The sequence below is a fragment of the Oryx dammah genome, unplaced genomic scaffold, assembly GCF_014754425.2.
Source record: "Oryx dammah isolate SB20612 unplaced genomic scaffold, SCBI_Odam_1.1 HiC_scaffold_5, whole genome shotgun sequence".
NCBI classification, from domain to species: domain Eukaryota; kingdom Metazoa; phylum Chordata; class Mammalia; order Artiodactyla; family Bovidae; genus Oryx; species Oryx dammah.
In genome coordinates, this window is record NW_024070189.1 from 105,698,563 (window position 1) to 105,834,758 (window position 136,196).

Below are 136,196 nucleotides of genomic sequence, written 5' to 3' on the forward strand. Positions count from 1 at the left end.
AGTCTTCATTCTTTCATTCTACTGGATCTTCTTCAACTGTGTATAACAGTGTTGTTACCTCTCCCGCTGAAAAAAACAAGCAAAAACACCCTAGTCTTACTAACAGAAAGAAAAGACTTGTGGACACAGCCGGGGGGCGGGCGGGGGGGGGTGGAGGAAAGGATGGGACCAACTGAAACAATAGCATTGAAACATATACATTACCATATGCAAGGAGCTTCCCTGAGAGCTCGGTTGGTAAAGAATCCACCTGCAGTGGAGGAGACCCCGGGTTGATTCCTGGGTAGGGAAGATCTGCTGGAGAAGGGATAGGATACCCACTCCAGTATTCTTGGGCTTCCCTTGTGGCTCAGCTAGTAAAGAATCTGCCTGCAATGTGGGAGACCTGGGTTCAGTCCCCGGGTTGGCAAGATCCCCTGGAGAAAGGAAAGGCTGCCCACTCCAGTATTCTGGCCTGGAGAATTCCATGGACTTCCTGGAGAAGTCCATGTGGTTGCAAAGAATTGGACACGACTGAGCAAGTTTCACTTTCACTGTATGTAAAATTAGATAGTCAGTGGAAATTTGCTGTGTCATGCAGGGAGCTCAAATCTGGTGCTCTGTGACAACGTAGAAGCGTGGGATCAGGTGGGAGGTGGGACAGAGGTTCAAGAGAGAGGGGACATACATATGCTATGCTAAGTCACTTCAGTCGTGTCCGACTCTGTGCGACCCCATAGACGGCAGCCCACCAGGCTCCCCCGTCTCTGGGATTCTCCAGGCAAGAACACTGGAGTGGGTTGCCGTTTCCTTCTCCAATGCATGGAAGTGAAAAGTGAAAGTGAAGTCGCTCAGTCGTGTCTGACTCTTAGCGACCCCATGGACCTATGGCTGGTTCGTGTTGATATATGGCAGAAACCAATGGAATATTGTAAACTAATGATCCTCCAACTAAAATAAATTAAAAAAAAAAACACACTGCAGTTTTGGTTTTGTTTTTTTGACCACACAGCACTGCTTGTGGGATCACAGTCCCCCAACTAGGGATCGAACACATGCCCCCTGCAGCAGAAGCATGCAGTCTTAACCACTGGACGGCCAGGGAAGTCCTCAAAACACCCTAGTCTCGAACTTACTTCTCCTGCCAACATCTGTCCCATTTCTTGTCTGTACTTGTCTCAAATTCTTCTCCGTCCACCATCTCTCTTTAACTCACTTCAATCAGGCTTTTCCACGTGACAGTAATAAATTGCTCTCCTCCAGATTACAGATCATTTCCATATAGATCCCATGGCCTGTCCACATCTCACTGTCCCAGCAAGGCCACATTCCCATCCTTGTAATAGTTTCATCCTTGGGTTCCAGGATACCATCTCCTGGAATTCCTTTCATCCCCTGAACATTTCTTCCCTGTCTCCTTTGCTATCTCCTCCTCCTCTCCATGACCTTCTTTTCCCCTCTAACTTCCCTGATGACATCCCCATCTCCTCCCACTCCTTCCCAGCAACTAGAAGACCATATGTGACTAGTTCTGGCCAACAGACTGAGTAGAAGAGACAGGTCACTTCCCAGCAAAGCCTGGCATAAAATTTTCCAGCTGTCTATTCTCCTGCTGTAGCTATTTAGAGAATTCCTCATGTTGATGTGCGGGACCAAAAAACCAAAGCAGCCTGTTCGCTGAGTCACTCTATAAAACACAGATGTCCTGGAAATGAGCCCAGATGTGCCTCAAGCTTCATATCATTGAGCAAACATCTGTGTATCAATTGCTTGTATTTGGGAGATATTTGTTTCCAAGGCAGAGGCCTCACCTATTCTGACCAATACAGTTATCTCATCCAATTTTATACCTTTAACTACTAACTACATATGCCAGTTACTCCCACATTTATAGATTTTGCCAAATTTGTCTCCTGGACTCTAGACTCAAATATCTAACTACCTACCCAATACCTCCACTTGAAACATTAGACTTCTCAAACTTAACATATCTCAAGCCAAATTATTGATTTTGCTCTCATAGCATTCCTCATTTCAGCTAGTGGAAACTCTGCTAGCCTTTATAGTCCACTGCTACCAAACTCCACTGCTACCACCCTGATCCCAGCCACTATCACACTCATTGTGAAAGAATCACTTCCAATTAATTTTCCCACTTTTACCTCTACAATCTATTTCTATACAATTGATACCTGTACAATATATGCCTAACAGATTAGCCAGGGAGATCTTTTTATTTTTTATGAAACTATATTAAAACATTTTTATCTTATTAAAGTATAGTTGATTTACAATGTTGTATAAATTTCTGCTGTACAGCAAAGTGACTCAGTTATATACATACACATTCATATTCTTTTCCATTATGGTTTATCAGAGGATATTGAATATAGTTCTCTGTGCTATGCAGTATGACCTTATTGCTTATCCATTTTACATATAATAACTTACATCTGCTAACCACAACCCTCTATTCCATCCTTCCCCCAACCCTCTCCCCCTCTTATAACAAGTCAGATCAAGTTATTCTTCTGTCTCAGTACTCTACAGTGGCTTCCCATTTTAGCCAGAGTAAATCCAAAGTCTTTACCGTGGTCTATAAAGACCCTATAGGTTTTGTTATCCATCAGAACCTCCATACCCACTCTGCACCAGGCATACCAGCATTCTTGCCCTTCATCCAACACACAAGGTACACTCCCTTCTCAGGGCCTTTGCACTAGCTGCCTCCTAGAATGTTCTTCCCCAGGTCCTGCAAGGCTCCCTCCCTCACCTTGTTTTACTACTTCTCACCTTCTCAAGAGGCCTACCCTGAACAACCCATTTAAAATTTCAGATCATCCCTATATTATTAATACCACTCCCAACTCTCCTTGCCCTACCCTACTTGTCTCTTTCTTCTTTAGTACTCATCATCTTCAAATATATTATGGAATTTACTTCTTTGTCATCTATCTCTTCTCACTAAAATGCGAGCTCCTTGCAAGCAGGGTTCTTTGTGTTACTCAAGATATAACCCAAGTGCCTGAATTTGGGCACAGAGGAGGTACTCAAAATGTTTGTTAAGTAAACACATAAATAAATAACACCACAAACACATATTCATGACAAGAAAAGAAGCGTGGAGGAAAAAAGAGTGAATAATAATAGTTCCAAAATAAAGAAAGGAATAGTAGAGAAAGTAATAATATAAGATATAATACATGAAAACTTCCTTATCTGGAAAAAAGACTTGAATTTTCTGATTGAAAATGACAAGCTAAGTACCAAGCAGAGTTAATTTTTTAAAATCATAAATATGACATTTCCTGTAAAATTTTTGAACTGGGATTGATTATCAAAAGAAAATCTTAGGAGCTTCCAGAAAGAAAGAACAGGCTATTTGACAAAGATAACCATACTTCTAATGCATTTCTCATACAGTCTACCATAAACATGTCCTTTCTAAGGAAATAACTCAAGAATAGTTTCATGAACATGAAAATTAAATCAGAACAGTGACCTCAAGACAAGAAAAAACAGTGTATACAAGGAATACTGATGAATGAGAAATCTAATTAAAACCATAACCTGCTTTGTGAACTAATTTTACTAAACTGCCCATTAGGAACTAGGTGTTATATGAACCCCCAAATCAAAAAATTGAGCATGTTCAGAAGCATTTCATTATGACATGTAAGGGGTACATACTGGAAAAGCCTGAGTGGTTCCAAAAGACCCAATAAAACACCTGTGTGTGTGTGTCAGATTCCACAGGATCTGCCCCGACTGCTTTGCTGCCAGGCCTGCCACTATTCTGTGATCTCATGGGTCCCTATGACCATAAAATGAAGAGAAAAAAGCGCAATATGCCAGCACCAGCCTAAAGTGGACAACCACTCAGGGAAAACGCTAGAAAACAGTATTTGGAGATCTTCCCAAAGACAGAACTTCAGGCAAGACATCTGGTGGTCCATGTTGTATGGAAGGAAAGATGGCCTGTGATGTGGGTCTACAGTGGTTCACGTGCAGCAGCTAACAGATTGGCCAGCTGGTCTAGGACTTGGAAAGAAGTAGAATACCTAGAAAACAGCATCTGTCTCCTGAAGAGAATGTTCTCGTAAATGTCAGTCAGCCTCTTCCCCAATCGCCCAGTGCTTGTTCATTAAGTCTGGGTACAAAGTGGCCATGCAAACAAGACGGACGCTCTGTGTGGACTTTCCCTTAGAGAGGTTGCTCTGGCCACACTGCTGCTGAGTGCCTACCCTGCCAAGGCAGACGGCACCAGTTCCCAGGGAAGGCACTCAGTCCACTCCAGGGGCTCACACTGGGCACTTCTGTCAGGAAGGGGACAGCAATTTGTCCTAATAGAGACTGACATAGATTCAGTGTATGAATTTGCCTTCCCTGACCGCGATATTCTTGGCAGCTCCTATAACCATCACACCAAAATTAGACAAACTAGAATATTTTTTAAAAGGAAGAAACATGGAAGGAGGAAAGAAGTAAGAGAAGAAGAAAAGAAAGAAGTGAGGAAGGAAGAAAGGGAAGACAGGAAGAAAGGGAAAAGAATGCGAAAGGAGAAAAAAAAACTCCTTATAAACCAAATGCAAATTTTCTAAATGAAATATCAGGAAATAGAATCCAGCATTCTATTAAACGAATAATAATAACAATCTAGTGGAACTTATTTAAAGAATATAAGAATGGTTCAAGAGTAGAAATTTTCTTACCACATTAACAGATTGTTGAGAAAAATTTCACCACTATCTTGATAAACACATTTCTCTCACTATCCAAAAGTAGAGCGTTCCTATGAAACCTTTTGTAAAACTACAAAAGGGCAATAAAGCTAGAAGTGATTACCTCAGGATACATCTTGCTAAAGGACACATGAAATACATCTAGACAAAGCACAGATGCTCACAGACATGGTTCACAGTTTCAGCAGCTCCTTGCTGAGGTGCCACGCGGTTCCCAAAGAGGGAGTTGGGCAGGGCACTCTATGTTTGGGATTCAGCTGCCTCCACACAGCCTCATCTGGCTAGCAAAAAAAGCTGAATGCTGTTTTAGCTTCTTGCCTTTTTTGCAAAAGCAAAAGTCTTCTTCAGATTTCTTGCAGTTCAAAGCAAAAACAGGTCTTTTTTTAATTGAATAAGGATACTTGCTTCACACTATTGTGTTGGTTTCTGCCGGGTAACAGCCTGAATCCGCCACAAGTATGTGTACACATATGTGTACGTGTATATACATATCCCCTCCTTCGTGAGCCTCTCACCCCTCTATGTCATCGCAGAGCGGCAAGTTGGGCTCCCTGTGTTATAGAGCAGCTTCCCACTAGCTATCGATGTTACACATGGTATTTTTGCCCGGAAAATTCCAAGGACAGAGGAGCCTGGTGGGCTACAGAACATGGGGTGGCAAAGAAACAGACACAACTGAGCGTGCTGTGCACACACAGTGTGTATATTTCAGTGCTACTCTCCCAACCGGTCCTGCCCTCTCTTTCCCCTTCTGTGTCCACAAGTCCTCTCTCTGCATGTTCCTCTCTCTTCCTGCCCTCAAAATAGCTTAAAAACAGATCTTTTAAGGTAAGTCTTTGTAAAAGTGAAGTGGTGTAAAGCAGGGGATACCTGTGTCTGTAAACCATTCTATCGTGTTTGATACCACTCCTGATTTGATTTTAAAGCTGAAGAAGAGAAAGAAGCTTATTTAACTTCATGAAATTTTTAAAAAAAAATTGTCTCCCCACAAATCTATAGCAAGAAACTAATGCCATAGTCGGAAGCAATCAATCAGTAATAATAGGAGCAAAAGACAAAGACATAAATCTCAAAAGGGGGTGGGGAAACCGACACTGTTTTGCAAAAGATGTGATTGCCTATCTAGAAAATTCAAGCGGGTCAATTGATAGGTGAATATTAATAAAAGAATAAAGTGACTCTGAGGGAAAGGGAGAGGGTGGGATGATTTGGGAGAATGGCACTGAAACATGTATACTATCATGTAAGAAACGAATCGCCAGTCTATGTTTGATGCAGGATACAGGATGCTTGGGGCTGGTGCACGGGGATGATCCAGAGAGATGATATGGGGTGGGAGGGGGGTTCAGGATTGGGAACTCATGTACACCCATGGTTGATTCATGTCAGTGTATGGCAAAACCAATACAGTATTGTAAAGTAAAATAAAGTAAAAATAAAATTTTTTTAAATAAATAAAAAATCAAAATTTTACATTTCAAGTAAGCAGAAGAAAGATAGATGACTGAATAAACAGTATTTGAATAAATGGCTAACGTTTGGGGGAGAAGTTAAGTTCCTGTATTATATCAGACACCAAAGTAAATTCCATACAGATCAATATATCAATATAAAGAATAAAACTGTAATACTACTAAAGCAAAATATAGGAGTAAGTGTTTAGAATCTTGAGATGGTGGCAGGGGGGAGTTAAAAAAAACCACAAAGATGTAAAATAAAAGAATAATATAAGTTCCAGAAAAAGATATCCAAGAAAACTAAGCAGACAGGTTTATCAAAGAAATAATGTGAAACCATTCCCAGAAAAGTAGAATACAAGTTTTCAGATTAAAAGTGCCCACTAGATAGAAGAATGACCTTTCAAATCATAATTCAAAATCCACTGGGGATGAAATATTCAACATGATTAGTTTACAGTGCTGTGTAATCTATCTGAGAGCTGACAAAAGGTTTCATCACAAGAAAAATATTTTTTTCCTTTTTTTCTTGTATCTATAAAAGATGATGGATGGTAAGTAAACTTATCATGTTAGTTATTTTGCAATATATGTAAGTCAAGTTATCACATTGCATACCTTAAATTTATACAATGGACTATGTCAATTATATTTCAATAAAACTGAAATTAAAAATAAATCAATAAAATTGGAATTTTTAAAATTAAATCAAGGGGCCATGCAGCCCTAATTCCTGCCAACTTAGCAAACCAAGGCTGCAGACTTGCTCCCAAGAATGGAGAAGGAAACATGAATACCAGGAAATAACCATCCCCCCAAAATAATAATCCCCAAGAAAGCTCTGAAAAGACTAAAACGTAAGTAAAGGCAGAAGTTGCAATGAGAAGGCATGTTGGAGTAGAGCTTTTTACTCCATCCCCTAGAACCCAACCCATCCATTTCCTTGGGACACCATGTCCCCCTAGAAACCTGCAGTTAAACCATGGGTGTTACAGATTGTGAGGTGGTATCAGAGCAGTGTAAAACTCTGTTGAGATGAAAGCTGATGAAGAGATACTGTTGCACCATAAAAATGAATGAAAATTTTCCAGCAGTATTGAGATATTATTGATATATAACATTGTTTTAGTTTAAGATATACAATACAAATCTGGGGAAGGCAATGGCACCCCACTCCAGTATTCTTGCCTGAATAATCCCATGGACGGAGGAGCCTGGTAGGCTGAAGTCCATGGGGTCGCTAAGAGTCAGACACAACTGAGCGACTTCACTCTCACTTTTCACTTTCCTGCATTGGAGAAGGAAATGGCAACCCACTCCAATGTTCTTGCCTGGAGAATCCAGGGTCAGGGGAGCCTGGTGGGTTGCCATCTATGGGGTCGCACAGAGTTGGACATGACTGAAGTAACTTAGCAGCATACTATACAATGGCTTGAAATATGTATGCAAAATCAACTTGATTTGTTCTCTAGTTATGGAGGAAGGCACAACTGGAAGAAATGTTAAGAGAAATAATAAGTTAATAATACATTCTCAGAAACTGATAGAACTGTAGGAAGTAACAGCTAGATCAATAATTTTAACATCTCTCTTGGAACCTATAAACACAGGAGATAAAACAATAAGCACAGATATGAAACGCCACAGTTGAGTTTGGTCGCTCAGTCGTGTCCGACTCTTTGCGACCCCATGAATCGCAGCACGCCAGGCCTCCTTGTCTATCACAGGTCCCAGACTTCACTCAAACTCATGTCCATCAAGTCGGTGATGCCATCCAGCCATCTCATCTTCTATTGGCGCCTTCTCCTCCTGCCCCCAATCCCTCCCAGCATCAGAGTCTTTTCCAATGAGTCAACTCTTCACATCAGGTGGCCAAAATATTGGAGTTTCAGCTTTAGCATCAGTCCTTCCAATGAACACCCAGGACGGATCTCCTTTAGAATGGACTGGTTGGATCTCCTTGCAGTCCAAGGGACTCTCAAAAGTCTTCTCCAGCACCACAGTTCAAAAGCATCAATTCTTCGTCACTCAGCTTTCTCACAGTCCAACTCTCACATCCATACATGACCACTGGAAAAACCATAGCCTTGACTAGATGGACCTTTGTTTGCAAAGTAATGTCTCTGCTTTTGAATATGCTATCTAGTTTGGTCATAACTTTCCTTCCAAGAAGTAAGCGTCTTTTTATTTCATGGCTGCAATCACCATCTGCAGTGATTTTGGAGCCCAAAAAATGAAGTCTGACACTGTTTCCACTGTTTCCCCATCTATTTCCCATGAAGTGATGGGACCAGAGGCCATGATCTTAGTTTTCTGAATGTTGAGTTTTAAGCCAACTTTTTCACTCTCCTCTTTCACTCTCATCAAGAGGCTTTTTAGTTCCTCTTCACTTTCTGCCATAAGGGTGGTGTCATCTGCATGTCTGAGGTTATTGATATTTCTCCCGGCAATCTTGATTCCAGCTTGTGCTTCCTCCAGCCCAGCGTTTCTCATGATGTACTTTGCATATAAGTTAAGTAAGCAGGGTGACAATATACAGCCTTGACATACTCCTTTTCCTATTTGGAACCAGTCTGTTGTTCCATGTCCAGTTCTAACTGTTGCTTCCTGACCTGCATACAGATTTCTCAAGAGGCAGGTCAGGTGGTCTGGTATTCCCATCTCTTTCAGAATTTTCCACAGTTTATTGTGATCCACACAGTCAAAGGCTTTGGTATAGTCAATAAAGCAGAAATAGATGTTTTTCTGGAACTCTCTTGCTTTTTCCATGATCCAGCGGATGTTGGCAATTTGATCTCTGGCTCCTCTGCCTTTTCTAAAACCAGCTTGAACATCACAGTTCACGTATTGCTGAAGCCTGGCTTGGAGAATTTTGAGCATTACTTTGCTAGCATGTGAGATGAGTGCAATTGTGCAGTAGTTTGAGGATTCTTTGGCATTGCCTTTCTTTGGGATTGGAATGAAAACTGACCTTTTCCAGTCCTGTGGCCACTGCTGAGTTTTCCAGATTTGCTGGCATATTGAGTGCAGCACTTTCCCAGCATCATCTTTCAGGATTTGGAATAGCTCAACTGGAATTCCATCACCTCCACTAGCTTTGTTCGTAGTGATGCTTTCTAAGGCCCACTTGACTTCACATTCCAGGATGTCTGGCTCTAGGTGAGTGATCACACCATTGTGATTATCTGGGTCATGAAGATCTTTTTGTACAGTTCTTCTGTGTATTCTTGCCACCTCTTCTTAATATCTTCTGCTTCTGTTAGGTCCATACCATTTCTGTCCTTTATTGAGCCCATCTTTGCGTGAAATGTTCCCTTGGTATCTCTAATTTTCTTGAAGAGATCTCTAGTCTTTCCCATTCTGTTGTTTTCCTCTATTTCTTTGCACTGATCGCTGAGGAAGGCTTTCTTATCTCTTCTTGCTATTCTTTGGAACTCTGCATTCAGATGCTTATATCTTTCCATTTCTCCTTTGCTTTTTGCTTCTCTTCTTTTCACAGCTATTTGTAAGGCCTCCCCAGACAGCCAATTTGCTTTTTTGCATTTCTTTACCATGGGGATGGTCTTGATCCCTGTCTCCTGTACAATGTCACGAACCTCCGTCCATAGTTCATCAGGCACTCTATCTATCAGATCTAGTCCCTTAAATCTATTTCTCACTTCCACTGCATAATCATAAGGGATTTGATTTAGGTCAGACCTACAAAATGCTTTTTAAATTTATATGTATGTGTCTGTATCCACAATAAACAGAATTATGTAATTACATATGTAACTATGTAATTCAGAACACTTATAATAATTAAACATATGAATGCACCTTAAAGTACACTTTAATAATTCCAAAAATTCAATATCATAACACCTCTGTTCTCCAACCATAACAGAAATGAAAAGAAAGAGAGAGAAGAGTAAGGGAGAGAGGGAAGGAGGAGGGAGGGATCTTGGAAGGAAAAGAGGAAAGGAAAAATAAAGAAAGAAAGAAAATTATGTATGCCTACATAACCCTTCCAGCTGAGCTATTTCAAATCCTAAAAGATGATCCTGTGAAAGTGCTGCACTCAATATGTCAGCAAATTTGGAAAACTCAGTCAGTTTTCATTCCAATCCCAAAGAAAGGCAATAACAGTGTTCAAATTGCTGTACAATTGCACTCATTTCACATGCGAGCAAGGTTATTCTCAGAATCCTTCAAGTTAGTCTTCAGCAGTATGTGAACCGAGAACTCCCAGATATACAAGCTGGATTTCAAAAAGGCAGAGGAACCAGAAATCAAACTACCAGCATCCATTGAATCATAGAAAAAGCAATTCCTTTCCTTGGGAATGGAATTCAAAAAAAAAAATCTACTTCTGCTTCACTGACTACACTAAAGTCTTTGACTGTGTGGATCACAACAAACTATGGAAAATTCTTAAAGATATGAGGATACCAGATCACTTTACCTGCCTCATAAGAAGTGAAAGTCGCTCAGTCATGTCGAACACTTGGCAACCCCATGTACTACACAGTGCATGGTATTCTCCAGGCCAGAATACTGGAGTGAGTAGCCTTTCCCTTCTCCAGCGGATTTTCCCAGCCCAAGGATCGAACCCAGGTCTCCTGCATTGCAGGCGGATTCTTTACCAGCTGAGCCAAAAAGGAAGCCCCCTCCTAAGAAACCTGTATACAAGACAAGAAGCAACAGCTAGAACAGATATGGAACAATGGACTGGTTCAAAATTGGGAAAGGAGGAGTACGACAAAGCTGTATATTGCCATCCTGCTTACTTAACATATATGCAGAGTACATCATGCAAAATGTGGGCTGGATGAATCACAAGCTGGAATCAAAATTGCTGGGAGAAATAACAACTTCAGACATGCAGATACCACTGTAATGGCAGAAAGCAAAGAGGAACTAAAGAGCCTCTTGATGAAGGTGAAAGGGGAAAGTGAAAAAGTCTGGCTTAAAACTCAGTATTCAAAAAATGAAGATCATGGCGTCTGGTCCCATCACTTCACAGCACATAGATGGGGAAACAATGGAAACAGTGACAAATTTTATTTTCTTAGGCTCCAAAATCACTGCAGATAGTGACTGCAGCCACAAAGTTAAAAGACGCTTACTTCTTGCAAGAAAAGCTATGACAAACCTAGACAGCATATTCAAAAGCAGAGAACATCACTTTGCCAACAAAGGTCCACATAGTCAAAGCTATGGTTTTTCCAGTAGTCATGTATGGATGTGAGCTGGACCATAAAGAAGACTGAGCACAGAAGAATCGATGCTTTTGAACTGTGGTGTTGGAGAAGACTCTTGGGAGTCCCTTGGACTGCAAGGAGATCAAACCAGTCAATCCTAAAGGAAATCAGTTCTGAATACTCATTGGAGGGACTGATGCTGAAGTTGAAGCTCCAGTACTTTGGCCACCTGATCCGAAGGGCAGACTCATTGGAAAAGACTCTGATACTGGGAAAGAGCAAAGGCAGGAGTAGAACGGGATGGAAAGAGGATGGTGCGATGGTTGGATGACATCAAGTGACTCAATGGACGTGAGTTTGAAGCTCCAGGACATAGTAAAGGACAGGGAAACCTGGCATGCTATAGTTCATGGGGTTGCCAAGAGTCGGACACGACTTAGTGACTGAACAGCAACAAGAATAGATCGGCGCAACTTGTCAAAGCCCGGATTGTTAGAAACCCAAATCCATTTTAGACCACTCTGTGTGTGTTAGTCGCTCAGTCGTGTCCAGTTCTTTGCGACCCCATGGACTGTAGCCCAGCAGACTCCTTTGTCCATGGGATTCTCCAGGCAAGAATACTGGAGTGGGTTGCCATTTCATTCTCCAAAAAGGCTGATGAAAGTGTGTAAAATCAAGATGATAACTGTACTTAGCAGCACAGTTGCAATGAAGTATCACTGAGATCTGAGGAAGCATTTAGATTGCTTCCTGCTGCGGCTGCTAAATCGCTTCAGTTGTGTCCGACTCTGTGCGACCCCATGGACGGCAACCCACCAGGCTCCCCCGTCCCTGGGATTCTTAAGGCAAGAACACTGGAGTGGGTTGCCATTTCCTTCTCCAATGCATGAAAGTGAAAAGTGAAAGTGAAATCGCTCAGTCGTGTTCGACTCTGAGCGACCCCATGGACTGCAGCCCACCAGGCTCTTCCATCCATGGGATTTTCCAGGCAAGAGTACTGGAGTGGGGCGCCATTGCCTTCTCCAATTAGACCAGTAGATGTATCAGTGTTTGGCTCCATTTAGACCACTAGATGGAGCCAAACACTGATACTTGTTACATAGTCATGCGTGTCTTTTGGCATAAATTTAAAAGTCTTCATGATGTTCCCTACTGGAAAATAGAAAAGCCTTCCCCTCTCCGCAGAGCAGAGCTTCCAGACTAATAAGGCTACTCAGTAGTTAGCTGTTCAGAGATGCTGACATGTTTGGCCCAGGGGTGACCCAGTGAAGTATGAGGAAGCAAGACTCCCCAGGTGCTACTTCTGCAGCAAGAAATCTTCCAGTCATTTACAGGGCAGTGTTCTACCACAAACATGATCATATTCCGAGTGATTCATGATATGAAAAAAGTTAGGGAGCACAGCTTTAGGAATGAGAATCTCTCAAACTGATAAAGGGGTACAAAGGCCACAGAGTGTGATGACCTGGAGCAGCCGTCTTCCTGAAATTTACTGAAAAAGTCAATATCCACCCTGAGCTCTCCATTTTAAAAACAATTTGCATATGTAATTAAATACTATCATACATTCCTTTCAAACATACTTCGTGAACACTCAATCTGTGTCTTATTGTCAGGTGGCCCCTTTTTTCAAGGAGCTCCCACTGTAGAGAGGAGCCAGACAGACAAACCAAATACTCTCATACAGTAATAAATACACTGTGCAGCTAGCACACAAAATGGAGTTCAGGTTCACCTAGTACCTCACTTAGGAATAGTTTCAGCTGCGAGATGAAAGTAAGCCATTCACTGTGGCTTAAACGGAGTTATCTGCCCTCATGCTTATCACACTATGATGCCAAAATGGCATAGCTCCAGGCATCGTGTCCACATTCAAGGCAGGGAAAAAAGGAAAAGGAAGTGGATCAGCAGCTGGTGAACACATAGATAGACCTGGTAAATGTTATATGGCTTCCCAGTTATCAGGAAAAGCAAAAGACTTCCCAAAAGCCCCAATACACTGTTTATATTTCATTGGTCAGAATTATGCTACATGGCACGCCTAGCTGCCAGGGAGGTAATAAACATCAGTATCCCACCTAGAGTTGAGCCTATTAACAAAATCAGCATTTATTTAGCAAAAACAGAACACCTATACTAATAAACAAAGAAATGAAACAAAAGGAGAGCTCTGTCTCACTTATCAAATTGGCCCACATCTCTAAAGGCTGATAATATCTAGTGTTGGAAAGATGGAGGAAAGTGAACATTTTCTTAACTTGTTGGTAGAAGTGTACAGTCTTCATCTGGCCATCTACTACAAAGCAAGATTTTTTTAATTTTTTTATTTGTTTTTGGCTATGCTAGCTCTTCGTTGTTGCATGCCAGCTACTCTCTAGTTGCAGTGCACGGCTTTCTCATGCAGAGGCTTCTCTTGTTGCAAAACACCAGCGCCAAGGTGTACAAGTTTCCTTAGTTACAAAGTGTGGCCTCAGTCGTTGTGATGCGTGGGTTTAGTTGCCCCAAGGCATATGAGATCTTCCCAGACCAGGAAGCGAACCTGCGTCCCATGCATTGGCAGGTGGATTCTTAACCACTGGACTACCAGGGAAGTCCCAAAAGCTATTTTTAATGAAACATTTTGACCCCAAGATTGCACTCCCAGAAAGTTGCTTAGGAGACAAGTACACAAAGGTATGCATGCATGTCAAGTCACTTCAGGCATGTCTGACTCTGCGATCCTGTGGACTGTAGCCAGCCAGGCCCCTCTGTCCATGGATTCTGCAGGCAGGAATACAGGCGTAGGTTGCCATGCCCTCCTCCAGGGGATCTTCTCCCAACCCAGGGCTCGAGCCTGTGTCTCTTATGTCTCCTGCATTGTGAGGCAGGTGCTTCACCACCAGCACCACGCTGGCTCAGTAAAGAATCTGCCTGCCAGTGCAGGAGATGTAGCCTCGATCCCTGGGTCAGAGAGATCCCCTGGAGAAAGAAATGGCAACTCACTCCAGTGTTCTCACCTGGGAAATAAATCCCATGGACAGAGGAGCCTAGGGGGCTATAGTCCATGGGATCTCAAAAGAGCTGGACACAACTTGGTGATTAAACAACAATTTATTTTTAAATTAACACAAGATTAGTTTCCTAGAATAACTGTCTTGCATAATAAGAAATACATATTTGATACTCTGCTCCTGGTCCCCAGAACAGAGCTCCTAAAACTTGTAATTTCCTGAGTGAAAGAGAAATGGGAACATCTTTTTTGTTATTTCTAAAAAGTCTGTTTCAACTATACCTGAGTTTATGCTAATGAGGTGACTCTTGGAGTATAAAGACTGGTTGCCAGAGGAACCAACCCTGTGATTAGAAACTTGGAAATTTCATGCCTACCCCTCCCCCACCTCCTTGGAGGGGTAAGGGGCTGGAGATTGAGTTCAATCACCAATGGTTAATAATCAACCATACCTATCTAACCGAACTTCCACTAAAACCCGAAGCAGCAGGATTCACATCAAGGTGCTGACAGGGTAATGCACACAGAGAGAGCATGGAAGCTCCAAACCTCTTCCCATGTACGCTGCCCCGTGCATCTCTTTCATTTCATTTCCATTGGTTTCCTAGCTACGTCCTTACCACAAAGAGGATAGTTAAGTAAAGCACCATCCTGAGTTCCATGAGTCATCCCAGCAAGTTATGAAACCTGAGGAGGGGTTAGTGGGAACGGCTTACTGATAGCCAGTCAGTTAGAAGTACTTGTGTCACCAAACAAGGGCTTCTGTGCCCGCAGCACAGACAGCCAAACCCTAACAGCAGGTGTCTGCAGGAAAGTGAGAGTGTATTTCCAGGGCATCAAGCAAGGGAGTGGAAGACAAGCCCCAGATCTACTCCAACCCGATCTTCGGGTTGGGGGTGTTTTTTAAAGGGAAGAAAAAAGAAGCTGTGTTTAAACATTATCTTGTGACAATTCTTAATCATAATTTCAGAGGTCAGGATATCTCCAGTTTAAGATTCTCTAGCCATGTGTGGTCCATGGCTCAGGGGTCTGTGAGCTCATATTGCCCTGGAGAAACAACCTGAGTTTTTACATTAATGATGATGTCTACAATAGCAATTTGAGTACTTCAACAACGTTATTGACAAGAGCAATTTTAGTCATCCAACTCTGGTTGACTAGGGTTCAGTTAGCATAGGACTGAGGTCAGAGGGGACAAGAAAGGGAATAAAGTTTTAAATAGATTAATCATAAACTCGGTAAAGGAACTCAGTTTTAGGGGGACTTCCCTGGTGACTCAGAAGTTAAAGCATCTGCCTGCAATGTAGGAGACCTGGGTTCGATCCCTGGGTCAGGAAGATCCCTTGGAGAAGGAAATGGCAACCCACCCCAGTATTCTTGCCTGGAGAATCCCATGGGCGGAGGAGCCAGGTGGGCTACAGTCCAAGGGGTCGCAAAGAGTCGGACATGACTGAGCGACTTCACTTTCACTTTCACTGGAGGCCTAGATTGGCCTCTGAATGAGGGGACAGTCTTTTCTTATCTTTTGTTAATGGAAAGATAATTGCTTTACAGAATTTTCTTGCTTTCTGTCAAGCATCAACATGAATTAGGCATAGGAGGGGACAGCCTTGTGGGACTGAGGCCTCACCCTGTGGGATCCACACTAACTCCAGACAGTGTCAGAAGTACTGTGAGTAGGAAGACAAGTTTTCCTTTCAGCTGGTTACCCTTTAAACTGTCACACTTTGATGCTATCTCAGCAACGAGTACTTACATCTCGTTCAGTTACAACCAACCGCCACAAGTTCTACGATTCGACTTATCATCGTAGGGTATTTTACCCAAGTCCCTGTAGTTACAAGGCCATTCAGAGAAGCCGAAGTCTTTAAAATGTTAAAATATTTACTAATGAGTATATTAGTATTACCACTTATAAAATCCATCCCTGCTCAAAGCTCACTTCTTGCTGAACCCTAAAGCACCATACCTCAGGTACTGAGCCAATGGCTAGCCAGTCTCTGGCTGGTTGTCAGATGTCTACAAAGCAAATCAATTGTACAGTGAAACTATAAATCTGCACACAATGCAAGATTTCACGGAGTAAACAAAAGTGATACTAAAGTCCCAGCCAATCCCACACAAAGCCACCGACATATAAGATCAGCAGAAAAGAAAACTAATGCTGCTGATCCAATAGGAGCTTCAAAATAGAATAGTTGGGAAGAAATAGTAAATTTAAAACATATGAAAAGTGAAGAGTGAGCTTAGATGGGCAAAATGGCTTGTTTTTTCCTATGAGATATCCCACCAAAATATCCAGAAGGATGAATAGCTCGATAAATGAGATAATTACTTTACCACTTTGGGCCAACTAGCTTGAATTCTATGTACATGCAAAGAGATAGAAGTCAAATGAAAAGGTAGCCAAAATAGGGTGTGATTTAATCTACCTCAGGATTAAAGGGACCTTGAGAAAAAATACGAAGCCTAAATATTTTTGGACCCTCTTTCTCACTCCACTATGAATCAGATGTGAAATAAATAATGCTATATAATGTGATTATCTTCAGAAAAATTGTGCAAAGAAAATTAGCACTTATTCATTCTTTACTCATTATACAAACTAGTACCTGGTTGCAAACATTTTCAATTCTGTTAAGTATAAGATAAAATAAACTTATTTTTGTTTATATTATCAAAATAAAATCTCAGTCAAGACTTTTTTCTTTTTTTTAAAATTGAAGGATAATTGCTTTACAAAATTTTGTTGTTTTCTGTCATACCTCAATATGAATCAACCATAGGTATACATATATCCCCTCCCTTTTAAAACTCCGTCCCATCTCCCTCCCCATCCCACCCCTGTGGGTTGATACAGAGCCCCTGTTTGAGTTTCCTGAGCCATACAGCACATTCCTATTGGCTATCTATTTTACATACAGTAATGTAAGTTTCCATGTTACTCTTTCCATACATCTCACCCTCTCCTCCCCTCTCCCCATGTTGTAAGTCTGTTCTCTATGTCTGTTTCCCCATTGCTGACCTGTAAATAAATTCCTCAGTACCATTTTTCTAGATTCCATATATGTACGTTAGAATACGATTTTTATCTTTCTCTTTCTGACTCACTTCACTCTGTATAATAGGTTCTAGATTCATCCACCTCAGCAGAACTAACTCAAATGCATTCATTGTTATGGCTGAGTAATATTCCACTGTGTATATGTACCACAGCTTCTTTATCCATTCATCTGTCAGTGGGCATCTAGCTTGCTTCGATGTTCTAGCTATTGTAAACAGTGCTGCAGTGAACCGTGGGATACATGTGTCTTTTTCAACCCCGGTTTCCTCAGGGTATATGCCTAGGAGTGTGATTGCTGGGTCATATGGTGGTTTTATTCCTAGCTTTTAAAGGAATCTCTATACCCTCTTCCATAGTGGCTGTATTAATTTACATTCCCATCAACAGTGCGAGAGCCTTCCCTTTTCTCTACATCCTTTCCAGCATTTATTATTTGTAGACTTTTTGATGAGGGCCATTCTGACTGGTGTGAAGTGATATCTCGTTGTGGTTTTGATTTGCATTTCTCTAATAATGAGCGATGTTGAGCATCTTTTCATGTGTTTGTTAGCCATCTGTATGTCTCCTTTGGAGAAATGTCTGTTTAGGTCTTCTTTCCCCACTGTTTGATTGAGTTGTTTGTTTTCCTGGTATTGAGTTGTATGAGCTGCTTGTATATTTTGGAAATTAATCCTTTGTCAGGTGTTTCCTTTGCTATTGTTTTCTCCCTTTCCAAGGGTTGTCTTCTCACCTTGCTTATAGTTTCCTTTGCTGAGCAAACGCTTTTAAGTTTAATCAGGTCCCACTTGTTTCCTTTTGTTTTTATTTCCTAGGAGGTGGGTCATAGAGAATCTTGCTTTCATTTATGTCATCAAGTGTTCTATGTTTTCCTCTAAGAGTTTTCTAGTTTTTGGTCTTATATTTAGGTCTTTAATCCATTTTGATTTTATCTTTGTGTACAGTGTTAGGAACTGTTCTAATTTCATACTTTTACATGTAGCTGTCCAGTTTTCCCAGCACCATTTGTTGAAGAGGCTGTCTTTGCCCCATTGTATATTCTTTCCTCCTTTGTCAAAAATAAGGTACCCATAGGTGCATGGATTTATTTCTCAGCTTTCTATCTTGTTCCATTGGTCTATATTTCTATTTTTGTGCCAGTACCATACTGTCTTGATGACTGTAGCTTTGTAGTATAATCGGAAGTCAGGAAGGTTGATTCCTCTAGCTCCATTCTTCTTTCTCAAGACTGCTTTGGCTATTCGGGGTCTTTTGTGTTTCCATATGAGTTGTGAAATTTTTTGTTCTAGTTCTGTGAAAAATGCCATTGGTAATTGGATAGGGATCACATTGAATCTGTAGATTGCATTTGGTAGTATAGTCATTTTCACAATACTGATTCTTCCTACCCAGGAACATGGAATATCTCTCCATCTGTTTATATCATCTTTGGTTTCTTTCATCAGTGTCTTATAATTTTCTCTGTACAGTTCTTTTGTCTCTTTAGGTAAGTTTATTCCTAGATATTTCATTCTTTTTGTTGCAGTGGTGAATGGGATTGATTCCTTAATTGCTCTTTCTGATTTTTCATTGTTAGTATATAGAAATGCAAGTGATTTCTGTGTATTGATTTTGTATCCTGAAACTTTGCTAAATTCACTGATTAGCTCTAGTAATTTTCTGGTACTATCTTTAGGGTTCTCTACATACCGTATCATGTCATCTGTAAACAGTGAGAGCTTTACTTCTTTTCTGATATGGATTCCTTTTATTTCTTTTTCTTCTCTGATTGCTGTAGCTAGGACTTCTAGAACTATGTTGAATAATAGTGGTGAAAATGGACAGCCTTGTCTTGTTCCTATTCTTATGGGGAATGCTTTCAGTTTTTCACCATTGATAATAAGGTTTGCTGTAGGCTTATCATATATGGCCTTTACTATGTTGAGGTAGGTTCCTTCTATGCCCATTTTTTTGAAGAGTTCTAATCATAAATGGGCATTGAATTTTGTCAAAGGCTTTTTCTGCATCTATTGAGATTTCACTTTTCACTTTCATGCATTGGAGAAGGAAATGGCAACCCACTCCAGTGTTCTTGCCTGGAGAATCCCAGGGACAGGAGAGCCTGGTGGGCTGCCGTCTATGGGGTCACACAGAGTCAGACATGACTGAAGCGACTTAGCAGCAGCAACAGCATTGAGATTATCATGTGGTTTTTATCTTTCAATTTGTTAATATGGTATATCACATTCATTGATTTGTGTATATTGAAGAATCCTTGCATTCCTGAAATAAACCCAACTTGATCATGGTGTATGAGCTTTTTGATGTGTTGCTGAATTCTGTTTGCTAAAATTTTGTTGAGGATTTTTGCATCTATGTTCATCTCAGTCAAGACTTTTTTGAGGGTTTTACAGTCTTCTTTTTTTCTGGCATGCTGTGTAGCTTTCAGGATCTTAGATCCCAAACAGGGATTGAACCCAGGTCCACAGCAGTGAAAGTGCAGAGTCCTAACCACTGGACTGTCAAGGAATTCCCTAGGATTTTTCAGTCTTTATGACACATTGGTTCCCATTTCAAATGGATTCACTTTTTTATATATCTTTTTATTATGAAAATTCAGACATTCAAAAAAATAGAATAATAACTCTCTTACACTCATTACCTAGATTTCAAAACTGTCAAGATCTTGCCACATTCACACCATATACTTTCTTGACGTTCTAGAAAGAAGTCTTTCAGAAGGTAGTTCTAGTCTCATCAGGGTTGCCTGTTCTACCAGGTCATGGCAGATGCTGCCCGTTGTAGGAATGTCTCACTGCTTGCTACAGGCGCTGTTTCTCTTCTTCCTTTCTCCCTTGCATTTCCTATAACCCAGTCACATGATCTTCATTGCAAGTGCTCAGCAGCTGCCTGTGACTCCTGTACAGTCATAGGCCACTGTACAGAACATTTACAGCTAAGGGTTCTATCAGACAGTGCTGCGCAAAAAGCATATTTTGCTTTAGGTAAACACTTTTGGCAGAAGACCACAGCCAATGGTACATTGTGTTATTCAGAAAAATGATTTGACCTTAATTGGCCATTCTTGGCACAGGGTACCAATTATGTCCAGATAGTGAGGCTTGCTTAGATTATAAAATGCCAATCAAAGTGCACAAATTATACACACATGGGACACAATTAGTAAAGCACTGTCTACTGATAGGCCAATTGCAATCCTACTGAAGCCACAAGGATCCATCTCTTTGGCTCTCACTTCAGACTCACAAATCACCCAACCACCACTGGATGCTGCATAACTTGATATCTAGCCCACGCCAAGGAGAAAATGAGCAATCTGCAAACTGCAGCCTCCTGCCACAGGGAAGCAAAGGGAGGTTTGAAAACAGGAAGGAAAGGATCAGCCCTGGGTCTTGGAAGTCCTTGGCTGAGCTGGAACAGATACAGGAAGTAAAGCTCCAGTTCAGTTCAGTTCAGTTCAGTCGCTCAGTCGTGTCCGACTCTTTGCGACCCCATGAATCGCAGCACGCCAGGCCTCCCTATCCATCACCAACTCCTGGAGTTCACTCAGACTCACATCCATTGAGTCAGTGACACCATCCAGCCATCTCATCCTCTGTCGTCCCCTTCTCCTCCTGCCCCCAATCCTTCCCAGCATCAGAGTCTTTTCCAATGAGTCAACTCTTCACATGAGGTGGCCAAAGTACTGGAGTTTCAGCTTTAGCATCATTCCTTCCAAAGAAATCCCAGGGTTGATCTCCTTCAGAATGGACTGGTTGGATCTCCTTGCAGTCCAAGGGACTCTCAAGAGTCTTCTCCAACACCACAGTTCAAAAGCATCAATTCTTCGGCACTCAGCCTTCTTGGCACGAGGAAATGTCCTGGCAAGTGACTACAAACCAGGCAAGAATCCACTCAGGCAGGGGTACTGGGCAAAGAAACACAGGGCCTGATGTGAGAGATGGAATCTAAGAAATGTGATGAGAATCCTCCAAAGGATTTTTTTTAAGTGAGAGTGACTGCAACGGGCACAGGATGGATCAGGCTCAGGAAGAGGGAGCAGACGCATGAAACCCAAGCCACGAGAAATAAGTCAGAGAAGGGAGGAAAAGGTCTAGGCCTAACCACACAAAAGGCATTTGTTAAAAATGTTGGGGTGCATTTCTGGGCATATATTCAGACAAAAATTCTAATTTGAAAAGACACATGAACCAAGTCACGGAAACAACTTGTGTCCATCAACAGATGAGTGAATAAAGAAGATGTAGTATGCATGTGTGTGTGAACATGTACGTGCTTTGCGTTCAGTCACTCAGCTGTGTCCGACTATCTGTAACCCCATGGACTGCAGCACGCCAGGCTTCCCTGTTCATCTCCAAGTCCTGGAGGCTGCTCAAACTCATGTCCATCATGTCAGTGGACCATCTCATCCTCTGTTGTCCCCTTCTCTTCCTGCCTTCAATCTTTCCCAGCATCAGGATCTTTTCCAATGAGCCAGTTCTTCCCACTAGGTGGCCAAAGATTTGGAGCTTCTGCTTCAGCATCAGTCCTTCCAATGAATATTTAATGATTTCCTTTAGGATTGACTGGTTTGATCTCCTTGCTATCCAAGGGACTCTCAAGAATCTTCTCCAACACCACAGTTCAAAAGCATCAATTCTTTGGTGCTCAGCTTTCTTTACGGTCCAAATCCCAAATCCATACATGACTACTGGAAAAACCATAGCTTTGACTAGACAGATCTCTGTCAGCCAAGAAATGTCTCTGCTTTTTAATATGCTGGCTAGGTTGGTCATAACTTTTCTTCCAAGGAGCAAGTGTCTTTTAATTTCATGGCTGCATTCACCATCTGCAGTGATTTTGGAGCCCAAGAATACAAAGTCTCTCACTGTTTCCATTATTTCCCCAACTATTTGCCATGACATGATGGAAACAGATGTCATGATCTTAGTTTTCTGAATGTTGTTTTAAGCCAACTTTTTCACTCTCCCTTTTCACTTTCATCAAGAGGCTCTTCAGTTCTTCTTCACTTTCTGCCATAAAGGTGGTGTCATCTGCATATCTGAGGTGATTGATATTTCTCCTGGCAATCTTGATTCCAATTTATGCTTCATCCAGCCTGGCATTTCGCATGATGTACTCTGCATATAAGTTAAATAAGCAGGGTGACAATATACAACCTTGATGTACTCCTTTCCCAATTTGGAACCAGTCTGTTGTATAGTTCTAACTGTTGCTTCTTGACCTGCATACAGATTTCTCAAGAGGCAGGTAAGGTGGTCTGGCATTCCCATCTCTTTAAGAATTTTCCACAGTTTGTTGTGATCCACACAGTCAAAGGCTTTGGCATAGTCCATAAAGCAGAAGTAGGAGCAGAAGATATTAAGAAGAGGTGGCAAGAATACACAGAAAAACTATAGAAAAAAAGATCTTATTAAAAAAAAAGATAACCACCATGGTGTGATCACTCACCTAAAGCCAGATATCCTGGAGTGTGAAGTCAAGTGGGCCTTAGGAAGCATCACTACAAACAAAGCTAGTAGAGGTAATGGAATTCCAGTTGAGCTATTTCAAATCCTGAAAGATGATGCTGTGAAAGTACTGCACTCAACATGCCAGCAAATCTGGAAAACTCAGCAGTGGCCACAGGACTGGAAAAGGTGAGTTTTCATTCCAATCCCAAAGAAAGGCAATACCAAAGAATGCTCAAACTACCGCACAACTGCACTCATCTCACACACTTGCAAAGTAATGTTCAAAATTCTTCAAGCCAGGCTTCAGCAGTACATGAACTGAGAACTTCCAGATATTCAAGCTGGATTAGAAAAGGCAGAGGAACCAGAGAACAAATTGCCAACATGCATTGGATCATATAAAAAGCAAGCAAATTCCAGTAAAACATCTACTTCTGATTTACTATTTTGGGGTGAGTGAGTGAAGTCGCACAGTTGTGTCTGACTCTTTGCGACCCCGTGGACTGTAGCCTACCAGGCTCCTCTGTCCATGGGATTTTCCAGGCAATAGTACTGGAGTGGATGGCCATTTCCTTCTCCAAGGGATCTTCCCGACCCAGGGATCGAACCCAGGTCTCCCGCATATGTAGACAGATGCTTTACCGTCTGAGCCACCAGGGAAGTCTACTTTTTAATCATTATCGAATATTTCTAGCACATGGAAAATTATAGAAAAAACATAACAAATACATTAGAGTATCATCTAAATTTCACTATTTGTACCTAAAATAGTCAGACATATCCTCTTCACCAAAACCCCCTTAGCAAGTTTTCTCCAAAGTTGATCTCATATACAGTAAAAATTGAAAGAACCTGGAATTGCCATGTTTCTTTTGGGGCTTCCCTTGTGGCTCAGCTGGTAATGAATCCACCTGCAATGTGGGAGACATGGGTTTGATCCCTGGGTTGTGAAGATCACCTGGAGAAGGGAAAGGCCACCCACTTCAGTATTCTGACCTGGAAAATTCCTTGGACTATATGGAATGGGGTCGCAAAGAGTCAGACACGACTGGATGACTTTCACTTTCACTTTGCTAGGACCATTAAGATAAATTTTTGCAAACTCAATTGCCCACCTATCAGAAATACATATTTTATAATGTTCCACTTGTATTCTGAAATGAAACATACATAATAAACCTACGAACACTCAAAATTACAAAAAAATTAATACAATGTCATAAGCATAATATGAAAGAGAAATAAACCTACAATATGTATTTCATATTTCAAAGGAGGTCACCTCAAGCCAAACTACAGGGAGGAGACACAGCCCCACCCATCAACAGAAAGTTGGATTAAAGATTTACTGTGCCTGGCCCCACCATGAGAGCAAGACTCAGATTCTCCCACAGCCAGTCCCTCCCATCATGAAGCTTCCACAAACCTCCCATCTTTATCCATCCAAGAGAAGACAGAATGGAAACCACAATTACAGAAAACTAACCAAACTGACCACTTGGATCACAGCCTTGTCTAACTCAATGAAACTATGAGCCATGCTGTGTAGGGCCACCCAGGATGGACAGGCCATGGTGGAGAATTCTGACAAAATGGGCAGAAGGGAATGGCAAATCACTTCATTATTCTTGCCCTGACAGCCCCATGAGCAGTATGAAAAGGCAAAAGGATATGACACTGAAAGATGAACTTCCCAGGTCAGTAGGTGCCCAATATGCTTCTGGAGGAGATCAAAGAAATAGCTCCAGAAAGAATAAAGAGGCTAAGTCAAAGCAAAAACAATGCCCAGTTGTGGATGTAACTGGTGACAGAAGTAAAGTCTGATTCTGCAAAGAACAATACTGCATAGGAACCTGGAATATTAGGTCAATGAATCAAGATAAATTGGAAGTGGTCAAACAGGAGATGGCAAGAGTGAACATTGACATTTTAGAAATCAGTGAACTTAAATGGACCAGAATGGGTGAATTTAATTTAGATGACCATTATATCTATTACTGTGGGCAAGAATCCCTTAGAAGAAATGGAAAGTGAAAGTCGCTCAGTCGTGTTCGACTCTTTGCAACCCCATGGACTATACAATCCACAGAATTCTCTAGGCCAGAATACTGAAGTGGATAGCCTTTCCCTTCTCCAGGGATCGAACCCAGGTCTCCCGCATTGCAGGCAGATTCTTCACCAGCTGAGCCACAAGGGAAACCCAAGAATATTGGAGTGGGTAGCCTATCCCTTCTCCAATGGATCTTCCCAACCCAGCAATCAAACTGGGGTCTCCTGCATTGCAGGTGGATTCTTTACCAACTGAGCTATCAGGGAAGCCATAGAAGAAATGGAGTGGCCCTCACAGTCAACAAAAGAGTCTGAATTGCAATCTCAAAAATGACAGAATGATCTCTGTTTGTTTCGAAGGCAAACCATTCAATATCACAGTAATCCAAGTTGATGCCCCAACCACTAATGCCGAAGAAACTGAAGTTGAATGGTTCTGTGAAGACCTACAAGACCTTCTAGAACTAACACCATAAAAAGATGTCCTTATCATTACAGGGGATTGGAATGCAAAAGTAGAAAGTCAAGAGATACCTGGAGTAAAACTGCCCTTTGAGTACAAAATGACGCACTCACTGGTCATAGCAAACACCCTTTTCCAACAACACAAGAGACAACTCTATATATGGACATCACCAGGGGGTCAAAAACGAAACCAGATCGATTATATTCTTTGCAGCCTAAGATGGAGAAGCTTTATACAGTCAGCAAAAACAAGACTGGGAGCTGACTGTGGCTCAGATCATGAACTCCTTTTTGCCAAATTCAGACTTAAATTGAAGAAAGTAGGGGAAACCACTAGATCATTCAATTGCGACCTAAATCAAATCCCTTGGAATTATACAGTGGAAGTGACAAACAGGATCAAGGGATTAGATCTGATAGAAAGAGTGCCTGAAGAACTATGAATGAAGGTTCGTGACACTGTACAGGAGGCGGTGATCAAAACCACCCCCAAGAAAAAGAAATGAAAAAAGGCAAAATGGTTGTCAGAGAAGGCTTTGCAAATAGCTGAGAAAAGAAGAGAAGTGAAAGGCAAAAGAGAAAAGGAAAGATATATCCATCTGAATGCACAGTTCCAAAGAATAGCAAGGACAGATAAGAAAGCCTTCCTAAGTGATCAATGCAAAGAAATAGAGGAAAACAATAGAATGGGAAAGACTAGAAATCTCTTCAAGATAATAAGAGACACCAAGGGAACAGTTCATGCAAAGATGAGCACAATAAAGGATGGAAATGGTATGGACCTAACAGAAGCAGAAGATATTAAGAAGAGGTGGCAAGAATACACAAAAGAAATGTACAAAAAAGATCTTCATGACCCAGATAATCACAATGGGGTGATCACTCACCTAGAGCCAAACATCTTGGATTGCAAAGTCAAGTGGGCCTTAGGAAGCATCACTACAAACAAAGCTAGTGGAGGTGATGGAATTTCAGTTGAGCTATTTCAAATCCTAAATGATGATGCTGTGAAAGTGATGCATTCAATATGCCAGCAAATCTGGAAAACTCAGCAGTGGCCACAGGACTGGAAAAGGTCAGTTTTGATTCCAATCTCAAAGAAAGGCAATGCCAAAGAATGTTCAAACTACTGTACAATTGCACTCAATCTCACACACTAGTAAAGTAATGCTCAAAATTCTCCAAGCGAGGCTTCAAAAGTACATGAACCAAGCACTTCCAGATGTTCAAGCTGGATTTAGAAAAGGCAGAGGAACCAGAGATCAAATTGCCAACATCTGTCGGATCATAGAAAAAATAAGAGTTCCAGAGAAACATCTACTTTTGCTTTATTGACTACCCCAAAGCCTTTGACTGTGTGGACCACAACAAACTGTGGAAATTCATAAAGAGATGGGAATACCAGACCAGCTTACTCAATGCCTGTGAAACCTGTATGCAGGTCAAGAAGCAACAGTTAGAACTGAACAAGGACAATGAACTGGTTTCAAATTGGGAAAGGAGTACATCAAGGCTGTATACTGTCACCCTGCTTAGTTAACTTATATGCAGAGTACATCATGTGAAATGCCAGGCTGGATGAAGCACAAGCTGGAATCAAGATTGCAGGGAGAAATATCAGTAACCTCAGATATGCAGATGACACCACCCTTATGGCAGAAAGTGAAGAAAAACTAAAGAGCCTCTTGATGAAAGTAAAAGAGGACAGTGAAAAAGTTAGCTTAAAGCTCAACATTCAGAAAACAAAGATCATGGCATCTGGTCCCATCACTTCATGGCAAATAGATGGAGAAACAGTGGAAAACTTTATTTTGAGGGGCTCCAAAATCACTGCAGATGGTGACTGCAGCCAAGAAATTAAAACACACTCCTTGGAAAGAAAGCTATGACCAACCTAGACAACATGTTAAAAAGCAGAGACATTACTTTGCCAACAAAGGTCCATCTAGTCAAGGTTTTTCCAGTAGTCCTGTGAGCACTGAAGAATTGATGCTTTTGGACTGTGGTGTTGGAGAAGATTCTTGAGAGTCCCTTGGACTGCAAGGAGATCCAACCAGTCATCCTAAAGGAAATCAGTCCTGAATGTTAATTGGAAGGACTGATGTTGAAGCTGAAACTCCAATACTTTGGCCACCTGATGTGAAGAACTGACTCATTTGAAAAGACCTTAATGCTGGGAAAGATTGAAAGCAGGAGGAGAAGGGGATGACAGAGGATGAGATGGTTGCATGGCATCACCAACTCAATGGACATGAGTTTGAGTAAACTCCAGGAGTGGTGAAATGGACAGGGAGGCTGGGCGTGCTGCAGTCCATGGGGTTGCAAAGAGTTGGGCACGACTGAGCAACTGAACTAAACTGAACTGAGCTGTTGGATCATAGGAAAAGCAACCGAATTCCAGAAGATCATCTACTTCATTGACTACGCTAAAGCCTTTTTTCTGTGTGGATCACAACAAACTGTCAGAAATTCTTAAAGAAATGGGAATATCAGACCACTTTACCTGCCTCTTAAGAAACCTGTATGCAGGTCAAGAAGCAACAGTTAGAACCAGACATGGAACAACGAACTGGTTCAAAATTGGGAACAGAGTGTCATGGCTGTATATATGTCACCCTGCTTATTTAACTTATATGCAGAGTACATCATAAAAAATGCCAGGCTGGACAAAGCTCAAGCTGGAATCAAGACTGATGGGAGAAATATCAATAACCTCAGATATGCAGATGACACCACCCTACTGGCAGAAAGTGAAGAGGAACTAAATAAAAAGTTGTGGTACATATACACAATGGAATATTACTCAGCCATAAAGAGGAATGCATTTGAGTCCATTCTAATGAGGTGGATGAACCTAGAACCTATTATACAGAGTTAACACACACACACACACACACACACACCCCATCCCAGAGGGGTGGGATAGGGAGGGAAATGGGAGGGAGGTTCAAAAGGGAGGAGATATATGAATACCTATGGCTGATTCATGTTCAGGTTTGACATACAACAAAATTCTGTAAAGCAACTATCCTTCAATTAAAAAATAAATAATTTTTTTAAAATTAAAGAGCCTCTTGCCCAGGGTGAAAGAGGAGTTGGCTCTTTCTCTTTTTAATCCAAAATGTTGGCCTAAAACTCAACGTTCAAAAAACTAAGACCATGGCATCAAGTCATATCTCTTAATGGCAAATACATGAGGAAAAAATGGAAACAGTGAGACTTTATTTTTTTGGGCTCCAAAACAACTGCAGATGGTGACTGCAGCCATGAAATTAAAAATGCCTGCTCCTTGAAAGAAGAGCTACTACTAACCTAGAACGCGTATTAAAAAGCGGAGCCATCACTTTGCCAACGACAACAGGCCATATAGTCAAAGCTGTGGTTTTTCCAATAGTCATGTATGGATGTGAGAGTTGGACCATAAAGAAGGCTGAGTGCTGAAGAATTGATGGTTTTGAACTGTGGTGTTGGAGACTTTCGAGAGTCTTTTGGACAGCAAGGTTATCAAACCAGTCAGACCTAAAGGCACTCAACCCTGAACATTCATGGGAAGGACTGACGCTGAAGCTCCGATACTTGGGCCACCTGATGGGAACAGCTGACTCACTGGAAAAAGACTCTGATGCTGGGAAAGATTGAAGGGAAGAGAAGGAGGAGGAGACAGAGGATGAGATGGTTAGATGGCATCGAGTGACTCAATGAACAAGAGTTTGAGCAAACTCCAGGAGTCAGTAAAGGACAGGGAAACCTGATGTCCTGCAGTCCCTAGGGTTGCAAAAAGTCAGACACGACTGAGCGACTGAGCAAAAGCAACCGGACCTTCTGCTTCCCATTCCACCACAGTGTGTTCAAAAGAACACTGCCAAGCTGTCAGTTTTCAGTGATTTAAATTTTTTTTAAGTCCTGCCTTCCTGCCTAAACTGTTCCAGAGTTTCCTTACCCGCTCTTTTAGGGCTTGTTCCGAAAACTACCGCAGAATAATGGCTAAGCAAAGCAAAACATGAAATGAAAATTTGAAAGAGGGAATTCTGTCACAAAGAAAACTACGGCCTTTGGGGCTCTGTTATAGGAGGCGCCACGAAAAAGGGAGAAACCCCAAGAGGAACTTCAACGGAAACAAGTCCCCCCAGCTGATGAGAACGTGGATGCTTATTTTATGACACGCCTTCCCGAGCTTTTCTAAACCGAAAGAAAGGAGAGGAGAACCGTAAAGAGGAAGAAAAGCGGGCGCGAACACGAAAACGAGCGGCGTGGACGTAAGAGCGCCTCCCGCGCGCCCGCCAGCGCCTGGCCCGCCGCCCGCCGGGGGCACGTGACACGGCCAACATGGCTGACGGGGGCGACGGCTGCCGGCCGGAGCAGGAGCCGGGGCCGGAGCCGGAGCAGGAGCCGGGGCCGGAGCAGGAGCCGGGGCCGGAGCCGGGAGAAGAGTTTGAGATCGTGGACCGGAGCCAGGTGCCGGGCCCAGGCGAACTGCGGAGGGCGGCGAAGTCGCGGGCGGCGACCGAAGGCTGGTCCGCACCCATCCTGACGCTGGCGCGGAGGGCCACAGGCACGCTGTCGGCCAGCTGCGGGAGCGCGCTGCGCGCGGCCGCGAGCCTGGGCGGCGCGGACGGCGGCGCGGACGACGCGGTGCGCGCAGGTAGGCTCCAGGCCGGCACGCGGCGTGAGCTCTCCATCAGACAGGTGGTGGTTTGGCCGCGGGTGCCAGGCTGGCAAGACTGTTTAACTGACTCAGCCTGTTAGGTTGTTAACACGCGTAACTACTCGTCAGTTTTCTTTACACCGTGTTGTCCGAGTCAAGATAAATACTTGGGCGTGGGTGACCTGAGATTGGAGCAATTTCACTTCCTATGGTGTGCCCCAGACAGCATTCTTATTCTCATTGGTGAGCTTTATACTAAAAAATGGACGGATTTAAGTTTAGTCCTTATTTATTTTTAAAAGACTTACTTAGGAAATGAAAATATACTTTTCTCTGCTTTAAATCTCAAACTTCCATCCCAGCTCACATCTCCAGTTGTTGATGGCTCATACCGACTCACTGCGGAGTCAGAACACCAGATGGAGTTTAGGGGGTGAGGGTTCCGGTTCAGTTCAGTTCAGTTCAGTCGCTCAGTCGTGTAGGACTCTTTGCAACCCCATGGACTGCAGCACGCCAAGCCTCCCTGTCCATCACCAACTCCAGAGCCTACTCAAACTAATATCCATCGTGTTGGTAATGCCATCCAACCATCTCATCCTCTGACGTCCCCTTCTCCTCCCACCTTCGATCTTTCCCCAGCATCAGGGTCTTTTCCAATGAGTCGGTTCTTCACATCACATGGCCGAAGTATTGGAGTTTCAGCTTTAGCATCAGTACTTCGAGTGAATTTTCAGGAATAATTTCCTTTAGGATTGAATGATTTGATCTCCTTACAGTCCAAGGGGACTCCCAAGAGTCTTAACACCACAGTTCAAAAGCATCAGTTCTTCGGCGCTCAGCTTTCTTTACAGTCCAACTCTCACATCCGTATATGACTACTGGAAAAACCATAGCTTTGACTAGACGGACCTTTGTCACTAAAGTAATGTCTCTGCTTTTTAATGTGCTGTCTAGGTTGGTCATAGCTTTTTGGTCATAGCTTTCCTTCCAAGGAGTAAGCATCTCTTAATTTCATGGCTGTAGTCACCATCTGCAGTGATTTTGGAGCCCATAAAAATAGTCTCTCACTGTTTCCATTGTTTCCCCATCTATTTGCCATGAAGTGATGGGACTGGATGCTGTGATCTTAGTTAAGCCAACTTTTTCACTCTCCTCTTTCACTTTCATCAAGAGGCTCTTTAGTTCTTCTTCACTTTCTGCCATAAGGGTGCTGTCATCTGCCTTTCTGAGGCTATTGATATTTCTCCCAGCAATTTTGATTCCATCTTGTGCTTCATCCAGCCTGACATTTTGCATGATGTACTCTACATATAAGTTAAATAAGCATAGTGACAATATACACCCTTGACATACTCCTTTCCCAATTTGGAACCAGTCTGTTGTTTCATGTCCAGTTCTAACTGTTGCTTCTTGACCTGCATACAGATTTCTCATGAAGAAGCTCAGGTGGTCTGGTGGTACTCCCATCTCTTTTAAGAATTTTCCACAGTTTGTTGTGATCCACATAGTCAAAGGCTTTGGCGTAGTCTATAAAGTAGAAGTAGATGTTTTTCTGGAACTCTGTTGTTTTTTCAGTGATCCAACAGATGTTGGCAATTTGACCTCTGGTTCATCTGCCTTTTCTAAATCCAGCTTGATCGTCTGCAAGTGCTTGGTTCAAGTACTGTTGAAGCCTGGCTTGGAGAATTTGAGCGTTACTTTACTAGCATGTGTGATGAGTGCAATTGTGTGGTAGTTTGAGCATTCTTTGGTATTGCCTTTCTTTGGGATTGGAATGAAAATTGACCTTTTCCAGTCGTGTGGCCCCTGCTGAGTTTTCCAGATTTGCTGGCATATTGAATGCAGCACTTTCACAGCATCATCTTTAAGGATTTGAAATAGCTCAACTGGAATTCCATCACCTCCACTAGCTTTGTTCGTAGTGATGCTTCCTAAGGCCTACTTGACTTCGCACTCCAGGATGTCTGGCTCTACGTGAGTGATCACACCATTGTGGTTATCTGGGTCATGAAGATCTTTTTGTATAGTTCTTCTGTGTATTCTTGCCACCTCTTCTTAATATCTTCCGCTTCTGTTAGGTCCCTACCATTTCTGTCCTTTATTGTGTTCATCTTTGCATGTAATGTTCCCTTAGTATCTCTAATTTTCTGAAGAGATCTCTAGTCTTTCCCATTCTAATTCCAGGCGACCACTACAACCAACGAGCTGTATGATACAGGCAAGTCATCACATTTTCCAGTCTGTAAAATAGGAACTTTGTGATTCACAAAGTTCTTATAGCCTTCAATGATCTCTTATAGTCAACTCTTTTAAGCTTTTGTCATCTAGAATACTTCAGCACATGAGTAAGAATGGAAACATTAAATGATTGACACAATGTGACTTAGAAAGTCCTGTAAAGCCAAATATTTAGAGCTCTGCCAACCAATACAATAGCCACTACCCACATGTGATGTTTAACAGTTAAAAATTCAGTTCCTCAGGCACAACAGCCACATTTTAAGTGCTCAGTAATCTACATGTAGCTAGAGGCTACTGTATTGGATTGTGAACTGAGAACATTTCTTCATAGTGCTATGGGGCAGAGCTCACTAAAGACTGTGAAGTACTCCCTAAGAAGTATTATAGTGTGCCTGTGAGGTTTCTTGATTCCATCCTATCCAATGTATATTTGATATAGAAAGCACAGATAGTGAATTGTGATAGTTTCAATGGCTAAGAAAGATTGATAAAGTTTAAAATCTCACTTGTTTTGAGATAGGAAACTGTATCTCTCTGGCAATAGAAAGTAGGACTAGAAGGTAATGAAGGAACCTATTTAACTCAGGAATCTAGTTCCCACTAAATTGCCACCTTTACACATGTTTTGACTGTACGCCCACCCACTGGTGTTCAGTCCAGTGAGTCATGGCCCAAGGTCTTCTTAGAGGCTTGTTAGTAAGCAAATAATGTTAGCTGTTTGGCGAGGAAATGTGCTAGTGCCTAGAACTGTGCCTAGCACAGAATAATATTTGTTGGACAAATATTTGAAAAATGCTTTTCTATTTATGGTAATGCTATAAATAATAAGCAGCACTTATATCGTGCTTCCTAGGTGACAGATATTAGTCTTAAATCTGTACATATATTAGTTCATTTCATCTTGACAGTAATCTTAGGTGATAGCTGAACTGGCTTCATGATGTTCATGAAGTGCAGGCTTTAATCAGTATGATTGCGCAGGGCCAGGCCCTCAGAAGTACCCACGATAGAAACTCTTATCTTTAAATTTGTGTTAAGTGAAGTCTGATGGGACAGAGGAACAGGTGTGGGGCCTTGGAGCTGGGCTCCTGTGTGGTCCCATCTCCCACTGTCTCCGTGGGACAGGTTCTCTGCCACTCGGGTCCACTTGAACTTCCCTCGGGCTTCTCCCTGCCTGTCTGTGACTTACTGCATGACCATGCTGCCCCAGGGAGGGTTAATGTCATGCCGTGTGACTCTCAGGGCAGGGCCAGGTGTCCACCGGCCTGCCTCAGGCTGCCAGCACCACAGCACATTAGACAGGAACTGGGCAGGGACTTCTCCCCCACCCAACCGTATGGGGACTGCAACCCTGCAGGAAATTGCAGTCCCTTAGGGCCATGGGAGAAGGCCATGAGAGCTCCACTACACAAAGTAATATGCCTCCTTCCAAAGTGAAGTACAGTGCCTTTTTCACTGGAGAAGGCAATGGCACTCCACTCTTGCCTGGAGAATGCCGTGGTCGGAGGAGCCTGGTGGGCTGCAGTCCATGGGGTCACAAAGAGTCGGACACGACTGAGCGACTTCACTTTGACTTCACTTTCATGCACTGGAGAAGGAAATGGCAACCCACTCCAGTTGTTCTTGCCTGGAGAATCCCGGGGACGGGGGAGCCTGGTGGGCTGCTGTCTATGCGATCACACTGAGTCGGACACAGCTGAAGTGACTTAGCAGTAGCAGCAGGGCCATGGGAAGGAGTGGTGGACTTCGTGCCTCCACTCATGTAGCCTGCCCCACGTGATCAGTTCAGTTCAGTCGCTCAGTCGTGTCCGACTCTTTGCGACCCCATGAATCGCAGCACACCAGGCCTCCCTGTCCATCACCAACTCCCAGAGTTCACTCAGACTCGTGTCCATCGAGTCCGTGATGCCATCCAGCCATCTCATCCTCGGTCGTCCCCTTCTCCTCCTGCTCCCAATCCCTCCCAGCATCAAAGTCTTCTCCAATGAGTCAACTCTTGGCATGAGGTGGCCAAAGTACTGGAGTTTCAGCTTCAGCATCATTCCTTCCAAAGAAATCCCCGGGTTGATCTTTAGAATGGACTGGTTGGATTATTCCTTGTTTATAAAGAGGGGGGCTGAATTAAAAAGTAAATTGACCAAGTTACTTAGAAATGGCAGAGCCAGAACTTGAACCAAGACAAGCTACCTCTCAAGCCAGTGCTTAGTTACATCACCTCAATGGCTTGATGTTTTTAAATAATGTTGTAATATGCTATAATATACATATGGATTTTTTAGTCAATTAAGTAAACAGCAGCCACTGAAATCTGGCAAAAGTTGTGAGCATGGCTTACTGAGGGCGAAAGGGTAGGGAACAGCTGGCATGAGCTATGTGACCGGTTTCCCAATGGTAAGCCAGATTTGAAGTCATCAGATAGAGCAGGAGTGGGAATGGGGAAAAGGAATTGAACCCCAGGTAACATGCTCTGCAGAGGCCTCAGAAAAGCAGGTCAGAAGATAGTGGTCACCATTCCAGCCAGGGCTGGCTCATTTCTTTTCCTTTGATCTGCTTATCTGCTTACAAAAGCAGTGAGGTCAGAGAGTGTTCAGAGGGAGCGGCGAAGGAGCAGAGACTGCATATGAGCAGTGCTCTTGCCAGATAGCTTTTGTGGTGAGCCAGGTTTAAGGAATATGCTGTGGAATGTCATGAAATGACTTGTATTAAAATGTTAACCCACATGGGTCTGGTAGCACAGCTTGCCACAATGATTGCATTCTCTGTAGTTGTTTGGTTTGGGGGTATTTTTTTTCTAAAGGATGAATAACAAAACTCACTGAAGAAATCACTCTTTAATTTTAAAAGTATTTAGATATATATTTGCCACTAGGTAACTGTGGTGTTGGACAAGACTCTTGAGACTCCCTTGGGCTGCAGGCAGATCCAACCAGTCCACTCTGAAGGAGATCAGCCCTGGGATTTCTTTGGAGGAAATGATGCTAAAGCTGAAACTCCAGTACTTTGGGCACCTCATGTGAAGAGTTGACTCATTGGAAAAGACTCTGATGCTGGGAGGGATTGGGGGCAGGAGGAGAAGGGGACGACAGAGGATGAGATGGCTGGATGGCATCACTGACTCGATGGACACGAGTCTGAGTGAACTCCGGAAGTTGGTGATGGACAGGGAGGCCTGGCGTGCTGAGATTCATGGGGTCGCAAAGAGTCGGACACGACTGAGCGACTGAACTGAACTAAACTGAAGTGGGATTATATTATGCCTTTCTTTGTTGTCTTCCAATGGCAAATTTTATTTTCCATGTGTGAGAGCTCCACTGCACAAAGTAATATGCTTCCTTCCAAAATGAAGTACAGTGCCTTTTTCATTTCATATTGCTGAACTCCTTAAGTTACCATTGAGATGATAAGTGAAAATTCTGGAAAATTACGAAAGTGTAAAATGGTTTTCTTGTCAGTACAGCGTAACACCATATTGTATTATAAGATCTTTCGAGACACCAAAGGGCTAATCAAAACTAAAACTCAAATTTATAAAGACTCTAGTTACTTCTCCTTAATTCAGAACCAATAAAAATAATCTGTAGAGCCTACTCTCCTGAATATGTATTCTCTGTACCAGGGTTACAACACACTGGCAGCCCTTTGAGATGTTTGTGCTGGTAGCTGCATTTTTTTTTTTTCCCCATCCTGCACAGTGTAAAAGCATTTAGGTTTGGTTTTTTTTTTGTTTGTTTGTTTTTTTTAGCCAATTACCAGGTTTTCTATTAAAAATCCAGATCCCAGTTTCTTCTAACTCCCCTCTGGCACACATGATCAGTTAGCATTCCTCTAGCAAGGTGTCTTTGTGTCTTCTCCAGCTTTTCCTCTCACTGGGCCACTCTTTTATGTTAGTCTCAGGCCCTCTGTAACAGTCAAGGTCGAGATCCCTGGTCAGACCGTTTAGTTGGCAATTCAATAAGTATAGAATTTTATGATATTCTGTGTGCTGTGTTGAACTATTATTAATGAAGCTTAGAGATGTAAATAGCTTAGCCAAGGTCACAAAGCTAGTAATATGGAGAAATGAAACAACTTAAAGATTCTTCCAATCAAATTTTCCATGACTCTAAATTGCACTCGAATGGGCATTGGTGACTAACATAACTGGGGAATGGATGAGATGGCTGCAAAACACTACTATGTTCCCAAGAGTGACTGTAGGAGCCACTTCCTGAAACACTAGTCTTCACAGTTTTTGTTCACATGATCCCCTTAAAAAAACTTCAACTTTTAAAGGTGATACATAAAATTCATCATAATTTTCCATGAACTTTTTGGTTTATTGTAAAAATTGACTTTTTAAAATAAAACCACTGTATCATTATTTTCCATATAGCAAGTGATTAATACCTTAACAACTTGATAACTCTGCCATCTATCTTGTTAATAAATTAATAATAAAATTATTTAATATTTGTAAATTTTACACTTTTCCCATTCATTCCTTGAATTTCCAATCCACTTAATGTATGTTTTAAATTTTTTTATTCATCTCAGAAAAAATTTGAAAATTAATTGAAATATAATAAACTTTTCTTGTGACTAAAGCTCTGAGTGTATAAAAATTTTTTTCTTCTATAATGAATTACCATTAAAATTATTAGTAATCCTAAGTTGATTCAGTTCAGTTCAGTCGCTCAGTCGTGTCCGACTCTTTGCGACCCCATGAATCGCAGCACGCCAGGCCTCCCTGTCCATCACCAACTCCCGGAGTTCACTCAGACTCACGTCCATCGAGTCAGTGATGCCATCCAGCCATCTCATCCTCTGTCGTCCCCTTCTCCTCCTGCCCCCAATCCTTCCCAGCATCAGAGTCTTTTCCAATGAGTCAACTCTTCACATGAGGTGGCCAAAGTACTGAAGTTTCAGCTTTAGCATCATTCCTTCCAAAGAAATCCCAGGGCTGATCTTCAGAATGGACTGGTTGTGTCCAAGGGACTCTCAAGAGTCTTCTCCAACACCACAGTTCAAAAGCATCAATTCTTCAGCGCTCAGCCTTCTTCACAGTCCAACTCTCACATCCATACATGACCACTGGGAAGGGATACAAATATAATTTATAAGTAATTATACATAATTTTTTCTTAGAATTACTTCTCTTAACTGAATGGTGTCTTTTTTTAATTAAAAAAATACAGATGAATATACATGATTTACTGATGTAAATGTGATGGAACTCAGCATCAATTTTATTTTTGGTTTTTTAATAGATGTGATCCTTGAGAACTCTGACTCATATAAATAAAAAACAGAACTGGACAAGTTGGTTTGTTTTCCCCCATTGGTAAATTCTACCAAACATTTTAAAAAAATTTTATTTAAGTACAGTTGATTTACAATCTTGCATTAATTTCTCCTGTACAATAAATAACTCAGATATGAAATGGACAGCTTTGTTATAGTAATGTTATTCAGGTCTTTGAACTCCTTCTAAATTATATGCCCCAAATCACATTGATCTAAAAACATTTTTTTGATCAAAAAAATTTTTGTTCAGATTTTCATTTTGTTCAAATGAAAATCACCTTTCTTGCAAACATTAAAGATATTTCTCCTTCTGGGAAGTTCTCCAAAAAAGGCTTTACCAAGACCTATCAAATGATAATTATGCCTTATAATTCTTTCACTTTGTTTAACCTAGACACTCAAAATGGTTGGAGACATCTAAACATTGCTTATATCATTACATCTTGCCAATACATTGTGTTTTGACAAAAAGACTTTAGGAAATTCCCTGGTGGTCCAGTAGTTCGGACTGAGCACTTCCACCACAGGGCACACGTGTTTGATCCCTGATCAGGGAAACTAGCGTTTCATATGCCGAGATGTGGCCAGAATTAATAAAAAAAGAGTTAGTGTACATGTTCTTCAGGGGCTGCAGTTTGGCTCATTTAATTTAGAGAACATGTCCATCAGGTTAATGGCACATCCAAGGAATAAGTATTGAGACCAACCTAAAACAATTACATATATTTTTACTTGTAGATAATTTTTTTAAAAAAACTTTCTAAACTCAGGATACCCAGCAGAAGGGTAGAAACCACTCCTCTCCCCCAAGATCAAGTTTCTTTAACTAACTTCAGCAAATGAAAGACTGGAATAGTTTTTAGTAATTTGATTAATCATCAAAGGAAGCTTCACCCCTATCTGGTATGTGGTACTTTCTGTACCTCAGGTCAGTGCCTCAGGAGGAAGATATGGGACAAGGAGTGAACTGTGATTCTTCTGTAGAGTGGGTAAAGAAAGAGTGCCTGTGAAACTTGAGGATCTAAAAATCAATTTCCTCAAAATATCTGGACCTGCCTAGCCCTCTGAAGGACTTCCTGCATATTTATTCCCATTCAAAGACCACTAGACTTCATTTATAGCCTGGGGATTTGTATCTTCTTTAAGGATCAGTTCAGTTCAGACGCTCAGTTGAGTCTGACTGTGCAACGCCATGGACTGCAGCACGGCAGGCTTCTCTGTCCATCACCAACTCCCGGAGCTTGCTCAAACATGAGTCCATTGAGTTGGTGATGCCATCCAACCATCTCATCCTCTGTCATCCCCTCCTCCTCCTGCCTTCAATCTTTCCTGGCGTCAGGGTTTTTTTCAATGAGTCAGTTCTTTGAATCAGGTGGCCAAAGTACTGGAGTTTCAGCTTCAACATCAGTCCTTTCCAATGAACATTCAGGACTGATTTCCTTTAGGATTGACTGGTTTGATCTCCTTGCAGGCCAAGGGACTCTCAAGAGTCTTCTCCAGCACCACAGTTCAAAAGCATCAATTCTTTGGTGCTCAGCTTTCTTTACAGTCCAACTCTCACATCCATACATGACTACATAAAGACCATAGCTTTGACTAGATGAACCTTTGTTGGTAAAGTAATGTCTCTTCTTTTTAATATGCTGTCTAGGTTGGTCATAGCTTTTCTTCCAAGGAGCAAGTGTTTTTTATGGCTGCAGTCACCATCTGCAGTGATTCTGGAGCCATGAAAATAAAGTCTCTCACTGTTTCCATTACCTCCCCATCTATTTGCCACGAAGTGATGGGACCAGATGCCATGATCTTAGTTTTTTGAATGTTAAGTTTTAAGCCAGCTTTTTCACGCTCCTCTTTCATCAAGAGGCTCTTTAGTTCTTCTTTGCTTTCTGCCATAAAGGTGGTGTCATCTGCATATCTGAGGTTATAGATAATTCTTCTGGAAATCTTGATTCCAGCTTGTGATTCATCCAGCCCAACATTTCACATGACCTACTCTGCATAGAAGTTAAATAAGCCCAGTGACAATATACAGGCTTGACATACTCCTTTCCCAATCTGGAACCAGTCTGTTGTTCCATGTCTGGTTCTAACTTGCTTCTTGACCTGCATACAAATTTCTCAGGAGGCAGGTCAAGTGGTCTGGTATTCCCATCTCTTGAGGAATTTTCCACAGTTGGTTGTAATCCACACAGTCAAAGGCTTTAGTGCAGTCAATAAAGCAGAAGTAGATGTTTTTCTGGAACTCTCTTGCTTTTACGATTATTCAACAGATGTTGGCAATTTGACCTCTGGTTCCTCTGCCTTTTCTAAATCCACTTGAACATCTGCAAGTGCTTGGTTCATGTACTGTTGAAGCCTGGCTTGGAGAATTTTGAGCATTACTTTACTAGCATGTGAGATGAGTGCAATTGTGTGGTAGTCTGAGCATTCTTTGGCATTGCCTTTCTTTGGGATTGGAATGAAAACTGACCTTTTCCAGTCCTGTGGCCACTGCTGAGTTTTCCAAATTTGCTAACATGTTGAGTGCCACATTTTCACAACATCATCTTTTAGGATTTGAAATAGTTCAGCTGGAATCTCATCACCTCCACTAGCTTTGTTTGTAGTGATGCTTCCTAAGGCCCACCTGACTTCACACTCCAGGATGTCTGCCTCTAGGTGAGTGATCACACCATCGTGGTTATTTGGGTCATTAAGATCTTTTTCGTGTATTTCTTCTGTGTATTCTTGCCACCTCTTCTTAGTATCTTCTGCTTCTGTTAGGTCCATACCATTTCTGTCCTTAATTGTGTCCATCTTTGCATGAAATGTTCCCTTGGTATCTCTGATTTTCTTGAAGAGATCTCTAGTCTTTCCCATTCTATTGTTTTCCTGTATTTCTTTGCATTGATCACTTAGGAAGGCTTTCTTATCTCTCCTTGCTAATCTTTGGAACTGCATTCAGATGGATGTATCATTCCTTTTCTCCTTTGCCTTTCACTTCTCTTCTTTTCTCAGCTATTTGTAAGGCCTCCTCGGACAACCATTTTGCCTTTTTGCATGTTTTTCCTTGGAGACGGTTTTGATCACCTCCTCCTGTACAACGTCATGAACCTCCATCCATAGTTCTTCAGGCACTCTATCAGATCTAATCCCTTGAATCTATTTGTCACTTCCACTGTATAATCAGGGGCTTCCCAGTGGTAAAGAATCTGCCTGCCAAGCAGGAGACCTGGGTTCGATCCCTGGGTTGTGAAGATCCCCTGGAGAAGGGACCGGCTACCCACTCCAGTATTCTGGCCTGGAGAATTCCATGGACAGTCCATGGGGTCACAAAGAGTCAGACGCGACTGAGTGACTTTCACTGTATAATCATAAGGGATTTGATTTAGGTCATACCTGAATGGTCTAGTGGTTTTCCCTACTTTCTTCAATTTAAGTCTGAATTTGGCAATAAGGAGTTCATGATCTGAGCCACAGTCAGCTCCCAGTCTTGTTTTTCCTGACTGTATAGAGTTTCTCCATCTTTCACTGCAAATAATATAATCAGTCTGATTTCATTTTTGACCTCCTGGTGATGTCCACATGTAGAGTCGTCTCTTGTGTTGTTGGAAGAGGGTGTTTGCTATGACCAGTGCATTCTCTTGGCAAAACTCTGTGAGCCTTTGCCCTGCTTCATTTTGTATTCCAAGGCCAACCTTGCCTGTTACTCCAGGTATCTCTTGACTTCCTTCTTTTGCATTCCAGTCCCCTATGATGAAAAGGACATCTTTTTTTGGTGTTAGTTCTAGAAGGTCTTGTAGGTCATCATAGAACCGTTCAACTTCAGCTTCTTCAGCATTAGTGGTTGGGGCATCAACTTGGATTACTGTGATATTGAATGGTTTGCCTTGGAAACGAAGAGAGATCATTGTGCCGTTTTGAGATTGCACCCAATCACCCATCTCATTAAACTTTTCAAATTTATAAATAATACATAGGAGTCTCTCAATATATAAAATATACCATCCCCACCCAGATGCTTTACTTAAAATCCGTTTTTCTTTTTCCAAAACCAGGATGAAATATTTAGACCAGTTTTTCTTTCCCAATAGCTGTCTTCTTGGGTTTTGCTGAGAATTTAGAATTTTCAGTCCCAGGCTGTCTTGAGTCTCATTCATATTTACTTAATACTTGTATTAGAAATTCACAGTCATAGTATCATTCTTTTCAATGTAGCTATACACATATATGCTCTTTTAACTATATATCCATATTAATTATTGCTGATGAAAGAAAGCAGGTAAACAAAGGATTAATACCCACAGTACACAGACCCATAAGACAAAAGCAAACAAATCAAGAAAGTTAAAAGATTTAACAGGCAAGTCATAGAAATAATACTAAGAAACAATAAAATGAAAGTCTGCTTAACATATATAATGAACAACTGGTAAACAACCATATACTCCCCGCCCCATCCTCTAATCCAAGGGGCAAACATTTAAAAGACCAAAAGGTGGCATTGGTGCAGAGAGAGGGGTGCACCAACCAGGGCTTATTTTCCTGCTGGAATTAGGTTTTAGTGTGAGGGTCTATAATAGTTTTAATTTCCAGAGTGACAGTTTCCTGGGCTTGAGAGGTCACTTGGTAAGAATTTGTCATGGATTGGGTTGCACATAGAGCAGAGGGCCTAAATAAATGGCTCATCTGTTTACAACCCACCAGACAGAAATCTGGGTTCACTGTGACAAGAGGCACAAAACTTCTAGTGTTTCAATGAACAAATATCCAAACTGTGTCCTTGTTCACCTCCATGGGCAGGACCAGTGGGACAGGGCTCAATATTGGAAGAAGAGCTGCAGTGCTTAGTCAGGGAGCTTGCCACCTAGAGCCGTTCTGATCCATGCATGGGTTGGCCATGAGTGGTCTTAAAAAGGCTTTGAACCTGTCAAGGAGAAAGAAAAAAGAAAAATAGATTCCAACTAAATGCCATTCTGGAAAAGGCAAAACTATGGAGACAATAAAAAGATCAATGGTTGCCTGGAGTTAGCAGGGAGATGCATACACAGAGTACAGAAGTTTTTATGAGCAGTGAAAATACTTTGAATGACATTATAACGATGTCATTATAATATAATGATGTTATACTTTTGTCCAAACCCAGATAAGGTGCAATACTACTTACTTCATCAGTGAACACAGAGGATGAGCTGGGACCTTGGTTATCATGTGTCAATGCAGTTCATCCTTATTAAAAAAAAAAAAAAGTTCCAGTCTTGATAACAGCTATGCGTGTTCATTGGAAGGACTGATGCTGAAGCTGAAACTCCAATACTTTGTCCACCTGATGTGAAGAGCTGACTCATTTGAAAAGACCCTGATGCTGGGAAAGATTGAGGGCAGGAGGAGAAGGGGAGGACAGAGGATGAGATGGTTGGATGGCATCACGGACTCAATGGACATGAGTTTGGGTAAACTCCAGGAGTTGGTGATGGACAGGGAGGCCTGGTGAACTGCGGTTCATGGAGTTGCAGAGTCAGACACAACTGAGTGACTGAACTGATGCACGTGCAGCTGCTGCTGCTACGTCGCTTCAGTCGTGTCTGACTCTGTGCGACCCCATAGACGGCAGCCCACCAGGCTCCCCCGTCCCTGGGATTCTCCAGGCAAGAACACTGGAGTGGGGTGCCATTTCCTTCTCCAATGCATGAAAGTGAAAAGTGAAAGTGAACTCGCTCAGTTGTGTCCGACTCGCAGGGACCCCATGGACTGCAGCCTACCAGGCTCCTCCGTCCATGGGATTTTCTAGGCAAGAGTGCTGGAGTGGATTGCTATTGCCTTCTCCAGATGCACGTGAGGGAAGGGAATTTCTGTACCTTCCTGTCAATTTTGTTATAAACTTACAACTATTAAAAAAAAAAAATTCCCCCCCCCCCCCAAAATTAACTCAGGGTAGACTTTTTAGCAAAATTTTGTTTCACCTTTATACATTTTTACATATTAAATGAGCTTTCTTCTTGGCTCAGTGGTAAAGAATTCGCTTGCCAATGCAAGAGACGGGCCTTGGATCCCTGGGTTGGGAAGATGCCCCGGAGAAGAAAATGGCAGTCCACTACAGTATTCTTGCCTGGAGAATCCCATGAACAGAGGAGATGGAGAACTGAAATCTGACCTAACAAAATGAAAAATAATCTAATGAAAGATTGCTGAACTCCAGTGGTTATTAAGTGTAAATACAATTAATACAAAGAAACTTCATAGCACATTATATTTTATAATTATTTATAATAGTAATAAAATAAAGATTTAAAAAAACCTTGAATGATTGAACTTTTATTAATTGAACCAGTTTATAGTGCTTGCATTTTACTCTAAGTTTTACCTTACAAAAGAACTGTGAAACTAACAGCCCACTAATCGTGTACGAAAGACGGGCAACGAGAATTTGAGCCCTGTACCAAGGAATGGATGCTTCCCCGAATGCTTCGGGTGGCACTCACAGACAACGGGGCTCAAGAATCCCTCTGGCTAGTATACGACCCACCCCAAGCAAGCCCGGAAGCCGCCACCTCCCTCCTGGCGGAGAAGTCAAAATGGCGCCCGCGAGCCCTGGGGGCGTGGCCTCGAGCTGGACTCCTCCAATAGGAACGAGAGGGGGTAGCTCACTTTCCCAGCAAGCCTTCTAGCTTAGGGCAAGGTTTTCTGGAGTATGCATCGTTCCATTGGTCGAAAATGGAATAAGGGCGTGGGAGACACCAATCGCAGTGAGTGCTGATAGGGCCGTCGCCGTAGCAACGCGCGGAGCTACCTGGGAGAAGCCTTCGGAGACTGACCCACGGCCTCAGCCGCCCGGTGAGCCTGTGACCTCCCGGGGTTAGGGGCCGGTTGGCTGAGAACTCCAGTTAATCCGCACGTGAGTGCTCGGAGCAGAGCAGCCGACGGGTCTTCCCTTCGTTGTTCTGCGTCTAGCCTCCTCACCCGGGACTGCATTCAGTGCACTAACGAGGCTGTCCCTGCTTCCGCTCCACAGCTTCCAAGGGCCAGATGATGGAGGAGCGTGTCAACCTGATGCACATGATGAAACTCAGCATCAAGGTCTTGCTCCAGTCTGCCCTGAGCCTGGGCCGCAGCCTGGATGCAGATCATGCCCCGCTGCAGCAGTTCTTTGTAGTGCTGGAGCATTGCCTCAAACATGGGCTGAGAGGTGAGCCGCGGCCGTGGGGCGGGGGGCTGCGGGGGCGTGAAAATTCAGGCTAACTTCGCTCAGCATCTTCAATGCCGAACATTGTTCTGGGTTCTGGGATAACAGCTGTGCACAAAACAAACAAGATCCCTGCCCACAAGACAGGACATTCTAGAGCAGCGCGGTCCAATAGAAACGCCATGCAAGCCACATGTGTAATTTCTGATATCCTAGTAGCCACGTTTTTAAAAAGCAGAAAGAAACTCATAAAGTTTTAGTAATTTATTTTATTGAACCCAATATAGCCAAAATAGTATCATTTTGACGTATATAGTCAGTATAAACCTTATTAGTGAGATATTTCGGAGAAGGCAATGGCACCCCAACTCCAGCACTCTTGCTTGTAAAATCCCATGGATGGAGGAGCCTGGACCCATGGGGTCGCTAAGAGTCGGACACAACTGAGCGACTTCACTTTCACTTTTCACCTTCATGCACTGGAGAAGGAAATGGCAACCCACTCCAGTGTTCTTGCCTGGAGAATCCTAGGGACGGGGGAGCCTGGTGGGCTGCCGTCTATGGGGTCGCACAGAGTTGGACAGGACTGAAGCGACTTAGCAGCAGCAGCAGCAGTGAGATGTTTTGCATTCTGTTTTAAAGTGAGGCTTAAAGATCCACTGTGTATTTTACACTTACAGCACATCTCAATTGCACTGGGTACATTTCAGTCCCACTTGTGGCTAGTGGCTACCTTGGACAGCACAGTTCTAGAGAGGAGATAAGACAAATTCAGAAGCAAAATAGTTGCAAAAGGCTACTAATTCAGGGATGCAAGATTGGTTAAAGGATAGAGAATCAAGGGAACATCTTTCCAGTTAGGGTAAAGGGGGAAGGTCTTTCTGGGGAGTGAAATGTGAGCTGAGAGCTAAAGGAGAGAAGGAGTCAACTATGCAAAGGTTTGGGGCAAGAGCCTTTCTAGAAAAACAAAACAGGTGCAGAGGTCTTGAGTGGGACCAATTTTGGTTTGAAGACACCAGGTAAGTGAGGCATGCCAAGCAGGAGGAGAGGAGGTCAGGGTAGTTGGGATGGGCTGGATCACGTCGGCCTTTAAAGGTCAAGTTAGGAGTTGGATTTTATTTCATGAGTATTTGGAGGATTTTCAGCCATAGAAAAATAAGATCTAACCTACATTTTTAAAAAAAACTTTCACCTATGTGGAGAACAGATTAGAAAGGTGGGGTGGTAACAATATTAGGAGCAAGGAAACCCACTAGGAGGTTATTGCAGCAGTTCAGATGAGGGATGGTGATGATGATTTGACAAAGTCAATCAAGAATTGACTTTGGCATCAGGTAAGAGGGAGAAGGGCAAGGATTTCATAGGTGATTATTTGAGCACTTGTTTTATTTTGTGGGCAGTAAATACTTGAGGGAACATAATGGGTATGACAGAGAAACCCTGTCATCAGAAGCAGGGAGAGCTCATTTGGTACTTGGCTTCTCCCAGTCCCCAAGACTGAATCAGAAGGAGTAAGCAGTGCAGCTCCATAGCTTTCATTTGGCTTTTGGGAGAGAGACTGAGGGCCCCTGAAGACGTTTTGCAAACTGTTCTTATGAATAATACTTCTGTTTTCCCTTTTAGTTAAGAAGAGTTTTATTGGCCAAAATAAATCTTTCTTTGGTCCTTTGGAGCTGGTGGAGAAACTTTGTCCAGAAGCATCAGATATAGCCACTAGTGTCAGAAATCTACCAGAATTAAAGTGAGTGAGAAGTAGTTACATCAATTTGATGTTTTAAAAAAAAAAAAAAACTCCCTTGTATTTATCCATTTCTCAATTCCTTGCTAATAAAGCATCTTCTAATTTAGAACAAACTGTAGCACAAGCCACACTTTACTTAGACTTTAGTCTCAGCTCTGCTGCTCAATCTCCACATAAACTTGAGCAAAATTTGCCCCATTCTGAGCCTCAGTTTCCTTTTCTTTAAAATGAGGACCGTGATTCCTGCTTGTCATACAAGGTTCTGTAATGAAAAAGTATTGTCACTACAAGAGCAGTTCCAGGAGGAGAAGGAGATCTTGGGATCGATACAAGAGCCCCCTGCAGAGTCTTCCACAAGGAACCTAACTGTCCAGGCTCTCTTCGACCTTCTTCTGCAGAGCCAGCCCATTCCATTTTAGGATAATTACATTAGCCGCCATGACTGACTAAGGCCCTGCCAAGTGCCAGGCATTGTGCTAAGGACAATGCCTTAGCACTTCATTATTTCATTTCATCCTCCACAAATCCCTAGGAGCTAAGCTGTTGGTGTTCCCATCTGCAAGCGCAGAAACTGAGACTCAGAGTGGTTAAGTAACTTGCCTAAGGTCCCGAACCAGGAAGAGAACACAGGTCTCCTGGCCTCTGAAACCCTCTGCATCTTGCTAAACTCATTTGCTGCTGAGGATTTAAGCCTTCTGTCTCTGACCTGGGTTCAGCCCTGTGGGCCTGTGCCACCTAAGGTGAAAGCCTATAGCAGGTGACATACTTTCATGTATTTATTTGGTGACACCACCCCACCCCGCCTCCCCCACCAGCTGTGGTCTTCCTGGGCGTCCCTGGTGGCTCAGATAGTAAAGAACCTGCCTGCGATGCAGGAGATGCGGGTTCCATCCCTGGGTGGGAAGATCCCCTGGAGAAGGAAATGGATACCAACTCAGTATTCTTGCCTGGAAAATTGCACGGGCAGACTACAGTCCATGGGGTCTCAAAGAGTTGGACATCACTGAGCAACTAACCCTTTTACTTTTCGCTTTCACGAGCCTCCCACATCTGCCTTGTTTCTTCAGTTGTTCTCTGTGTGGTCCTCCTGTCCATCCCTTCCAGCCAGCTCACGCCCTCTAGAGACCCTGTCCTTGGGTGGTCTGATTGGATGGAGCAGGGTTCTGCCTTCTGCACTCGGCTTCTACTTCCACTTAGGCACAGGGGCATTTCTGAAGTCTTGTTATGCTAACAAAGAGCTTCTTTTCAGCTGAACTCACTGCTTCTGTTCCCTTATTAACACTGTGGATGCTAAACAAGTAACTAGTTTTAAGTATCAAAATCCTCCCTTTGTCTGCCAAAAAGGAAATACAGAGTATCTCCCTCTTCTTGATGCCTCTGGAGTAGTAGCCTTTTGGGAGCCATGTGAGAAAAGACTACTGGCTTTGCTCCATAAAGAGCTGCAGTGTTTTTACTGTTTCATTAAACAGGAGCAAAAGTTCTAAAATTTCTACAGTATTTTGGAAGTTATGATTAGTATTTTTTTGGAGAATAGAGACTGTTTGCTCTGAGGTAGTTTGAAACTTGCAGGACAGACTTTGAGTCCTGAGAGTCCTCTCTCTCGAGTTTCATTTCCTTGTCTAATTGAGATAAAAATGTCTTTTACAGTGTGGCCCAGTACCCAGAACTTTTCATTGTTTTCATATGGTTCATTATGAAACATACTGTTACACAACGAATACGATTTCACGTATTGGCATTTAAATCCAGACAATAGACAAGGTTCTCTCCTTTTTTGGAAATTAAAAACAGTCTTTTTTCTTATTATATAATTTTTAATTAGGAAATAAGAACACGCAAAAAAGATGCTTCTATTAGCTTACTACTCAGAAAAAACAAAACTTCAATTAATATCTTGGTCAATATCCTTGTAGATCCTTTCAGTACAAAGTCGGACAGACAAATAAAGAAGATTCTATTTTAATTCGCCTTTGCCTCCCCCAGTGGCATCACTGTTGCACTCCTCATGGAAGACAGTTTGGCACTAACCACGGAAACCACCAGTGCATCTCCCTTTTGACCCAGTAATTCTAGGGCTTTTATCTCATAGACCTAACATGTGAAAATGACGCATGTACAGAAATGTCTGTTGTAGCGTTATTTGTAACAGCAGAAGATTAGAAATGGCCTAGATTAAAAACTAGGTAAATAAGTCATGGCACAGTCCAATAGTGAAACACCTTAAAGCGATGAAAACATAAACAGGAAATTCCCTGTGTACAGAAAGAATGGCAAAATGACAGCTATTCAGTGAATGGCATATGTAACATACTAATATTTTTGTAAGAAGGGAAGAAAAATAAGAACGTTTATTTCCAGTGCCGAAAAATGTTTGGGAAGTGAACCTTAACTAGGAGCAGTATATTAATGAACAGAGAAGGAGAACTGGGGAAAACACCAAGTATTAAACTGTACATACCGTAGCTTTTTTTCCCATTTAATAGTAGACTTTAAACCTTTTTCCATATTAAATATTCATCCACAACTTTGGTTTTGAAGTGAGCACGTAGCATCTGTTGTTTAGCCCCTCCCGCTTTGGGCTTTGTGGTTGTCTTCAAATCCTCATTGTCCAAACTGCAGTGCTGACCAGACCCAACACACGTCTTTGTGTACATCCTCAGTTCCTTCCTTACGTTGCTGGAAGCAGAACTTTGAAAACCTGCTGGCATTAAGTTGCCTGCTCAAAGAATTGTGCCAGTTTGTACTCCCACCAAGCAGGACATGTCAGTGTGCATTTTTCCTATTTATTTTCTTCTTTTACTCTAACTTCACGTCATTTATTGAAAGGTGGGGGGAATCCAAAGCCTTTTATATTAAGTTGGGTGCCTTCTAGCCCCTTGAGGCAGATATTGATTACAGCAGTACCGCTAATACTCTTTTGGACATTACAAATGCAGTTACTCTGCTTAGAACAGTATCTTTTTTTCCTTAAATAGTGGTAGGTCTATATTTGGGAGGCTTTTTTTTTTTTTTCTTTTAAAACAGATCTTATCAAAATGCACCTTTGAGACTGGTTGCACAACCCCGTGAATGTGCCTAACAGTACTAAACAGTACACTTAAAAATGGATGAGGTGGTAAACTTCATATTATGTGTATTTTACGGTGTCAAAAATAAACTTGATGTAATAAATTTCAAGCTAATGCCTTAGAAATCTTGTGAGTTCAGTATTTTAATAACTGTATTCTATATTCATCAATCTAACCTGGTATTTCCTGGCTTCCTGTGAAATTTATGAATACATGCAAAGTTTTATCTAATTGTATTTGTTCCAGAAATCAGATGTTTCTGGCTTAAATATTTTGCTGGTTTTGTTGTTGTTGTTGTTGTTGTTGTTTTGAGAGGGAGGGAGGGAAATATATGCCTATGATACAGACTTCAAATAGTCCCGAAAAAAATGCAATGAGCCATTTCCTCAGCCTTCCCAGAGTGTTCCTGCAACCCCCAGGACACCTTTGCATTCACAAGTGTGCGTGTGTGTGTGTGTGTGTGTGTGTGTGTGTGTGTGTATGTGAATATATTTCCCCTTGGCTAAGTTGGCTTTTTTTCCGTTTGTTTTTGTTGTTGTAATGCTTTAATAGTCTGATCCTCTGTTTGAATTACAGGACGGCTGTGGGAAGGGGCAGAGCTTGGCTTTATCTTGCACTCATGCAGAAGAAACTGGCAGATTATCTGAAAGTGCTTGTAGACAATAAAAATCTCTTGAGGTATTTCATCACTTATCTTTGCTTAGTTTTTGCTTCATAATTAGGACATAGTTTTGTACATCATTAGGAACTAAAATAAGAATGTATTGACTTGGCCAAATGGTTCATTCATGTTTCTCTGTAAGATGTTAATGCAAAAACCTGAACAAGCCTGTACAGTTTTTATTCAGATTATTATGAAGTGTAATTATTCTGTGGCTTACTTTTAAAATAGCAGAAATTTATTTTTTGAGCACTAATGTCTGAAATCTTTATGAATGAAGATTCATGTTTTCATTTTGAAGGTAATTCTTCAAAAATACCTAAGATTGGGTAACTGACAGCATACTCCATTAAGTTTCAACAAAATAGTATTTGATTGGGTGATAATAGGAGGAAAATGACTTGAGCTAGATTCAATGGGCCATTTTAAATTATAAAACCCTGCTTTTTATAAGAGAACATACCTAGATTCCCGATTTTAGGATTCCATATTCAGTTTGTAAACTTTTATATCTCTTGGCATCAGCAAAGATGCACTATCTCTGAAATTTATGACTGGGTTCATTTTTTATATTTATAACTTTATAGACAAAAGACATCATTATAAGAGGAATTTTCTCTGTAATACGAGAATTTATGAGGAAAAAATCTTTATAGAGGTAATGCTCTTATCTAACTGAAATAAAAATATCTTTTACAGTATGGCCTGTGATCCGAAATTTTCGATTCTTTTCAAGTCATGGCTTATTACTGAACAAATGCTTTCATGATAAATACTGATTTCAGATAATTCACATACCTTGTACTCTTCTCTGACCATTATACTGAATAGCTTGGAGGTACGGATTTTGTTCTGAACAGCTAGTTCTGGGACGGCCCTGCTGGTACAGTGGTGCAGACTTCACACTTCCGCTATAGAGGGCACAGCTTCTGCCCCTGGCCTGGGAACCAAGATCCCACATGGCTCACTGCCAAAAATAAAACAATAATAAATAAATAAATAAACAACTAATTCTGAGGATAGCAAGTTCTTACGCACTCAGACACACGCTGGTATATTAGCTAATCACCGGTGACCAGAGCAGTCGCAGATGGAGCCTCACTACACGTGGCCAGGGGGACTGGGAGGGAAGGGAGTCAAAGCAGGCGGTGTTCCCCGGGACGCGGGAGAGAGGGAAGAGTGTTGTTCCGGGTCAGGGGGGTGGAGATTGCAGGATTGCACTTCATGTTGACATGAATGTGTGTGTAGAAGTAGTCCACGTGGGAAGACGAAAGAAGCAGCCAGGTGGACAAGAGGGACAGAGTGGCGTTTAGGAACACAGGGGCCTAATGAGAAGAGCTGGGGTCCAGGGTCCAACCAGAGAAGTTAACCTTAGACCAGAGGTGGGAGGGGTCCATTCTAAGCCCCAGGAAGAGAGGAGAGGCCAGAGAAGAGATCACAGAACTTAAAGTGAGAGAGGGAATAAAAGGCAGAAGGGAGTGCACACAAGGCAGCCAGGCCACGAGCTAAGAGGTGAAAAGTCAGGATAGGTCCAGTAGAAGGGTGGTGAAGCTGTTCCTGTGTTATCCATGTCTTTCAGTGAGTTCTATGAGCCTGAGGCATTAATGATGGAGGAAGAAGGGACAGTGATTGTTGGTCTGCTGGTGGGACTCAATGTGCTTGATGCCAACCTCTGCTTAAAAGGAGAAGATTTGGATTCTCAGGTAAGATAGGAATTTTGACTCTAGATCAAATGTCTTATTTGGGCCAGGGATTTTACATTGAATTTGCAGACATATGCAAGAAGGGGCAGATGGCAGGGGATATCTGGCAAAGGGCTGTGCAGGGTGCTGTGCTGGACCAAAGCTGGAACAGCTGGCAAAAGTCTCAGGGAAGAGTGAAAAATAGCTTGGGCAAAGGCACACACAGAGAGCAGGGCGTGTCTGGGAACAGGAAATGGTTCTCCGTGGCTAGGACACAGCCTGCTCAGTGAGTGAGGTGGAGGTGGAGGCCGGCCCAGGTGTTACATCATCAATGCCATCCTAGAGGCTTCAGCTTTTGTCCTTGGAACTTCGGGAACCATTGGAGGTTTTTAGGCAGTACGCTGCAATGGTCAGGCCTGAGACTGAGAAAGTTGAAGCTAGCAACCATCTGGGTCATGAGTTAGAAGCAACCAAGAATGGGGAATGGAGAAACATGGAGCAGATAAGTCAGGAAGTCTGGGGCAGACAAGTCTGCATGAGGAGTGGGAAAACAGACTCAGGAGAGATTTGGGAAGTCAGATGGTAAAACGGAGCAGGAATTTTCAGGCCGTGAGGTGCAGAGTGCCCCTTGCTGGAGACAGCCTTGTGATAGGCTTTTCCTCCTGCATGGGAGCCAGTAGCCAGGGCTGAGGCCTAAGCTCGAGGTGCTGGAGGCTGTAAATCCAGACACTCTACCCCACTGTAACCTCTACCCCACTTCAGGGCATCAGGAACTGTGGCTGGGCCGCTGCCCCGCCTTCTTCCCGCTACATGTTTGAACACGAATCTAAAGCTTCCCCAATCCCTCCATGACCAGATCAGCTTCTTTTTTTCCCCAGTAGTTTTCTTGTTTTGGCCTGTTGAATATTTTTCAAAAAATATAAAGAAGTTTTTTATTTTTTTTTTAAGAAGTTTTTTTGAAAAGAAACAAAGTATCACATATTGTCCCGTTTCATAGAAACAGCTGATTCAGTGTTAAATTTGGGGATATATCCTTCCAGCACATGAATAAAAGGTGTGAGTGTGTGTGTATCTTGGTATCTCAGAGACAGATGTTTGGAGCTTTCTTTTTTCATTAAACCAAAATGTGATTATTCCAAGAACACCATTTTGTAATTTCTTTATTTAACAATGTGTTCCACACAGCTCTTGATGTCAAGAGATATAAACCATTTTAAATGACCATGTGAGTCATCCGTTTTATGAATATACAATAATTTATTTAACCAATACTTTTTTTAATTGAAAGATAATTGCTTTACAGTGTTGTGTTGTTTTCTGCCATACAACAACACAAATCAGTCATAATTTTATATATATATATACATATAATTATATATATAATATATATATCCCCTCCTTCTTGATTCTCCCTAACCAGTACTTATTAATGTAAGTCATTTTCATGTTATAATGACAGTGTTATGAATATCCTTATACTTGTGTTTAAGTCTTGTCCGATAATTTTCCCAGGATATGTTTGAGATTGCTGCGTCAGACTGTACAAGTTCTGCATGAGTGTTGTGAAAGCATGTGAGCGTTCTTGGTCTTTTTCAACCAGACAGAAAAAACTCTTCATCTCAAATTTGTGTTTTTGAAACTAGGATGATGGAGTTGTTGGGTTTTTTTTTCATGTTTTATTATAAATATCATACAAGGTTTTTTCATTTTGTATTACAAACATTAAGCCATCGGTGGTTCACCTGTTCATATCCTTTGCCCATTTTTTTGAATGTTCCATCTTTCTCCACTCCTTTATTATAGATAAGGATATTTACCATTTGTCAGAATATTTGTTATAAAATTTTTTTTCTGCTCTCTCAGGGTTTGTTTTCCGTATAAGTACAGTAGTAAACCAGTTTTTTCACTATCATGTATCAAATATTATTATTTTGCCTACTAATTTGAAATTCCACCTTTATCATGTGTTGAAATATCCATTATACTCAGAGGCTTGTTTGTAGACTCTCTGTTTAGTCTCTGGATATTTTTATTCCTATGCTAGTAACATAGTCTTTTAACTACCAAAGCCATAGAGTGTGTTTTACGCTCTGGCAGTTCACCTCCTACCCACTTTGTTGTGCCACATTTTCAGATTTAGTTGAGGCTGTCCATTTTCTATTCTGCCAGATGACCTTGAACGTCATTTATTTTGTCGATTGCAAAATAAAAATTTGTCTGGGATTTTTATTAAATAATAGATGTGATTGAGCCCCTGGCCTATTCTTATCGTCCACATAATGCCTCTTACATGTCACTATGAAGCATGAATATTTGCTGCTGCTGTCTGAGAGACCCTCTTTCTCATGTTTAGAAAGTGCTGTTCTCTTCTAACTTTGCATTTTTATTTAAAAATGAATATTGACATGTATCAGGCACAGGTGTACGTGTGTGCCGCTGTCCCAAACCCTATGACAAAAACCACCTCAATATTGTAAAGGAATTAGCCTCCAATTAAAATCAATTAATTTTTTTAAATGAATATTGAATGCTATCCAACACTTCTGGCATCTATTGAGATGTCATATCCATTTTTAGCCCATAATTATAATTGAATTGATTCTTGGGCTTCCTATTGTGATATTCCTGCATTCTTAAAATAAATCTTATTTGGTCATCGTACATATACTTTTAGTGTCCTAGACTTAATGTCTGTGGTTTATTTGGGATTTTTGTGTTTCTACTTACAAGTGACACTTGTCTGAATCTTCCCTTTCTATACTGTCTTTGTAACTTTTCAGTGTCAGAATTGTATAACCTCATAAAATAACCTGGATAATATTCTTTTTGTTCTTATTTTCTACAAAAGTTGGTTATAGCAAGAATTATTTTTCTTTAAATGTTTGTTAAAACTTGCTGGTCTAACTATTTCAGCTCTTGATCTGCATACTTTGACCACTTTTATTTTTTGCACAGCTTTGGTCAGTTTATTGGTTTCCTAAGCAGCAGCAGCAGCAGCAAGCCTTATAAAAACCTTTAGTCATTTATATTTTTCCAGAAATCATTTATTTCATTCAGATCTGCTCTGTTAGTTGCATGAGAGTATTTTCTTGCAGCTTTTTAAAATCTCACATTTCCAAATTGTAATATTGTACACATGGCAGAGTTTGTCTACCATCTTGAGCTCAAAACCCAGATCTTGCTCTTTACTTATCACTCCTGCTTTGGGAGGAGGACTTTATCTGTCTTCTAGTCCATTAATTTCTACTTTGGGTATTAATTCTTTCTCATTCTTTCTATAGTTTCCTTTTTTCCAGGCAAATGTATATATTTTTTTTACTCTTTTTTGTATTATAGAAGAAGTACATGCTTGTTGAAAAAAATTAAGCAATTATAGAAGCATGTAAAGTGAAATTCAAGCTTCCCTTTTCTCCTCCCCCATCAGTCCCACTTTTGAGGGACTACTTTTTCTATGCATTTATGTGTACATAGGTTTTTGTTTCTGACTAAATCTTCTCTGGCTTTCTATTGCAGTGTAACAAATTAACAGTCACACTAAAAATACCAGTCCCTCATAGTTGATGGTTAGCTGGGCTCCGCAAGTTGATTCTGAAGCACACCTGTGATCAGAGGCAGGTGGTGGCTAGGACTGAAGTGGCTGAAGGCATGTGCTGTCTCTGCCCTCTGAGGTGAGAAGGTCAGTGAGCAGGCGCTGGAGCAGCAGGGATTTCCTGGGCATCTCTGTCTGCATTTGGTCTCTCCACATGGTCTCCAGCGTGGTGCCTCAAGGTAGCCAGACTTTTCCCGGAGAAGCTCAGAACTTCAGAGGCATGTGCCCAAGGGAAAAAGCCAGGACAAAGTGTGTCCTGCCTTTGTTAACCTAACTGAAAAGTCACAGCCTCCTTCCTGCTGCTTTCTGCTCATTAAGACAGGTAGTAAGGCCACCCAGGTTCAAGGGTTGGGAATGGAGATCGGTGGGAGGCTCAACAGGGAAGTTGCAGAAGACGTCACATACAGCTTTGGCTTTTAACATAAGTGGGGTTGCTATACTATATATATATATATATATATATATATATATATATATATATGTGGGGTTAATGCTGTACATAGTATTCTTTGAGTTAAAATTTTATCCTGGAGCTTTCTTCATTTCATTACATTTTCATTCCCTGTGTTCTTTGTTATGGTTGCAGAGGGTTTTGCAATATGGCTACAATGTGATTGATTTACATATTTCTGTATGGATGGACCCAATTATCCTGTATTTCAAAGGAAGGGCTTCACTTTCACTGGAGTCCGTGGTGGCAGGCTAGGGCTCTCATTCACTCTGTCTCAAGTGCTTTATTTCTGGACAAAGCGCCTAACTTTGAGATGTTGAGGGATCTTGGACCTCCCTAGTTCCCTATAGCAGAGAATTTTCCCTGAAATACAGACTGGACCTTTTCATCCCAACCTGGGGAAAGAAGGAGTCAGAGTTATCAGTTGAGGTCACCACTTTAAAGATCCAGGTCTCTCTCTCTCTCTCTCTTTTTTTTTTTTTAATTACTTTGTACCCAAAGAACTTTGTTGATCTTTGTCAACAATTTGATTGTTGAATAAAGACAGAAAAACTAATCATTACTAAGTGGTAAAACTTAAGAATATTCCCTTGAATTCTGATTTTTAGTAAGTTTTTTCTTCTAGACGATGATGGGGTTATTTTTCTTTCAGTTTGTTTGCTTGATTGCTACTCTAAGCTCATCCATCTACCTGACTGTTTAGGAAGGAGATAGGCGTATGCTGCTGCTGCTGCTGCTGCTAAGTCACTTCCGTCGTGTCCGACTCCGTGCGACCCCATAGACGGCAGCCCACCAGGCTCCCCGTCCCTGGGATTCTCCAGGCAAGAGCACCGGAGTGGGTTACCATTTCCTTCTCCAAGATAGACGTATAAACACCATGAATTTTAAAGACGGTAAGGTTTGTGGAAAGTGGGGGAATTAGCTTTCATTTAAACTGGTGCATTTTCTTTCAATCAGGTTGGAGTGATCGATTTTTCTCTCTACGTTAAAGATGGGCAGGATCTAGATGGCGGCAAAGAGTAAGTTCTGCATTGTATGCTGCTCTTCATGATTTTAATGAAATTCTAGCAAAGAATGCTACTCTTTTAAAAACTGAGGTGTAATTGACATAGAACATTATATTATTCTCAGGTGTACAACATAATGGTCTGATATTTGTATATCCTGTAAAGTGATCACCACAGTACATCTAGTGTACATCCACGACCTTAACATAGTTAGTTACAAACGAATTTTTTTCTTGTGACAAGAGCTTTTTGGATCTACTGTCTTAGCAACTTTCAAATATGCAGTTGTACTATTAACTATAGTCACTAGCTATACTTAATTATATACATTAACTATATATATAAAATGCTATTAACTGTAGTCATCGTGCTGCACGTTGCCTCACTAAGCCTCCTTTATTTTATAACTGGAAGTTTGTACCTTACGACCCCATTCACCTTCTTCCCCACTCCCCAACCTCTGGCAACCACCACCAGTCCCTGTATCTGTGAGCTTGGTTCTGTGTTTGTTTGTTTTAGATTCCACATATAAGTAAGATCATAAGGTATTTGTCTTTCACTCTTTTACTTATTTCACTTAGCATAATGTCCTCAAATCCACTCATGTTGTCAGAAATGGTAGGATTTTCTTTATGGATGAATAATATTTTATTATATAAATATACTACATTTTCTTCATTCATCTATGGATGGACACTTAGGTTGTTGCTCTAAAGGAGTGAAGTGAAAGTCGCTCAGTTGTGTCCGACTCCTTGCAACCCCATGGAAAATATAGTCCATGGAATTCTCCAGGCAAGAATACTGGAGTGGGTAGCCTATCCCTTCTCCAGTGGATCTTCCCAACCCAGGAATCAAACCAGGGTCTTCTGCACTGCAGGCAGATTCCTTATATACCAACTGAGCTATCAGGAAGGTTGTTGCTGTATCTTGGCTATTGTAAGTAGTGCTGCCATGAATATGGGAGTGCATATATGTATTCATGTAAGTTTTCACTTTGTTTGGGTAAATACCCAGAAGTGGAATTGCTGAATCATTTAGTAGTTCTATTTTTAATTTTTTGAGAAATTGCCATACTGTTTTCCATAGTGGCTGCACTCATTTACATTCCCACCAACACTGCACAAGGGTTCTCTTTTCTCTGTTTCCTGGCCAATGCTTATTATTTCTTGTCTATTCAGTGACAGCCATTCTAACAGGTATGAGGTGTTACCATACTGCAGTTTTGTTTTGCATTTCCTGATGATTAGTGATGTTGAGCATCCTTTCATGTAACTGCTGACAAAGAATGCTGCTGTTGTTTTTGCACTGTTGGCAATTTTAGTTTTTATTTAGCTGTTTTTAATTACAATGGTAATACGTTACGGTTCTTGTTGTTTAAGGAATTAGGCTCTGAGGAAGAATAGAGAGTACAAGGGCAATTTCCCCATCCACACTATCCCCCAGTCTCCATCTCAGTCCTACTCCCCACCTCCTTCTTCAGAGGAAGCTACTCATGCATGACTTCTTCCAAGTCTTTTTTTTTTTTAATGCCTTGCAGATGTATATTTGTTGGTAGTGTAATCTGCATTATGGATTGTTTGGATGTGAATGGAAAAGCACTGTTACATATTTAGGTTGCTGCTAGACTTACTCTTTGATCACAGTGGGTCATGCCGCATGTAACAAGAGCATTAAAAGAAGTCACCCTGAAAAAAGCGACAGAAAAGAAAGAAAAGCAAGCAATGTGTATAACATGCTAAAATCTATATTATAATAAAGAAGACATAACGCTTGTATTTATATGTTGTACTTCCAATACATGGGTCACTTGTAGAGAGGCACATAGACCTGAGCACAGGTGTGGGAGGGAGTCTCACTGTAAACCCTCGGGCTGCGTTTGAATCCTCTACCAGAAACATCCACTACTTGTCCTTCACACTTCTTCGTATGGAGGGCTCTTCTGGTCTCAGTGTCCTGGCAGTGCACCTTACCAAGGAAGGCATGCTTTATGCACGCAAAGTACTAAGACTTGCTCACTTGGAATTAAAAAATATTCTTAATGTCAAAAAGAACTGGAAATGAGCTGATTATCCACCTTGAAGGGAATGCAGTCAGCCTTTCATACCTGCAGATGTTGAACCCACAGATGTAGAAGGTCAGCCATGCTATGCCATGTATATGAGAGACTTGAGCAGTTGCAGATTTTGGTATCCACAGAGGTTTTGGAACTCGTTCCCTGTGGACACTTAGGGACATCTGTAATTGAATGAATTGTGGAAAATCCAAAATATTCCACACTGTGGTATATTATACAGACATGAGAAAAAGCAGGTTTTACCTAGTGTACAGTAGATTTAGAGGGATTTCCACAGGTATTATTGAGTGAGAAAAGTATAACACTGAGAAGTATATATATTCCATTTTTTTAAACCCTCCAAATCTGTTTTATATTTTAATTGCATATACGATATATAAAAATATAGATCGATATTATGATTATATGCACAGAGGCCCCTCAACAAGCTGTCAGTATATGTCACCTGGGAAAGCTATGTGAGGGCAGAAAGGTTAAAAAATAATAATAAACTATACTGCTCAGTAAATCCAGCACCTGTGGCATGAGTGTGGGTTGAATGATCTCATTTACGTACATATGTATGTAAAGAAATTGTTGGGGGGAGGCTAACTTTAAAATATTAGTCTTTTTATATATATATAAATATATATGAAGTTTTTTGTTGTTTTGTTTTGTCACACTGCGTGGGTTTGAGGATCTTAGTTCCCTAACCAGGAATTGAACCCACCCCCTTGGCATTGAAAGCACAGAGCCCTAACCACTGGACCACCAAGGAACTCCCATGTCTTTTTTTTTCCCAAACCCAGACTAATGAGCTTTGTGTTTTGAAGAGTCTTGTGATCTTTTATGAGCCAACTTCTTTTCCTTCAGTATACCAAGGCCTGCTTCATCTCCTACCTCGGGAGCCATTCGCGTATGGATTTTGGTGTTTCCACCTTGCATCCTGGTGGCATTCTCAAATGCTAGGGATGAGGTGGGAGGACCATCTGTAGGGAGGATCCTTTCCAGGCAGTGTTTCCAGTGTGTTCCATGTCTTCCCAGCCAGTCGTGCTGGTTCACTCAGGACCATGTAGACATTACTACACTCTGACTGTCTCTTGGTTTCCTGATGGCATCAATGACATTGGTACTCAGACAATGTAATTGGAAGGTTGGGGGACAATTACAGAGTATTAGCTCTGAGTAAAAGGAATTCCTTGGGACTTCCCTGGTGTCCCAGTGGTGAAAATAATCCATCTTATGATGCAGGAGACACAGGTTCAATCCTGGGTCAGGGAACTAACATCCTACATGTCAGGAAGCAACTAAGCCCACGCGCCGCAACTGGAAAGTCCACATGCCGCATCAAAAAGACCAAAGGCAGCCAAATAAGTAAATGCATTTTTTAAAACTATTCACTGCAAAAAAATAATTTCTCTATTTGTATGCCCTTTTTGAAAGGCATGAAAGAATCACAGATGTCCTTGATCAAAAAAATTATGTGGAAGAACTTAACCGGCACTTAAGGTAGGACTCCCTTCTTTGTCCAGTGTTCATTCTCGGTGCCCAATGATTGCCTCATGGGACTTTCTTGAGTTGCCGTATATTTATAACTAACTTTTTTCCTAATCAGGAAGAAAGATTGTCATTCAGTGCTCATGTGTACAGGTTATAGAAGTATGATTTCTTGATAAAGAGCTTTGGGGAATCCTTTGGTCCCTTGTTCTGTGTAGTTATGTAACTTAGAGAGTAATGAATGAAACCTGACTCTCCACCCATCAGCCTACAACAACTTAGTTGGAGATCACTGCCTAGAAAGCACTATTGCTGCTGGGAATCAGCACACATCCCTCCAGTGTGCTGAGCAGAGTTGAAAACCACTGGTTTAGTAGCAAGCGTTTTTTTTTTTTTTTCGAAAGCAGGTATCTTTATCTGGAGTTTTCTTTTTAATTGGAAAGCTGCTCCTGTGTGTCATGAAACACTAGTTGCTGCAGGTGTTGAGGGGAGTGGATGGAGATTCTCAGCCTAACATTTTTGGGAGATATAATTTTCTCTCTGAACCCTCAACCCAGTTAGAAAATACACTGTGCACATTAGCAGTGCTCTGTGGGAGCAGCGTCTGTGACCCTCAAAGCCAATGAATCAGGCAGAGGATCTGGTGTGTTCTTTAGAACATACCTAAGGAAGCGTATTTCTGAGCTCTCTGAGGTATGATGCTGACTATTGTTTTGAGAGAGAGATTCTTAATTCATTCCTAGTTTATTGAGAACTTTTGTAAGAAATACATGATGAATTAATCTTGACTTTTGTCCCTTAATCTATTGACATGATACAGTTTACTAATGTTTTTTTTCCACAGGGATAAACTACTTGATCATAGCTTTGACGATTTAATCATTCTCTTAAGGCATAATCTAATGTAATTGTTCCATAGGTTTCCTTCTGGCATAGTCTCAATGCAGCCTCACAAAATGAATCAGAAAGCCTTGCCTTATTTCTGTGCCTGGAACACGTTCTAGTTCATGAGCTCCTTGAGAATCTGAAGCGCCTGTATAGAGGCAAGACTTTCCAGCTTTTCAGTCTTTCCTTGGTTGTTAGTTCATCTAGCTTTTCTCCTCTTGTTGAGTTCAGTTCAGTCCAGTCACTCACTTGTGTCCGACTCTTTGTGACCCCATGAACCGCAGCACACCAGGCCTCCTTGTCCATGACCATCTACTGGAGTCCACCCAAACCCATGTCCATTGAGTCAGTGATGCTATCCAACCTTCTCACCCTCTGTTGTCCCCTTCTCCTCCTGCCCTCAATCTTTCCCAGCATCAGGGTCTTTTCAAATGAGTCACCTTTTCACATCAGGTGGACAAAGTATTGGAGTTTCAGCTTCAACATCACTCCTACCAATGAACACCCAGGACTGATCTCCTTGAGGATGGACTGGTTGAATCTCCTTGCAGTCCAGGGGCCTCTCAAGAGTCTTCTCCAACACCACAGTTCAAAAGCATCAATTCTTCGGCGCTCAGCTTTCTTTATACTCCAACTCGCACACCCATACATGACCACTGGAAAAACCATAGCCTTGACTAGATGGACCTTTGTTGGCAAAGTAATGTCTCTGCTTTTGAATATGCTATCTAAATTGGTCATAACTTTCCTTCAAGGAGTAAGCGTCTTTTAATTTCATGGCTGCAATCACCATCTGCAGTGATTTTGGAGCCCAGAAAAATAAAATTAGCCACTGTTTCCACTGTTTCCCCATCTATTTGCCATGAAGTGATGGACCGGATTCCATGATCTTAGTTTCTGAATGTTGAGCTTTAAGTCAACTTTTTCACTCTCCTCTTTCACTTTCATCAAAAGGCTCTTTAGTTTTTCTTCATTTTCTGCCATAAGGGTGGTGTCATCTGCATATCTGAGGTTATTGATATTTCTCCCTGCAATCTTGACTCCAGCTTGTGCTTCCTCCAGCCCAGCGTTTCTCATGATGTACTCTGCACATAAGATAAGCAGGGTGGCAATATACAGCCTTGACGTACTCCTTTTCCTATTTGGAACCAGTCTGTTGTTCCATGTACAGTTCTAACTGTTGCTTCCTGACCTGCATACACATTTCTCAAGAGGCAGGTCAGGTGGTCTGGTATTCCCATCTCTTTCAGAATTTTCCACAGTTTATTGTGATACACACAGTCAAAGGGTTTGGCATAGTCAGTAAAGCAGAAATAGATGTTTTTCTGGAACTCTCTTGCTATTTCGAAGATACATTGGATGTTGGCAATTTGATCTCTGGTTCCTCTGCCTTTTCTAAAACCAGCTTGAACATCTGGAAGTTCATGGTTCACATATTGCTGAAGCCTGGCTTGGAGAATTTTGAGCATTACTTTGCTAGCGTGTGAGATGAGTGCAATTGTGTGGTAGTTTGAGCATTCTCTGGCACTGCCTTTCTTTGGGATTGGAATGAAAACTGACCTTTTCCAGTCCTGTGGCCACTGCTGAGTTTTCCAAATTTGCTGGCATCTTAAGTGCAGCACTTTCACAGCATCATCTTTTAGGATTTGAAATAGCTCAACTGGAATTCTATCACCTCCACTAGCTTTGTTCATAGTGATGCTTCCTAAGGCCCACATGACTTCACAGTCCAGGATTTCTGGCTCTAGGTGAGTGACCACACCATCATGATTATCTGGGTCATGAAGATCTTTTTTGTACAGTTCTTCTATGTATTCTTACCACCTCTTCTTAATATTTTCTGCTTCTGTTAGGTCCCTACCATTTATGTCCTTTACTGAGCCCATCTTTATATGAAATATTCCCTTGGTATCTCTAATTTTCTGAAGAGATCTCTAATCTTTCCCATTCTATTGTTTTCCTGTATTTCTTTGCATTGATCGCTGAGGAAGGCTTTCTTATCTCTCCTTGCTGTTCTTTGGAACTCTACATTCAAATAGGTATATCTTTCCTTTTCTCCTTTGTTTTTCTCTTCTCTTCTTTTCACAGCTATTTGTGAGGCCTCCTCAGACATCCATTTTGCTTTTTTGCATTTCTATTCCATGGGGATGGTCTTGTGCTGGGGTCCAGCCCCAGTGGATCCAGGGTGATTCGAAGGTGGGGATGGAGTTGGCGTCCTTGGAAATAACTTATTTAGATAGAGAGGGATTAGAAAATTAGCAGAGAAAAAGATGCTGAATAACTTGGTTTACATGGAATACCAATCACCACCTACATAGACCGCAGGCATCTTCCCATTCTGCCGAAGGAGAGGAGGCGCTGAGCCCCACCCCCCCCCGCCCGGTCTGATCTTAGAAGCCCAGGCAAAATTAGCAGGCTTGGTGGGTACCCATGCACCAGATAGAAATTCAGCCAGAAAATAGTAGGAGAGAAAAAGAGCCTGAATAACTTGGTTTACGTGGGATACCAATAAAATTCCAAGACAAGGAATTTGCACCGTCTACGTTGGGCCACCGGCGCCACTTGAATATTGGAAGGTGCCCCTCCCTGGGCTCCTTCTCGCGTGGGCTTGAAAGCCGGGACAAGTAAGTAGACATGGCGAGCACCCACGCTCCAGATGGGAATTTGGCCAGAAAAACGGGGAGCAAGAAAGAACGACATGGGGGAATCAGTCTTTCCGGGAACTGATCCCATTTCTTTATTTTTGGGTTTGCTTATATACCTTTTGTTACACATAGGGATGAATACAGAGTCACGCGGGGGTCAGCAGTCCTGACCTTTATCAAAATCAGGTGCTTTACATAAAAGAAGATCTTAGGGGTTTTACATCATCTTCTGGCCATGAGGCCTGCTGACATTTTATGACCCTTTCTTTCTGATAACCAAAAACTTATTTTTTCCAAGGGTGTTTTTTCTTAAACCAGGCACCACCCTCCAAATAAAGTTGCATTCCTATAGGGTGAGGGTGTAGTGAGTTACAATCAAGAAAGGAATTTATTTAACCCAAGGTTAACATGATTAATCTTAAAGGTTAATATTTTCTCCTGTATGTTAGTTATATTCATTATAAGGGCAGGGGATATGGAGATTTAGCAGCAAACATCAGCCCAACAAATGAAAATCCTTTCACCAATGTTCCCCTTAAAATCTATTTAGTCTTAGTGATAAAGTTACATTTTTACATGGCAAGGACACAGTGATTTATAACAAAGTACAGTGATCTATTACAAAAGAGAAAATTCATTAACTCAAAAAGTCTAGTATTGCTAACCTTAAAAACTACTATATTTCCTTTTCTATATTCCAAATACATTGATTAATATATTCCCAGGTGCCTAAGGATATGGAGGCCTGACTCAACAATGAGAAAGGCCCTATGCTAATTAAGACTTTCAAAATACTCCAAACTCTCTGTGCTGTTTATGGTTGAGAGGTAGTAAACAATCATGTAGTAGTGGCAGGAGTATGGATAATCCTGTCACACAAGCTAGTTTGCCAGCAGAAAGGTTTAACCGGATACACCCTTGTCCCACCCAGGGCAGGGAATTAGCAGCAATTATTGGCACAACAAATGAAAAACCCTTCACCAATATAATTCCTAACCAACCCACTATACTAATAATTTTTAACTTCCCAAAAGAATTTGCTTTTAGTAAGTCTAAAACATCTCGTGCCTCTCAGGTTGGGAGGCTGTAAGCAATACATGTGGCCAGACAAACCTATACAGGTGGGCTAGATAACCTTCAGAGGAGTTTGCAAGTTGAAACACTCTTGTCACGCCCAGGAATTTTTATTGCCTTGGAGCTGCATGTTTACTCCTTCTCTGAGAGAAATGGTGATGGGGGAGAACCCCCTGTAAAGTCAGAGGTGTAGGTGACTGCATAAAACAGTAAAGTAGATAGACTCTGGTTTTGGGGGTAGATGCTCGGGAACAGGGGGTTTCCTGAGGCTTGATCATGCCTTTGCGTATGCCAAGCCTCCTTTCTCATGACTTTTGCCATGGGCGGAGTTCCTCACGCTGGCTCCCGGCAGTCTTGATTCCTGTCTCCTGTACAGTGTCAGGAACCTCATTCCATAGTTCATCAGGCACTCTGTCTATCAGATCTAGTCCCTTAAATCTATTTGTCACTTCCACTGTATAGTCATAAGGGATTTGATTTAGGTCGTACCTGAATGGTCTAGTGGTTTTCTCCACTTTCTTCAATTTCAGTCTGAATTTGGCAATAAGGAGTTCATGATCTGAGGCTCCCGGTCTTGTTTTTGTTGACTGTATAGAGCTTCTCCATCTTTGGCTGCATAGAATATAATCAATCTGATTTTGGTGTCAACCATCTGGTGATGTCCATGTGTAGAGTCTTCTCTTGTGTTGTTGGAAGAGGGTGTTTGCTATGACCAGTGCATTTTCTTGGCAGAACTCTATTAGCCTTTGCCCTGCTCCATTCCGTATTCCAAGGCCAAATTTGCCTGTTACTCCAGGTGTTTCTTGACTTCCTACTTTTGCATTCCAGTCCCCTATAATGAAAAGGACATCTTTTGGGGGTGTTAGTTCTAGAAGGTCTTATAGATCTTCATAGAACTGTTCAACTTCTGCTTCTTCAGCGTTACTGGTCGGGGCATATACTTGGATTACCGTGATATTGAATGGTTTGCCTTGGAAACGAGCAGAGATCATTATGTTGTTTTTGAGATTGCATCCAAGTACTGTATTTCGGACTCTTCTGTTGACTATGATGGCTACTCCATTTCTTCTAAGGGATTCCTGCCCACAGTAGTAGATATAATGGTCATCTGAGTTAAATTCACCCATTCCAGTCCATTTTAGTTCGCTGATTCCTAGAATGTCGACATTCACTCTTGCCATCTCTTGTTTGACCACTTCCAATTTGCCTTAATTCATGGACCTAACATTCCAGGTTCCTATGCAATATTGCTCTTTACAGCATTGGACCTTGCTTCTGTCACCAGTCCCATCCACAACTGGGTGTTGTTTTTGCTTTGGCTCCATCCCTTCATTCTTTCTGGAGTTATTTCTCCACTGATCTCCAGTAGCATATTGGGCAACTACCGACCTGGGGAGTTCGTCTTTCGGTGTCCTATCTTTTTGCCTTTTCATACTGTTCATGGGGTTCTCAAGGCAAGAATACTGAAGTGGTTTGCCATTCCCTTCTCCAGTGAGGATATTCTCCTCTTGAGGATATATCTTTTTTGGTAATTTATGTTTTCTAAGATTTGTTCTAAGATTTATGTTTGGAAATTACGTTTCCTAAGAAAAAAAATAGCAATTTTATTGATACTTTGTGAGTTTTATAGTCAGTACAGAATTGAAAATGCCATACTCTTTAAACTTGTAATTCCTTCCATATCTTTTGTTTTGTTGCCTTTTTCATTTTGTGTCAATTTGTATTTTTATCTTTCTCCCACCCAATTCTTGAACCTTGGTTCACTAGCCTTGAAAGATTTGTTTCTTGGTACCGCACCCCCTCAATCACAAAAAACATCAGTTTTTGGTAGTAGGATCTGTTGCCTAAAAGTGCAGGTTCTAGAGGCAGACTTCCTGGGTTCATAGGGGTTTGAATTTAGTGAGTTTTTCAATGTAAATTTATGGTTTCCTCATCTGTAATACAGATTAACAATAAAATTTGCCTCACAGAATTGTGAGGAGGATTACATAAGTTGATGCATTTAAAGTGCTTAGACCAAAAGAGAGCCTCAAAAGAGAGGCATCATCCAAAAAGAAAATTACTAGTATTATTGTTGTAGCTATTGTTGTTGTTTATGAAGTCTACACTAGCTTTTTGTGTATTTTTCAGTATGAAAGTAGAGCATGTTACTTAAAGAGTACGTGAAAAATGGGACAAAGTATAAAAAGATTTAAAAATCAACTTTGATCCTACTACCCAAAAGTACCAATATCTTGTTATGTATATTACTTTAGATGTATGACTGCCAGGGCATTTTGGTTCCCATCTATTATGTTGGGAGAAACTCTTGTTTTCTTTCCAGTTGGCTAAAAAACAAATGGGTAGCATAGTTGGGGAAGAAAACATTGAAAACTTTTCAATTAATATACATATATATTTAGAATCCTCATCTATGAGTTAATTGGAAACCGTTTGACTTTCCATTTCATACAGGAAATCTGGAAATCTCTATTCTCATTGTTTACAAATTGGGAAGACAACCTTCATCGGTTCACATTTACTTAATATTTTGTGTTTTACAGCTGCACAGTTGGGGACCTTCAAACCAAGATAGATGGCTTGGAAAAGACTAATTCAAAGCTTCAAGAAGAGGTTTGTAACTTCCTGAAATGCTTAAACCAGAATGACCCAAGGCTAAGAGAAATGGTATGGTTGGTATATCTGACCAGAGCTGCTCACTGGCAGGAATGGGAAGTGCTAACCTTGGGTGGAGCTGCAGACAGGACAGGCGCTCTCAGAATTTCTCATCCTCAGAATCTCTATGTTCTGCCCTGGCCAAGGCACCCATGAGCCCGTGCAGCTGACTGCAAGCCAGCTCTCGGTGACTTAGGCTTCGTCAGGCCACAGTGGCCCTGTAGGAAACAAGTGCAGGCCCTCTTGTGAACGTGCTTTCTCTTCCTCTCTTACCACGTGTGCTGTGATGAGCGTGTCTCCCTGCTGTCGGAAGGCGCAGCCTCTGCCATGCGGTGGAAGTACCCTTACCCGCCCGTTTGGTGGCTCGGCCTCGCTGGCGCATGGAGCCCGTCTCCCCACAGCGTGGTCTTTCTCTGCTTTCTCACTAGGAAGAGAGAGAATGAAGGGCCAGGAAGAAGGAGGGCTGAGGCCGAGGAAGAGGCTTGCTGCCCACGCCCGGCCGTCTGCTTGGTGGACACAGCTCACCTCCTGCTAGCAGGAGGGGTGCACGCCCGCAGGTAGTGGTCCCGGGCTGCTCGGGCCCCCCAGCTTTCACTGCGAAGGAGGGGCTGCGAGAGCGGCCAGAGGACGGCCACCCATGGCGTGGGGCAGCTCACGGCCGGGAGAAGTCGCAGAGCACGCCTGTTAGTGAGGACTCCAGTGTAAGGCTCACTGCAGACTTCCTACACTCTTCTCAGGGCAATGACCGAACAGCTTTCAGGAGAGGAGCTCAGATTTGTGAGAGGAGGTGGAAGTTCAAAGATGAGAGTCACAGGAGAGACTTCATCGCATTTAGAACTGGAGCACTCAAATTCCTCTGGGGATGGAGTGGGCCTTTGGGCCTCACTTCCTCATCTCCAAATTGGGTGATAATTCATGCCTTACTGTAGTGCCGTATAGATTCAGTTCAGTTCAGTCGCTCAGTCGTGTCCGACTCTTTGCGACCCCATGAATCGCAGCTCTCCAGGCCTCCCTGTCCATCACCATCTCCCAGAGTTTACTCAGACTCAATGTCCATCGAGTCCGTGATGCCATCCAGCCATCTCATCCTCGGTCGTCCCCTTCTCCTCCTGCCCCCAATCCCTCCCAACATCAGAGTCTTTTCCAATGAGTCAACTCTTCGCATGAGGTGGCCAAAGTACTGGAGCTTCAGCTTTAGCATCATTCCTTCCAAAGAACACCCAGGACTGATCTCCTTTAGGATGGACTGGTTGGATCTCCTTGCAGTCCAAGGGACTCTCAAGAGTCTTCTCCAACACCACAGTTCAAAAGCATCAATTCTTTGGCGCTCAGCCTTCTTCACAGTCCAACTCTTAAATTAGGTTAATACCACATAAACATGCCTTGCCTGACACTTGGCATGTAGAGGCACTCAGAGAGACCTTAGTTGATTTTAGAGCAAGCACATTCACTCTTTGTTCTCCCAGATGAGGTGGCATGCTTTGTTTTTTGTTGTTGTTTTAGGGTTTTTAAAACCATTTTTATTGTAGTTGGCTTATAATGTTATGTTAGTTTCAGGTGTACAGCAAAGTGAATTAGTTATATAAATACATACACCCACTCTTTAGATTCTTTTCCCGTATAGACCATTGCATAGTATTGAGTAGAGTTCCCTGTGTTATACTGCTGCTAAGTCACTTCAGTCGTGTCCGACTCTGTGCGACCCCATAGAGGGCAGCCTACCAGGCTCCCCGGTCCCTGGGATTCTCCAGGCAAGAACACTGGAGTGGGTTGCCATTTCCTTCTCCAATGCATGAAAGTGGAAAGTGAAAGTGAAGTCGCTCAGTCGTGTCCGACTCTTAGCGACCCCATGGACTGCAGCCCACCAGGCTCCTCCGTCCATGGGATTTTCCAGGCAAGAGTACTGGAGTGGGGTCCCATTGCCTTCCCCGGTGCTATACAGTAGGTCCTTATTAGTTAACTATTTTATATATAGCAGTGTGCATATGTTAGTCTCAGTCTTCCAGTTTACCCCTTTCCTCCCCCTTGTACCCCTGGGAACCATAAGTTTGTTTTCTACATCTGTAACTCTTTCCATTTTCTACATAAGTTCATTTGTACCCGTTTTTTAGTTTGCACCTATAAACAGTATCACGTGATGTTTGTCTTTCTCTGACTGACTGACTTCACTCGATATGACAGTCTCTAGGTCCATCCGTGTTCCTGCAAGTTGACATCATTTCATTCTTTTTTATCCCATTGTGGACATGTCCCACGTCTTCTTCATCCCCTCCGCTGCTGATGCACGTTTAGGCTGCCTCGGTGTCCCGGCTGTTGTCAGTAGTGCTGCAGGGAACACTGGGTCCATGAATCTCGCATTCTTGATTTCTCTGCTACATGTCCAGGCGTGGCATTGCTGGGTCATGGCAGCTCTAGGAATAGTTTTTTAAGGAACCTCCACACTGTTCTCCACAGTGGCTGCACCAGTTTACATTCCCACCAACAGTGTAAGGGGGCTTCCTTTTATCCACCCCCCTCCCTGGTATTTACAGTCTGTAGGTTTTTATAATGGCCATTCTGACCTGTAGTTTTGATTTGCATTTCTCTAGTAGTGATGTTAAGCATCTTTTCATGTGCTTTTTGGCCATCTGTACGTCTTTGGAGAAATGTCTGTTTACATCTTCCACCAATTTGTTGATTGGATTTTTTTTTTTTTAAATACTGAGCTGCATGAGTTGTTTGTATATTTTGGAGATTAATCCCTTATCAGTTAACTTTGTTTGCGAATATTTTCTCCCACTCTGAGGGGAGTTGGTGCAAATTTAGCTTCTGAAACTGAACAGCTGGGTTATTTTTTCTTCAAAAGCAAACAGTTGTAATAGAAAATGTGCTTTAGAGAAAAGTACACCCCTCCCTCAGGGCGTGCTCTCTGTGTCCTCCGAGAGTAGCACTGGGATTACCCTATGGTTTTTGCCTGCTTCTTCCCTTGTAGCAACTAGCAGCTCCTTTCAAGCCTTACAGTTTTTAGCTTGGCCACAGAAGTTATGTTTAGAAACCTTAGTCCTGGCTTCTGAGTCCGAGTGGACCTGGATGCATTGACCAAGAGAAGGCTTCAGGGCCCTCTGTTCGTGAGTGATGCTAAGAGCACAGCCACACACTGGGGGCACACGTCTTGCTTCTTTTTCCTCACCCAGCCTCACCTTCTCTCTCGAGGCTGGTTCAGAGGCTGGATAAAGCCAAGGTGGTTGGGGCATTCACTACTTGTGAATGTAGGCACCCATGAAGGCACTTGCTCCTATATACTTTTCCCTAAACTATGTTAACTCATTCAAGGCAAGGAAGATGTTTTCCTCAGGCACATCTTTAGTGGTTTGGTTATGATTATACTCCCACATTCTTTAATTATCTCTCTAGTGATAAGATATACTTTTGCTCATTGGCTAGAAAAACTAAAAAGAATGGCGGGGAGGGGGCAGGAAACCCATAATCCCTTGGCTAAATGACAGCTCTTTTTAACACTTGGTATACAGCATCCCCATCTTGTCCCAAAGTTTTGTTTATTTGCTTGCTTTTGATTTTCTTCTTAAGCATTTTTAAGTTGTGGGGTTTTTGTTTTGTTTTGTTTTAGGCTGTGCCGTGTGGCACGTGGGGTCTTAGTTCCCCAACGAGGGATCAAAACCGTGTCCCCTTCATTGGGAGCACCAAGTCTACCCCCACCAGGGAAGTCCATTGTTGTTGTTTTTAAACTAGTCATGAGAACATACTCTATAACCTGCTTTATTTTATTATACCATAAATATGTTCTCAAGTCATTAAAATTTTTTATAAATATTTTAATAACTACTTGTTTCTTTTTTTTGCTGCCACTGTGATTTGTTAAACCATTTCTAGTATTGGACATTCAGGCTGTTTCTAATATTCTGTGTCCATAAATCTTTGCCCATGTGAAATAGATGGTATATTGTCATTTTTGTGAAAGAGTATCTGGGGAGGGCAGACATCACTAGGGCAAGAATGGGAGAGAGATTTTGCTGTCTGTTTTTTTATCTTTGGAATTTTGTGACTGTATTACCTAATTCAAAACAAGGATAAAAAACAAAATTTCGCATATGTAAAAATGCATTGTCAATTTTGAGGATGATAAATGTTAGCTTTTAATTTGAGTAGTAAGATTCATTTTGATGTTAAGAAATATAAAAATCTTTCTTAATAAGCTTTCAGCTGCAACAGACCGAATTTGTTCACTCCAAGAAGAACAGCAACAATTAAGAGAACAAAATGAATTAATTCGTGAGAAAAGTGAAAAAAGCGTAGAGGTGAGAAATGGGCCTTGTGGGCACTCAGACATGTCCATCACAGACCTCAAGCTTGAAACGTCCAAAGATGCTCTGTTTCAAAGATGCCTTGGTACCCTCATGTCACTCTCAGGCCACCTGGACCACTTGGTGTTTCCCAAGTGCCTCTAGGCCTTTGTAAGGGAAAGTTACTGTTCCCTCCTCAGCTCCTCTTGTGCACCCAGGCCCCTGTGGTACCGCCCCGGTGCCCAGCAGTGACCCTAGGCCCTTCTCCTGTGTCCTCGTCACTCATCGCGTCTCCCTCCACTATAGAAGCCATTTGCTGTTTTGTAGAACTGCTGACTTGCAGCCGTCTCACCCAATGACTTGAGGGTAGAGACTGTATCTGATTCATCTCGAAATTTACCCAGTGCCAAAAATTATGCTAGATAAATATTGAATGGAGACCTTTCCCCCTCAGAACAACTTTTCTGTTTTAAGGAAAATTAAATAGTTTCTGAGCTCATCTTTTCAAAAATCTATTAGTTTGCTTTCATCCTTCAAGTTCAAACACATTAAAATATCTTTAATTTTTTAACTTTTCTCATTATTTTAAAAAATAGAAATTAGAAATTATGCTACTTTTAAAACATATATTTGGTATATTTTAGCAACTTATTGACCAGAAATATATTAATATATCTTTTGTTACCTGAACGTGATTGACCAGAGTGTTTCATTATTCACTTACATAACAAATCGCCAGTCATAGGCATTAGTTTCTGCAATAATTCCCCAGTCAATAATGCGTTAAAATACTTTGTACTTGGCCAACCCAGCTTGCTTTGTAAACAAACCATTCCTCTGGTGCTCTTGTTTGATCACAGATAACAAAACAAGATACAAAAATTGAACTGGAGACTTACAAGCAGACTCGGCAAGGTCTGGATGAAATGTACAATGATGTGTGGAAGCAGCTGAAGCAGGAGAGGAAAGCCCGCTTGGTGAGTGTGTGAGCCTGAGAGTCGTCAGCAAGATTTCCCAGTTCATTCCCTGTAAGCTAACTTCTATCAGCACTTTGCAGACACCTGGTTCAGCCTTCTTTAAAATGAATTAGTTTTATGGAAATAAGGCTCTTAACGTGTTAAAAAAATATATTCCTGGGGTATTCCTCATTGCCACCTACTTACTTTCTGTTGACTTGATGCTGAGCCAGTGTTCATTGTAAAATGAGAAAAGGGGTAAAATTAAATCTAGTTATGCTCCAGACAGACTTGTCTGCATCTCCCTAACCTATTCTGACCTTCGTATTTTCAGCACTGCCCAAAATGCAGTATCAGTTAAGTTCATTTCTCGGATCTACTTTAATAATATTCTCCTTATTAATCTCCTTTAAGGAACTAGAAAAAGAACTGGAGTTACAAATTGGAATGAAAACCGAAATGGAGATCGCAATGAAGCTGCTAGAAAAGGACACCCATGAAAAGCAGGACACTCTAGTCGCCCTGCGCCAGCAGCTGGAGGAAGTCAAAGCCATTAACTTACAGATGTTCCACAAAGTCCAGGTGGGGATTGGCTTTGTGTCCACATCACACAAAGCCCTGACCACAGTGGGCATGGATTCCGTCTTCCAAGTTTGGGCAAGTGACAGTTTGACTTAATGTTGGCCAAAACTCGCAAGGCTCATGATATCTGCTTTGGCATCGGCCAAACCCCCGTCTGCAGAGTCAGCACAGCATAGTTGGATTCCAAGGACCACCCCCACGTCCCTCTAGTGCTGCTGGAATTCTGGCTTCAGACTCTTTCTCCCTCTGGGCTTCAGATGCAGAAGGTTGAGTCAACACTTGTATCCCTGGTTGGAGCACTATAAAGAAACATCCCTCCTGTTTTCTTATTTCCTTTTAGCCCCCACCCCACTCCCATCCTCTTTTCTGTAGCCCAACATTCGAAAGTGGTAATCTTTTCATTTGTATTTATCACTCTAAAACGTGTATCATTTGGAGATACAAATTTTAGTTTCCATCAGTGGTATTGTGCTATGGCGCTCTTTTTCCTTTTTCTGCCTCAGAGTGACATTCATCTGCGTACTTGTCTGGTGTTGGCTTCTTAATACAGTTTAGCTTCCCAGTGTGTGTACCCACTGCACTTTTCTACCCAGTGATGGACAGACGATCTTCCTTCACTTTGCTAGCACAAGCCACGCCCTGGCAAGTAGTGTACCCATCTCCCTTTGAAACGTGGGAGAATCTCTCTGGCAGACATAATCGTAGTGTCCTCCCAGCCAGACGCTTCTTTCTTCCTTCGTGTTCCTGGTTTGCACAAGCCCAGCCACACTGCTTTCCAGAAGGGCCGCACCAACGCACACTCCCTCCAGCTGTGCCATGTGGCACCTGTATTGTGAGTGAGTGTGCAGTTGTTCTAATATTCATCTCTCAGTCTAGGGAGCTTGAGCATCCTTTCATATGGCAGTTAGCCATTTATGTTTCCTCTTTATGGCTTACCTGTTCATATTTTTTGTCCTTTATTTCTTTTGTGTTTTCTCTTTTCCTTGTTGATGAGTAGTAATGTATAGTGTAAATATTAGTCCTTTACTGGTCTACAGATTGTAAGTATCTTCTCCTGGTCATCTACTATCCTTAAGTCCCTAGTTTTGATGTAGTCTAATGTGTTGGTTTTTCACATATGGTTAGCACTTTGGGGGCTTCCCTGATAGCTTAGTTGGTAAAGAATCTGCCTGCAGTGCAGGAGACCCTGGCTCTATTCCTGGGTCCGGAAGATCCACTGGAGAAGGGATAGGCTATCCACTTCAGTAGTCTTGGGCTTCCCTTGTGGCTCAGCTGGTAAAGAATCTGCCTGAAATGCAGTAGAGCTGGGTTGGGAAGATCCCCTGGAGAAGGAAACGGCTACCCACTCCAGTATTCTGGCCTGGAGAATTCCATGGACTCTATAGTCCATGTAGTCGCAAAGAGTCAGACACGACTGAGCGACTTGCACTTTCACTCTCTTTGTTTGCACTTTGGAGGTTTTGTATTAGAAACCTTCTCATGCCTAGGTGTCAGAGATGGTCCACACTAGTTGTCTCAACCTTTCATGGTAGGTTTGTACTGTTATCAAGAGTTAGCCTCTGTATGTGGCATCACCCAGGGATCCAGTGCTCTTTTTGTCCATCTAGTAAACTGCTTCAAGGTCATTTATTGGCATGGGGTACCGCCTTCATCATGTGTCAACTTCCTATGTAAATAAATGGGACTATCTCTGAGGTCTCTGTTCTGCTTGACGGTTTGTTTATTTTAATTGCCATAGCTTTGTAGTAGGTTTTAATGTCGGGTTGGTTCTGTTAGTTTACTCTGGCTGCTATGATAGAACACCACAAACTGAGTGGCTTACCAAGAATTTGCCACCTCACCGTGCTGGAGGCCAGAGGTTTCAGCATCGGGTATTGGCAGGGGTGGTTTCCTCTGAAGGTTGTGAGAACATCAGTCCCAGCCGTCTCTCCTAGCTTCTGGTGGTTGCTGTCAATTTCAGGGGTTCCTTCACGTGGAGGAGTTACCACCCCATCTCTGCCTTCCTCTCCAGACAGCATTTTCGCTGTGTGTGTATGCCTGTCCACATCTCCCCTTTGTATAAGGACACCAGTCATATTGTATTGGGAACCCACCCAACTCCATTGTGACTTCATCTTAATTAATTATGTCTGCAGTTAGTGACCCTGCTTCCAAATGAGGTCCTGGGTCATACTGAGGGTTAGGACTTCAGCATAACAAGTTTGGGAGGGATGTGACTCAGCCCATAATGTTGGTCAAGCCTGCCCGTGTTTCCCCATGTTCTCTCTTCATTTTCCGATTGACTTATCTATTTATAAATGTTTGTTCTTTTTTATCTTCTTTTAAATCGAAGTATAGTTAATTTGCAATGTTGTGTTTCTGGTATAAAATGACTCTTTTGCAGATTCTTTTCTATTATAGGTTATTATAAATTATTGAATATAGTTCCCTGTGCTATACAGTAGGTCTTTATCTATTTTATATATAGTGATATATATCTGTTAACCATAAATTTCTAATGTAGCCCTTACCCCTTTCCCCTTTGGTAACCATAAGTTTTTTCTCCAAGTCTGACTCTGTTTCTGTGTTGTAAATAAGTTCATTTATCCTTTTTTTAGATTCCACATGTAAGTGGTATGATATTTGTCTTTGGCTGACTGACTTCACTTAGAGTGATGATCTCCAGGTCCATCCATATATATTCCTACAGACGGCATTCTTTCTTTTTATGGCTCTGTAGGGCTTCCCTGGTGACTTAGTGGTAGAGAATCCATCTGCCAATGCAGGAGACTTGGGTCTGATGCCTGGGTCAGGAAGATCCCTGGAGAAGGAAATGGCTACCCACTCCAGTATTCTTGCCTGGGAAGTCCCATGGACAGAGGGGCCTGGCGGGCTGCAGTCCATGGGGATGCAAGAGAGTCAGACACGACTTAGCAACTAAACAATAGCAATATTCCATTGTATGTGTGTCTGTATGCACTATATATATATACACACACACACACCATATCTTCTTTAGCCATTCATCTGTCGATAGATATTTAGGTTGCTTCCTTGCCGTGGCTATTGTAAATAGTGCCGCAATGAACATATATCTTTTTGAATTAGACCGTTCATCTTTTCTAGATGTATGCCCAGGAATGGGATTGCTAGATCTTATAGTAACTCTATTTTTAGTTTTTTAAGGAATCTCCATATTGTTTTCCAGCGTCTGTACCAGTTTACATTCCCAGCAACAGTCCAGGTGGTTCCCTTTTCTCCACACCCTCTCCAGTGTTTATTATTTGTAGACTTTTTGATGATGCCCATTTTGACTGGTGTGAGGTAATACTTCACTGTAGTTTTTATTTGCATTTCTCTATAATTAGCCATGTTGAGCATCTTTGCATGTGCCTGTTGGCCATCTGTATGTCTTTCAGAGAAATGTCTAATTAGGTCTTCTGCCCATTTTTTGATTGGGTTGTTTGGTTTTTGGATATTAAGCTATGTAAGTTTTTTGTATATCAAGAAGAGATAAGAAGGCTTTCTTCAATAAACAATGCAAAGAAGTAGAGGAAGACAACAGAATGGGAAAGATTAAAGAACTCTTCAAGAAAATGGGAGATATCAAGGGAATATTTCATGCAAGGATAGGCACAATAAAGGACAGAAACAGTAAGGACCTAACAGCCAGAAGAGGTTAAGAAGAGGTGGCAAGAATACACAGAAGGACTATACAAAATAGATCTTCATGACCAGGATAACCGTGATGGTATGGTCACTAACCTAAAGCCAGACATCCTGGAGTATGAAGTCAAGTGGGGCTTAGCATTACAAACAAAGCTAGTGGAGGTGGTGGAATTCCAGCTGAGCTATTTAAAATCCTAAAAAATGATGCTGTAAAAGTGTTGCACTCAATATGTCAGCATTGGCCACAAGACTCGAAAAGGTCAGTTTTCATTCCAATCTCAAAGAAGGACAATACCAAAAAATGTTCAAACTACCAGTCAGTTGTGCTCATCTCGCAAGCTAGTAAGGTTATGCTCAAAATCCATGAAGCTAGACTTCAGCAGTGCGTGAATCAAGAACTTCCAGATGTACAGGCCAGGTTTAGAAAAAACAGAGGAACCAAAGACCAACTTGCCAACATTCATTGGATCATAGAGAAAGCAAGGAAATTCCAGAAAAACATCTACTTCTGCTTTATTGACTACGCCAAAGACTTTGACTTTGTAGATCACAACCAACTGGAAAATTCTTAAAGAGCTAAGAATAGCAGAATATCTTACATGCCCCCTGACAAATCTGTATGCAGGTCAAGAAGCCACAGTTAGAGCCTGACGTGGAATAACTGGTTCAAAATTGGGAAAGGAGTACCGTAAGGCTGTGTATTGTCACTGTTTATTTAGCTTCTATGCAGAGTACATCTTGGAAAATGCTGGGGGCTGGATGAATCACAAGCTGGAGTCAAGATTTCCATGAGAAATATCAACAGCCTCAGATGTGCAGATGATACCACTCTAATGCAAAAAGTGAAGAGGAACTAAAGAGCCTCTTGATGAGAGTGAAAGAGGCGAGTGAAAAAGCTGGCTTAAAACTCAGCATTCAGCCACAGGTACACATGTGTCCCCCCCATCCTGAGCCCCCTGTCCTGTGGCTGATTCATGTCGACGTATGGCAAAAGCCACCACAATATTGTAAAGTAATTAGCCTCCAATTAAAATAAATAAGTTAATTTTTTTAAAAAGAACTCAGTATTCAAAAAACAAAGATCATGGCATCCAGGCCCATCACTTCATGGCAAATAGATGGGAAAACAGTGGAAACAATGACAGATTTTATTTTCTTGGGCTCCAAAGTCACTACAGATAGTGACTGCAGCCATGAAATTTAAAAGATGCTTGCTTCTTGAAAGGAAAACTGTGACAAACCTGGACAGCGTATTAAAAAGCAAAGATATCGCTTTGCCGACAAAAGTCCATATAGTCAAGGCTCTGGTTTTCCAGTAGTCATGTACGGATGTGAGAGTTGGACCATAAAGATGACTGAGTGCCAAAGAATTGATGCTTTCAAACTGTGATGATAGAGAAGACTCTTAAGAGTCCCTTGGACTGCAAGGAGATCAAACCAGTGAATCGTAAAGGAAATCAACCCTGAATATTCATTGGAAGAACACTGGATCCCTAGATAATGCCATATACAAAAGTTAGCTCTTGATACATTACAAACCTAAATGTGAGAGGCTGAGTAAACTAGTGTGGAATATCTTTGTCACCTAAGCATGAGAACGTTTCTAAACAAAACCTCCAAAGTGCAAACCGTATGTGAAAAATCAACACATTAGACTATATCAAAACTAAGGACTTAAGGATAGTAGATGATTAGGAGAAGATGCTTACAATCTGTAGACCAGTAAAGGACTAATATTTAGACTATACATGGAATTACTACTCATCAACAAGGGAAAGATAGGAAACCCAAAAGAAAAAGGGACAAAAACTATGAACCGGCAAGCCACAAAGAGGAAACGTAAATGTTGAAGCTGAACCTCCGGTACTGGGGCCGCCTGACGTGGAGAGCCCACTCACTGGAAAAGATCCTGATGCTGGGAAAGATTGAAGGCAAAAAGAGAAGGGGGCAGCAGAGAAAGAGATGGTGAAATAGCATCACTGACTCAGTGGACGTGAATCTGAGCAAACTCCAGGAGACAGTGAAGGACAGGGAAGCCTGGCGTGCTGCAGTCCATGGGGTCACAAAGAGTCGGACACGACTTAGGGACTGAACAACAACTATAAAGCTGGCTGTTGGTGTATTTTCAAAATCCCTCTGTTGGTCACATCATTAGCAAATATTTTCTCCCATTCCATAGGTTGTCTTTTCATTTTGTTTATGGTTTCCTTTGCTGTGCAAAAGCTTATAAGTTTAATTAGGTCACATTTGTTAATTTTCACTTTTGGTTCCATTACTCTAAGAGATGGATCCAAAAAAATATTGCTGCAATTTATGTCAGTGTTCTGCCTATGTTTTCCAGTGTTATACCTTGATCTTTAATCCATTTTGAGTTTATCTTTGTATATAATGTTAGAAAATGTTGTATTCTCATTCTTTTACATGTAGCTGTGCACTTTCCCAGCAACGCTTATTGAAGCGACAGTTCTTTTCTCCATTTTCTTGCCTCCTTTGCTGTAAATTAATTGACCATAAGTGCATGGGTTTATTTCTGGGCTTTCTCTCCTGTTCCATTGATCTCTCTCTGGTTTTGTGCCAGCGTTATGCCGCTTTGGTTACTGTAACTTTGTAGTGTAGTCTGATTCTTGATAAATATTTTAGAATAAGGTGTAAACTTCCTTTTTCAAAACTCCAGCTGAATCTCCTAAGTGGGAATTACATTGAATTCAAAGCTTACTCTCCTTTTGTCCTTTTTATTCCTTAAGAGTTGCATTTTCTCCAGGTGAGCTCCTTGATTCTGTCTAGTTCTTACTGGCAGCGAGGTTGTTTCCTTATTTTGGCTGCGTCTTCAAGTGAGGTCTTACTAATATAGAGAAGTGCTTTTGTGCTTTATAGGTTGACCTTGCATTTGACAACCTTGCCCACCACCTGGTTCTGATAGTTTGCCTATTGATCTTGTTGGTTGTAATTAATCATATTGTAGGCAAATAAAGACAGTTTAGTCTCTTCACTCTCAAGTCTTGTGCCCATTATTTTTTGTTTCTCTTCACACTGGCCTCCATGACTACATTAAACAGTAATGGAAATAGTGAGCAGACTTATGGTTCTGATCTTAAAAGTAATGCACGTAAAACTTTCTCCATCAGGCCTTCCCTGGTGGCTCAGTGGTAAAGAATCCGCCTGCCCTACCAAAAGGGAAAGCAGGGGAAGGACAAATTAGCAAGTTGAGATTAACATATATACACTTCAGTTCAGTTCAGTTCAGTCACTCAGTCGTGTCCGATTCTTTGCGACCCCATGAATCACAGCACGCCAGGCCTCCCTGTCCATCACCAACTCCCGGAGTTCAGACTCACGTCCATCGAGTCAGTGATGCCACCCAGCCATCTCATCCTCTGTCATCCCCTTCTCCTCCTGCCCCCAATCCCGCCAATAGATAAACATCAGGGATCTACTGGATAGCACAGGGAGCTATACTCTATTTTGTAATAACCTGTAAAAGAATCTGAAATGGAAAATATGTGTATATGTAAATAACTGAATCAACTCTCCTGTATACCTGAAAGTAACATGACATTGTAAATCAAAAAAAAAAACAAGAATCCACCTGCCAATGCAGGAAACACGGGTTCCATCCCTGATTGGGAAAAATCCCACATGCCTCGCAGCAACTAAGCCTGTGTGCCCCAACTATTAAGCCTGTGCACTAGAGCCTGGGAGCCACAGCTGCTCAAGTCCACACACCCTAGAGCCTGCGCTCCGCAGCTAGAGAGTAGCCCCTGTTCTCTGCAACTAGAGGAAAGCCCACATGGCAACAAAGACAGAGCACAGCCAAAAATAAATAAAATTATTTTTAAAAAAGATTTCCCCGTCAAGAATAATAAACTAGACGGTTGGTGTATAATCTTTACTGAATTAAAGGAGTTCTTGTTTTTAATTTATTTATTTACGTTGCTGTGCGTGGGCTCCTTCTTGCCGCGTGGAGCAGAGGCTGCTCTGATTGTCGCGCACAGGCTTCTCACTGCAGTGGCTTCCCCGCCGTGGAGCACGGGGCCTGTGGGCTTCAGCAGCTGCGGTGTGTGGGCTCTGGAGCACAGGCTCAGCAGCTGTGGTGCTCGGGTTTAGTTGCTCATGGCGTGAGTGATTTTCCGTGATCAGGGATAGAACCCATGTCTCCTGCATTTTCAGGCAGATTCTTAACCACTGGACCCCCAGAGAAGTCCATGAAGTTCTTCTTTGCTCAGAGATTTTTCTCATAAATAAATAATTGAACTTTATTAAATGTTTTAGGCTTTTTTGCATTTTATCTATTGTGATAGAACAGTTCTTTTTCTTCCTTATTTATGTGGCAATTTATGGATTCCTACTTGATTATGATATATTTAAGTATGTAGCTAATATGTATGAGACAGACCTCTAACTTTCTTTCCTATTACTAACCTTATTTGGCTTCAAAATCATGGTTGGACTGGTATTGTAAAATAAGGTTTCCTGTTCTCTTTCTTAGAAGTAACTCTTAAGATAGCAAGTATTTATTCTCCAAAAGTTTTGAGAATCCCATCCATATTATAGGATTCATCTGGGCTGGGCTTTTTGGGTCAAGGAGACTATGACTGCCATTTCAATTTATTGAATGCTTACTGGTTTATTCATATTTTCCATTTCTTCTCAGACTAATTTTGGTATATTTTATACTTTTCCACAAAACGTGTCTTATTTTATTTAGGTTTTCAAGTGTTCTAGCTCATAATTGTTTATAATATTCTTTTGCAGAATTTTTAAATCTCTTTAATTCAGTGTTTTCTTGTTGCATTGTCTGTCTTTCCTCCTTATCTAATCTTGCAAGAATTGTGTCTGTTCTAATAATCTTTTCAAAGAACTGGCTTGTTTTCTAATGTTCCTTATTGTGTACTGTTACTGTTTCTTATTTCATTGATCTCTACCTTCACTTTTATTATATTCTTTCTTATTTCTTATGGTTTACTCTGTGGCTCATTTTCAGCTTCTGAAATGCATACTTAGCTCATCTGTTTTATTTTTTTTAATTTAATTAAATATTTAAAGTTTAAAATTGCCCACAAGTTCTGTTTTAGCTAGGCTTCCCCAATGGATCAGATGGCAAAGAGTCTGCCTATAGTGAGGGAGACCTGGGTTTGATCCCTGGATCAGGAAGATCCCCTGGAGAAGGAAATGGCAACCCACTCCAGTATTCTTGCCTGGTAAATACCATGGACAGAGGAGCCTGGTGGGCTACAGTCCATGGGATCACAAAGAGTTGGACATGACTCAGCAACTTCACTTCACTTCACTGCTTTAGCTATGGCACTCAAATTGTGAGAAAAGTATTTCATTGATTGGGTTGGCCAAAAGGTTGGTTTGGTTTTTTCCATTAGACAGCTCTCTCAACGTTTAATCTTTAACTTCATTCAAAACAGTTTTGTTAGATGGTATCATGACAGTTGTCATATCGGCCTGCATTTTCAAAAAAAACTTAGCAAAATTGGTGAATTTTTGTAAAGCTATTTTAATATTGAAGATGGAAGGGAAAAAGCATTTTGGGCATATTGTTATTATTTATTGTTTCAAGGAAGGTAAAAATGCAACTGAAATGCAAAAAAATGCATGTGTGCAGTGTGTGGAGAAAGTGCTGGTCTGTTGTGTCAGAAGTGGTTTGTGAAGTTTCCTGTTGGAGATTCCTTGCTGGATGATGCTCCCCAGGTAGATGGACCTGTTGAAGTCAATAGAGATTAAATCAAGACATCAATTGACAACAATCAGTGTTGAATTACATGAGAGATAGCTGACATATTCAAAATACCCAAATTAAGTGTTGAAAATTATTTGCACCCCCTTGGTTATATTAATCATTTTAATGGCTTGGGTTCCACATAAGTTAAGAGAAATAAACCTTCTTGACCATATTTCCACATGTCATTCTCTTCTGAAATGTAATAAAAACATTCCTTTTTAAAAACAAATTGTGAAAGGCAACAAAAAGTGGATACTGTACAATAATATAGAATAGAAGTGATCATGGGGCGAGCAAAATGAACTACCACCAACCTCGCCAAAGGCAGGTCTTCATCCAAAGAAGGTGATGTTATATATATGGTGGGATTAGAAGGGAGTCCTCTATTATGAGCTCCTTCCAGAAAAGCCAAACGATTAATCCCAATAAATACTGCTCTCAATTAGACCAACTGAAAGCAGCTGTTGATGAAAAGTGTCCAGAATTAGTCCACAGAAAACGCATAGTCTTCCATCAGGATAACACCAGACCACATGTTTCTTTGATGACCAGGTAAAAACTGTTACAGCTTGGCTGGGAAGTTCTTCTTTTAAAAAAAAAAAATAGGTAGGGTTTTGTTTGGTTTTATTTATTTATTTGGCTGCGCCAAGTCTTAATTGTGGCATGCGGGATCTTTAGTTGCTGCATGTGGTATCTAGTTCCCTGAGCAGGGATCGAACCTGGGCCCCCTGCACTGGGCTCTCAGCCGCTGGATCATCAGCGAAGTCCCCGGCTGGGAAGTTCTGGTTCATGCGCTGTATTCACCGGACACTGCACCTTCGGATTTCCATTTATTTAAATCTCTATAAAATTCTCTTCATGGAAAAAAAAAATTCAGTTACTTGGAAGAATGTAAAAGGCACCTGCAATACTTCTTTGCTCAAAAAGATAAAAAATTGGGGGAAGATGGAATATGAAGTTGCCTGAAAAATGGCAGAAGGTAGTGGAACAAAATAGCATGTTGTTCAATAAAGTTCTTGTTGAAAATGAAAAATATGTCTTTTATTTCTTACCTAAAAACCAAAGTACCTTATTGGCCAACCCAATAAAAAGCATATTTTTCATATCATCTCTGAAATTAGGACATGTCTTATAGTCAATGTCATGACATGTTTCAAGTAGCAGTCTTTTCCTTTCTTAGTGGGATATAAAATTAGGATGCATCTTCAATGTAATGAAATACTGCAGTGTTTTCATTGTCTTTCAGCTCTAAGTATTTCATAATTTCTCTTCTGCTTTTTTTTAGCTCAATGTATTTTAGTAATATGCTATTCCATTTCCAGATGTGAGGTGTTCAGTTATTCTTTCGTTGCTTATACCTAGTTTTATTATGTGAAAGCCAGGAAATACAGTCTGTGTATTCCTAGGAATATATCAGTACTTTTTTCTGTCTTCAGTCTTTCTGTTTTCCTTGTATTTAAGAGAGTCTCTTGTAGACACACAGAAACATGTTTGTTTGTCTTGTCTTTTTGCTGCCTCCTGATCACTCAGCATCTGCCACAGTTGAAACCTTGGGCTGAGAAAGTCACAGGGGTGTGGGTACAAACCCAGCTGCACCGCATTTGTGCTGTAACCTTTACCCAGGTGCTTTCTCCTCCTGAGCCTCTGTCTCTTGCTCAGAGAAGTGGAGGCTCACAATGCCCACCATGAGAACTCTGCAAGACTCATGGAAACTCATGGAGGTGCCTGGCACATGAGAAGGCTCAGCAATGTTGAGTCAGATCTGACCCTGAAGTTCTGGTCTGTTCAAACACAGGGCTTCATTACCTCCCTCTCTGCCTTTTTTCAGCACTCTGCTTGGCTTGCGAGATCTTAATTCCCTAACTGGGGACTGAACCCAGGCCACAGCAGTGAAAATGCCAAGTCCTAACCACTGGACCACTAGGACGGTCCCCCTCTGCCTTTCTTTGTGTTGATGACACTGGGAGCATTGACCTAGTTTGTCTTCCAGGGCTGCAGTGAAGAGCCGCAGTTAATGAAACACTCTTGAAAGTGTTATTTAAAAAGTACAAAGAGAACAGCTGAACCCTCTTGTAATCCAGAACAGGCAGGGGGGTGAGACGGAAGCAGAAAATGACCCTCTTTCCTTGCTTTTATAGAATGCAGAGAGCAGTTTACAACAGAAGAATGAAGTCATTACATCTTTTGAAGAAAAATCCAATCAAGTCATGTCCAGCATGAAACAAATGGAAGAAAGGTAAACACTTCCTCCTGGCAGATATTCCCTAGAAGGTACTAGGCATGGTCTGGGCCCGGAGACTTACTCAGAGTCTCTCTCAAAAGCATAGACAAGTTGGAATGACTCTCCTTCAGGTCTTTAGTCTTGCCCAGAAAGGGGACTGGATTCCCTAATTTTGCCTAAGCATGTATTCAGTTATTCAACTTTTGGGCTACTGTATCGCTTCGACATCTCAGGGAGTCAGAACTATCCAGTGAGCTCACATTTAAATCAGGTCAGGGACTTCCCTGGCAGTCCAATGGATAAGACTCTGCACTTCCATTGCAAGGGGCAGAGGTTCGATGCCTGGTCAGGGAACTAAGATCCTACATGCTGCACAGCATGACCAAAAAATAAAAGTTAAATAAATAGCAGGTCAGTAAGGGATCAGAATACAGTAAAAAAAAAAAAAAAATAGACTCCTACAAATATAGGTGACTGGTTTTTTGTTTTTTGTTTTTGTTTTTTTTTTTTCACAAAGGTACAAAGGCATTTCAATGGAGAAAGGATAGTTTTTTCAATAAATGATATTGGAAACAATTGGGTATCCATAAGCCAAACAATGAACCTCAATTTAGACCACACCTCTATATAAAAGTAAAAATGAATCATCAATCTACCTGTAAAACTTAAAACTAAAAACTTTTAGAAGAAAGCATAGGAGAAAGTCTTTGTGGGCTTAGGTTAGACAAAGAGTCAGATGTGACATAAAAGCTCTGTTCATAAGAGAAAATCTCGATAAACTGAACTTCCTCAAAATTTAAAACTTTTGTTCAGTGGAAGACACAGCTAAGAGAATAAAAATCCCGTATCTGACAAAGGACTCGTATCTAGAATATATAAAGAACTCTCGATGAACAATCCAGTCTAACACAGACAAAAGACTTGAAAAGACCCTGCATCAAATAGGACGTATGGAGGGCAAATAAGCACACAAAAAGATAGTCAAGAAATCTGTTGGATTTCTTAACACTAACTATGAAATATTAGAAAGAAAAGGTAAAGAAAAAAAATTGCTGTTTAAAATCACATTAAAAAAAAAAAAAAAAAAAAAAACCCTAGGGATAAACCTAACCAAGGAGGTGAAAGACTTTGAAGATGATTCAAGGAAATGTAAAGATATGCCATGTTCTTGGATTGGGAGAAGTAATATAGTTAAAATCACCATACAACCCAAAGCAACCTATAGACTTAATGTGATCCCTATGAAATTACCTATGACATTTTTCACAAAACTACAACAAATAATCCTAAAATTTGTGTGCAACCATGAAAGACCCTGAATGCCAAAGCCATCCTGAGGGAAAAGAGGAAAGCTGGAGACATAACCCTTCCAGACTTCAGACAATACTACAAAGTGATAGTAGTCAAAACAGTATGGTATCGGCACAAAAACAGACATGGATCAATGGACAGACTAGAGAGACCAAAAATAAACCCACACACCTATGTCAGTTAATCTTTGACAAGGGAGGCTAGAATATACAATGGAGAAAAGATGGTCTCTTCAGCAAGTGTTGGCAAAGGTGGACAGCCTCATGTAAATCAGTGAAGTCAGAACACTCCCTCACGCTATATGCAAAAATAAACTCAAAATAGTTTAAAGACTTAAATGTAAGTTGTTGTTGTTCAGTTGCTAATAAGTCATGTCCAACTCTTTGCAACCCCAACAGACTGTAGCACTGTCCTCTGTTATTTCCTGGAGTTTGTCAAATTCATGTCCATTGAGTCAGTGATGCTATCTGTCTAACCATCTCACCCTCTGCTGCCCCCATCTCCTTTTGCATTCGATTCTTCCCAGCATCAGGGTCTGTTCCAATGAGTCTGCTCTTTGCATCAGGTGGCCAAAGTATTAGAGCTTCAGCTTCAGCATCAGTCCTTCCAATGAATATTCAGGACTGATTTCCTTTAGGATTGACTGGTTGGATCTCCTTGCAGTCCAAAGGACTCTCAGGAGTCTCCTCCAGCACTACAGTTCAAAGGCGTCATTTCTTTGGTACTTAGCCTTCTTTGTGGTCCTGCTCTCACATCTGTATGTGACCACTGGAAAAACCATAGCCTTGACTATACAGACCTTCGTCAGCAAAGTGATGTCTATACTTTCTTATACACTATCTAGGTCGGTCATAGCTTTCCTTCCAAGAAACAAGCATCTTTTAATTTCATGGCTGCAGTCACCATCCGCAGTGGTTTTGGACCCCAAGAAAATAAAATCTGTCACTGCTTTGCTTTTTCCCCTCTATTTGCCATGAAGTGATGGGACTGGATGCCATGATCTTAGTTTTTCTAATCTTTTTCAAGCCAGCTTTTTCACTCTCCTCTTTCAAGAGGCTCTTTAGTTCCTCTTTACTTTCTGCCAATAGGGTGGATTCATCTGCATATCTGAGGTTATTGATATTTCTCCCAGCAGTCTTGACTCCACCTTGTGATTCTTCCAGCCTAGCATTTTGTGTGATGTATTCTGCATGTAAGTTAAATAATCAGGGTGACAATATACAGCCTTGTCACACTCCTTTCCTGATTTGGAACCAATCAGTTGTTCCATGTCTGGTTCTAACGGTTGCTTCTTGACCTGCATATAGGTTTCTCAGGAGACAGGGAAGCAGTGGTGGGGAGGATGGGGTGGAATTACTTAAAGACCATTGAGGACCTAGGGGCTCAGCTTTTTCCAAATTCTGTGGACAATGCCCGCATCGTTCTACAGATTGACAATGCCCCATCTCATCTTGCTGCTGATGACTTCAGAGTCAAGGATGAGGCAGAGCCGGCCACGCGCCAGTCTGTGGAAAGTGACATCCACAGACTCCGCAGGTTATTGATGACACTGTGTCACCCAGCTGCAGCCGGAGACTGAGACAGAGGCTCTCAAGCAGGAGCTGCTTTTCATAAAGAAGAACCACGAGGAGGAAGTAAAGGGTCTGCAAAACCAGACTGCCAACTCTGGGTTACCGTAGAATTGGATGCCCTCCAACCTCAGAACCTCAACAAGATCATGGCAGACATTGGGCCCTGTACAGTGAGCTGGCTCAGGAGAACCAGGAGGAGCCAGACCAGTACTGGCCCCAGCAGATCAAGGAGAGCACCCAGTGGTCACTTGCCACAGTCTGAGGTTGGAGCTCCTGAGATGACTTTCTCAGAGCAGAGATACAATCTAGTCCCTGGAGATCAACCTGGACTCCATGAGAAATCTGAAGGCCAGCTTGGAAGACAGCCTGAGGGAGGTGGAGGCCTGATATGCCATGCAGATGGAGCAGGCCTTCGGGGTCCTTCTGCACCTGGAGTCAGAGCTAGCCCAGACCGAGGCAGAGGGGTAATGCCAGACCCAGGAATATGAGGCGGCCCTGCTGAACAGCAAGGTCAAGCTAGAGGCTGAGATCAACACCTCCTGCCACCTGCTGGAAAATGGGGAAGATGTCAGTCTTGATGATGCTCTGGACAGCAGCAAGCCTATGCAAGCCATCCAGAAGACAGCCACCCTCAGGCTCGTGGATAGCAAAGTGGTGTCTGAAGCCTCAGACGCTGAAGTTTTGAGGCATTGAATCAATAGAAGCAGTGTGCCCTGTGGAGCAGGAGGCCAATAAAAGTTGAGGCATTATTGCATTAAAAAAAATATATATGAGAAGAAGACCTAAATAAACATGTCTTCAAAGAAGACAGATGAAAAGATGCTCAGCATGGCTAATTATGAGAAATGCAAATCAAGACTACAATAAAGTGTCATTTCAAACCAGTCAGAATGGCCAACATGGAAAGTCTACAAATAAATGCAGGAGAGGGTGTGGAGAAAAAGGAACCCTCCTCTACTTGGTGGAAATAAAAAATTGGTGCAGCCACTGTGGAAAACAGTATGGAGATTCTTTTAAAAACTAAAAGTAGACTTGCTGTATGATCCAGCAGTCCCGCTCTTGGACATGTATCCAGAAAAGATGAAAGCTCTAATTCAAAAAGACATGTGCATCCTCAGGGTTCATAGCAGACTGTTTACAGTAACCAAGACATGGAAGCAAACTTCATGTCCATCAGTTAATGAATGGGTAAAGAAGATGTGGTACATATGTACAATGGAATATTACTCAGCCATAAAAAATTAATGAAATATTGGTTTGGAACAACATGGATAAACCTAGAGATTATCATACCAAGTAAAATAAGTTAGAGAAAGACAAATATATGATATCACTTATATGTGGAATCTAAAAAAAAAAAAAAAATGTTACAAATGAACTTGCTTACAAAACAGAAACAGACCAGGAAAACAAACTTATGGTTACCAAATGGGAAAGTGGGGAGGGATAAACTGGGAGAATGGGGTTAATAGATATATACCACTTTAAACTAGATAAACACAGTGATTTTCTGATACTTTATAGCACAGGGAGCTATATTCAATATCTTGTTCAGTTCAGTCACTCTGTTGTGTCTGACTCTGCGAACCCATGGATTCCAGCACGCCAGGCTTGCCTGTCCATCACCAACTCCTGGAGTTTACTCAAACTCATGTCCGTTGAGTCGGTGACGCCATCTAACCATCTCATCCTCTGTCGTCCCCTTCTCCTGCTACCTTCAGTCTTTCCCAGCATCAGGGTCTTTTCCAGTGAGTCAGTTCTTCACATCAGGTGGCCGAAGTACTGGCGTTTCAGCATCAGTCCTTCCAGTGAATAATCAGGACTGATCTCCTTTAGGATGGACTGGTTGGATCTCCTTGCAGTCCAAGGGACTCTCAAGGGTCTTCCTTCTGCAACACCACAGTTCAAAAGCATCAATTCTTCGACACTCAGCCTTCTTTATAGTCCAACTCTCACATCCATACATGACTACTGGAAAATCCATAGCTTTGACTAGACGGACCTTTGTCAGCAAAATAATGTCTCTGCTTTTTAATATGCTATCTAGGTTGGTCATAACTTTTCTTCCAAAATCAACTATATTTCCACTTTTAAAAATTGTTCAGCATGAGCCATTAGGGAAGTACATATTAAAATCACAATTAGATGCCACTGCACACCTATTAGGACAGCAAAATATTTTTTTAAGGACAATACCAGGTGCTGGTGAGGCTACAAAACAGCCGGAGCACTCGTACATTACTAGTGGGAGTGCGCTTTGGAAAACAGTCTCTGAAAAAAGCTAAACATGCTCCTCTCATGTGATCCAACAATCCCATTCCTGACTGTTTGCTCAAAAGGAGTAAAAACCCATGTTCACAAAAAAACCTGTACACAAATGCTTATAGCATCTCTATTCATAATTGCCAAAATTAGAAGCAACTCAGATGTCTTTCATCAAGCAAATGGATAAACGGGTCATCTACCCAGTGAAATTCTACCCAGCCATAAAAAGGAATGACCACTAATACACACAAAAACTTGGGTTGATCTCAAAGATATGCTGAAAGAAAGAAGCCAGTCTCAAAAGGTTGTGTGAAATGTAATTCCATGTATTAATATATGACATTTGGGGTGGAGAGGTGTGACTCAAAGGGGCAGTGGTAAGGTGTTTTGCGGGGTGATGGAAATTGTCTGTGTCACCTGTTAGATGGATTGTGGTAACGCTTACGTGAATTTATGCCTGTATAAATAGAATTATACACACAAAGGAGTCAATTTTATCATATATTAATTTTTAAAAATAAAAGAAAACCAGCAAAGACATGCAAAAGTCATGGTAAATGTGAGGAGTGATCTTTTCCTTACAAGTATTTGGTTCCTTTGGTCTAGGTTACAGCACTCAGAGAGGGCGAGGCAGGGGGCCGAGGAGCGGAGCCGCAAGCTGCAGCAGGAGCTCGGTGGGAGGAGCAGCGCCCTGCAGCAGCAGCTTGCCCAGCTGCATGAGCAGTGGTAGGAGCCCCAGAGGCAGCAGGTGGCTTTGTGGCGTGGCAAGAACTGGGGAGACCATCCCCCAAGTGGGGCAGTGTCCCACTTCACAGGTGACCCCTGCAAGGCTAGGATTGGGATGAGAGATGAAGTGTCTGTTCCCCACTTCACAAATGACAAAAATGACTCCATGGGGGCTCGGTATAGTCCCCAAGGCTACTCAGCTGGTGAGCAAGGCATCAGGATTAAACTGAAATCACCCCCACCCCTTAGTAGCTTCCTCCTTGTCCCGAGCCCGCCAGGACCCTCCACTGTTAGCTGGCCCCTTTAAAAGGCAGGATAACTGTTGCAGAATAAATATCTCCATCTCAGTAGTAGGTTCTGTGTGTGCAGCCACGAGTGTTAGAGCTTTTTCCTCCCTTTCCATTTGTGTAACTGTCAGATGTGTGCCTGTGCCTGCTTTCCTTGGCGTGTTCCTGGTCTTTCTTATGGAGGTGCAGTTGGCCCTGGGGGAGCGGGAGCCTTATTCCTATGCTTTGTGGAAGGGTCTGTATGCTCACATCACAGTTCAGATTGCTGTGAATCCCCTGTCTCTGATGTGGTGACTTGGGTTGTGGATTGTGCTTTTGCATGAAGATCTCTCATTGAGACTAACTCAAGTTCACTGTGCAAAAACAGCGCAAGTCTAGAGAAAGAATTGAAATCAGAAAAAGAACAAAGACAAGCACTTCAGCGAGAGTTACAGCATGAGAAAGACACTTCCTCTTTACTCCGAGCAGAGCTACAACAAGTAGAAGGATTAAAAAAGGTAAGGTGGACTGTCTTGGGGAGAAAAAGAGCTTCTAGATCTCCAGAAACTCCTGCCCAAGAGCCTCCCAGCCAGCAAGTGAGACTCTTCAACCTGTGGCTGCACAGTCCGTCCCCGCTGTGCACACACCGGCTCCGGGTCTGGGACACTGTTCCCACATCCTCGGAGCCTCTGCTTCAGGAGGAAAAGACAAAGAGCGAGCAAACCAGAGAGATTCAGTGTTGAGGGCTATGAAGAGGAGAGATTCAGTGTTGAGGGCTATGACGAGGAGAGAACAGGAGCGTGTCCCCACACCGGGGTGGAGGGTGGCCTGGGGAGAGAGTGACAGGCAGGCAGAGAACTGGACGGTGAGCCAGGGCCAGCCATGCAGAGCCGCCAGGAAGTGCGAGGGACCGTCACGGTGAAAGCCGGAGAGGGGCTGTGTGCCCTAGGCGTGACAGCAGAGGGAGGAGGGCTTGGGCAGCGACCCCAGACGGCCTCCCCGTGCCGCTGGGGCGGTTCCCAGACACGGGTCTTGTCCTGCTGAGCACGGTAATGGGCACCGCTGCAGTCTGAGGTAAAAGCCCTTTGATTTCTACTGGAAAGTACCTAGAGTCCCTCACGGGAGAGCCTGCTAGGCCCAGCGTGGGGGTTGCTAGTGAGGAGAGAGCTTTCCAGGAGCCACTCAAGCTCAAAGGTGGGAGGAAAGGACTTCTAGAAAGTTCCGCGTGATGGAACACTCCCCCTTCACTTCAAAATACTTTGGTCTAAGATCTGAATTACACACACCCTGCAGAAGGAACAAAACTGCACGTCTACCCTCACTGGGAAGCCTTAGCATGCCCTTGTGAGCCCGTGTTGAACGGTCTCCGGGGCAGAAGGCCGAGGGGTGGCTGAGGTGGGAACTGCCCACCACTCAGGCCCTAAGCCCTACTGTTTGCCCTGAGATCAGCCCTGAAAACCAAGGTACTTTTCCAGGTCTTCGTCTCTGCCCTCACCAGCCTGTGTCCTCAGGGTGTGTTCACCCCAGTTCACAGTTATCGGCATCTTCCCCGCTGAGCTTCGCTCCATGGCTCAGGGTCCCTGGAAGGACTTGCCACCCTCAGGGCCACGAAGGAGAGCCCAGATCTTGGCTTTCATCAGCCTTGCTCATTTATTTTCAGAAAAATTTGACCAGCTCTTTCCAAAAAACAGTTTATTCCTAAACTAGCTTTCCCTGATACAAATCTGTCTTTTAATAGAAACAGAAAAAACTTTTTTTGCACTGTGCCAATTTGTTTTGAATGTTTCCTGCCCACATTCCACACTGCAGAGCCACTCATGAAGCGCTTCTCTTCCAATTGTCCATTCTGGAGAAACACACAAGTGTTTCTCGAAATAACCCTGTTGTGAATGACACTGATACAACAAAACTGTTTCTTGCTCTTGCAAAACATTCTAGGGACTTCACTGGTGGTCCAGTGGCTAAGACTCTATGCTTCCACTGCAGAGGGGTAAAGGTTCAATCCCTGGTCAAGGAACTAAGACCCTGCATGCCATGTGACATGACCAAAATGACAAATAGGAAAAAAAAAAAAAAAAACATTCCAACCTGCTTGTCACTGTGATGACTAAACCTTTTTTTTTTTTAAAAAAAAAGGACTTTGAGTTCTGTGTCAGGCATCGGGTTTGCTTGTTTTAGGAGCTGCGGGAGCTCCAGGACGAGAAGACAGAGTTGCAGAAGATCTGTGATGAGCAGGAACAAGCCCTCCAGGAAATGGGTCTGCACCTCAGCCAGTAAGAAACCCACTCCCCTTGTCTGCCACCCGCATCAGGGCCACCGGGCCCACCTCCCTCTAGAGAGTTGCGCCAGCCTGCCCACTGCACCACTCGAGCTGCAAACCTGTGTCCTTTTGTCCAAGGAGGGAAGGGCAATCAGGGAGGCCTGCCAGCTGTTCAAGGGGAACCCCCTGCCCAGGAAGTCAGGCTTCAGGGACACAGCACTGGTTTGGGTTAATTAATTCATCAAGAACACCCTTTTCTAGTGACCGGGATTCTTACGGTCACAAACTGTCTGTGTCGCAGGGGAACCAGATGGGTGATAAGAGGGTTGTGTGTTTAGCTCCAGAGGGAATGCTGTGTCTTGAGACTGTGAGCCCGCCACAGTACAAGTCTGGCGACCGCTTCCCTCTCTGGAGCCTGTAAACGTGCATCTGCCAGAGTCTGTCTGCCTGCCTCCGCCGGGTGGGTGATACTGCGGGAGTGCACACCCTGCGGCTCCGTCTGCCCCCTGACTGAACAGGTCTCCCTGATGTCCCAGTCCTGCCAGGCTGTTCTGGACAGTTTGGTAGGTCACACTGCGGGTGGTGGAACTCGCCCATTTGTGTGGCTGTTGCATTTTTAAACAAAGTGGGTCGCTTTTTCTCGAGTCACAACTCTTGGTTGCTAGTGACAGAAATCCAGTTCAAACTGGCTTAAGCAAAAAAATCATCAGGAGCCAGTTTCTACCTCTCTGTCACTTGCCTTGTAGGTGGGCCTGGCCCCCAGCAGGGCTGTCTGTCAGAGGAACCAGAGTTCCTCTTTCCTGTCCCTCCACAGAGATCCCAGGTTGACTCACGGCCCACCTGAGTCCTGGTGCAGGCTCAGTGAGCAGCAGAGCCCGGCTCAGGCCCGGTGCAGGACACGCTGTGGCCAGAGACGGGAGCTCAGAGGAGAGGAGACCAGACACACTCAAGTAGTGCACAGGTGTGCACCAGCTTGGGAGCTTTCTGTCTGCAAAGCTGGAAGGCCAAAAGCAGTGCGGTCGGCTGGCCCACAAAAGTATCAGGAAGAATGTTATGACTCTGATGAGAAGGTGGTCTTTTCAGTAGTTTAATGTGACGATGCTGCCCATCTGCCCTCCTCTCCCATTCAGCAGCTCTTTCTAGACCAGCTCAGGGCCGCTGGTCCCTTCCCCTGAGGGCCGCCTGCCCCCTCTCAGGCGCAGTGTGCAGTGCGCTGCCCTGCCTGGGGGCAGCTCTAGGAGAGCTCTGGCCAGCTCTGAGCGCTCCCTGAAACTGAGAACCAGCTGTGGACGCTGACGTGCTGCCGCTTCTTGAATGCGAGCGGTATTTAGAGAGAGAGGGAGGCATCCTCAGGGCGCCCTCCCACTTCTCACATTGCTCGCCCCGTTTCTTTCCTCCTGCCTGTCCTCTTCACATTGGACAAACGACAGAGTCAGAGACACACTCCTAGTAAGGCAGAGGCCTCAGAAAAGCAGACAAAGTCTGGTCTTGGAAAGGCCCCCCCTGCCTTGAGCGGCCTCCACCTTCAGAGTGCCCTTCACAGCCCGGGGTGGGTCAGCACTGCCGGCGAGACGCGGGTTCTCCCTGTTCCCTCCTTCATGCAAGCCCCCACCAGACGGCAGAGAAGGGAAAGCCTCCTGTCTGATGCCTCCATCAGCTGCAGACACACATCTGGATGCTCAAATCGTGTTTCCCAGGGAAGTTCTTCTGTGTCTCAGGCAGCCTCTGGCCCTGTCGGTCTACCCGCCTGCCTCTGTAGCCGGGCGGGGAGGGGAGGAGCCCCTGCCAGCATTCCTGGAGGCCACAGCGTGTTTTCTTTCAAAGGCTTTGATGTTTGGTTTCCTCGTCCTTCCCTAGAAGTCTAACCTGTGACTCAGAGCGTTCCTCTCTGACACTTAGATTAGGCGAATCCGGTGACAATGTAAGCTAACCTCAGCTTTTAAAATAGGGCTTTGACATGCACATAGTGTTCTGCTTTGTCTGGTTTAATTCTGCCATTTTAGACCATGTTCGGTCCTGTCTTCTATGTGGAGTTCCATTAATGAGGATGGGACAAGAACAAGCAATCGTGCCCCCTGAGCCTGGCTGTTCTAGACAGAGCTGGCAGCAAGAGGGGCAGAGAGGCCTACAGATGAGGGGTCCCGCACCTGGTGAGGGAGTGCCCCTGCCCCTCGCACATGTCACAGGCGGGAACAGTTGCTCAGAGAAGCCAGAAACATGGGCTTTGATGAGATCATTCTCAGGTGTTAAATGATTGTAACTATTTCAAAGCCTTTTTAAACCCTGCCGCAACTCAATAGCGTATATCTTGGGCCAGATTCGGTCCAGAGGCTTCGACCGCCCCAGACACCAGCCAGTACAGTGAGATGACTCTGGGATTGTAAAAAAGGTGGAAAGAAGTTATTCTGTAAGAACTCATGTTATCACGTTCCTCTCTTACAGTCTTGTGGCCCTCACAAAGCCAAAAAGTTGACTGTCGATTTACTTCATGAGAGCTTGAAAGTCCCTCTTAGTGAGGCTATGAATTTCTCTCTCTTTTTTTTAAGGTCAAAGCTGAAGATGGAAGACATCAAAGAAGTAAATAAGGCACTGAAGGTACTGGACTATTAATGTTTTTTAGGAATCACTACTAGTAGCTATCAGGCAGCTCATGCTGAGATATTAGCATGCTCTTAGGTTTTCTCACCACAGTCAGGTGAGAATATGCGGTTGAGTCCTGGCTCCCATCACTTATTGACAGACAAGAAAACGCTGCCCAGAGCTGTGTGTCTAGGCTGAGATGGTGGCGCGGGCAAGCGGCACGGCCTGAAGTGGTCCTGGAGGAGTCGAGGTCCTCTGGTTCTGGTCTCTCTGCCATCAGCTGCAGTTTGACATTAGACCTAGATCATAGGTCCCCTAATGAAGGAAATGAAAAGTGGTAGAAAGAGATCCAGGTTGTCTTTTGTTGTTGTTGTTAATGATCAGAGTAAGACCTTTCCCTCCAGGTAAGGTGCTTAGAGGCTACATTGTCCCATTAAAGTGCCCTGTGCCATTTCCGGGCACCACTTAAGCCCTCAGCTGGGCCAAGTTTCTGAACCACTCTGGAGAGGGCAGAATGGCACACGCCACTTAAGAGAGCCGGGACGTGTGGGCCAGGTGACCCAGTGTGGCGCTGAGCTAGCCTGCTGAGGCCAAGAGTGGAGTAGGAGAGGGCGGGAGTTTCTGACCCTCAGCCTGAACTCTGCTCTGGCAGCAGTGTACAGACAGCCCTCTTCCCAAGGGCCTGCAGCGCATGCTGGAGCAGAGACCCTTCTGTCTCTAGGCACTTGACTACCAGCCCGCCTCAGGTCAGAAGCAGCAAATTGTCATAGCAACTAACAGCAGCCTGGACTTGCAGTTGACCTCAGTTTTATTTTAGCCTCCGCTGTAGACCGAACAGCTCCTTTGATGTCATTGCTGTGAGCGGTTTTTGTCCCCTGCAGATGTAAACAAGTGTTTGCACAAAATGTCAGCTGACAGTGCTAGAGGGAGGATAAAAGTCATGAAATGGGACCCTGGAGCTTCCTGGAGCAGTGGAACCCAAGGCTGAAAGCATGGTGGGGCTGTGCTGCACCTCCCAGTCATATCTCTGTGTCATCAGGAAAGCGAGTCAGCGGAAGCCAAGGCACCATTAAGGTGCCTGGGGCGCTTGACCCTCGAACAGCTCAGTCTCTGAGCCGAGCAAATGCATATCCCAGTTTTCCCTTAGAAAGACTTCCAGAAAGGCATCTCTCTAAGCCTCAGTTGCCTCCTCTGCTTCCCCAGGAAGCTCTGAGAATCAGGACGTCAGTGTGTGTGGAGAAGCGCCTCCTGTCTCCACAGCATGTTGCCCTTCTTTCTCAGCGGGGACTGCTGTCACAGATTTTCTGGTCTGGCAGCCAGGGTTGGCCCGTCTTCCTCCTGCCAGTTTAGGGGGCATTTTGGATAATGTCTCAGCCAGGGATGGAGTTACAAGCACCAGACCCTGATTCTGATCACCTCGGCCCTAGGGCACTTACTGAAAGGGAGTGGAGGAGTCTCAGGTTAGTGCGAGGCTGGAGAATCTGGCAACCTGCAGAGACAAGGAAGCCCCAGGACAGGCAGGCTGCCGCACGTGAGCTCCCGCTGTGGTCAGGGTGGGGGACAATCCTGGGACCGCTTCTAGTGGAGAAGAGGCAGTCCCTCAAAAGCAAACCAGCTGCTATTAGGGATAGTGGATGCTGGGCTGAAGGATGAGCGTAGCTAAAGGCTCATCAGGAGCCAAGCCATAAAATAGGACTGTGTGCTCTTTCTTCCTCAGGGCCATACTTGGCTGAAAGACGATGAAGCAACTCACTGTAAGCAGTGTGAAAAGGAGTTCTCCATCTCCCGGAGAAAGGTATGTGGGGTAGCCCTCCACTTGCTCGCCCGGGGACTAAGTCGGTACCTTGCCTGGGCCCTGGTTCTGGAGAAGGCCCGTAGGACTAGGCCCGCCGCATTGGGTTCATGCTCACTGGTCTGCTGGCAGATGACTTCCCAGGCTGCCCCCCTTCAGGGACCTCAGCCCATTAGCACAGGCCTTGTCTCCACCACAGTCCTGTCAGTAATTTGGGAGTTGGGGCTGCTTGTTTGCAGTGGTCTAGGTGTGTGTCTATAAGCTGAAAATTCTTTGAGAGCAATAGGACCAAAATCTGGCCTAGTTAGGCAAAAGCAGAATCTATGGGGAACCTACGGGCACTTATCTTACGACAGGCATCCAGGTGGCAATCTGGGCAGGGCACTTGCGTCCAGTGAATCTGCCTCTCCCTGTGTAGCCCACCTTCAGTTTCCAGGAACACGTGGTCTTGGGCCCAGCCTTCAGTCCAAGGTTGACCAGGCCTTGATTGACCAGTTGGGCAGGGCAAGATACAGATGCCACACAAAATAGAGCCTTTATTAAAGGACTTCTCATGAGTGGCTTGGAGAAGGCAATGGCACCCCACTCCAGTTCGCTTGCCTGGAAAATCCCATGGACGGAGGAGCCTGGTAGGCTGCAGTCCACGGGGTCGCTGAGAGTCAGACACGACTGAGCAACTTCACTTTCACTTTTCATTTTCATGCATTGGAGAAGGAAATGGCAACCCACTCCAGTGTTCTTACCTGGAGAATCCCAGGGATGGGGGAGCCTGGTGGGCTGCAGTCTCTGGGGTCGCACAGAGTCGGACACGACTGAAGCGACTTAGCAGCAGCAGCATGAGTGGCTGGCTAAAGAAGCCTTGGGTCACCACCGTGGAATGCAGCGATTATAGGGAACATACCCAGGCACTTGAAGTATCATTGACTACCAACTCACTGAGAGTTGTCAAGTCCAATAAACACCAAGAAAAAGAACCTACTCATGCCATTGGACACCCCCTCCAACTCTGGAGGAGGAATTTTAGCGTATTAAACTTTTAAAGGTTGGTCAGCTAGAGTGGGTGTGCAGGCCCAGGCAGCACAGCAGAGTCGGTAACTGCCGCTTTTCACCCTCTAGCACCACTGCCGGAACTGTGGCCACATCTTCTGCAACGCGTGCTCCAGTAATGAGCTGGCCCTGCCCTCCTACCCCAGACCAGTCCGTGTGTGCGACAGCTGCCACACCCTGCTCCTGCAGCGGTGCTCCTCCTCCACCAGCTCCTAAGGCAGGGGCCTCAGCAGGGCCTGCTTTCTAGACCAGTTGCCAGCCTATCTTCATGTCTGCGGGCAGCCTCAGAACAGTGCCAAACTCTCTGGGTCTTGAGTTGGTCCGGGACTTGGAAGGTTGGTTCCCAAGCTGAGCTGCTGGCCCTCTGGAACGCAGCACGCAGGACTGGAAGCTGCACCTGCCTCTCCTTCCCAAGCTGTACGGAATCAACTCCTCTGGATTGAAATTCTCACTTGACACCACTGGCTTTGGTTCAGATACAACTTCATGATTTTGCTATCATCGTTTTTCAATTTCCAAAGAATTAACCTCTTTTGCAACAGCCCAACTAGTTGTAGTGATCAGGTCCTTTTCCTCGCTCCCACCCCAGCCTGCTTTCCCCTGCTTGAGAGTCAAGAATTCACACCCTTGTGAATATCCATCATTAGCCCTGCAATAAAACTGTTTATTTTTCATTCTGGTATAAATAATGAAGCTTATGTCAGCTTCACAGGATGCCCAGAACAAGCCCCATTTCAGGACTAGAGGCCCTCAGTGAGGGTGGCTGCATCTGAGGTAGAGGCCTGAACTTGCTGGGTTCTGGGGTGCAGGCTGCTGCCCAGATGAATAAAGGACAAGCTGAGCTGTTAAAGTTCAACAGGCCTAGAGGAAGTATCTCACCAAAGCTTACAATGTATTCCCTTCTCTAATAGGGAGTTAGTGTAGTTAATTACAGATGGAGGCACCCATAGAAAAACACCTGCCAGGCAGTCATTTGGGATTTCAAGGTACACACACACACACACCCGAAACTTCCCTCCACCAGTTAATGGCCTTGAGTATTCAGGTTACAGAAGTTTAACAAGTACTGTAAGACAATCAGACAGGTCAGCCCACCTGTATGCAAGGCCTCTTTCCAGTGCCCGAGTCCATCTCCCACCAGTGTTCTGACCTTGGCTTTCCAGCCTCTGCTTGAGAGCCTGGCTCTCTCTTCCTTCTGTACTCTGTCCTAGCACAAGGCACACCCACAGCCTAGCTGATTCCACATCTGCTCATCTAAATACACCGTTATGGATGGGAAACATGGAAGATTCAGTGACGTTAGGTCCCAGATCTGTGTGACCAGCCTCCAAAACCGTGTGCCCTGCTTCAAAGCTACATTCACTCCCAAGTGCAGATTTTTTAGTCCTATTTAAGGAAGCACATGGCAGCAAAAAGAGACTTTCTCCTCTTCCCTAACCTAATCTGAGCAGCTTTCTTAACCTCATTCAGGGCCCAACGTTCCCAAAGTTTACATACCACACTTCCCCCAGCTGGTCTAGCATTAGATCTGTGCACTGTGCCTGATTTTTACTCCAACTTTTTGAGGAGCCTTAGGTTAAGTCACTTCTGAGCCTGTCTCATCTGCACACAGGAGGGGAACAGGATACCTCCCTGCTTCAAGACAGTTCTGACCGTTCTCACCACTACTGCACTTTATCATCCTGATTTCTTCTAAAACCTGACCCTGCCCCCATGCCCCAAGCACTATTCACAAAGGATGCTTGCGCTGGATACCAAACATCTAGCTGCATGGAAAAGAATTTAAGACATCCATTGTGTAACTGAACTTTGGAACCCTGAGTTTCTGGTTTGGCAAACTTCCCCTTACTTGGGCAAACAACTAGGGACAGATAAAAGGCAGTGTTTCTCCAGCTTAAATACCGATTGCGGAGGGGTAAGGGTCATGATAAATGACAACTCTGACCATTCCCAACAAACTCCCAGGTGAGGATGCTGGTCCATGGAGTATACAGTGTTCCAAAGAAACACAACGTTTCTAGGTATTTTTTCAAGTTTCAACAAAGATGTTCCTTGTTAAAAAACCAAAAACTAAAGGGCTAGGGAAGATGAAGAACACTCTCCTTGTGCCTGATTTCCCCAGACACAGACCAAGTAAAGATCTCAAGGGCATTACTAGGTTTAGAACAGTGCATCCCCAGAAAATTCTCTCCAAGCCTGCAGAAGACAATTTATAAAACATTAGAATACTTCTGTATCCCCAACCCAACTGAAGGTATGCACCCAGTTTTCAGATCATGTGGAAGGGCAAGAGGATACGCAGAGTACTTCAGTGTATCCTCGTGCAGCGCTGCCCAACTGCAGTCTTCAAGAAGTGCTATCATTCTAAGCAGTTTTTCTACATTCACCATACTAACCACACCCCTTCAGCACTGTCAGCAAATAAAAATGGCTTTGAACAGCACAAGCCTATGTTCACAGCTCCAATTCTGAATTCCAGCCTCCATGCAGCAAACTTAATTTATATAGAGGGATGATGAATGAGTGGCAATTCCCGATTACCAGTGTTGTGTCTGAAGGTAATTCTAGAACTGTACCTGTATTGCTTACTACCTTCCTAGCAAATGCCATTGAGTTTTACCTACGATAAAGATTTCAAATAGAGTTAAAACTAATCATTTGTTCTCAGAAGTACTTGATAGCTTTATACTTTTATAAATTATAAAGTAATAATTTTGCTCCTAAGCAGACTGGATCTTGAGGAACGAAGCAAAAACAAAAGACTGAATCTCATTTCAAAGTCCTCTATGAGCTAGCTCCTTCTAGAAGGAGCAAAATTCAAAAGATGCCACAAGATTGCCTCTGGCACTTCCTCAGCCATGCTCAAAGGCTTCCACAGACAAGCACAGCATAACAGAGGACACTTCTGCCTCCCCCTTGGCCTTATGCACGTGCTTAGCAAGGCAAAGGCAATTCAGATCACATCCTGTGCAGCCAGGCCAAACATACAGACCTTCCACAGGACCCCAAAGCTTAATTTACCTTCAGTTGTACTGGAAGGAAAAGTCTGAAGACATCTACACAACAGCCACAACTGCCAAGCCTGTCCGCCACAACCAGAGATGCAGGGCACTGTTCACCTACGCCCCAGGCAACAAGAAAACACCAACAAACAGTCCACAGGACACTGAAGCACAGACCAGACAAAGTGCAGTTTCTAAAAGGAAGATTTATTCGACAAGGTTCACTTAGCGCAATACACCTAAAAGGAAAATCACAATACAATGAAAAATTTAAATCAAGGCCTCAGAATTTCATACAAACACCAAGACCAAAATCCTGAAGTATTGGTATTGCATGTCAAATGTCCCCCATTAACTTAAAAAAAAAAAGTTTAAACTTACGTGCCATAGAGGTTATTAAATGAAACTAGAATTAACAAACATGCCAAATGTTTCACTTTTAATTGTAGACACAGCTCCTATATTGAGTTTTACAAAAAAAAGCATGTCTTTCAACATGCATCCAGACAGTGTTCAATGTAATGTGATGTAAGAGCAACATTTAACATAATTCAACTGCTTTAACCTAAATACACTTACTGCTTAAGTACATCCTACAATAGAACTAACTTGAGAAAAGCTGAAAATTATTTAACAGTAATAGTTTACTCAACCTAGTTGTTACATCCTAGATGAATGTGTGTTCAAAAATACTGAACCTTAAGTCTTTAAAACAATCCTGATTTCCACTTAGAGTAAGCATAAATCACAAGCTTGTATTGCAAAACTGTTAAAACTTAAGTTTTTCTTTTAAAAAATGTTGACCAAGAGTCAGTGATCAGGATCAATTACATTCCCCATCCACCACTCATACTGGACATGCTAGACATCCCTCCCATTCCGTTCACTCCCATAGATGTTCGGCTTCCACTACTGTAGTAGCTGCTGTTCACTGCTCCTTGGCTGCCTGCAAAGAGATCAATTTGACAAGTCAGGAGAAGTATCAGATTAGCAGTCAACTAAAATATAGCATTCCAAAAAAAAGTTAAAAAAGTATACGAGTACAAATGGCTGCTGTCCAAGTGGCGAGAAGCATGTTTGGGAAAAGGGACTCCCGACTCCAAACAAGTCTCAATAAACCCCTTTTCTCTGCAGTACCAACTTGCCAGACTCTTGTGCTACCATTTATTTGGATGCTTCAGGATCAACGTTGAAAAAAGTTTAAAGGAAAACTAGTGTTTTTCAAAAATTGCAAAATTACTTCATGTTGTTTTTAAAGCTAAACAAAGCATTTTAAAAAAAATTTACCGTAAACATTCACAATGTGTCCATCGAATGGCATGTATGAATAGGGAGCACAGGGGCAATCTCTTGCTTTTCCTATTCATGGTGGGCAGTAAGTGAGACAACAAGGTTGGACTAAAGGCAACTCACTGTGCCCAAGATGGCAGCCTCCATGGAGTTAAGTAAGAGCCATTGACTGCTATAGAAAGTGTTATGACAACATATCAGTATTTGCTATTGGGAATTTAAATTATATTTTTTGAGAAAATATTTACCTATGCAATGTTTGATTGAAAATCACTGGAGTTTTCCTGTAAAACTTGGTCTGCAAAAGGATTTTGTAGGGTAAGACTATAATACCAAAATCACCATTCTTTAGACCAACTGAAAAAATTAATTAATAAAACCAATCCTAGGTTAACTGACTAGTAAATACGGTCTTGAACCCAACCACCATTCTAAATTTTCCCTCCATCTAACATGGATTTACTGCTAACAAAAAGACAGAAAAAGAGAACGACTTTAATGTTTTAACAAACGGAGGCAGATGTTTTCTGGCTCGACATTATTCAAAATTGCAATATTGACTATTTTGAATTCACAGAATACTTCCCCCTCCCAATGATTGATTCTGAAAATTAAACTATTTGAATATTTATATTAGGATCAAGAACATACATTTAATAACCCAATTTTACCAAAAAAGGAGCCTGAACATTCCCAACTAAAGAAACCTGCCTGAAACATTCTAAGTGTATTAAAAAAAAACACTTACCGTATCCACTCATGCTGCTCTGGCCACCATAGCCGCCTCCATAACCACCACTCAGCTGCTGGCTAGCCGGGCCACCGTAACTGGACTGGTTTGCTGTTAAGTTAAGACAACATTAGAACCCTGTTTCTTATGTAATGTGGTACCTGGTGGTACCCGGCTTGTAATTCTAAATCTATTATTTTCCAGTCTTGATCTTAGTATCACTAGAGCCTGCTGTACCACCTTCTGCCTATTGCCTATGACCAGACTACCTCTCTATCCATCATATAAGCTAGTCAAACACTTAAAAACCACAAGGCCAAAAGTATACATATCAGCAGGACTGAATCCACATTTCCTTAAGTAGAGGCATTTTGACAACACCTTATGAAACTGCTTAATTGGATTTAATGGGATTTCCCCCCATGATTACATATAATAAGGGTGTTTCAATACACAGGTATCACTGAACACCTAATTATGCCCAACCATGTGTTTTGATCCTGTGCTTTTTCGCTAATTATTTAGGCTTATACTTCATAATTACAATTCAACTAATTTCTTTCTACAGTCCCCTCCCCCAAAAGTTCTTCAAACCAACTTATCTATTCTAAGCATTTTATGTAACTCACAGACATTTAAAACATACTATTCAAATAAAAACTTTTCTTTGCCTAAATTTTGCTAAACCCCTTATATATAAATTAACTTAACTTATATAAATTGACTTATACAGATATAAATGTTTTGGTTTTTAAAAAAACTAACGATATTTACACAAGCCCATGCCTCCCATCATTTGGCTACCATAAGCACCACCGCTTGCTCCTGCTGTAGAATTCAAGAAGAGTTCTACATATCTGTGTTCTGAAATGAGAGAAAAGGCATACAAGGTTAGCTTAAAAAAAAGACACTAAAGTGATATTTACACAAACCCATGCCTCCTAGCATTTGGCTACCGTAAGCACCACCGCTTGCTCCTGCTGTAGAATTCAAGAAGAGTTCTACATATCTGTGTTCTGAAATGAGAAAAAAGAAAGTTTGAAAATGCTTGTTGGTTAAAGAAAAATAAGCTCTTTTTAAGTTCTTTTAAGTAGATCTGTGAACTTACTACTTTTACTAAAAAAAATCCTAGCTGTTTGTTCTCAGGTGATTTACTTCATGCAGGTTTTAAAAAGCAGTCAAGCATTCATCTAAGTAGCTTAAGTCTGTCAATCAAGCATATACCTTAAGTCAGTGTTCTTAGCAAATTAACTTATCAAATTCGTTTTAGTCACAGCAACCCAAGAACTTTTTAAAGATCCACAGAACCCTATCACTGGATTAAAAAATTTTCACATCCTCAGTATTCCTCTATTATAATCATTAGTCACACAACTATCTGTAAAGAGACCCCCAAATCCTTAAATCACACTTACGCATGTTTGCTTTGTCTTTCGACATAGCTGCCACAGCATCTTCATGAGTTGCAAACTCGACATCTGCTTCACCAGTTACTCTGCCATCAGGACCAATTTCAATATGTACTCTCACAGGGTTGAGTGGTGAAAAAAACTAAATACAAGGTATTTCAAAGAATCAAAATCAAACCTTGTTATAAGAAACAAAATTTTAACATGCTGCTTCACTTAAGTAGAACCACCACCATGTTTTTACTGCTATATTGAAATAGACAATGTCTCAACCTATCCTCCACTTACATTTTTTTTTCTCCACTTACATTATAAATGTCATTCTCAGTAGCTCTGTAAGGCAATCCCCGCATGTGTACACAGTGTCCTGTTGTGCTCTGGAAAGTAGAGCCACCATCCCCGTATCTGTGATCAGACATTCCTGAAAAACAGTAATTGAGGTCTAGATGAACAAGAGTGTAAGTATCCCTCAGAAAAGAAATTCAATTCTTACCTTACCTCTTCCGAATCTATCTGACCCAAATCCATAGCCATCATTATAGCCATTATAATCATCATAGCCTCCATAACCTGAAAAGACAAAAAGTACTATCACTACATGAAAACACTCACAAAGAACAGACCTCACGACATGTGCACAGCCTACATACCTCCACCATAAGCACCACGCCTCATCCTTTCAAAGCCAGCCCCTCGTCCAATGCTGTTATACCCTCTGCCAGCCCCAGGTCTGTCATAGGGACCTGGTCGCTGCATGGCCATAAGTTTTCGTGGTGGATCATAGTGAGTTCTAACTTCAGCTCGACTGCTCTTAAAGATTTCGATATACCTAAAGCATTGTTCGTGAGGAAGGGAGGTGGGGAAGGGAGAGAAAACATTAGTTCATTTCATACAGGTATTTAGTTACACAAGAAAACAATGAAGTCATAGCCATGAAACTGACTAATATTTAAAGCCAGATTTCTTATATTTGCATAGGCAATGACCAGAAATTCACTCGATTTTAAGATTTAATGTAAACTTTATAGGAGAAAAATGTCCTCCTCTGAGGCAGAGCGCCCAACCTTAGGGGTAGAGAGGAGTACTGTAAATGTCTTAGGAGGGAAAGAATTCCACTCAACTTTCAACATTTCATGTCTTAAATCCATTGGCATCATGTATAGCAAGTGGGCTAAAAAGCCAGCCTCCACCAACAGTCTAGCCCACACTACACATCTCCTTCCGCCAATAAATTCCCCAGCCTATGCTTTTAGTAGGAATCAGCATAGGTAAGCGCATGCTTCAATGAAAAATAGTCACAAGCAAAGAGAATAAAACCTTTTGTGACAATTTCTTGAAAGCTATGCTTATTAATACATATGCAGAATATTTATACAGCAAGAAAAAGTTTGTTGCATTTCAACTTTAAAAACAAGATCAGAAAGTATCACATTTTCTTATGGTAATATTAATTTACTAGGTGGGTGTTATTACAGCTAAAGCCAGGTTTGCATTAACATTTTTAAAACCATAGTCTCTCAACTCCACTGACTGGGGTTACTTAGGAGTCTTACAAAATTGTGAAGGAGATCAAATTAACTGGGGACAATTTTAAAATCTAGAATTTAATCTGAAAGTACTATCGGACTTTTGACACTGGAAAAGTTTGAAAATTGTGGCAAAATATCAAATAGACTATGAAATCAGATTTTTTTCCCTTGATTCTAAGCAGAGAGAATATGGATTTAATTATTTACCATAAGAAAAGTGACAAATCCAACCAACCATCCATCCCCACCTGTGCCCTATTCTTTCCTTGTGTTTCTTTAGAGCCTTTTCAGCTATTTCCTGTGAAGCAAACTGCACGAAGGCCTCCCCCGTACTCCTCCCCTGGAAGTCCACCGGCAATGTTATCCCATTTGGCACGATTTCCAACCCTTCAACCCAAGGACAAATAACCCCAGTAGGGGGGCAATATTAACATCACAAGCCCAGAAATGATTCTTCTTATAGCTTTAAATAAACCAGAATTTTAACTTTAGGTGAATGGTATGCTTTCAACAAGTACTCTTTAAAAAAGCATTGCAGTAATATGAAGTTCCATTATTACAAACTATAACTCAATTCTTAACACATCCCATGACATGGTATACAAGAAAACACTTTGAACACAGGATGCATTAAGAATTCAACAATTAAGAACACTTATTTATCTATGCAACTTAATGTTGAATTATACAAGAATTATACACATTTTCAAGCATTAAACACAATAGTTTTGCTAAATTCAAAGATACACCTTTTACCTAATTTCATATTTTTCAATGTTTTAAAGTTAGTGGAACTTCAGTTTTTAAAAAATTACATATTTAAACATTTTATATACAAATTGAAACATTGCTTAGTCATACAATTGACAAACATACAATCTAAGCTTTCAACAAACAACTGATCTAACACAGCACAATCATGCACTCTTATTCTCTAACAGTAGTATGATTCACTTCTGGAAATTCCGTCTATGAAAAATCCTTTCCGTGGATACATTCCCAAGCTTACAAAAAGGACTTAAAGCACTTTCCTAGAAGATATGAAATTATGTTCATATTTAACGATGTTGACAGATAGCATTCAATTCTCACCAATTTAGACAAAAACAGTAAAAATAGACTTGATTTCAAAAATTCTGGCAAAACATTAGGACTTGATACATATCTAATAGTCAAAATTTTAATACATACTACACTAAACCATGAAAGGATTTGTTAATTCCAATTTATAACATCATGAATATTAAGCAACAATATTTAAAATATATGCTCTAACATTCTGCTAAACATTCAAATACTTTAGGCCCAAAACAATTTCAAAACAGTTTCTGTACTTCAGATACTAAGACTACATTCAACCTACACTTCCTTTCAGTAAGTTTAATTCCCTGGCTAAAACTAATTGTTGCCCTATTTTTTCTTGCGTAAACAGAATGAGATCATTAGAGACATTTCTGGCCCCAGGACCTACTGTGTCTTACAATATAGACACCTGCCATAAATTACAACAGCCTAACATACTAATCTCATGTTAAGGGATCTTACCTTTAACGTGAAGCATTTTGCTGAACAGCAATGTGAGGAAAGTAGTTAAGTTGTTGAGGACAATCCTCAAAGATCTACTCTGAACTACAATACTAAATATAAGCAAAGTTAGCATTTTGGAAATAATTAATCCACCTTTAAGATGGGCTTAAATTATTTGACGGTCTCCAGGAAGAAGAAAACATCTGCATATATTCACAACCTATTTAAATATCTAAGCTTCTCAACTTTTAAGTCTATTCAATCACGTTGCCAGCTGCTAGCCAGAACTCACTGCTCAACAACAAACACGACTACATACCTGAGAAGAACTGAACAATTTCTTCCTTGCTACATCCAAAGGGGAGTCCTCTAAGCCGTACAAAGCCATCATTGGCCGTGTCAGGACTATTTGGACCAGTATGCTTCAACACCCAATCCATTTCAACGTTGTTTGACTTGAATACTGAAAGAGGTGCTTAGAATTAGTCAACTTCGGAAAGTTACAGAACAATGTTCAGACTTCCTGGGTCTTTAGATAATCTAGGAAGAGCTGCCATAAACTCTTAGATGACCATTTCCATGCGGTCAAATACCTAAAATTCAGAAGGGGTAAGATAGATTTCTATTTGTTTAATGTTTTATTTACTGTTACTAGGGCAACGTAAATCAAACCTTCAACATATCTGTGTCCCATAGTTTCTCTGTCTTTTTTCAGGGCCAATTTGACTTCATCTTCTGATTCAAGTTCAACAAAAGCCTCGCCACTCGGTCTGCCTTCTCTGGTGTAGATGAAACGAATACCTTGAGCCCCATTTTGAATTTTGCAGTCTGGAAAGAAAACAACCGTTAATACAGAATTTAAAACGAAAAACCACCTCTGGGTGATACAGATAAAATGCCTATACATAGCCCCATTACAAAGGAAATCATTTGCAAAATCTAGAATGAGCAACATGATTACTAACTCCTAAGGTGTCTTACTAATTAAGCAGTTTTCCTCTCACGACCAAACTTTCTTATTCCCGTAAACACACTCCCAATCCATCAAGAAAATCCAATATTCAAAGCAGTTTCTTACCGAACTTATCTCCAACTCATTACTTGTGTGTGTCCATTAAACATACTTTTAATAACTCCTCAGCAAATTTTTCAATCTGGAGTTTGTGATTTTATGGTCTTTTCTGAATACACTTGGTTTGGACTTTTGATTCGGGGTGTTTGACAGGTTTACCTTACTAGAAGCAACATCAGTTTCTTGTTCAAATCCGAACTGCAGGGCCAATACTCACCTGAAAGGGGATCAATGTTACCAAGCTAAAATGCTCCAAAGGCACAGCTGAAGCCAAACCCAGTCTTGCTCACTGCAAGGTGGCTTCCAATGTACTTGCTTCTTGTTTTACAGGTCGTTTTCCGTTACATACACTGAATTCAGATAGTAAGTCAATACTACAAATATCCTTCCAACCTGTAAATTTCTTCCAAATATTATCTTTCAGTCTAATCTTACACTAATAATGAGAACACGGGCATTTGGCAGACATTCAAGGAAACTTACATACTGGAAAAAAGCTACATAGGCAAGAAAACTTTCCCGAGTTTCAGTGCCCTGGACTGTAAAGCGAGCCGGACCAGAACTCTTCAACTACCAAATCCCAATTAGGAAAACTGTCTTAAACTAAAAAATGATATTTTCTTTTTCCGAAACAGAATGCCCCTTTTCAAATCAATACCCAAATTTGAAAAGTGTTAGCAGTTTAAATTTGTAAGGTATTTGCTGAGCTACTCGGCAAATTTTTCCAAGATCGCGGGGAAAGTCCGGTCTATTCCCATTTATCCTTTGTAAGAAAAGATATCCACAGAAAAATACTTAAAAAAGATAAGCAAAAATTCCACCAGAGGCCGCATTCCCCCCGAAGAGCGCCAGGCGGGTGGGGCTTTCGCAATTTCCATTGCGTAACCGCAGCCGCCGGCTGGGCGCGCTCGACAGCGGGAACAGCTGCCGCCCGCGCCCCACTAGGGGGCGCCAGGGGCTCGGCCCCGCCGTTGTCGCTGTCGCCTCCTCGCTCGCCCGCCCTGCGGCCCCCGGTGCTTAACTCCAGCCTCCGTTTCAGACTCACCAGAAAAAAACCGCTGCACTTCGTCTGCAGAGCAAGACCAAGGCAAGCCCCGGACCTTCACCACGAACCCCTCACCGCCTTCGGTGCCCAACATCATGGTCTCCTAGTGGGTGCTGGCGTCGAATCAGACTGCAAAACGGGGGACGGCAGTCAGACCTGGAAAAACGTTAAGATGAAACAGCCCTCCGCTCTCGAGACGGCCCGCCTGCCCGCGGAGCCTCAGGAGGGCTCGAGCCCGTGAGGACGTTCCGACCCCAGCGAATGTAACAACGAGTGTCCCACCTGCCAGCAGCCGGACGCCCGAAGCCGCTCTGCGCACCCGGTATCGTGGCCCCCAGCCGAGGGGGAACCCGGCCTAGCGCCAGCGTGGAGGCTAGGAAATGGCGGCGGTCGCTTCCGCTCCGCCTCCTCCGACATCTCACACAATAGAGTCGGCGCGGCCTGCAGGCCTCAGCGGCCCTGCCGCAACTCGGCGAACCATTCCTGGCTCCTAACGGCAGCCCTCACCTTGCCAAAGACCCTCACGCGCTACACAGACCTAGGGGCAAGCAATCCTCGCAAAACCGACAGCCTCGGGGGACGCTGGGTGGGAAACACCGAACAACAAAACGCTCACCTGCAAACACAACTTCGGCGCGGCTGAGACGAAATGGCTAGTGGGCGCCTGCGCAACCTAAATAAGGCCCTTTGAACAAGCTCTGCGCACGCGCAGCCAGGTACCCGCCCCGCCCTCTTGCGTCACACAGAGCTCGGACGCATGCGTGGTTTTACGGGCCGGCCCCCTCCGGCCAGCTAATTATTATTCGCATGCGTATTTGGATCAGCCCCACCCACCTCCTTAACCCCACTAGGCTGTTTTGCGCCTGCGCCTTACCGCGATTAGCGCGCCTTAACGGTTTTAGCGTCTGGCGCATGCGTTTTCCTTCAAACTGCTCTCGACTTACCCTTCAGAAGGGGGAGGGGAATGGCGGCGGCCAGTTCTTTGTAGGACCTATATGAGAGTTTCGGGCTCAGGGTTGTGATGAGGTGTCCCTAGCGTGTTATCCGCAGTCCTGCCCGACGTGAGGTGCAGAGGCTCCCAGCCCTCGCGCCGTCAGTACTCCTCTCCTCCCTAGAGCCAGTCCATGACCAACCGGGCGCTGCGGAACGGCATACTCCTGCGCCCGAAGCCACCTCCGCGGTAGCCGGAGCGCATCCAAGGCCTGCGCGCTGCCACTGCCCCTTACCTGCCGCCGTTGGGCCTGGGGCTTGGACCCACGCGGGGTCTCCGTGCCCGTGCCTTAGTCCCGTACCCCGCTTTTGCCCTAACGAACTCCCACCCTGCGACCCCTGCTTCCTCGCCTCGGGTCAGCCAGCCGGAGGCTCGCACGAGAGTGGGGCGGCGGATGCCGCGTGCCGCCGCGCCTCGTGAGCGTAGGTTGAGCCGCCGGTGCGCGCCCGACTCCCCTGTCTCGAGCAGGCTCCCGCTTAATTCTCCCAAAGCGAAGCAGATAACCGTTATGGCTCCCCCCCAGGTGGGTCACCCCGTGTGCTCATAAAACCCTAGTGATGTTTGAGACTAGTGGATAATCCCAGGTTTCCTGCAGCACTGCAGAAACTGGGACCATTCCTGTTGCCTCCCAGTCGTCCCCTTGTCTGATCCCAGTTGTCCTCAAGCCAGGGGTAACACAGCACGGGTCTGTCTTGAGTACCACCATGGGCAGATACAAGTAAAACATGGTTTCACGCCTGCAGTGGTGTAGAAGCCACATCCAGTTTTGGGGGGGTTTGTGTTTGATTTTTTTTTTTTTTTTCCTTAAAATCTTCAGTTTTGAGACAGGACAGGAGTCTTACAGATACACATGGAAAAGCAATCCATGATCACAGTTGAAAGCGAAGACAATGTAGTAGTCAAAAGTTTTTATGCCTGTCAGCTAGCTAATGCTGAAGCTCTGAGTATGCCATGTTGCAGGCCTCAAAGGAATGGTAATGTGTATTCCTCTCCTTCCTCTGCCTCTCCTTCAACAGAATCCACACAACCTCATAATCCTTCTCGAGGGCAGCCATGTCCTCACGGGCCTCAGAAAACTCTCCCTCCTCCATGCCCTCACCCACGTACCAGTGAACCAAGACATGCTTGGCATGCCTCAGGTCAAACCTGTGGTCCAGGCGAGCCCAGGCCTCAGTGATGGCTGTGGTGTTGCTCAGCATGCACACAGCCTGCTTTATTTTGGCCAGGTCTCCACCAGGTACCACAGTGGGAGGCTGGTAATGAATGCCAACCTCGAAGCCAGTGGAGCGCCAATCCACAAACTGGATGCTCTGCTTGGTGGCAGTGGCAGCATTAACATCTTTGGGAACAACATCACCACAGTACAACAGGACAGCAAGCCACGTATTTACCATGGTGAGGGTTGCATTTCAGCATCTGGTTGGCTGGCTCAAAGCAAGCATTGGTGATCTCTGCTACAGAAAGCTGTTCAGGGTAGGCTTTCTCAGCAGAGATGACAGATGTGGCCAGAGGGAAGTGGATGCGGGGATAGGGCACCAGGTTGGTCTGGAACTCTGTCCGATCCACATTCAGGGCGCCATCAAACCTCAGGGAAGCAGTGATGCAGGACACTAGCTGGCTAAGAAGGAGGTTAAGATCCACATAGGCTGGGCACTCAGTATCAAGACTTCTAGGACAGCTGTCATGGATGGCCTCACTGTCTCCCATGAAGGCACAATCAGAGGGCTCCAGGGAGGTGTGGGTGGTGAGGATGGAGTTGTAGGGTTCACTTGCAGCTGTGGAAACCTGGGGGGCCTGGTAAATGGAGAACTCCACCTTGGACTTCTTGCCATGATTGACAGAGAGACGTCCCATCAGCAGGGAGGTGAACCCAAAACCAGTTCCTCCACCAAAGCTGTGGAAAACCAAGAAGCCCTGAAGACCTGTGCACTGGTCAGCCAGTTTCCAAATTCGGTCCAAGACAAGGTCAGTGATTTCCTTGCCAGTGGTGTAGTAACTTCGGGCATAGCTATTGGCAGCATCTTCTTTGCCTGTGATGAGCTGCTCAGGGTGGAAGAGCTGGCAGTAGGTGCCAGTGCAAACCTCATCAATGACTCGGTTCCAAGTCTACAAACACTGCTCTGGGCATGTGCTTGCCAGCACCTGTCTCACTGAAGAAGGTGTTGAAGGAGTCCTCTCCCCCAACAGTCTTGTCACTTGGCATCTGGCCATCAGGCTGGATGCCGTGTTCCAGGCAGTAGAGCTCCCGGCAGGCATTGCGGATCTGGACACCTGCCTGGCCAACGCGGATGGAGACGCACTCACACGCGGGGGCTATGGCTTAGCAGGCGCAGGCAACAGAAGTAGACGCCGGTCTTGGCTACCATCCCCAACAAGCTAAGAGTCAAGGTAAGTAACACACTCCGTTTTCCAGTTTTAATGGGTTTGAGAAAACTGAAGAGGAAATGGAATAGAGGAAGAAGATAATCCAAGATAAGGTCACAGCGGTAGGCAAGGCCCAATCCTGAAAGGCCATTTAGGCCTTGACAATGGTGATAACTCCAAATGCGGCAGGCATTGGCAGGTCTTCATCAGGGTATAATAGGACTTGTTTGAAAAGGAAAATTATTGTTGGGTGTGAAGAGGACTCAGATGGGACAAGCATGGTGATGCTGCTTGCCCTCAATTGCAAATGAAGCTAGAGGAGAATAGAGGGCATTTTGGCTGAAGTCACCAAGATATGGGATTCTATGCACATCGGACTGGTACACAGGAGGGCTATTGGCAATATATATTCAAAATCTTTAAAAAATACACATCTTTGGGAGGGGGTTTTGGGGGAGAATGGATACACATATGGCTAAATCCCTCCACTGTTCACCTGAAACTACCACACATTGTTAATCAGCTATATCCTAATACAAAATAAAAAGTTTGAAAGTTTGAAAAAATATATGCATCCCATTTGACCCAAACATTCCATTTCCACTTTTGCACAGTTTAAAATTTACGAGAATGTTCATCACAGCATGAAACAGGTAAATTTTAGGAGCAACCTAAATGTCAAATGGTGTATTGAATAAATTATGGTACAACCTTATCATGCATCATCATCAGGGGCAAAATTGATTCCTGAGTGTGAGGAGGAGAGAATACAACTAAGCTATTACAATGGTTTTTGGCCACAGTACGTAAACAAGAGGTACAGTGTACCTATGCTATAAATATTTCACGTCCGGGAGAAAAAAAAGTTCAGAAAAACTGAGGTATTTAGTAGAATACTTTGCAGTTATTAAAAATGGTGACTAGAAGTACGTTTTTGGAAAGACATTTACAATATTTGTTGAGTGGAAAAAAACCAATGAAACATTATTATGCATTGTTAAGACTTCCCTGGTGGCTCAGATGGTAAAGCATCTGCCTACAATGTGGGAGACCCGGATTCGATCCCTGGGTCAGGAACACGCTCTGGAGAAGGAAATGGCAACCCACTCCAGTACTCTTTCCTGGAAAATCCCATGGATGGAGAAGCCTGGTAGGCTACAGTCCATGGGGTCGCAAAGAGTCGGACACGACTGAGCGACTTCACTTATGAAGCAATAATACAGTATGGCTCAACATCCTGGAAATATAATTATGCACGTGCATAGGAAAGAAACTATACATATATGGAACAGATAGAATCCAAGGTGTTTACAGGGACTTTAGGTGACAGGAGCATGGGTAAGTTTTTTCTTCTTCTCCTATGTATTTTCTCTCTCTCTCTCTTTTTTTGGCCATGCACGGAGCTGTGCACAGACTCTTAGCTCCCCAACCAGGGATTGGGCCCATGCACCCTGCAGTGGGAGTGGAGATTCTTAACCCCTGGACCTCCAGAGAAACCCCTCTTCTCTGCTTTTCAGTTGTCAATACTAAACACATTACTTGTAGCTTTAAAACTTGACCATTTTCTGAGTGGGAAGGATTGAGAATGTTAGGATGTGTTTCCTCCATCCTCCTAATATTGTAGCATCAGCTGCTTCAGAATATGATGGGAACCAGGCAACCCCACTTTGAAGCTGGAAACTGTAAAGATAGGGACTGTGGTTCAGCTGTGAGAACCTAGGTACAGAGTCTCAAGCCCGCTCCAACCCGGTGCAGCGTGGCTCGACCCTTTCATCAGCATAATCATAGTTGTCTTAAATAAGAGTTCCTCCAACATCTGGTGCGGGCTTTGAAACCATCTAAACCACTCTGTGTATTCTGATACATTTGCTTTTTCTACATGCGACAGGAAAACAAAGGGGTCCCCACAGGGAGGCCCAGCGTCCTGGCCAAGGGGAGGGGCTGGCGCTCCTGATGGAGTAAAGTCAGCTTCCGGGGCCACCTGGAAAGGGGATCTTAACATCCTCTCTTCAGGTCACTCAGCATGTCTCCTTTGGGCAGAATGTGACTGCCATTGGTTTTGAACCTTCAAGGTATTGGCCCTGAATATTGAGAATATTCTGATTACTGAATACTGAACATTGAAGCTTCCCACAGCTTCAGCCAGGACACTCACTGTGGTTGAATCCTTCAGCCATGAATTCAAAATGTACTGATGACTAGTCTCTGTTGTTATTGTTTAGTCTCTCAGTTGTGTCCGACTCTTTGCAACCCCATCGACTATAGCCCACCAGGCTCCTCTGTCCTTGGAATTCTCCAGGCAAGGATACTGAGTGGGTTGCCATTTTCTATTCCAAGGGATCTTCCCCAGTCCAGGGATCAAACTTGTCCCCTGCAAGTACCCTGCATTGCAGGCAGATTCTTTACCACTGAGCTGAGCCCAACTAATAACATTACTTACCTTTTATAACGTTTTATTATAATAAAATATACGTAACGTGAAAGTTACCATTTTAAATGTACAATTCAGAGATATTCAGTACATTTACAATGTTGTGCAAATATTTCCACTCTCCATCTATAGAACTTTTTCATCTTCTCCACTGAAATTCTGTACCATGTACATGCTTAATTCCTCAGCCCTTGGTAACCTCTGTTCTACGATCTGTCTCCAGGAATTTGCCTATTACACTACCTGATATAAGCGGAATCATTTTGTGTATGGTTTATTTCACTTAACACTGTTTTCAAGGCCTATGCTTGTCCTCAAGAGTTTTCTTCCTTAAAGCTGAATAACATTCTGTTATGTGTGTGTGTGTATATATATGTATATATATATATATATATATGTATATACTACATTTTGCCTATCCATTAATTCATTCCAGTGTCGGTTCCACCTTTTAGCTATTATAAATAGTGCTGCTTTGAACTTTGATGTGCAACTATCTTTTTGATTTTCTGCTTTCTATTCTTTCAGTCTGTATGGAAAACAGTTTGGCAGTTCTTCAAAAAGTTAAACATAAAATTACCGTATAAAAAAATTACCATATGATTCAGCAATTCCATTCCTAGATTGAGCTATTTGACATCCCTCTCAGCAACACATGGGGCTTCGAAGTCTCTCTTTATTTTCACCAACACTTGCTATTTTCTGAGTTTATTTTTGTTTTTTGACAGTAACCGGCCTAAAGAGTGTGAAGTAGTATTTCACTGTGGTTTCGATTTGTATTTCCCTAAAGTTTAGCGACATTGAGCACTTTTTTCATGTGCTTACTGGCCCTTTGTATATCTCCTTTGGAGAAATGTCTATTCATGTCCTTTGTCCGTGTTTGAATTGGGTTGTTTGGTTTTTCTGTGGTTGAGTTTTAAGGGTTCTTTATATATTCTGGATATTAATCCCCTGTCAGATAATGATTTGCAAATATTTTCTCTCATTCTATGGTTTGCCCCTTACATTTTTGAGTCTTTTTAATTTCATTGTCCCTTTGAAAGTTTCCTTCACCCACTGCTTACTAGCTTTCACATATAGATTCTGTTCATGAATTTATTCACCCAACAAATGTTCCAGTACAATTCCTGTGCCATGCTCTTGGAGGAGCCCTAGAGGCATGATCACAGGAGAAAATATCCCGGTCCTAGGAACTCCCTGTCTAGAGGGGAGACAAGCAAAGATTAATAAATATGCAATTCAGTCCATGCCTATAGTTTGTGCCAAGTGCTGTGCATCATGGAAAGAGCCCCTCATGTAATTTGAGGGATAAGAAAGTTGCTGAGAAAGTGGCACTCAAACTGGGATTTGACAGGTGACCAGGCCTGGTTAGAAGAGGGTGATCTGGCAGAGGGGAGACTTTGAGGGTGGGAGACTCCAAAGCAGGAGTGGCAGCCCCAACGCCAGATGAGCGGGGAGGGGTTCCTTCTACCTTCGGAGGGAAACCACTGAAGGCTCTAGGTGTGCGGTGACACAGTCCAATTTCTGTACTTCCAAGATTAGTCTTACATCTGTGCTGGGAATAATTTCATAAGGAGTCCTCTTTCCTCCCCTACCTCTCCCGACACTCACCACATCCTCCCTTACATCCATAGGCATCGCTTTGGTCATCTGAGGAATACAGTTGATCTCCCTGGCTATACTCTTGGCCTTTGTCTGGTCATTCCCACCACAGGAAGAATGAATTTTTTTTTTTCTCCCTGCCAATAGTTTTTCTGAGATACAATTCACATGCCATACCTTTTTTTTTTTTTTTTTTTAGTTTTTGGCTGCCCTGAGTCTTCGTTGCTTCCCACAGGCTTTGTCTAGTTGCAGCATGCAAGGGCTACTGTCCAGTTGCAATGTGGTGGCTTCTCTTGTTGCAAAGCAATGGTTCGTGGGCTTCAGTAGTTCTGGCCCATGGGCTTAGTTGTCCTGCAGCATGTGAAATCCTCCCAAACCAGGGATCAAACCCATGTTCCCTGCATTAGCAGGCATACTCCCAACTACTGGATCACCTGGGAAGTCCACAATTTTTTAAAACATATATTCACTGAGTTGTCCAACCATCACATTCTAAGTTTAGAACATTTTCATCACCCCATAAAGAAACGCCATGCCCATTATCCAGAGTCATCTTTCAAAACTGCAGATCATATCACATAACTCCCCTGCTTTATATCCTCAGTGGCTCCCACTGCACTTAAGTTGAGTGCAGTTCAGTCGCTCAGTCGTGTCCAACTCTTTGCGACCCCATGAATTGCAGCACGCCAGGCCTCCCTGTCCAGCACCAACTCCCGGAGTTCACTCAGACTCACGTCCATCGAGTCCGTGATGCCATCCAGCCATCTCATCCTCTGTCATCCCCTTCTCCTCTTGCCCCCAATCCCTCCCAGCATCAGAGTCTTTTCCAATGAGTCAACTCTTCGCATGAGGAGGCCAAAGTACTGGAGTTTCAGCTTTAGCATCATTCCTTCCAAAGAAATCCCAGGGCTGATCTCCTTTAGGATGGACTGGTTGGATCTCCTTGCAGTCCAAAGGACTCTCAAGACTCTTCTCCAACACCACAGTTCAAAAGCATCAATTCTTTGGCGCTCAGCCTTCTTCACAGTCCAACTCTCACATCCATACATGACTACTGGAAAAACCATAGCCTTGACTAGACAGACCTTAGTCGGCAAAGTAATGTCTCTGCTTTTGAATATGCTATCTAGGTTGGTCATAACTTTTCTTCCAAGGAGTAAGCATCTTTTAATTTCATGGCTGCAGTCACCATCTGCAGTGATTTTGGAGCCCAAAAAATAAAGTCTGACACTGTTTCCACTGTTTCCCCATCTATTTCCCATGAAGTGATGGGACCGAATGCCATGATCTTCATTCTCTGAATGTTGAGCTTTAAGCCAACTTTTTAACTCGCCGCTTTCACTTTCATCAAGAGGCTTCTTAGATCCTCTTCACTTTCTGCCATAAGGGTGGTGTCATCTGCATATCTGAGGTTATTGATATTTCTCCCGGCAATCTTGATTCCAGCTTGTGTTTCTTCCAGCCCAGCGTTTCTCATGATGTCCTCTGCATATAAGTTAAATAAGCAGGGTGACAATATACAGCCTTGACGTACTCCTTTTCCTATTTGGAACCAGTCTGTTGTTCCATGTGCAGTTCTAACTGTTGCTTCCTGACCTGCATACAGATTTCTCAAGAGGCAGGTCAGGTGGTCTGGTATTCCCATCTCTTTCAGAATTTTCCACAGTTCATTGTGGTCCACACAGTCAAAGGCTTTGGCATAGTCAATAAAGCAGAAATAGATGTTTTTCTGGAACTCTCTTGCTTTTTCCATGATCCCGCAGATGTTGGCAATTTGATCTCCGGTTCCTCTACCTTTTCTAAAACCAGCTTGAACATCAGCAAGTTCACGGTTCACGTATCGCTGAAGCCTGGCTTGGAGAATTTTGAGCATTACTTTACTAGCATGTGAGATGAGTGCAATTGTGTGGTAGTTTGAGCATTCTTTGGCATTGCCTTTCTTTGGGATTGGAATGAAAACTGACCTTTTCCAGTCCTATGGCCAGTGCTGAGTTTTCCAAATTTGCTGGCATCTTGAGTGCAGCACTTTCACAGCATCATCTTTCAGGATTTGAAATAGCTCAACTGGAATTCCATCACCTCCACTAGTTTTGTTCATAGTGATGCTTTCTAAGGACCACTTGACTTCACATTCCAGGATGTCTGGCTCTAGGTGAGTGATCACACCATTGTGATTATCTGGGTGATGAAGATCTTTTTGTACAGTTCTTCCTTGTATTCTTGCCACCTCTTCTTAATATCTTCTGCTTCTGTTAGGTCCATACCATTTCTGTCCTTTATCGAGCCCATCTTTGCATGAAATGTTCCCTTGGTATCTCTGATTTTCTTGAAGAGATCTCTAGTCTTTCCCATTCTGTTCTTTTCCTCTATTTCTTTGCATTGATCGCTGACAACAGACCATTACTCAACCTTAAAAAGCAAGGAAATTCTTACACATGGTGCAACATAGATGACTCTTGAGGACATTGTGATAAGTGAAAAAAGCCGGTCACAAAAGGATAAATACTGTATGATTCTACTTACGTGATGTACTTAGACAAATTCATACAAACAGAAAGTATCGATAGAATGATAGTTAGCAAGGGCTGGGTGGAGGAGGGAGAAATGGAAAGTTGTTGTCTAATGGCTACAGAATTTCAAGGTTGTTTTTAAGTAATTTTATCTATTTAATTTATTTAATGTTGGCTGTGCTTGGGTCTTTGTTGCTGCGCATGGACTTTCTCTAGTCGCAGCAAGCAAGGGCTGCTCTCCAGCTGAAGTGCACCAGTGTCTTTTGTTGCAGAGCACAGGCTCTAGGGTGAGTGGACTTCAGTAGTTGTGGGGCACGGGCTCAGTAGCTGTGGTACCTGGGCTTAATTGTCCCGCAGCATGTGGAATCTTCCAAGAACAGGGATTGAACAGGTGTCCCCTGTGTTGGTAGGTGGATTCTTAACCACTGGATCATCAAGGAAGTCCCAGAATTTCAGCTTTGCAATATGAAAGGAGTTCTGGAAATAGATGGTGGTTACAGTTGCACAAGAAGGTGAATGTACTTCACGCCTCTGAACTATAGATTTTAAAAAGTTAGGATGATAAATTTTACATGTATTTCATCACAATTTTAAAAGAGACAAGAGAAATCTAAGTATTAAATACGTAGTGAAATAGATTATGCAACCCTTACCCAATAGAAGGGCTTCCCTTGTGGCTGAGCTGGTAAAGAACCTGCCTGCAATGTGGGAGACCTGGGTTTGATCCCTGGTTGGGAGGATCCCCTGGAGAATGGAAAGGCTACCTACCCCAGTATTCTTGCCTAGAGAATTCCATGGACTGTATATCCATGGGGTTGCAAAGAGTTGGAGACAATTGAGCAACTTTCACTTTTATCCAATAGAATATCACTGCAGCTATGAAAGGGAAAAAGGAGTATCTATGTATTGCTGAGGCATTACCTGCAGGATAGGTCATTCAGTGAAAAAAGTAAGGGTGTTTGGCTGTAACCCACAGGCCTACAAGCCTTGTAATTGCCCAGCCATGAGCCTAAAGAAAGAGCCCAGCAACAGTGACAGAAACATCAACAATTTAGTGGGTAGGGAATCTTAAAAGCCTCAAGCAAAGTCCTGGAGCAACATCCCACTGTGTGCAGCAGAGGGCAGAAAGACAGCAATAGCAGGCTTCACCTCTGAGGGGAGAAGGAGAATATTATAGATAAGGGGGAATTCACATTAGGTTGGTTCATCAGTGACCAGGGAAACCAGTGACTGGGGCAGGCAGCAAGCAGGTAGGCAGCCACTAACTAAGCCCTATGATGAAGAGGAATGGATAGTCAGGGGAGTAGGGAGGGTACGTGAAGCTAGGACTGGTCAAGCAGGGAAAGTACAGAGGGCAAAACAACAGCCATTTTGAGTGGCCTGACTTTACAAAGGGGCTTTACAGATTTTACCATATGCTGCAGTATCCAAGAAAGAAAAGAAATGCAAGTATACATGCTTGTATTTTCAGATAGAAACAACAGAGGTATATTTAAAATTTTAATATAAACATTTCCCTAGGTGGGGAGGAAGGATCATGGTAGAAGGTACAGGGGTATAGCTAGATATATATGTACACACCTTGCTTCACAGTTCTGTCTCTGGAAACATAAATGTGCACACAAATTTTAATTTAATCAATATAGAATTAGTTGGATTGATTTCTCTGCAGTCTTGGTAAGCACAGCCATAGCCTCAGAGGAGTATGGCTAGTGATTTTTTGAGATTTCATCCACTAATTAAAAAAACACAGAAAATAACAAGTATTGATGAGAATGTGGAGAAACTGGAATTTTCATACATTACTGGTAGGGATGTAAAATGACTCCTTTGGAAAATAGCCTGACTTCCTAAAAAATTTAGACACAGAATTAGCATACTCAAGAGAAATGAAAATACGTGTCCTCAGATGGCAGGGGAGCTTAGGGGAGAATAGAGATATGTATGGCTGAGTCCCTTTGTTCTTCACCTGAAACCATCACAGCACTTTCATCAGCTAAACACCAAGACAAAACTAAAAAAAAATTTTTTTAAGAAAAAACACATGTCCACAGAAAGGCTTGTACACAAATGTTCTTAGCAGGTTTTTTTTTTTTTAATAGCCCCAAACTATGAAAAACCCAAATTTCTACCAATAGGTGAATAGATAAGCAAATTGTGGTATTCCATACAATGGAATATCACTCACTGTCAAAAGTAATGCTGATGTACAGAACAATATAGATTAAACTCAAAATAGTAATGCAGGGTAAAAGAAAGTAGGGTTAGTTTTTTTTTTCAGTACATATTGAATAAATCCATTTGCATAAATTTCTAAAAAATAAAAACTATTAATAATCTATATGTGACGAAAAGTAGACTAGCAGTGTCCTGAGGGAGGGGTAGGACAGAAAAATTACTGAGGAACACAAAGAAGTTTGGGGGGTAATGAATATATTCATGACTTGATTGTATTGTTGGTTTCATGGGTATATACATAAGCCAAAACTCATCTGATTATATGCTTTGAATATATGCAGTTGTTTACAAAAAGTAGATGAGATAATAAATAATACTTAAAATTTTAAAAACAATGAATGTTGTAAGTATTTGGAGGATATATTCTATCAAATTGGAAATTTATTTCTATTTTTAGTTTATGATGAGATAGTGATAAAGAATCTGCCTGCCAATGCAGGAGACACGGAAGACTCCAGTCTGATCCCCTGGAGTAAGAAATGGCAACCCACTCCAGTATTCTTGTCTGGAAAATTCCATGGACAGAAGACCCTGGCAGGCTACAGTCTACGTGGTTGCAAAGAACTGGATAAAACTGAGCAACTGAGCACACATGAGCACAAAGTATTTATCAAATACATTTTGGGCATCTATTGAGATTATCCTATACTTTTTCTCCTTTAATCTGTTTATATGGTATATTACACTTATAGATTTTCTAACATTAATTCATCTTTGTATACTTGGGATAAATTAAACAATGACACATTGTAATTTGAATGCACTGATGATTTGCTAATTCTTGGGAAATTTTGCATTTATCTTTTATTTCTAATTTCTAGTTTAACTGCTTCTGTCTTCTGGTGAGAATGGCCTGTGGTTTTCTTTTTCATACAGTCCTTGGCTGGTTTTGACCTCAAAGCTGAGGAATGTTCTCTTTCTGTTCTCCAGATAAGTTTGTTCTTTTATGGTTGGAATGATCTGTTCCTTGACAATCTGATGGAGCGTGCCTATGCAGACATCCAGGCTTGGTATTTTTTTTGTGAGGAGATTTCTAATTACTAATTAAACCTCTGTAATGGTTACAAGGAAAATTAAGGCTTCCTTATTCATTCCTTTGAAAAGAAATTTATTACAGAAAATATCAGTTATACGCAAAATTAGAGAACAGTCTGATGAACCCTCATGTACTCATCCCCCAGCTTTCATAACACTTAAGACCAAATCCTTTTCATCTGTACATTTACCCACTATACCTACTCACTCCAAGACTTTGGAAACAAATTCCAGACATCTTATCTTTTTAATCTGTAAATACACCAGTAAATTGTTCTTAAAGAAGATTTTTAAAAATAATCTAATGCTTATATATCACACCTACAAAAATTTAGCAATTTTTTTTTTTGTCATACCATGTAGCCTGTGAGATCTTAGTTCCCTAACCAGGGATCAAATGCACGTGCCCAAGAGTGGAAGTGCTGAGTCTCAACCACTGGACCACCAGGCAATTTCCTAGCAATTCTGTAATATTATCAAATATTATCAAATATCTGTTTTTAATCCTTCCCTTATTGTTTTGCATTACTTTTTTTGGTAGTGGGTTTTTTGTTGTTGTTTTGTTTGATTGAAGTCAGGAACCAAATAATGTCCATTCATTGTAACTAGTTGATATGCTTCTTTTATAGGTCTGCTTATGGCTCAAGGGTTAGGCCCTACTCCCCTATCTGCCTTTCACTTTTGATGCTACACAGAGGCTGCACCCCAAGCCATTGACTTGCCTTTACTTTCTCTCTGGAGAGTTGTGGGACCATTGCTATGACCCCAGGACATGGATCTCAAAGTTCCAAACCCACCCCTAGTCCCTGTTGAATACACATTAGTCCCATGACCCTGTTTCCCTTACTTCAAGCCAGCCCTGGATTATTAGAGCCAGATTGGACATAGATCAGTTGAAAACAGACTGATAATACCACAGTACTGTTAAACTTTTGTAGGTGCAGTATATTAGGAGAGGACAGAAAGCTGCAGACACACCACCGGTGGTGGCTCCCAAGCAGGCAGGAACCAAGGTTCCTAAACTGTGCTCCAGAGACAGCTGGTACTAATTCCTGCCCTAGCCCACTCCTGCTCCGGGGTCACATGCAAGGCCCCCTCCCTCTCTGTCAGCACCATTCCTAGTGACCACGCAGGCTCTGTGGGCCTTTGGTCCCCGCCCAACCCCTCTGGTTGCCACAGACGTCTGTGGTAATCCCACCCACACTTGTACAGATGTACACAGAACACCCGTGGGCACCGGCTTCTGAGTGATCTGCTCCATGTCCTAGACATATCTGAAAATCAAAGGCAGGCAAGGCCATGCACAGACTGACTAGAGCAGATCAGTCTTGGTAGGAGTGGGCCCAGGAGTATGAGGTAGGAGACACACATGAAACTGGTGGGTGAGGCAGGAGCAATGGTGAGTGACAACAGGAGGCTGTTCAGAGCTAAGCTAGATGGAAACAGAAAAAGTAGAGAAAGCCAGACACAGGGGAAACAGGTGGTTTTCTGGGAAACACCCTAGATGAACTGTGAAGTCGTTTAGTTGTGTCCGACTCTTTGCGACCCCAAGGACTATACAATCCATGGAATTCTCCAAGCCAGAATACTGGAGTGGGTAGCCTTTCCCTTCTCCAGGGGATTTTCCTGACCCAGGGATCGAACCCGGGTCTCCCACATTGCGGGCGGATTCTTTACCAGTTCAGCGACAAGGGAAGCCCAAGAATACTGGGGTGGGTAGCCTATCCCTTTCTCCAGCGGATCTTCCCAACCCAGCAATTGAATCAGGGTCTCCTGCATTGAAGGCGGATTCTTTATCAACTGAGCTATCAGGGAGGCCCAACAGATCAGCTGGGGCCCAAAAGGCAAGAGGGCATAGCCCCAACCTAACCAATGCAAGGCCAATGCCTTGGCTCTACCGAGTGCATGACCATTGTCTACACCTGCTTGGAAGTCACATTCTGCTCCTCCCTCCCTTTATCCGACATGTATTCCAGGAAGCACTTCTATCCTGGGATTTGCAGGTTGTTTTGTGGTCACATACTCTTGTTCAGATTGTCTGCTTTTCTTCTTAAGAGCTGTTTTGCTTGCTTCTTACGCTCCTTTAGCTAATATTCTATTCCAGCCCCCAATCTCTACACAGTCACCACTAACCATTTTTTTTTCTCTTTTATTATGATAAAATACACATGACAAAAAATTTACTATCTTAATCATTCTTCAGAGTTCTGTTTGGTGGTATTAAACATATTCACATTGTTGTACAGTCGTCACCACCATCCATCCTCATAACTCTTCATCTTGTAAAAGCGAAATGACTGACACTTTTACTGGTTCATGATACTATCCCAGCTGCCATTTATCACCTGGACTGATGGGATGGGTTAAGTGCAGAGCACTGTGGCTGCAGGTAGAGGTCCCAGTCTCATCACTGCTGCCTGCTGGGCTTGATTCCAGTTCTGGGATTTGCCTTCTGTTAAGGACTGAATGTGTCCATGCTGCTGCTGCTGCTGCTGCTGCTGCTAAGTCGCTTCAGTCGTGTCCGACTCTGTGCGACCCCATAGACGGAAGCCCACCAGGCTCCCCTGTCCCTGGGATTCTCCAGGCAAGAACACTGGAGTGGGTTTCCATTTCCTGCTCCAATGCATGAAAGTGAAAAGTGAAAGTGAAGTCAGTCGTGTCTCTTAGCGACCCCTTGGACTGCAGCCCACCAGGCTCCTCCAGCCATGGGATTTTCCAGGCAAGAGTACTGGAGTGGGTTGCCATTGCCTTCTCTGTAGCATATGTCAAAACCCTACCTTGCAATATGATGGAATTAGGAAGTGTGGGGCCTTAGGAGGTGATTCAGATTAGATGAGATCATGAGATCATGGAACCCACATGATGGGATTAGGGCCTTTAAGAGAGCCTGCTTCCCACCTCTGCTCTCTGCCATGTGAGGACACAAGAAGTTGGCCATCTGCAAGAGGGCCTCACTTAATCATGCTGGTACCCTGATCTAAGATTTTTCCCCTCTGGAACTATGAGAAACTAATTTTGGTTGTTTATAAGCCCCTCCCCCCAGTCTATGAAATTTTATTAGAGCAGCCTGAACTAAGACATCCACAGAAGGTCTGAATTTGGTTAGTCCCTGTCACATTCATTTCTCTGCATGCCATACATCAGCATCTCACACTGTCCAGTCTCCTTGTTGAAATCTGTGGTTGGTACAGATCTTGCTCCATGTTCTTGGGTATGGAAGATATCTGTTTTTTAAGTATTTTTCAATAACTCAATTTGTCTGTCAAACCTGCCACTCTACTGCAGTGATGGAAAAACTTGTCTATTTGGAGCATTTCTTACCCACCTTTCCTAGGATGTATCTAAATACTGATCTAATATTAAGTAAGGCTTTTTAATAGCAAGACTGTCAGATCTCTGCTGGCATGTCTCATCCTTGTTCCCCACACTTTCTATCACTTATTCTCTACCTCCATGAGCTGCCCATTTATTTTGCACCTAAGAACACTATGACCAATTACCCTCATTACCACAGATCTTGTAGAAGCAAGGCCCCCCAAGTTACCACTCCAATCTTGTGCAAAGTATGATAAGAATGCTCCCCTGACTTCTGATTGGTAAAAATCACCATCTGGAATGGTTAAATGCCATTCCTGAATCCCATCATCCCCAGTGACACTAAGGAGCCCAGTTCCACAGCGGCATTTCCTGCTTTCAAACCAGGCCCACTGGTGACAGCCATCAACACCTTCTAAATGAAGCAATACCCACCTCACCCCACCCCCGCCCAACCGCTGTCATATTTCTTCTGCCTTAGCCAAAGGAGCCTCCTCTGGGCAGCTCCCAGAGAACAGAATCAAACGGTGAATCTTCTGGTCTCACGCAATAAACCCATTCTGATATTTCTACTTCCCTGTAGCCTTCAGACCCCTTTAAAGAACTCAGCCAAGGCAATTCTGGCATCTCCACCTCACTGACCTTAGACTACCATCATGTCCAAGTTACCAGAGTCATCCAGCACATTAGTATGAGTTCTGGGTGTTCTTGGCAGAACATTACATCTTGAGTCATGGGAAATGCTTCCATTGCAATCAACTTCCTACCCAGTCTTATATACCCTCTCACCCCCATCAGCTACCCTCAAGATCCCCTCCCTCATCCGTTACCCCAGAGGTCCTGTGGTTAGACATGTCCTGCCACCTTCTGGGTGATCAAGTAGGGACTGTGCTTCATGGCTTGGGTATGCTGAGACTCAATACTAGTTACTGGTCTGGAGGCAATGAGAGGTGGAGCTTCAGAAGGATTAGCATTGTTTTATAAGATGTCTACCTCGTCTACCTCGGTGAGATCGTTGCACCGTCTCTAGGAAAAATAAGGCTGTTCTTTTCCATCAAGTGAAAGAGTAGTTGATGCTAGCCAAAGGGTTCAGGAGCTCTGAGGGTTCAAGGTTCTTAGATACATCCACCCAAATATCCCCATGCCAGGCCTTAGGGTCCCATTCCTTCTCTTTAAAAGGCTTGAATTTAGTACAGGAAAAGCTGTTAAGGATGCACAGGTCTCCTCTGCAGCTCTGTTGCCCTTGGATTAAGTCTTGAGCCTTGTTTTCCTCACACTTACTTCCTGGCCTCAGAAGTGAGCATTTCTTTACACGCTGCCTTGGGAGACTTTCTGGCTTTCACATCATGCCCTGAGTGGAGTGGGCTAAGAGCCTTTCATTTTTCCTTCAAATCTTCTAAGGCAATTTGGAAAAGTTAACCACCTTCATAATCCTTGTAATTACAGCTGCCTTTATATCTTTCAAGTGCCAAAGCTACTAACTATATTAGCCAAACTTTCCCTTCAACTTATATCTCCTTCCAGTCTACCAAAGAGTCTCATGCTAGGGGTTACTGGCATCCTACTCAACAACAGTGGTGAGAGGTCTCTGTTGCCTTCTGAATGGTGGGTGATCTAGTTGTAGATTCCTTTCCACATGGCCCGCCTTCTAGTGCTGCTGCTCTGCTGCTGCTAAGTCGCTTCAGTCGTGTCCGACTCTGTGCGACCTCATAGACGGGGGCCCACTGTCTCTGGGATTCTCCAGGCAAGAACACTGGAGTGGGTTGCCATTTCCTTCTCCAGTGCATGAAAGTGAAAAGTGAAAGTGAAGTCACTCAGTCCTGCCCGACTCTTAGCGACCCCATGGACTGCAGCCCACCAGGCTCCTCCATCCATGGGATTTTCCAGGCAAGAGTACTGGAGTGGGGCGCCATCGCCTTCTCTGTTTCTAGTGCTACTTCCTACTAACTGTCTTAGCTTCAGTCTCCATAAAAGCAGAGCCTAAGCCTAGAACTTGGGTGCAGTTTATTTGGTAGATGATCCCAGGAACTGAGAGAGAAAGAGTGAGGAAAATAGTAGAAGGAAAATTCAACAAAGTGTGTTTTGGTATCTGTCTTCTACTGGAGGTTGCCCCAGAAGGCATTAAGTCTCCTACATTCTCAGGCTACATTTGTGGGTTGAGAGAGCTGTTGAGGCTCAGGAGAAAGCCTGGAAGCAGAAAGGCACTTACTACACTAAGATACAAAGGAAAAATACAGGAAAAAACCCTTGGCTCAATGGTGAAGAAACTGCCTAGCAATGCAGTAGCTACGGGAGACATGGATTCGATCCCTGCACTCGGAAGATCCCCTGGAGAAGGAAACTGCAATCTACTCCGGTATTCTTGCCTGAGAAATCCCATGGACAGAGGAGCCTGGTGGGCTACAGTCCACAGGGAAACAAAGGACATGACTGTGCGACTGAGCACGCAAGCACACACACAAGCACGCACACATGAAACTTTCTCCAGTGGGGGCAGAGTGGGTGGAGGGAGATTGACAAGATATAATATATAGCATGTTAAACGGTGACAAAGGCTAGAAAACAAAGCAAGAAAGGAGGGTAAGTAGTGCTGGTTTTGTTGGGTGTGGGGAGAATGTATGTTCTTTTAAAATAAAGTCGTTAGGGAAAACTTCACTGAAAAGGTGACACGTAAGTAGACACCTGAAGGAAGTGAGTAAAATCAGCAAAACACTGAGAAGGAGCAACTGTGAGGTAGGAGAGAAATCAGAAGAGGGTAGTGCCCTAGAAGCCTAGGGAAGACAAGGAGTCCACTGTAAGAAATGCTGCTGCCGGGCCTAGATGAGGGAGGAGAAGTGGCCAGAGGCCTTCCCAGGACTGGAGTCAGCGTTATCCCGACAAGAGTGGGCTGGGGAGCGTTGGAGGTGGGATTCAAAGCTGAGGGGAACTAAGAGCAAAGAGGGAGGGGAGGAGTTGAAGACAGTGAACATAAGCAACTTTGGGGAGTTTAGTAATAAAGGAAAGCAGAGCAATGGGGCAGTAGCTGGAAGGTAATGCGGGATCAAGAAAGGACTTTTTCCCACGATGGAAGACCTCCCAGGATCTCTACTTCCATTTCCCTTCATCTTTCCTCTTGCTGTAGACAACGGTACAGCCTTTTCCACCTCTCTCCTCAAGCCCATAAAATATTTTTGCAAAGCTGTTCAGAGTTCTGGGCTATAGAAGAAGAAACCCAATTTCAGTTCTGTCACAGTGCCTGGGGCAATGAGCTTGCTGCCTTGGTCAAGGGCTGAAACTCCAGAGCAGAAAGAACAAAGGCAGATATCTCAAAAGATCATCCTCCCCATTTGATCTGGGTCCTTTATCCACCTGGATGCCCTTCCCTAAACATAGGGCTCTCCGTCTGCTGCTGCTCTGTCAGGGCAGATACTTTTCTTCATTCTAGAGAATCAACTATTTGTTTTCAAGTGCTCTGACCAAAGCAGCATTCCTCAACTTCAGGCACTCTCGGATCACCTTCATGATTTTTCCTGTTTCCCCATACTGAATAGTTTTTAATCTCAGGTTTTAACGTACTTTCCTCCTTAAAAATATTTTATGGCAGTAAAATTCACACAAGTCACTAACATGTACAATTCAGTGGCTTTTAGAATGTACATTCTAGAATGTGCCACATTTACAATGTACAACCATTACACCTTGAAAATATTTTTCTTCAACTCAAAGGGAAAGCCTGCTCCTGTTAAACAGTCACTTCCTCCTTTCCACTTCCCCCGCCCCACCAGCTATGGATTTGCCTCTTCTGGATATTTTATATAAACAAAATCATACAACACGTGGTCCTGCGTATCTGGCCTGTTCCACTTAGTTTCTCCATCAGTGCCTTATATTGTGTTCCCCCCCCCCTTTGGGTATTGTTTTGACTCCCTTCTCATTTCCTTTTCTGCGTATTTTTTATTTTCTAAGTTATTCTCAAAGAAAGTTTTATGTCACCACTACAGCTATTCAAAATATTCTAACCCATGTTAATATAAAATATTAATGCTGGCTTAAAACTAAATATTAAAAAAACTAAGTTCATGGCATCCAGCCCCATTACTTTATGGCAAATAGAGAGGGAAAAGGTGGAAGTAGTAACAGATTTCCTTTTCTTGGGCTCTAAAATCACTGCGGATGGTGACTGCAGCCATGAAATCAGAAGACATTTGCTTCTTGATAGGAAAGCTATGACAAACCTAGACAGTGTGTTGAAAAGCACAGACATTGCCGACAAAAGTCCATATAATCAAGGCTATGGTCTTCCCAGTGTTCACGTAGGGTTGAACTGGAAAGAAGGCAGAGCGCTAAAGAATTGATGCCTTGGAACTGTGGTGCTGGAGAAGACTCCTGAGAGTCCCTTGGACAGCATGGAGATAAAACCAGTCAATCTTAAGGGAAATCAACCCTGAATACTCGCTGGAAGGACGGATGCTGAAGCTGAAGCTCCAGTATTTTGGTCATCTGATGCCAACAGCCAACTCATTGGAAAAGTCCCTGATGCTGGGAAGGATTGAGGGCAGAAGGAAAAGAGGGTGTCAGAAGATGAGATGGCTGCATGGCATCACTGATGCAATGGACATGAACTTGGGCAAACTTCAGGAGATAGTGAGGGACAGAGAGGCCTGGCGTGCTACAGTCCATGCAGTCACAAAGGGTTGGATACAACTGGGTGACTGAACAACAATTATATAAATACAGAATTATTAAAATACAAAAGAGTACTACTCAAAAGAAATTTTTAAGCTTAATGTCTAATGACATGTTCTGTGTTGTTTTGGCCACATTTTGTACAAAGTAATGGTTTAGTAACCCCTAGTCTTTCTCCTTGGAGAAGGCAATGGCGCCCCACTCCAGTACTCTTGCCTGGAAAATCCCATGGATGGAGGAGCCTGGTAGGCTGCAGTTCATGGGGTCTAAGAGTCGGACATGACTGAGCGACTTCACTTTCACTTTTCACTTTCATCCATTGGAGAAGGAAATGGCAACCCACTCCAGTGTTCTTGCCTGGAGAATCCCAGGGATGGAGGAGCCTGGTGGGCTTCCGTCTATAGGGTCGCACAGAGTCGGACACGACTGAAGCGACTTAGTAGCAGCAGCAGTCTTTCTCCTGAAAGCAAGTTAGGGTAAGGCAGGACACCCACTTCTCTCAAAAGATTTCACGTGGCTCTAGGGAAATGTTTTGGAATCTTAACTGGATTTACTGGATGCTGACATCGCCTGTCTGTATTCTGAGGAAAGGTTGCAGATACCAAAGACCAGTGCCATCACCTGCTTGTGCAGCCCCATCACTCACAAGTGCAACACACTCATGAAAGGCACCCTGGGCACGGGGAGGGGCCCCATATTCGGAGAGAGAACACCCATCTGGAACGGATCTAGAAGCGGTTCAAAAATCAGACACCTATAGGAGGAAACGAGTGAAGCTGACCAGGTGACGACAGCCACAAATCAGGCGATCGCTGTTGGGCAAAACCAAGGTCCGTGATGGCTAAATTTCCCCGGTTTTCAGGAGAACACAGAAAATTTGGATTTTTAATGCGAAATCTGCAGATTCGTACGTGTTGGCAACTCACGCAAAACTGTAAAAAAGTGGATTGAGCAAATCCTATCTGTGCACTAGACTGGCTCCAGAGAGTGCTTATTTGTACCTCCGACCAGTCATTTTAGAAAGAAGCCGGTAAAGTGTCTCACCAAAAGCCGTACAGCCAGGACGGGGAGGCAGAGCCCAAAGTTTCGAGAAGGCTTCAGTCTCGAAACAGTTTCCAGGTCGTAAAATACATTCTTATCCTGAACTCAGGCTGAAACCCCTCCAGGGAGCGCCTCAAGGAGGGAAGGGCCAAGTGCAAGGTCCTGGACCCGCCCGCCCAACCGCACCGTCCGCGCCCGAGCCCGGGTTTCCCCGCCTCCCGGACTTTATCCTCCGTCCCTTAGGCCAAGAAAGCCTTCGCAGTCACTGCCTTTCACCGCCTGCCATCCTCGCCCCCTAGACACTGCCTGTTGCCAGCCGGGCTCGCACTGCGCGTTCCCAGCGGGCTGCTAACATCCTCCTACGCGGCCCTATCGCATGCTCCCGAGACCGGCTGTGGGTGACTGCCCGGGTGACTGCCCGGTCCCCCACAGGCCCGAAGCGATCGTCCCTGGACGCCCACAGCGTGCGCGGTGCTCGCCCGGCCCCGAGCGGCGCGCCTGAGGTGACGGCCGAGGTGCGCACGCGCCGCACGGGTTTTATTGCGTCACCGCGACTCCGGAGCCCGCGGCTCGAGCATGGGCAGGCTGCCCGGGCCTTCGCGCTTGCGCATCCTCCTCTGCCAGGAGCACGCCGCGGCAGCCGGGCTGGCCTCGCGGTCGAGCTTCTTCTCCAGCAGGTGCATTCGGGCTGTGGTCTCCGTCAGCATGTCCATAAGCAGTTCCTGCTGCAGCTTCAGGTAGTTGTTCTCCTCCAGCAGCACCTGGCTCTTGACTCGTCGCACCTGTGCCTTCCAGCCCGCCATGGTCTGCGAGGGCAGCTGCGGCCGCCACACTGGCGGGCCTTCGGCGGTCCACCGGCCGCCGCGGAACACGAAGGCCTCGTCGCTGAGGCGCGTGCGGGGCGAGCCGTAGCTGAGGCCTAGCTCCGCCTGGCGCGTCTGGTGGTCCAACAGGTAGAAGGTGGACATGGAGGAGATGCGGCGCAGCGGCGGGCGTCGCGGTGAGAAGCGCCGCGAGCAGTGGTCGGTCCAGAACTGCCGCAGCTGCTCCCACAGGCGGCTGGTGTAGCCCCAGCCCAGGCACCCAAAGGCCTCCAGGGCGAGGGCTGGGCGGGCCTTGTCAGGCGCGCGGATGCCCCGAGCGTAGCCACCAGGACCCGGGTGACTCGGGCTGCGCCCTTGCCTCTCAAGCCCCGACGTCCAGAATGATAAAGGCGAGCCAGGGGCACTGTTGGGGAGCAAGAGTATGGGTGAGCAACCTGCTCAGGCGAGCTGTTCGACCCCCTATTCCCTAAAACCACGAGGCCTGGTGGGCAGGTCTCAGGCCTGCGACGGCGCTCAGGTAACAAGCTGCTGGCCACTGAGGAGTCCATCCCTGCCCACTCGCCTAACAGCAGTCTTCCCGGAAACATCTCCAAAGACCACTTTCGGGTCTTGGGGCTACATAGGCTGATTAAGGACCAGAGCCCTGCTCTCTTGAGTGCTGAGTGGCTGCTGGAAGGGGTTAATAGGCCCTTAGGGAAGGAGCGAATGATAGCAGAGGCAAGTAAAGATGTACAGGAATTTTGACAGGTACTTTGTGGGTGGATAAGGGAGAGCCTCTAGGCAGAGTGAAGGGCTCTGCAAGGCTCCGATGTTGTGCATGTGAGGAAGAGCTTAGGGTAGGGTCGGTGTAGGGTATTAATAGCAGAAGAGGAAGCTGGAAAGGGAGACCAGGGTGCTCTGTGAGGGTGCTGTACAGGCAGGCTCCAAAGTTAAGACTTCCTTCTGTGGGTTAGAGGGCGCTACTGAAGGACTACAAACTCAGTGGTAGATATACATCCTGAAAAGTATCTGGTGGATGTCTAGCATACCAACAGCGTTATTGCCCTTATCATTCACTTATTTTACAACTTTGAGCTGACATTGCTTTGTGCCAGGCTGTGGTTTGGGTAGAGGGTCCCAAGCATAGCCTACGCCCGCCCTCAAGATATTCCTGGTCCATCTGGGAAGCCTGATGTGTGTGTTTAGATCACAGTCCCTTGTAGTCAGTTTGGTGGAGGCATGTGCCATGGGCTAGGACCTAAGCTTAGGACCTGAGCCAACAGTGGTTGTGCAGACTGAGTATGACTTTCATCCCAAGCAGACTACATGCTCAAGGAAGCTAAAGTCCAGGTAACAGACATGTCCCATTCTCCCTTTCCTCACTCGTATAAGTGCTGATTCTGTTGTGTGAGAAAGAGGGCTATGTTTTCTTTTAAATTCCTCTTCGCCCCATGGAGAGTGAAAAGAACCCTGGGGCAGGGTTCCCTCTGTTAGACCTCCATTAATTCAACACACGCTTATTTTTCACACAAACCTGGGCAGTACTGTCCCCTAGATCTGGCTCAGGGACATGTCTCTGGAAGACCATGTAGGGCCTTAGGATAGAACCAGGCCCACCCTTGAGGTTGCATCTTTCCAGAGGACCCTTCCCCCATAATCCTCACATGTCGTGCCTCACCTGGAGGATGTGTTGAAGATGCCAAGCTGCTGTCCTGGGCCTGGCCCCATCTCTGAACCACTCAGTTGCTTTTTACCAGCTATGACTCACAATGCCTCTAGGCCAGATCAGCTAAGCTATAAAATGGACCCCAGGGCACGCCCCTGTATTCATTCAGCACACTTACTGAGGGTCTACTGTGTTCCAGGCACTGTTCTTAGGGTGGGACAAAGATATTCCCTCATTATTCTTAGATGGGGAGAAGGTCATAAGCAGAACCTAAGAAAAGAATATGTTCCAGGGAGATGAACAAAATAGTCCCTCATGAAGCTAACCAAGGGTGTCATGGGTCAGATTTCCCAGAAGCAGAGCCTGAGATGAGAATTTTTTGAGGGATTTATTATGGAAGTGACGAAAGCAGGACGGGGCAGGGAAAAAAGGTAAAGCTAAGCAAGAACGTGACCTCAGGTGGAGACTAGCTCTAGTCAGATCTCAGGGAACTGTGCACAATTGTGCCACAGAGTTAAGGCTCCTTACTGCCAAGGAGCCAATCTTTTGTGCCCTTCTTCCCCCACCCATCTCTCATTTCAGTCAGTCATTGCAGGGGCAGCTGTGAGTTGTCAACCAAAAGTTAAGGCACCTATAGGGTGGGTGCACCTCCTGTAAAGGGATCTGTGGGATGTCAGCAGCATAAAAGAGGGACGAAGCAAGTAGATAATTGAAATAACTACATTAATAATTTCTGATTGTGATACATGCCATGAAGAGAAGAGAAATATAGGAAGTGACTTTAGGACAAAATGAGGGATAGGAACCAATTTAGAATTGGCACTCAGTGAAGGCACTTGATTTTCATACCTAGACCTGAATGATGAGAAGGGGCTAGAGGTTCAAAGGAGCTGGGCTTATCTGAAGGACAAGTGCTGTGTTGAGCAGTGGAAGGAAGTAGAGTCAGCCCTGTTCTCCAAACATGCCCAGTCAATTGCCATC

At 43.2% G+C, this 136,196-nt stretch overlaps 3 protein-coding genes, 1 non-coding gene and 2 pseudogenes across 21 annotated transcripts; 3 read left to right on the plus strand and 3 right to left on the minus strand.

The window, feature by feature from the left end:
* Positions 1-29,771: 29,771 nt before the first annotated feature.
* RUFY1 (RUN and FYVE domain containing 1) lies at positions 29,772-99,624 on the plus strand. Of its 4 annotated transcripts, none has more exons than XM_040241384.1 (18): positions 29,777-30,020; positions 44,539-44,712; positions 46,333-46,450; positions 50,095-50,196; positions 51,759-51,882; positions 56,859-56,920; positions 60,405-60,470; positions 67,606-67,675; positions 71,911-72,012; positions 72,858-72,974; positions 73,368-73,535; positions 85,050-85,147; positions 90,886-91,005; positions 91,660-91,789; positions 93,450-93,544; positions 96,078-96,126; positions 97,829-97,906; positions 99,020-99,624. In XM_040241384.1, exons 2-18 carry the CDS (start codon positions 44,553-44,555, stop codon positions 99,164-99,166), a joined length of 1,806 nt encoding a protein of 601 aa, XP_040097318.1. In that variant the 5' UTR covers positions 29,777-30,020; positions 44,539-44,552; the 3' UTR covers positions 99,167-99,624. The 4 variants fall into 4 exon arrangements, with proteins under 4 accessions (XP_040097319.1, XP_040097318.1, XP_040097317.1 ...); XM_040241383.1 differs by lacking the exon at positions 29,777-30,020 and adding an exon at positions 43,819-44,421; XM_040241385.1 differs by lacking the exon at positions 46,333-46,450 and having other exon boundaries at positions 29,772-30,020.
* LOC120864945 lies at positions 42,176-42,305 on the plus strand. Its single transcript, XR_005721286.1, has one exon. It is a non-coding gene; the product is annotated as a small nucleolar RNA SNORA11 (small nucleolar RNA).
* Positions 87,786-88,778, plus strand: LOC120863284 (annotated as a pseudogene).
* A 2,514-nt stretch (positions 99,625-102,138) lies between the features above and the next one.
* Positions 102,139-111,281, minus strand: HNRNPH1 (heterogeneous nuclear ribonucleoprotein H1). 15 transcript variants are annotated; one of them, XM_040241397.1, is made up of 14 exons: positions 111,171-111,240; positions 110,555-110,683; positions 109,110-109,265; positions 108,757-108,900; positions 107,159-107,297; positions 106,032-106,210; positions 105,880-105,951; positions 105,690-105,823; positions 105,388-105,523; positions 104,929-104,988; positions 104,747-104,836; positions 103,991-104,083; positions 103,491-103,540; positions 102,144-102,898 (listed from the first exon to the last, which is right to left on the minus strand). In XM_040241397.1, exons 2-13 carry the CDS (start codon positions 110,649-110,651, stop codon positions 103,491-103,493), a joined length of 1,350 nt encoding a protein of 449 aa, XP_040097331.1. In that variant the 5' UTR covers positions 110,652-110,683; positions 111,171-111,240; the 3' UTR covers positions 102,144-102,898. The 15 variants fall into 15 exon arrangements, 14 of the variants coding, with proteins under 14 accessions (XP_040097323.1, XP_040097333.1, XP_040097331.1 ...); XM_040241396.1 differs by having other exon boundaries at positions 110,555-110,710; XM_040241390.1 differs by lacking the exon at positions 103,491-103,540 and having other exon boundaries at positions 102,365-102,898; positions 110,555-110,710; positions 111,171-111,281.
* A 1,172-nt stretch (positions 111,282-112,453) lies between these two features.
* On the minus strand, positions 112,454-113,904 carry LOC120864360 (annotated as a pseudogene).
* A 19,387-nt stretch (positions 113,905-133,291) lies between these two features.
* On the minus strand, positions 133,292-135,277 carry CBY3 (chibby family member 3). The gene is made up of 2 exons (XM_040241683.1): positions 135,228-135,277; positions 133,292-133,973 (listed from the first exon to the last, which is right to left on the minus strand). The coding sequence occupies exons 1-2, from the start codon at positions 135,275-135,277 to the stop codon at positions 133,292-133,294; spliced, it is 732 nt and encodes a 243-aa protein (XP_040097617.1).
* Between the last annotated feature and the right edge of the window lie 919 nt (positions 135,278-136,196).

What these genes read in the sequence shown, in the direction of transcription:
- RUFY1 (XM_040241384.1), top strand. Translation starts at nt 44,553, where the DNA reads ATGATGGAGGAGCGTGTCAACCTGATGCACATGATGAAACTCAGCATC. An exon ending in GATCTAGATGGCGGCAAAGA is followed by an intron (nt 56,921 to 60,404) that starts GTAAGTTCTGCA and finishes CCTTTTTGAAAG; the next exon opens with GCATGAAAGAATCACAGATG. An exon ending in AAGTAGAAGGATTAAAAAAG is followed by an intron (nt 91,790 to 93,449) that starts GTAAGGTGGACT and finishes TGCTTGTTTTAG; the next exon opens with GAGCTGCGGGAGCTCCAGGA.
- CBY3 (XM_040241683.1), bottom strand. Translation starts at nt 135,277, where the DNA reads ATGGGGCCAGGCCCAGGACAGCAGCTTGGCATCTTCAACACATCCTCC. An exon ending in ATCTTCAACACATCCTCCAG is followed by an intron (nt 133,974 to 135,227) that starts GTGAGGCACGAC and finishes GCTCCCCAACAG; the next exon opens with TGCCCCTGGCTCGCCTTTAT.
- HNRNPH1 (XM_040241389.1), bottom strand. Translation starts at nt 109,392, where the DNA reads ATGTTGCTCATTCTAGATTTTGCAAATGATTTCCTTTGTAATGGGGCT. An exon ending in CTGAGAATGACATTTATAAT is followed by an intron (nt 105,524 to 105,689) that starts GTAAGTGGAGAA and finishes CCTTGTATTTAG; the next exon opens with TTTTTTTCACCACTCAACCC. An exon ending in GAAAGACAAAGCAAACATGC is followed by an intron (nt 104,989 to 105,387) that starts GTAAGTGTGATT and finishes TTCTCATTTCAG; the next exon opens with AACACAGATATGTAGAACTC.